This window comes from Chenopodium quinoa, unplaced genomic scaffold (genome assembly GCF_001683475.1).
Source record: "Chenopodium quinoa cultivar QQ74 unplaced genomic scaffold, ASM168347v1, whole genome shotgun sequence".
Taxonomy (NCBI): domain Eukaryota; kingdom Viridiplantae; phylum Streptophyta; class Magnoliopsida; order Caryophyllales; family Amaranthaceae; genus Chenopodium; species Chenopodium quinoa.
In genome coordinates, this window is record NW_018742879.1 from 590,439 (window position 1) to 727,461 (window position 137,023).

Here is a 137,023-nt window from a genome sequence, read left to right on the forward strand (position 1 = left end):
AATTTACCAAATATTTGACTGATGAATGGTTACAATGTTACATCTCATCTAGACAACTTTGTTTGACATTAACCTCAACAAATCATAGTCCATTCACACATGGCTTCTAAATGCATCCCAAACATTCCTTCCCCTTCTAATACTTTTTCCGACGAGGTAATACTTTCTGGATATCACAAAGGTAGAGAGATATAGGAAGTAATTTAAGACAAGTCAACTTAGTCGAATTTCTCATCTCCCTCTAAACAGTTCCTACTTAGAAGTTTTTTTACAAAAAAAAAAAAATCTCGAGTCATATAATTATGTTTTTTTGATGTTGTAATCCTTTTTTTATAAAAAAGCAAACAGGCTACTCCACATAATCAAAGTAAGCAATTCCAGATATGTGAAGTTTTCTGATTGGGTGTTTTTGCTTTCTCTATTTAATCTTCAATAAAGTTAACAAGGAATTTATGTCATGCCAACCAAGTGACTCAACTATTAATGGTCTATGTAAAATTACAAACCCACAAAACATAACGATATTTAAACAGATTACACAAAAATGAGACATACCCAGTAGAAGCTGAGTAAGAGCAACCTCCACCACCTGTAAGAATTAACACAAGCGAGAAACGAATGAAAAATCGAGTTAGCACCCGCCATTTGGGAGGGGAAAAAAAAAGAGTAAAGTTTCTTATCTTCTACTACATCAAAATTTGACATTCAATCAAAAAGTAACCAATATGAAGATAAATAGACTAACTAAAGTTTAAGATTACAAGTTAACAATTTTATCCTCTATGGTCCAACACTCCAAACCGATCAAAAAGTAACCAATAAGAAGATGATTAGACCAAAATAAGTTTAAGACAACAAGTTAACAATGTCATATACTCATACAGTCATACTCCATGGTCCAAGCCGGCCATAGTATAACACTCAGAATGCAGCAAACAACCTCATGGAAGTCACATTTGACACTCCCTGCTTTGCTGACTCGAAAGTCGGAATTAACATAGGAAACCTTTAGGTTCTTATATTCCACATCTTTCTAACCCCATTTTAAGTAATAATAGCATAGAAGCCACTAGATTCAAATTTTATACCTAAGTTGTCTACATATAACAAGAATTTCACCAAATAAGCCTTTTTTGTACATTTTTGTAGCCATTCTTCTAAAATTTAAGGAGAAATTGGCAAATTCACACTTCATTTCCAATTTTTTCTTTACCATACCTATATTTGGCAACATTATAAAAACAACCCACAAAACAATACTCTCCTCACTAAATGTTGTTCCTAGCTCAACATTTTTGTGAGATAATCACCGTCAAAGTAGGAACAACATTTAGAGACGAGACAACTAACAATAAGTCCCCAAAACATTATAATTATGTAATTAGTAACTCCATAAAAGCTAAAAAAAACTACATTAAAATGAGATTATTTAACAATAAGAGGGAAAGAATTACTTACTGGGGTCAGAGTTAGTGAGAGTGGCAGCACCACTAAAATCACAGGTGGCACCTTTAGCAGCATTTTTCTGGTAATAGCTGTTAACAGCATAAGAGCAGTGTGCTGTAATAGAGTTAGGATTGTAACATTGACCACTTGGACTTATTGGTTTACAATCTGCTCCTGCTCCACAAGCATAGTCTATTGCTTTCTGCATCATGTTTGGGCTTACATTTGGCTTACATACACAAAAACTTGCACCTGCAATTAAAACCCCGGTTAGTCGGTACGAGTCGTATGACCACTGTCGTGTCACACTAATTTATTATGAGACATTAAAAATTACCCCACCTCTTCCGTTACTTAGACTCGTATAACACTAATTTATTTTATCGTGAGACATTAAAAATTACCCACATCTATCACAAATATTACAAATTCTAATAATAATAAAATGTGTAAACAAGGTTAAATCCAAATAATTAATTGTAAAAGTATTATATTCTAACAAAGAGGGGAAGAAACTAATTTGAAGAGCCATAAGTAGAGTATTGCTATATTTAGCAAGGAAAACAAAGGAATACCTGAAAAAAAATAGTTAGAACAACAAAAGATACTATTTTAGGAAACATATTAGAACAATAAATAAAAGTGAGCATCTTACTTGAGTAACCAGCCATAGATAAGATGAGCAGACCAATAACAAGATGCACAGCCATTGATGAAGCTTGAACAAAGAAAAGCCAAACTGGGTTTTTCCTGAAGTTTGTGCTTTTGAGGAGAGAGAAAGTGGAGATTTAAGAGAGAGAAAGTAGGGATTTTAGAGAGAGAGAGTAAAATGAGGGGAAAATGGAAGGGGAGGTGAAATCCTTTAAAGTAGAGAGGAAGTGATGGGATGCCAAAGTGATGGTGTATAGGGATGTGTGTATGTGAGCAAATAGTTTGGGAATGGGGTAGGTTCATTTAAGGACCCATAATACATTTTAATTAATTACAAAGTACTTTCTTGGTTCTCTTTTAATCGTAATGTTTGAACTTATTCTATACTTTAATCAAAATATTTAAATTAATTCTTTTAAATATTTAAATCAATAACGTATTCATTTTTTATGTAATTATTATTGCTAATATGTTGCTCTAGTGATAGATAATCAAAATTATGTTAGAGGACCATAAAATTTTACTGTGACATTATGGCTAAAATAAAAATGAAGAAATACTCCATATAATTTTAAAACTATACTATAAAAATATTACCCTTTGATATAAATTATTTATAGTAATTAAATATTTTCTACTCATATTTTATGTTAAATCGCTCTAAATAATTTAAAACTAAAACAGTAAAAATAAAAATAAAATAAGTGTTATTTATGGCAGAAGAGAGTCACAGCACAAAACGGTGGTACACTTGTGGTGGCCTTTTTTAAATGTCGGCTTCTTCTTTGCTTTTGTAGTACACTCCTATTAATATTTAAAATTAGATTGGCAACGGCAACAATACAACATATGAACGATAATAATGCAATAATTCCCTAAAAAAAAATAATGCAATATTCTATTTTTGACATTAACAATAATATTTCATTCGGTAAATCTTTCCCTTTTTTGTTTTTTTAATTAACTTTATTCTTGTCTATTTTTGAATTGGGGTTGTGGTTTGGCCGATGCTAAAGTTGAATTTTTTTTATACTTTATTGATCTATTAATCTACAATAATTTTTTTAGTATTCGTTTGGCATCGTTTTGGTTTTCTATTTTTTTAAATCATATGATATATGTCATATAATGAATAAAAAATTAGTCAAACTTATTAAAATTATGATAATTATGAAAACTGACAACAGAAAAGTGAAAACACCTTTTTCTTGTTTCCTATTTTTGATTTTTTGTTTTTTAAAATAAAAAAAAAACAAAAAACAAAACGAAAAAACGAAAATTTATGCCAAACAAGCCCTTAATTATTGAAAACTTGTACTTGGGAATAGTATGTGTAATAAAACGGCAAATAAAGCAAAATTTTATTAGTAAAATTTTTAATAGTAAAAATTAAATTTCATAGTATAAGAAAAAATGAAAAAAAAAAAAAAAAAAAAAAAAATAGGTCAGAGACTGAGAGTGAAAGACAATGAAAAAAAAAATGTACTTCGTATAAACATTACCGAGGAAAAAGAATAAGATAATTTGGTTAGTACGACATGAAAATGGTCCAACTTAACATGAGTCTATCACAAGGTTGACATGCCAATAGGTCATAAGCCATGCATGAGCTTTGCTTATAAAAGATCAGCACAAGATTGTCACAACACAACTATATTATTTCTTAACTTGATTTGAGTGTTAAAACTCACTAGAGCACAAAGCACGCTAGCATGGTTGTGGCACAGCTCGCACTCAACTTTAGGTAAAATACTTTTAAAATGAGTATGCATTGGAGATATGGGTACCTTCCTCTTGCATAAAGAAGTTCACATGACAAATTGTTAGTACACACTCTGTTCCATATTATACTTCCTGTTTTCCTATTTTGGAGATCCAAAATGTTGTTTTATTTCTATTTTTGGATGGTACGGAATATGTAAAACCCATTATGCCTTTTTTCTATAAAAAACTTCATTCATTCAATTTCCTAAATTACCTTTGAATTTTTCACTTCCTTTGAATTTTTCCCACTTTCTCTCTCTAACTTTTGTCTATAATTGTGCTTTTTACTTTTTTTTTTTTTTTATGTACTCCATCCATTATCTCCTTCCATTTTTTAAATACCGTGAAAAAACACAAATAAAAACTATAAAATGGGACAGAGGGAGTACAGAGTTGAAAGAGGTACTATATCCAAAGAGCAATGCATTTTAATGGGACTTCATTACTACTAGAGCTAAGATTTTCTATCTTGTGTTCTTTTTTATCAGTCATATGGAACAAGCTAAAACAATATCACTCCGTAATTACTTATGAATTATGAATTTATGACTGATATGAAGTCTTAGTACTCAATATTTTTTTTGTATTTGATTGATTATATTTAAGGAAAAATTGATAGGAATAACCCAACTTTGTTCAATTTGTCCAAAATAATTCTAACTTTCGATTATTTTTTAATAATCCGAACTTTGATATGAATTTGGTTCTAATGGTCCCAACCGGTCATCAAACTTGATATAACAAGTCACATGACACGTGTCAGGACGTGATTTGTCAAAAAAAAAAAATTAATAAAAAATTTTAAAAAAATTAAAAATTAAAAGAATTTTAATTAACCAAAAAGTAAAAACCCACAACCCCTCCCCGGTAGCCCAGCCACCTCTCTGGCATCGTACCTCCACGTAGTCCAGGGTCCCCCACCCCCACCTCGTCGAAAACGGCGCCGTCCTTCTCCTATCGTCCTCCCACCCCAAAACCACCATGGCCACTCCCGAGATCCTTGAAAAAAAATTTCCCTCACCTGCATAAACCCTGATCTCCACCTCCCTCACCCTCGGAACCCTAGCAAATAGGGTTGCGAGGGTTGGAGAAGGGGCGATTGGTGGTTTAAGAGGTGGAGGAGGTTTTTCTAAAGTCTTTTGGGGGATGCAGGGGGTTTCGAGGTGGGCGAATAATGGAGGTTTAGGGTGAAAGGCGACGACATGGGCGGCGCACGGGAGGGGGTCTGGGGAGCAGCGGGGGTGATGGGTGGCCTAGGACTGGGCGGAGGTTGGCGGCCGGGGAGGTGGGTAGGTGGCTGGGGCTGATGGGGGAGGGGAAGGTGTGTTTTTTTTTTAAATTTTTTTTTTTAAAATAATTAGTTTTTTTTAATAGTAAGTTAAAAACATTTAGTTAATTGTTAATATGCAGTGAAGTGTTAATTTTCCTACTGTTAAAAAAAAACTGTTAATTTCCTAAAAAAAGTTAAGCGTCTATTTGTAACTAATACCTTTTTCTTTAAAAAAAAATTAAAATCAAACATATTTTTGACTAATCACGTGATGACACGTGTGCATAAAGCTTTTTTTTATAAAAAAATTATCTATTCAACAGGTTGCTGGTCACTTGGAAACGTTGGAAACAAATTCATATTAAAGTCCGGATTATTAAAAAATAATCGAAAATTGGGATTATTTTTGGCGAATCAAGCAAAATTGGGATTATTCTTCTCAATTTTTCCTATATTTAATGAAATTTTATGTAAAACGTTAAATTGTTTATACTATGTATTCTACTACTTCCTCTATAAATTTTACACTATATACACCTTTACTTTTAAATAAAGTTGTATTGAACATTGTTATGGAGTATCATAATGATTCATAAACAAATATTTACGGAGTACAAGTCACCTACCAAGCAAAATCCTTAAAAATCAATTCATAAATTAAATTACAGTCCCTAGGAGATTATCATCAAACGGCAAAAGTGATAATATTTATTATTTTAAAAAGGGTAATACTATATGTAGTCATAAGAATTATATATAAGCATTAAATATGCTCTAGAAAATTGTACTCCCTCCGTCTTTGAAATTTCGACCCTTTTGGGTTGATTTCGCGGGTATTAAAAAGTTAAATTGGAAGTGTAAGAGTGTATGGGGAAATTAAGAAAAGTAAATTGAAAAGGGAAATTTACATTGGAATTGCAAAAAAGTAGAGAGAGAAAATGATAAAAGTATATAGAAAAAGCAAAATTTGCATGGGGAAGCTAATTTTGCACAAATATTATTGCAAATTAAAGTGTATTAAAATGCAAACGGGATGAACATTTTGGGACTAAATTTAAGCCATAAAAGTCGAAGTTTCGGGGACGGAGGGAGTATAAAATTAGAAACTCATGACAAAACCGCGCATAAATCAGTGTAATTAGTGCTTATATTTTTATGATTTCTTAAATTTATACGATTTTTTTTAGTGTGTATTTAATGTTTACATAACATTTTTCTTTTAAAAAAGCACTCCATTATTATCACTTGACTGAACTTTCAGTCTTACGTGTTCTTGTGTTCTGTACAATTATCAGGTTTTATGATTTTGAGTTTCATAATTTTATTTAATTATTAATTATGATTTTATCTTCCATATTTCAAGGAGTTAGCCCAAGATGAAAATTAAAAAATAAAGCCAAAATACAGTAATTATGGGAAGTCGGTAAAGGTTAATTTATTTATTTTTATTTTTATTTTATTTTTATTTTTATTTTTATTTTTTCCGTTGTTTTGTCTTTTCATAATTTTGTGGGCTCAAAATAGAAAGAAAGAGTTTAGAAACTGGAAATAAAAAAACAAGAAAGTGCTGCAGGTTTAGATAAGTGGTGTCTTTGGATCCTCATCTACTATGAGCTGTAATTGTGTTTTGGACTTTGTAGTAAAAATTTCAAATTAATTTGTTGATCATCAAATGCCGGACGTGGGAGGGACATTGTTTATTACACAAACAGGTACCCACTGGCTCCTTAGCAAAATTTAACCCCTCATTTATTGGGGTGCAGTGGTGCACTTTACCTTTTTTTTATTATTTATTTTTTACTTTTTTATTTTTAAACCTCGTATTAGTCATTAACTAGATGAAAGCCCGTGCGATGCACGATTTTTCATACATATATCTCAGTAAAAGATATTTTGCTATATATTTTTTTATATAATTATTTAATTTATTTTACAATTTAATAATTTCAGACAAAAAAATAAAAAACAAATAATAATTTAATTAAAATGATATTGCCAATTATAAAAGTATAATTTTTTTAATGTAATTTATAATGCGACTTAATTTATTGTTGTTTTGTATTTTATTCGTTGTTGTTAGTTATATGACAATAATATGATATATTTCAAAAAAAAATTGTAAATATGATATTTCATGGATTACATATTAGGATAAAATCTTTAATGTGAAAAGATAATAATTTTTTATTTTTAAAATAATTTAAATCTTAAATCATTATTCGTTGCTTTTTACGCTTGAAATTAAACTCTCAAATCTATATATCATTTTTAGAGAAATAATTTTTGTAATTAGATCATACTCATAATATTTTTGATTACTTTGCTATTAATTGTTGAGGGTAATTTTTTATTAATTTTATGTAATTTATTTCCCTAATAAAATATTTGATAAGAACATTAAAAATAATAGTTATTAGATGTAATATTTCGATGTAAAAAATTTGTATTAAAAAGAAATTCGATAAGATCACCAACTTTGTTCAAACCCATATCTCTTCCATCTAATAAAAGTGGATAAATAGAATATGTTAGCAAAAATAAAATTTATATAAAATTAATCTTTATAGTCTTATAAAATAAATTAAAATATTTACTAGAAAGTGAATAATTGTTGTTAAATTAATCTAAAAATTATAATTATACAAAATTAAATCTCTGCATTGGAATTTTTTCATCGTCCCCAATCGCCCAAACAATAACATTTTGGAAAATTGAATCATTATTTTGTTGTCGCTAACAATGCGTGCGATATTGCTTCTTATTTGTAATGACTGAAAAGTATCTAATGGAGTAAACTTTTCCTTCAATCAATTTTGAAAAAAATTGTAGAACAAAGTTGACTTTAATTGAGGCATGAACGTAATCACCCTATAATTAAAAATAAAAAATTAAGTTAATTTTATGACTTAATTAAGCTACCTAAATCACAAAAAAATTGTTTTAATCATAAAATTAATTGATAAAAACTAAAAGGTTCATTAAAAGATTTAATAAATGTAACGATTTATAAAGATATAATACCTCCTCATCCAAATCTGATCATCAGGCGAGAAACTCGTACTTTGATATTCCAAAGATTTTTGCTCGAATATAATTCTCTGATTAAATTAGATCTGCATGTAAAAACAAAATTCAATAAACAAAATATAAACATATAATCATTAAGTATTCCAAATAAACACAATTTAAGCAATAAGCACAAATATACATTTAAACACGGGTTTTAAAAATTAGGCTAAGAATTATCCAGTCATTGATGACCTAATAAAACTGACACAAAATTAATGACACAAAATTTGCTTGGTTTGCTTTTGTATTGATAAGAAATTTTGTTGGTGTCACATGATGCGCCAATTTATAATGGTAAATATCACAAATTTTAATTTAATTATAATTAAGGAATAATTTTTATTTTTTATCATAAACACTATCAAAATTTTATCTTATAATAGTAGGTATATAAATCCTATATCTAAAGATGATTATTTTAAAAGATAATTTCTAGTTTTTTTTAATAAATTAAATCCTAATAAATCAATATTTGTTGTTTTTACTTACGTGGCAAAATTCGTAAATCTCATTCGTCACTTTTGTTTAGGTGGCAAATGAATTTTTTAATTCCAAAATAAAATAGAAATCTAATTTTTAATTGGTCGAAAAATATACCTTTGCTTATGTGGCGCGCCGAATGCTCTTGAAAAATGCCTACTCTATTTATATATATTAGATTAGATTAGCATAATGCCCGTGCGATCCATGGCTTATAAATCTAATTATTAATTTTTTTGACAAAAGCATTATTAATCTAGTAGGACTATATATATATATATATATGGCAATAAAGTGCTTATTTTCACTAACTAATTAATTGATAAAATATTGTTCAGTCGCAATAATGACCAATACGTTCAAAAATCAAGGATTGTGATTTGAATAATATTTTACATCATTTGCATTTTTATTTTATTCCCTTTAAATGAATTATGCTCCAACCATATACAAGAAGTAGACTAATACATTTCCTATCTCCCGCAAAGGAAAAATTAAAATTTTCTTGTCATCAGCTTCAGTAGCTATACAATCTAAAACCTATTTTACCTGTCGCATTCACCAAACTTATAGACACAATAGTAACCTCATATCTTACCCACCACACAGATATACATCTTCATAAGCTAAGCTGTCAAAAACTATATACATTTTCCTAAGCTAATCATTGACCTGTTGATTAAGGATTTTGTCGAAGGACACAAAATTAAATCCATTTTGAGGAAGTTGTGCATCTTTACAATCCTTAACAATAGTTCTATATAGAAGTTCACTTCATAGCTGGCATGGTTAGTAGCCAAATGTTTGCTAGTATTATTAATCACTCCGAATTAAGCTAGAGATAATACGGGAAGTACCCTCTTTCACAAGACCTTCAAATCGTTGGATGAATGATTCTTTGATAAATGTTTGTATTTTAGATCCCTATGTTCAAACATGATCACAAAAAAAATCAATATTGCATTATAATTTTTTAAGTGAACGCATTACAAAAAATAAACACATCTAATAGACAAAAATTATTTTGAAACTATTATAGTGCACCTTCTCATCAACTAAATTAACTCAAGTGAGTTAAGTTTTTTTGGATTGGAATATTCAAGTTGGTACCATGGCCTCACAATTCAAACTTTTTATTTTTCATGATTCTTTAAGAGGGGTTTGGTCAAATATCATATTGAATGCCATATTCAATAACAATATGTTAACCTCTACATAGTATAGATGATATGACCTTGAAATGAAAATTGTAAAGACTTATATGACTATGGCTATTTATTTATATTTTTTTTGTGTTAGGAGAGCCACAAGGACGACTGATGAGAATCGATCCCAGGATCACCTGTCACCGATAGGGGAGCTCTAACAACTTGAGCTATCCTTCACTTTCACTATGGCTATTATTTTTTATTTTTTATTTTTTTTTGAAAGATATGGCTATTATTTATATTAACCTTAATTAATGTATTTTACAGATGATAATACAAAAAATATTGTAGCTTATTTTATTATTTGAATATTATGATTTGATTTTAATATGTTAACTATTATTTATTTTTGTCGTATTTTTGTATGATATATGTGATAAAAAATTATATATATCTCCATTATCTTTTGAATAAATTAAAGTAAATTCGTTATATTAAATTTTGTACGTGTAAATATTAATGAATAAATTACCTTAGAAATACACACCCTTAATTTATATAAAGAATTATTACTTTTAATAAATTATGTTGTATGCCATATTATGTACATATACCGTCCATTATTTCCAATTGATTTGCCTTATAAATGTTAACGTAAACTACCTTTTAAGATTTGTTTTTACTGCAAGTATACTTTTTAAGATTTTTTGCATAATATTTTACGTAGTTGTCTAGAATAAGATACTTAAAATATTCTTTTTTTATACGGAGATATATATATATGTATAAGAAAATAAAAATTAATATATAAGACAGCGAATCATAGAGCGACATTTGTCAGTCTTACATTGATTCTCTTGTCTTTAAGTATAGTACTAAGTTACAATAATATTACAAAATATAAAGTATATAAAAGATATTCAGAAATATTTCATTTGGTTACATATGGAATATGATATTCAAACTGGAAAGAAAATATCATTTACTTAAAGAATTTGCACAAAAAAAAAAAAAAAAAAAAAAAAGAGGAACGAAAAAAGCGGATTTTTTTTTACAAGGTAATGACAAGTGTCATGGAAGGATTGCTTTTAGTATAGGTTAAAGATATAGAAGCAGTCAATTAATCATTTTGGTAATAATCCGTATCTATACCTTTAAAAAGTTTGGATAATTATACCTTTATACCTTCTAAAATATTTATTCACATATTTGTCTTTATTAATGTTAATTAATACCTCAAAAAAAATCTTTTAAGAATAGTTTGCAGACATTTATACCCCAAAAATGTATGTGCCACGTGTATCCCTTCTTACGCCATTATAACGCCACATCATCATTCAACAACTTTTAGGTTCATGCCACATCATTATCCAATGATCTTAATTAAAAATGTATGCAAAGAGATTTGAACCCTAAACTTCACTGAATGGAAACCATATGTATTACCGTCTTGACCAGAATTAATTCATGCTTAATTAATCCAAATTTATATATAAATACATACATGTATTAGAATGTAGAATAAATTATTGTTGTCATTGTATTCTAATTTACCCACGTTAAAAAAATTAATAAGTCGTTTAAAGTGTCTAATATAAAAATGAAATTATTCAAAGTATCACCCGGGGCAAAGTTCGGGTCACACACTAGTTACTACTCATAAGTCGTAACAACTATAATTGACATAAAGACAAATAGAAAGAGCTCCCGAGACATAACTAGTTACGTTGCGTGCGCGTTAGCCGCCTTTATAATAATAATAACAATAAGGACCTTGATTTGGAAGAGCGTAATATTAAGCAGTGTCGTAGGAAGATTTGCGATGGTCATTACACCGCTATAGTTCGTGTTTTTTCTTCTTCAGGCGTTGTTCCTTATAATGACGCCACTCTTGCGGATTTACAGTCAAAGCACCCTTCTTCTCCAGCTCCATCATTGCCTGATATACCTGTTGATCACCTTCATCTCGTTACGATTTCTGCCATAGTTTTGAATCGGATTAAGAGTTTTCCTCGTGGCACATCATGTGGTAGGGATGGTTTACGTGCTCAACACCTTATGGATTACTTGAGTGGTGTTGTTATGGCAGTCTCTGATGAGTTGGTTAGTTGGCTCTATTACCGGGGCGGTTAATCTCTTTCAAGCTGGAAGATGTCCTATGGAATTAGGAGAGTATATTGCTAGTGCTCCTCTCACACTACTTGTCAAGCCCGGTGGTGGTATTCGTCCTATAGCTGTGGGTACTGTTTGGCGACGTCTAGTTTCAAAGGTCGGTGTTGTTATGGTTAGCCGTCCTTTAGGAAGTTACTTTGATGGTCTTCAATTTGGTGTTGGGGTTTTTTAAGGTGGTGAGGCAAATCTTCACGCTGTGAATCGGTTGATTGAGGATCGTGGTTCTGATGTTGGCCTCTCAATGTTGTTAGTGGATTTTCAAAATGCCTTCAATCTAGTTGATCGTGCGGTCATGTTATGTGAAGTTCGCCGTCGCTGTCTGGGCATTTCGCAATGGGTTGAATTTTGCTACTCCAATTCAGCCAAATTGTATTATGGGGAGCACACCTTATGGTCTTCTCAAGGGGTGTAGCGGGGGATCCCCTTGGTCCGCTGCTTTATGCTCTGGTTTTTGACAGGCTAAAGTCGTATCACCTAATCAAAAGAATTACCTAAGTCCTCTAAGTAAAGTAGATAGGGAAGTAAGGTCGAATCCACAGGGAAACAAGTCTTTCGATTCCTAAATAATTAATATAATCTAAACTATTAAGTAGAAAAAATTATTTTTTTTGTGAGAATTAAACTAAGGAAAATAATTAAATAAACTAAAGCAATTTTAATAAGGAAGGAAATCAATGAATCAAAGCCTAGGGTATAGGTTCACCAATAAATAATATTCCAGGGTAAAACACAACAATCAATTATCAATGCATCAATTAATCAGATCATAAAGGGCTTTCGCTACGTATTACAATCACAAAATTAATCTACCGGTATTAAATCGCATCTCTCGTAACCATTTATAAATTAACCTGCCTATTGAAACTAAGCCTAAACATCAATTCTCATCTCTCGAATCTCGAATCAATATTGCATAACTCATACGATTAAACCAGGCTTAATCTAATTGTATAGCATTAAATCAATCAATAGGAAATCAACCAAAGCATTAATAATCAACAATAGTAAATTACCCCTTCATATTATTTATTTATCCCCACAACCCTAGAAATAAAACTACTCACACATATTCAAATCTAAACTAAGCAAAGCTAATAAACGAGACATAATTAATCAAAGCAATTAATTACTGAAAAATAAAGGGGAAGAAATCGTTACCAAAATGAACGGAAATAATGAATTGCATAAACTCAAAGTGTAGAGAGAGAAAACAAGAGTATTAACCAAAAGCTTAAAACTAAAATCTGGAAATTAAGTAATGAAAAGAGAGGTCATCGTATTTAGCTTAACTAAAACATATTTATACTTAAGCACAAAAATCCTAAATAAAAACAAATAAAAATCGTCGAAATCCTCTTAAAAACACGCGCCCGGTCGGGCCCGCCTTTTTGATGGAGACTTCTTCGCTCGTGCCCGACAGGGCGAAGGGCTACTTCACTTCCTTCTGCCTCGCCCGACCGGGTGCGCCCTCGGACAAGGGAGTTCTTCGATTGGGCCACTCTCTTGGCCCACTCTCTTAGCCCAATTCAGATTCCTCATTGGGTCTTTACTACTTGGTCCAATGCCTCGAACTCTTCTTCTTCGTCGAGCCCTTAATCACCGGTTTGATAACTCTAACCGGTCTTGGGCTACGGAAAATGGTCTTATGAATGTGCTCCTGCTCTGATGCTCGTAGTGGCTCCAATAAGTCCGGGAAAATGTTCCAAATCCGCAATTTCCTATAAAATAATACCAAGACTACAAGAATACTGGAAAACTCATATTAGTAATAAAAGTGTCTCCAAAGAGCCAAAAATACTCCTAAATATTACCAAGCGACGGGGGTAAAACTGTAAGACCCCCAATTTACTAGATAATAATAAATAATAAATAAAGGAAAAATAAACAACCTTTGAATAAAACTGCGGAAGCATATACCTAAATCAGAGGTATTACCGCCACACTCAACGACTTGTCAAGCGCTACGGCTTACAAAATCCCAATAATTATAACCCAATAAACTAGGTGAGTTATTTATACTTGTTATAAAATACTAATCAAAACACTTGATCTCCTTTAGCTACAATCACTTGATCAACCTGTTTAGACAAACTTGACTTCTCACCATTAAGGACAAATTCCAAAATAAATCGTCACAGGGCCACCATAAGAAAAAGACATGGCCGCAAACACAAGTAGCACAACAAAACAGCACACACATCAGCAAAAAGCTGAGTAATAATCACATATCAGAGTACAGAGTATAATAGAATAATTAACACTAATAGCTCAATTAAACAATGTAGTTCAAAACTACATTACACATTGTACTCCGGAAATAACCTTTGTCAAATCCAACCTCGAATAATAACACGAACCTTTACTCAATTAATTAACTCATCTTTTTCATAAGTGTGCCACGCTCTTTGTTTTATATCTAGCCTTGGACATGAGCAATTCGAATAAATAAACCAGTAAGTATAAAAACTTGAATACTCTCAATAACCAGAAAAATCACCTTGAAACAGACCACATATGGGCCAAATCCCACTGTAGGGGACCATAGAAAAATATAAATAAAGATTGTACATCATTCTTAACTCATGATTATCATCTCCTTACTAACATGCCAAGGACTAAGGTAATTAACATCGAGTCTCAAACCAAGAACAGAATAATAATTCTCAACCCTTTTGATCTCATACTTGATCAAATAATCATTTATAGATTCATAAACAATATCTGCATAATGGCACGGGTTCCCAAATAACATAACTATTCAAACTCGATTCAATCATAGTATATCTCAACTCTTATATAGGGAAATAAAACTAATACCCAAATGTAATTAACTCATCACAACCCAAAAACAATATGAATAACCCTAAAACCTCAATATAACAATACTCCCTATAATAACAACATTAAGAATTCTAGCATATTGATACAATGATACGATCAATCATATACAACAATAATAACAAGACAATAGATCTGATCAAATCATAAAATTATATACATTAATCATATATATAAACTCAAGCATACAAATAGCAAATCATACAATAATAATATAGAATAATTATACAAACAACTCCAAAATAGATTCGTGTGATTACCTTCGGCTGGAAAAAAATATTAAAGGGTCGCCAAAGATTGTGGGTTGTGGTATCGATGTATCTGAGTCATGCAAATTATTTTTTTAGCAAATATATATATATATATATATATATATATATATATATATATATATATATATATATATATATATATATATATATATAATGACGATGTTATGTGCATAAATTGGTGGAAGTGTTAATGGATAGATTATTCACGCACAACCGCAAAGAACAAAATCAATATGAACACCAATGAAACCAAACATACGGCTGTACTTTTAATATTATAGAATAACGAAAAAAAAAATATTAGGATTAATAGATATATATAACTAATATTAAAAGAGATATTAAAATAAATAATTTTTTTTAACATAATTTTATCAAATAAGAAGATAAAATTTAAAGTATATGAAATCTTTAATTTGTATTTTATACTTTATAATCACAAAATATACGGGTATTACAATCTACCCTCCTTAAAAGAAGTTTCGTCTCTGAAACTTAATGTACAAAAATAACTTACTTGTAAATTTGAGAGTAAGTAAAAATGAAACCAAACTTTTCATTATAAAATATAGATAGAGTATAGAATTATTAGGGGTATTACAAAAACACTATATAAAATGAACATATCAGTTTTACAACCCTTGGTATGTAAAATCAGAGATGCTTTTGAGGTATGTTTTCGGGCATGGTATTTGGATGATGGCACTATTATCGAGGACACTTTGGTGGTGGGGAAGGTTCTGCAGTTGATTATGGAGGAAGGGCCTCGTTTTGGGTTACATCTCAACGTTGAAAAATTTGAAATTTTCTGGCCTATAGAGGACCCTCGCAGCAGGCTTGTGGGTGTCTTTCCCCCTAATATTGCTCGACCTTTACGTGGTGTTAAGTTTCTTGGGGGTCTCGCTAGTTCCGATCCTGGTTTTAGTGGTAAGCTTGTGATGCAGAGGGTGACCAAGACCATTGCGCTTATGGATAAGGTTGCTAAGCTTGATGATCCTCAGTGTGAGTTGTTGTTGCTTAGGGCATGTATAGGAGTTTCTAAACTCTACTTTACCTTCGTACTTGTCCTCCTAATACATTTGAGGCGGCTCAACGCACATTCGATGGGGCCCTTCGATCTTCCTTGGAGCGTATTGTTACTGCTTTAGGGCCTGGGTTTTGGCGATTGGCAGTGGCGGCTTGCCACCTTGCCATTTGCATTTGGAGGGCTTGGTGTTTATTCTGCAGGAGATGTTCGTCATTATGTTTTTCTTACCTCTCAATTACAGTCTGCTGGGTTGCAGACTAAGCTTTACGTCATGCTGGTATTGTTGGTCTTGGTCGAGCTTTTGAAGATGCATTGGGTCTATTTAATCAAACGGTGGGGTATGAAATTTTGAGTAATCCTAGTGAGGTCGCTGCCCCGAAACTCATGAAGAAATTGACAGATATATATTTCACAAGGTTACCGCTTCTGCAGAATCCACCTTTTCTTTTCTCCTCGACAATCGGCCTTGTGGAAATCGCAGCAGGAAGATCACACCTCTGCTTGGCTTCGGGCAGTCCCTATTTCGGGGTTGGGTCAGACGATGAACGCAAAGACTTACCGATGTGTGTTGTGCTACCGGTTGGGTGTTCCATTGTTCTCTGTCTCGACGTCATGCTCTGCTTGTTCAAGGGTTTTTTCTGGAGATATTTTTGGTGATCACGCGGTGTCGTGTGCTGGTATGGTGGGTATTAAGCACCGGAATAATGTAGTTCGGGATACCCTTGTTGATGTTTGCTATCGATCTGGGATTTCAGCGAGAAAGGAAGTTGACATTGGGTTGTCTGGAGGGAACGACGGGGCCCTCAGACCTGCAGATGTGTTGCTTTATTCCTTGGATCGTGGTCGCAATATCTGTGTTGACTTGACAAGGTCTTCTCCTTTGACACAGTTTGGACTATCTAACTTTGTTCCTGGACGGGTTGAGCCTAATGTGGCTCATCGGAAGCGGGTCAAGTACAAATCTAGCTGTCAGGCGATTGGTTATGGTTTCATTCCCTCTCCTTTTCTTCACTTGGAGAATTAGAGAAGGAGGTTGTTTCATTGCTGAAGTGGGTTCAGAAGATCTCGATGACGCAAGACATTGGTACCTGTGCTGCTGCTCATATATTTACTAGGGTAGGATCTGCTATAGTTAGAGGAGTGGGGGCCCATATTGTATCTCGGCTTCTCACTATTTTTTTGTAAGTTGTATAACTTTGTCTGTTTTTGATATATATATATATATATATATATATATATATATATATATATATATATAATGATACTATCCGTTTCTTAAAGTTGTTCCTATTTGGAATCTATCCCTATAATAATCTTTTAAATTATTTTCAATACATTAGAAAAAATATAGTTAAGTGGAGTCTTATTCGATTCATTAAAATAACTTTTAGAATACCAAAATTTTATAATTTTTACTAATTAGCAATTAAAGATATTAAAGAATTTAAATGTGTATTGACAAACACGTAAAGGGAACATGGAAAATATTTATACCCTATTCACTTTACCTTTTTTTTTGTTGAACTGAAATTATTTTTATTAAATTGAAATTATATTTGCTCAACAAAAAATATTTTTACTAAACTTAAATTATTTTTATTAATTCTCTATTATATCTCTTCTTTAAATTGACTGATTTTTAATGAACTGAAATTATTTTTACTGAAGGAATTTTTTTTTTGTAGAACGAACTCACCATGAGTCCGCCTACACAAATACACACTTCCCTCAATTTCCCTCACACATTACCAACATAAGCTCCACTAAGCCGCACCTCCACACCACAACAATATGTTTCGTCGGAGATTGGAGAAGAAAGAGAAGGTTGAGGTTGAGGAGAGAGAAGGTGGGAGGAGAGTTCAGGAGGAGAGATAGGGGGGAGAATTGGGAGCCATAGAAGGGGTTAGGGTCGAGGTGGAGGACAGCGACGGTGGATACGGCAGCAGATTTGGAAACTTGATAATCTCTCTCCTCTTTCACTTTAGGATTTCCCTGGTAAAAAGTTGTATCTTTATTTTGTGTTTTGTATTTCTCTAATCTCTCTCCTCTTTCACCTTTGTTTGGTATATGAATGTGGGTGGGATATGAGGTGGGAAATAGGATTATTAATTATTAATTTGGTTAATATATGACAATAATATTCTAATATATGACAAAGATATTCTAATATATGACAATCAAATATTAGAATATTATTGTCATACATTAGAATATTAAAATATTATTGTCTTATATATTAGAATATTATTGTCAGATAATACAATATTATTGCCAAATATTAGAACATTAGGTTATTAGATTATTAATGTCAGATATTAGATTATTAATGTCATATATTAGAATATTATTGTCAGACATATTGGACTCACGGTGAGTTCGATATCACGCAAAACGTTTTCTTTTACTGAATATTATTTCTTAAGGTATATTGAACAAGGCCTTAAAGAAACTGAATGAGTACATACGGGTCACATACATCTGAATATGGATCTTTTTAAATTTTTGAATTTAAATGAAGCATGCATGAACTTTGGTGATAATTGACTTCAATTTTAATAGTTAGCTCCTTCTTCAAGTCATTTGATGATTAAAATTACAAAATGAGATGTAATTGCTATACAAAACTAAAGCTTAAAGTATACATACCGGCAATCATCATCCTTATTCCTTAAATCATCTAAATAAAAGAGCCCAACATTATTGAACATCATAATTTATTCATTGAAAAAAGAAAAAGAAAAAAGAGAGAGAGAGAGAGTTGATTGTGAGAAAAAATTGAAATTTTTTACACCACATCCACACCTAGATACCTAATAACATACTCATACATGTAATACCCGAATATTTTAAGATTTTTATCAAATATATTTTATGGTTAAAATATGATATTTTAAATTAGTTTATAAATTTGATCTTATACTCTATTTTTGTTATCCTATAAAAATTATCTTAAACCCTAACATAGTTATCAATTGCTTTTAAGAAAGAAAAAAAAAAAAAAAAGCCATTTAACCGTGACTTTCATACGTTGGCAGCAAGATGATTTTTTTATCATCTATTCACATTTCTTAGATCTCTAAAAACAATTCTCAACCACTTAACCTCACAATATCCTATTTCCTTGATTTTATTATTTTGTTTACCATTATACATATATTCTATTTGGTGTTTTTATCAGTTCTTACTTCTCAAAAGGTAATCTCACGCGAACCTTATATTAGAGTTGTTTTTATTATATATATATCGTATAAGTATGTATGAATTGTATGATTTTTATTTGTAATCTTGTACGTATATATGATTAATTATTATGATATTATATGATTTGATTGGATGTGAGTATCGTATTATTTTTATTGTATATATATAATTGATCGTACAACTATGTTAGGGTTTTTAATGTTAATTGTTGATGTAGGAAGTATTGTTATTGAGGTTTTAGGGCTATTAATGCAGAGTATTATTCTTGGGTTGAGAATTAATTAAATTTGGGTATTAGAATTATTGTCCTATAAGAGTTGGGATATACTATGATTGAATCGAGTTCGAATGGTTATATTATTTGGGAACATGTGCCATTATTGAGATATTATTATTTATTAATCAGTAAATGATTATTTGATCAAGTATGAGATCAAAAGGGTTGAGAATTATTATTTTGTTCTTGGTTTGAGGCTTAGCGTTATATACCTTAGTTCCTGGTATGTTGGTAAGGAGATGATAATCATGAGTTAAAAATGAGATACAATCTTTATTTATATTTTTCTATGGTCCCCTACAGTGGGATTTGACCCATATTGGTCATGGTTTAAGGTGTTTTCTGGTTATTGAGAGTATTCAAGTTTTTATACTTACTGGTTTATTTATTCGAATTGCTCATGTCTAAGGCTAGGTATAAAACAAAGAGCGTGGCACACTTATGAAAAAGATGAGTTAATTAATTGAGTAAAGGTTCGTGTTATTATTCGAGGTTGGATTTGACAAAGGTTATTTCCAGAATATAATGTGTAATGTAGTTTTGAACTACATTGTTTAATTGAGCTATTAGTGTTAATTATTCTATTATACTCTGTACTCTGATATGTGATTATTACTCAATTTTTTGCTGATGTGTGTACTGTTTTGTTGTGCTACTTGTGTTTACGGCCATGTCTTTTTCTTATGGTGGCCCTGCGACGATCTATTTCGGAATTTGTCCTTAATGGTGAGTAGTCAAGTTTGTCTAAACAGGTTGATCAAGTGATCGTAGCTAAAGGAGCTCAAGTGTTTCGATTAGTATTTTATAACAAATTTGTAAAGTTGTATAAATAGCTCACTTAGATTATTGAGTTGTAATTATTGGGGTTTTGTAAGCCTTAGCACTTGACAAGTTGTTGAGTGTGGCGGTGATACCTCCGATTTAGGTGTATGCTTCCGCAATTTTATTTAAAGGTTGTTTATTTTTCTTTAATTCTTGTTTATTATTAGCTAGTAAATCAGGGGTGTTACAATACATGCAAGAAATTTCATTTCACTTGCAATTAATCTTTTCCATGCCATCCGTGGGATTGAAACTTTGAAACACTATAGTTTACTCCAAACCAATCATTGAATTTGAGGTCTAAGGTTATGTTATATTCGCCTGATTTTCACTTATTTATTTGGACTTATTAGACCTTGTTAAAATAAATTTTAGTTGTAATAATTTGAGCTAAGCTAATTCCTATCAACCCTTATTAGAACTTATTTTTCTGGGATATAAAATAAGTGAAAACAAGGTAAACTCAATAGAGCCAGGGGCAACATACAAATGATGTACTCTGTTTTCTTTTGTTCTTTTTATTAGGAATTGATCAAGGAAGGAACCAATGAATTGAAATCAATTATAAAAGAGAGCAAAATTCATCATTTCATTAATAAAAATCTAAAAATTTGACTTAAATTATTGAGAATATTACATTTAAATACAGTTTGGGATAATGGGAAAAATAAATAATGTATATTTAATACCGATTAAAGGCTTATTTTAAGAAAATAACGAGGGGAAATGTTAACTCGTTTTGAACAGGTCGCATAAAGATGGGATTATTTTTTCTAAATATTTTCTATTAATGATGAATTTTGTAAGGACTTTTTGCAAAATAACACCACAAAAAAAGTGAAAAAATGGACTATAACACCATACTAAATGATCAAAGCATTAAAAAAAAAAAACTTTTATTATAACACCACAAAAAACAAAAAACCTTCGTTAGTGAGCCCATAACAGACATATGTCAATAGCCGCCGACAGCCTAATCCAAGCTGCTGGCACCAGCGACACCAGCCTAACCACCACCCCTATAACCGGCAACTTCACCCCGAAAACCACCCCTACCCTTTGGAGGCAGCAAATCAAGCGAGAAATCGTTGCCGAAATCCAGAACGAAGGTCTTGGAGAACACCGACCTCGAGACTAACGTCTTCCCAATACTAACGTCAATTGCCAATTTGCCACCATAATCTTCCGCATTTTTTCTCACAAAATTCCGAAAGCAGCGCACCTGAATCAACCATGGTGCTTCAACTCCCTCGTCTCACCAATTCTCTTCGAGACCCTTTCGACATCGATCGTGCTTATCTTCATCGCAAAACTCTCCTTCAAAACCTCTTTCCAACTAGGTAATCTTCAATTTTTCTACTCTATAATAATACTTCTTCAAATTATATAATCAATCATCAATTTTCTCATTCTAGTTTATTTTGGTGTTTTCAGTAATGCGAATTCGGTTGATGAGTCGGAATTAGCGCGAAAGATTGTTTTTGATTGGGAAGAAGGTTATTTCAATTTTTAAGCTAGTTTTGCTTCGAAATTCAGTTTATTTGGACTGTTTAATTTGATGTAAATTACTTGGTATACGAGAGATTTTTAGTTTGTTATTGAATCATTTCAATTTTTTTTTGTTTTTCGTTGCGATCTGGTTTGAGAATTAAGTTTTGACATGATATGTGTGCAACTGGTTTTTTTAGCTTCTTCTGAAGTGCGGCAAGCGTACAAACAGTTTATTGGCGCGGTTGTTGACTTGATTGATGGAGAAGTTGTGTCGGACGAGTTTCGTGAAGTGGCATTGAGTGTTTATCGACTCTTTAGTGACCGAGGGGAGGAGGAGGAGGATAGTAGAAGGCACGCCGAGAAGAAGTATGCTTTCTTAATTCTACCACCTTTGAAATTTAATTTTTGATATTTGGTGAAATTGCTGTAGTTTTATGGTTATAGTTGTGAGTCTTTTGACTTAATTTTGGTTGAATCATGAACAAAGATGCATCTTGAAGCTTGCAAAAATATGACTATGGCATTGTTTGGTAAATGGCTTTTACTAGCTTTTTGGTGTGTTTGGTGAATATCTTGCATTCTTGCTTTGAATTGGTGAAAGTTTGCTTTAATTGAATCCTAGGGCAGCAATTTCGGTCACTAAGTACTTCTCCCAATGTAGTTACATTGCTCCGTTTTATTGTTGCCTAGAATCTAGATTCACAAAGGATTTTCTATGGAAAGCAAGGGTACCTTGGCCCTTTTGTAGCTTTCACTCAGGTTCCATTTGTTTTAATGGAAGACATTATCCTGGAATATGATTTTCTTTCTTTTTCTCCATTAAAAAAATGGAGTCTAAGAGTAAAAGCGATGTTTTTAATAAGAAAGGCAGTACTTTTAAATATGAGCGGTGGTTTTGAATGGCATTATAGGTTTGACAGGGTTCTCTCAGAATATATTTTCAAAATCCCACTTTGGCGGTGGCTTTGGCTGTAGATTTTTCTCTTTGCTATAGGGGTTTATGCTGCTCTTATCGTTTCTTTTTACGGTGATAACAAAGGGGCTGTGAAAGAATGCAAATGATAATTGAAAGATAAAGTAAAACGTGCTATCTTTGCTTGTGCTTCATCTGTAGCCTAATTGTAGGTTTGTAGCCAAATTCATTTGAACACTTGGGTGGGGTTGGGGATAAGAGAACATTTTAAAATTATGAAAATACTGTAATTTTCTGCATTAATTTTTTCCTTTTCCTCTTAGAAGCATTTTTTATTGGAGCTTTCACGCTCAAAGAGATTGTTGTTATTGTCCAATTTATGATTGTCATTTGTGAATCTGATAGTCTCTGAACATGGATTCAGGTCTGAATTACAAAAATTACTGGGTCATACTGTTTCTGAAGGTAGCTTGCAGAAAGTAGTTCAATTGGCTCAGAGACTATGTAGTCTGCAACCTAGAACAGCTTCACCAAAGTTGGATGGAAATTTGATTGATGATGATGATGTAGAATTCGGATCTAATCTTGATTTTAGACCTCCTTCACGGTTTTTGCTGGATATTACTTTGGATGATGAGGAAATTTTGGGGCCAGAGGACTTGGCTCCATCAACTTCAGTGTACAACGATTGGCCTGCAACTGATGCTGATAACAACCGTTTTTCAAACGGTGGGATTAAATATGATTTAAAATGGTTAAGAGACTCATGTGATCTGATAGTTCGAGGAAGTGGCTCACAGCTTTCTCGAGATGAACTGGCCATGACAATTTGTCGAGTTCTCGATTCTGACAAACCTGGGGAAGAGGTATTATTTAAATTTTAATCTGTTGTCACCTCCTCGTTGTGGGCTTTTAAAGTTGCAACTAGTAGAAGTGTAGTTCGGAGTTCGGACAATAACTGCCTTTTGTTGTAGATTGCTGGTGATCTACTGGATCTTGTTGGGGATAGTGCTTTTGAGACTGTTCAGGAGCTTATCTTGGTAAGGTGTAATGACTCTTTGTTTCTATAACTTGTCATATTTTTTCATGTCGAATTCACTTGTGTTTATATTACATGCATCTTGATTTCACTGCTATTCTTAGGTATGTAGTTTCTGGGGGCAAAAGCCTTTTTACTGAAGGAAAATTTTTTCATTAAGAACAATAAGAAGAGAGTATTTCAAAAAAGAGGGCAAATAATCTGCTAAAGGACGAGCATAAGCAAATCTTAACATCCAGGGATTGTGATTGTTGGTCCATTAATGTTTGTTTGCTAGGTGCTGTCATTAATGATGGTTGTAGAATAGAAAACATAAGACCTGAACTTTTGAAACATAAATTTGCATCGAGATATCGAGTGATCCATAACTTGAATTTTGAATATGGGTGATAGTGGGCCTAGTGGCATAGTGTCAGAATAATTCTGCACAACATAATCAGCAAGTGAGATTGGTAGTTTGGCTAATTGAAGTTCAAGACTCATTATTGTTTATTTTTATTATGGGTAGAATAGGTCTTTACAGTAGCAGAGAAGGCCTTTGGTGAATTTGCAGATGGTTAATTGACTCTTTTCTCTGTGTTTGTTGGTTTTAGCATAGAAAAGAGCTTGTTGAAGCAATTAGTCATGGCCTGCTAGTATTACGATCTGATAAGTCGCCTTCAAATGCTCAACCGCGCATGCCCAGTTACGGCACTCAGGTAAGTGCTACATATTTCCGTATAAGTTAGTTGCCGAAGATACATTATTATTTATTTTGACTATATGTGTCATTTTTAGGTCACTGTGCACACTGAGTCCGAGAAACAGATTGATAAACTTAGGCGCAAAGAGGAGAAACGCCACAAGCGTGGAGTTGGGCAAGGGATCGAAGACGACTTTTCATCTACAAGTTTTTCGTCCTTGCTGGAAGCAAGTGAGAGGAAAAATCTATTTGATGATGTGATTGGAAGTGGACCAGGACCTCAGTCATTAGGTGTATCTGCACTTCCACAGGGAACTGTGAGAAAGCATTTCAAAGGCTATGAAGAAGTCATAATTCCTCCAATACCAACAGCTCCAATGAAGCCTGGGGAAAGACTGGTATCAATCTTGCCACCATGCATCCATTTCTTCTTGCTGATCAATTACAATTCCAGTATAACAATTGTTCTGTTGAATATTTCTGGTTTTTGTCTTTTCGGATCAGGGAGAACATGCGACAAGAATAGTCTAAGAAAATTATTGAATTTTCTATCTATTATTTTAACACACCATCAACAATGATAGAAGTATTGAATAATTTCTACTTTGAAGCAATTGATGCAATATTGACTAACTAAAGGGTGCATGGATCCAATGTCAAAACACTTGGAAAGTGATACGTTGGGGTGTTGAGAGATAAGGGAGACTACTACCGTGAGAGCCGAGAGGATACATGAGAGTGAGAATAGGATAGACGGATAGTACTATATCTCATTAGGTTTTACTGATGTGCTTGACTCTCAGTGTTGGTTTAATATGGGAATTGATCTTATACTGTATAGTGTAGGATTTGGATATCGATGAGGAATGGTTGGAGTTTTAAGGACAGGTGTTCTACACTTTTAGGTGTTAGTCTTTTGAAGGGTAGTTATCTTTGCTTCTGTTTGGTGCTACTTTGTGGCGTCAGAATCATTTCTAGGGATATCTTTACTGGTGAAAAATAATTGATATTTCTTCTAGTTTCTAGGTGTTTATAATACATATATTCTTTTTTGCCATTCAATGAAACTTTCTCCTAATCTGAAAAATTGCATACTTAGTCACACAGCCTGAAAATGTATCCTTCTAGCTACATACTTGTAGTTAATTATTATATTTATAAGCATTATTACAGGGGAAATGCTATAGGACATGGTGCCTCTAAAACATGAGTGTCATAAAATCAAAAAATTCTGTATGCTGTACTTTTCTCTGTTATTTGCATAGATCATCTAATGTGAGAATAGGGGTTTTGAACAATGATCTGACAGTCAGATGGGGCTCTGAACTGCATAGATCAATTGATGGTTTTTCCACTAGCTAGGTAGTTTGTTCACCTTTAGATAACCGAGAAATATCTGATTGGTCTGAATATTGCTGTTTAGTTAATCTAGGCACAGGGAGAAATTAGAAATATTAGAGATTTTAAGGTATATCGCATTGAAGAGGTATCTCATTTCTCTCAAACCACAATGCTTCATTGCTTCTTCTTTCCAACATTCATGGCAATCTTTGTTTAAAAGCTAGGCACAGTTTGAATTCTGATATCGATTGTTAATGTCTTGTCACTTTCTCAAACCACAATGCATCTTCTTTTCCGATTTAAATGATCTCCTCATTCCAAGTAACATTCATGAAAATTCTAAGCCTTTAAGTGATTCAAAACTCTTCTGTTACAATTATTTCACTGCTCCCTTGCAAGAGACCTGTTAGGGTCAGCATGCTTCTTGCTGTTATGGATATAACGACTCACGACATTAAGGTCAGGCTCTAGCTGCTATATTTTTCAAATAATGGATCACTCTGCAATAGATTGCAGTATAACAGAGAGGTGAAAGAGAATTTCAGAAAATAGGAACAAGAGCTGGAGATAGAAGGTGAAGATATAAGATCAAATCAAGCAAACGAAGTTGTAACAAATGGTAAGGCTTATTGGCGGCCTACTCACTCCAAAGAATTACAGTGCTCCTCTCTTTGACTGCATTTCTCTCTCCTTAACTAACTCTCAGCAATTTCCCTTGCTAGCACCAGCTTTTTCCTGGAGGCATCCTTCTTACAGATTCTCAACTAAATTATGACGAAGTTCCTGATTAGTCCTTTTCTTTATGTCTGATATATGTGAATTACATCTCGGGTTTATGCTTATCCATTACACACTCACAAAGACATTGTGTACACTAGAGGATTGAGCCTTTTTTTAGTTTAGGCAATTTTAATGATAAGCCAGATTCAAGCGTTTCAATATCCCTAACTTGAACAGCTGTTAGTTGTCATTTTACTTAGGCCCAATCTTGGAAAAGCATCTTGTTGAATTTGTTCTTCATCATCTCATGTCTCCTTGATCAAGACAGCCATCACTGGCCACTGACAATGGCACCTTGTTTAAGCTCGATAATGTTGATAGCAAAGACTGATGAGAGGCTTGTCTACTCCCCAAGGATTTTATAGGACACCTTTTCGTACACTGTACTATTGAAACCGTTGTTCTCGTTGAGGGGTGGATTTGACTGTTTCTCTTCTTTAATTCGAGACTGATGCCTTTGTCTACTACTTGTACATGTTTATGCTGGATTGGTGTATCTATTTCCAAGTTCTTATCTCTTAATATGGGCCCTTTCAATTTTCTTGCTTTTGGATGTTGCAAACTTGCAATAAGTGATTTTGTCCATGTATGGTGATTTTCCTGCCTGCAGATAGAGATAAAGGAATTAGATGAATTTGCCCAAGCTGCTTTTCATGGATACAAATCCCTCAATCGTATCCAGAGCAGGATCTTTCAGACAGTCTACAACACTAATGAGAATATTCTAGTGAGTAATCAGTGAACTATCCTAGTACTATTTTGTGGCATAAAGCAACATCTTTCTGAATTGGTACTTTTTAATTTCAGGTATGTGCCCCAACAGGAGCTGGCAAAACAAATATAGCTATGATTTCTATTCTACATGAGGTATTAGCCGTATGACTTAATTACAAGTATATCATGCAGACATCTCATACTGTATTTTACTCTCTAGGTGTATTCAGCTAGAAGCATTCATCACTAATTTTGCTTAGGGTGCACACTAGAAGCTGTCAATTAGTTCTTTACTAGTAAAGTAGACATAATCTTGCCACATGTCGACACTGTATTAAAATTTTTTGCTGCCAAAAGTTATTGCCTTTTTTGTTTACTTTTTTTAAAAAAAAATATTAGTACTATGTATATCAGTATATGGAATCTTTTGAAAAAGGATAAATACCAAGTATACATTAGTTCACTAGTTTGGAAAACTTAACTTTCCACTAATAATTTACGGATTTTTCATGAAATACCACTGAGTTTTTCCAAAATTCACCATATACCACACAAAAATTTCTAATTCATCATATACCACTGAGTTTAACATAAATGTCACGACATGCCATTTCCGTTAACTCATTTAGTCATTAACGTTAATTGTGCCACGTGGCATCTTGTAATTGGTTGCCTTTTAAATTATTTAACTTTAAAATAATTATTTAATTAATTATCAAAAATCAAAAAAAAAAAAATAAAAAAAAAAATTGAAAAACTAAATAATTAATTGAAAAACTTTTACAAAAATAATTGAAAAAAAAAATTAAAACCACCACCAACTCCCAGCCATCTCCTCGCCCCCAACCAGCACCCAGCCCAGCCCCCCGCCACCCACTCCCAGCCTTGAACCACCACCGCGCCAGCGCTGCCCCTCACCCAGCCTTGCGCCGGTTCCCCCATCCCTCCCTTGAACCACCATACCCAACCCAAATTCTCCCTCCTATCTGCCCAAAACGTCTCCCCCTGCAACCCTTCCACCTAAGCTGAAACCCACCATGCCGAAATCCAACGCCGGCGACCCAGATCCCCCTCCCTCACGTCGCCGCCTCCCAATTTAGTTGCAAACAACCAACCCAAAATCTCCCAGCCCCAGCCGTGTACGACCACCTTCTTCATCGCCGGACTGGAACGACCCGCCACCCCTTTATCACCACCATCACATTCCCCTGCCGCCGCCCTTTACCACCATCACAACAAAGTCTCACCTTCCTCCGCAGTTGCTGCCACCACAACCCACCACCACCGAGCGAACCCACACACACCAAATCGCCACCAATCGCACCAAATCGCCACCACCGCACCAAATAGCCGGAGTTTAGGAGGTGGGGGGTTTCGCGGTGCCGGAGTTATCAATTTTAAAGGTTAGGGTTTCTGGGTTAGGGATCGGGTTGGGGGTTTCTACAGGTTCTGGGTTGGGGTTTTTGGGTTAATTGGGGTTTTCTGGTTAGGGATTCAAGAAGAGGGAAGGTGGCTGGAGAAGGATAAGAAGGGGGAGGGGTGGTCGGGAAATCGATTTAAGGGACGGGAATGGGATGGGAGGTCGAAAAAAGTTGGGGACAGGGGAGTGGAAGAGGGAGGAGGGCGAGCTGCCGGGAAAGGGAGGGAAGGGGGAGGAGGGGGGGCTGCCGGAAAAAGGGAGGGAAGGAGGAGGAGGGAGCTGCCGGAAAAAGAGAGGGAAGGGGAGGATGGAGGTGGAGAGGAAGAGGCAGCCATTGATGAAGGTGAAGGGGAAAAAATAAAAAATAAAAAAATATTTATTAATTAATTTTTTTTTTATTAAGTAAGAGTTAATTAGATTAACGAATTTATTGAAAGCCAATAAGTGAAAGCCACGTGGCACAATTAACCTTAATTACTAACGGCGTTAACGGCAGACTAACGACAGTTAGAAAAAATGGCATTATGTGTTAATGTACATAAACTCAGTGCTATATGGTGAATTAAAATTTTTTGTGTGGTATATGGTGAATTTTGGAAAAACTCAGTGGTATTTCATGAAAAATCCGAATAATTTATTACTATATAGAGCAGAATTTTCCTATCTATATATAGGGGATAAATCTGGTGAGAATAGGTCTCTATGGGAGAAACTGAGAGCACTATATATGAGAAGGTATTACAACCATTAGAGACTACAAGCTCCAACTGCTGAAATATCTCAAATAGTAATGGCAATACCGTGATTCTATAATCAAACAATACCCCCATAAACTGAGCTTCTCACTCTAAAAAGTTTACCACCTTCTTTCTCTACGAAGCTTGAAGGTAGATATCAATGGCGGCCTCTAATGGCAGCGTATTCTTCGAGATAGAACTGAACATTAACGAGTTAGAATCGTCATTTGGTCGGCCTTCTAATGCTGAAGCCATTGCTAAAGATGAAGACCTTGTTATGACTACGTTTAAGAGGCTTCCTTTTGTTCAACAAACGAATCTCGCTGTCATTTATGATGACGATAATGGCGGGGGAGGAGAGATTGATTTCCACCATGATATAGAAATTGTTTACTAAGCTTAATCGAAATTGTTGTGAGATGGTTGTTTAGAAGATTATTGCATTTTTTGAATTTCTTTCACAAATTGTTTCTTTTATTTCTGCAGTTGATAAGTTTTGCAATTTTGCATTTCTTTAAAAAAAAATGTGCATTTTGTTAATATTTATTTTGACGATGGAAAAGTGCTTCAAAATCTTATTTATTCGTACTCTTATGTTTTTCTTCTTTTAGAACGTTTGATTTAAGATAATATAGAAATTGATTTAAATTTAGAACAAAGAGTAGAAATTTAGAACATATGATTAAAATTTAGAACATATGAGTAAACATATAGAAAATCGGATTTAGATTTAGAATATGTGAGTAATAATTTAGAACATCGGATTTAGATTTAGAATAAGTGAGTAATAGTTTAGAACATCTTATTTAAGATATAGAACATAAGGGTAAAAATTTAAATTAGTTCTAAAAATATACTCTCATGTTATAAATCTTAAAGTAGAGTTTCTTGCACAAATTTGTACTTCCTGCGATTCTTTTTGTTTTTCCTATTTGGAACCTTGGCCCTATCCATAAGATGAGAGAATCTTTTAAACTGCTCTCAATATACGTGGTAAAACATAACATAGTCATGTTGGGACTTATTTGATTTGTCTGAATGTGTAGTTTATTAATATTCCAACTATTATACTTATTTACTAATATAAGAACTAAACTAGTGTGCGGCACGAGGATTGCATCGGGTTACCACTTTGATTAAAATTTTTCATTCTGAATTTTTCTTTATCATCCCGGTTTTTATTTTTTGGTCAATTATGTATAATAATTGCGGTATTATGAATCGATAAAGCATAGGTTGTTTGAGTACGTTGTGCACAAATGTTAAACACAATGTTACTAATTAACAAAGAGTATAGAAAGACAATTTTTAACTCTCCATTGTTTGGGAAATGTTGATTCTATTCCTCTTATTTTTTTCCCAAGTTGCATATCTAGTTTTTCCTTTTTTATTTTGTGCGTGCCATTTATAGTTGTATTTATTTATAAAGATGACATGAATTATTATTGGTTAAGATAGTAAGGAGTTTGATCTTGTTTCCTTAAGGCTAGTGTTCAAAACCCATGAATTGCTTTTATTTTTTATATTAATCTATCAATAATAGTTTAAAAGCTTTTTTAAGTAGTGATGATGTGTTGTTAAGTAATGATGTGGCATAATGCTAGTTGAGTGATAGATGACATGGCACAATACTATTGCAAGAAAGAGGGGAATGACGTGACACGTTTTTATGAACGCTTTTTAATATATTAGTATAGATTTATTTGTGGTCAAAGTAATGTAATGGCAAATGTACAATGTCAAAATGGGAAGAACATTGAGGATCGGATGGAGTAATATCTACTGCACGTGTTTACTAATATGTTATTTGTATGGGCCTTTTACTTTCTTCCTGTTTTTACCATTAAAAGGGGTGGGCGGTGATGTTCTGTTCGGAAATTGTTTAAAGTCTTCCATGTACTGGATGTAGTTTATTGATCTGAGGTGAAATATTAGGGAAATTATGCATCCATAACTGATTGTTTTCTTGAAATTGCTCTCATCAAGTTTACACTCTGTTATATACTCTTATATTGGAAGAACCAAAAATGCTGTGGAAACTTAGTGATACAATTTTAATCACTATATCAATTATGAATAATGGCAGATTGGACAGCATTTCAAGGACGGTTACCTGCACAAAAATGAATTTAAGATTGTTTATGTTGCTCCAATGAAGGTAGACTTGTCTGAATTTTTTCTTGCTTGTCATCTTCCCTTCAGCCTTTTAAAGTATCCCCTTTGTCTTTTTTTTTTTTATTTTTTTTTATTTATTTTAATTTTTTAATTTCATTCTCTCTGATTTCTTTAGGCATTAGCTGCTGAAGTTACAGCTACATTTAGCCATCGGTTAGCTCCATTAAACATGACAGTAAAGGAGCTTACAGGAGACATGCAACTTTCTAAGAATGAACTTGAAGGAACTCAAGTTGGTTACCTTTTCTTTTTATCTTATTTTATTTTACTTATATCTGCATGCCTCGACCTATTGTGCTGCTGTACTGGTGTATTAACATACATGGCTTATCTTTCTTCTTCATGTCAATTAGATGATAGTGACCACACCTGAAAAATGGGATGTCATCACGCGCAAGAGCAGCGACATGTCACTTTCAATGCTTGTTAAGCTTTTAATAATTGATGAAGTTCACCTTTTGAATGACGATAGAGGTCCTGTTATAGAAGCATTAGTTGCTCGTACTCTTCGTCAGGTAAAATCCTCGAAGTTTTGGAATCATCTCCGTTCTGTAAATATTTACCCTGAGCATGAAAATTTCGATAGAAAATGATGATTTAAGAGCAATTTAAAACTCATATGTAGCAATCTACTATACCATAGCAGTTCTTGTTCCTCTAGCTAGCTTCTTGACATACGATTAAAATCATCAGAGGTTCACAGATTTGGGAGTTTTGCACGCAGCAGCTGTTGCGGTGAATGTTTAGGGTGCAAAACCTTGTTTTAAAATCTCATAATGAAATTCTTTGAGATCTACCCTGTTGTGGTGAGTGTCTACCTTTGAGTAAGGATGGCATTGGCTGAATATAATAAAATTGCATATTTTTACCGAAAGATACCCTAGTTCAGTAACATCGGTCATTTCATGCGTTTGTCGAACTTGATCTCTTCTTACTTTAGGGATTGTATACTATTCGTAGTATTTTGTCAAATAGTTCAGGTTAGTCGGTTACCTCAGGTCCATGTTCCCACAACATTGTAAGAAGTTAACAAGGGTAGGTAATTTGGTACGAACTGTCATATGTTACATGTCCTAGTCGAGAGTCCACTGTAGCCTTTTTAGACATGCGAGGTACTTTGCTGGTAAGGCTGAGCCAATTAGGCTTATGGTTCCATCTGCCATATTGCTTAACAGATCCTCAATCTATATGTTGAATCTTCTTAAAAAAACCTAGGAGGGTGAGTAGATTGTGTTTCGGTGGATGTGGGAAAAGCAATTGTTGGGTGATTGGGTTGATTAAACATTTAAACCTGATGTTGCCTCATAGCTTGGCTTAAAATAGTATACGTTGCAGTTTAAAAGTTACTTACGTTTTTTTTTAACTACTTTTCACCCATCTTACTTGACCCAAGATCTGCATTACTCATCCAAAATTAATTCATTTTACAGTAAAGACAACTAAAATAAGTGCATGCACCCACTTTTGATCTGACTTGGACAAAAATCTGACTCTTAGATGCTTCAAATTTCAAAATCAACGACTCAGGGACATGTTTTAGAAGTATCTGTCACTTGGATTTGGACTCAGAGATTTTATTCTGGTCTATGATATAAGATAACCAAAGTATGATTTTCTCTCATTGTGTCAAAGAGATAGCAAAACAGGAAATGTAGCATTAAATCAATTTCTTAGAAACTTCTTTATTTGTGCCATCATCTTAACCAATTACCACAGATTTGAGCAAGGTTTTAAGGTTTTTCTTGGTCAAAAGGTGCTATTTCTGATCTTTTTAAATAAGGTATTTGGTACCCAAGTTAGTATAGAACTGGGCGATGGCTTGAGCAGTTGGTATCCAAGTAGATATGCCACTTCTTTTTCACAGATCTTGCATCATACTCCTCCTTATAAAAAGACCCAGTTAAACATTAAGATACCAAAGAATATCATGTTTTGAACTAAAGCAAATATTGAAACACTTTGGATACCAGGATTTATAAAATTGTAATTATCTTGTGCACTCAAGTAATCCCAATGTGTTATTTAACAAAGTCAATAGTATGTCATAAAGCTATAGTTATGTTGTGTGTTAAACAATCTCAATGTGTTCTTTAAAAAAATAAATAAAATTAAATCCAGTTCAAAACAACATATACATACTAGAATATATCATCATATTACGAACTTCTAAAAATATTGAATCACATTGATATAACATATAAGGATTAAACAAAACCGATTGAATAATTGGGGAAAATTAAAGGGACAACAACATAACCACAACCATAGTGATCAATTTTAAATTAGCTCAGAAAAAGTAGTTGTCTCACCAAAAAGAGGATATTGTTAAAACATCTCGTCATCGGGACAACTATAATGATTAAGTATAGTTATATCATTATATTCAATTTGAGCAAGCATTTTTACAGTTCCAAATACTTAAAAGTAGAAAAATAATTCCAGAGACTATTAATCAATTGCATTAACAAACTTATCCATAATAACAAGAGAAAGTGAGAAACTAAACCACAAAGGCATTGGAGGCTTGTTGTTGAGTTACAGAATTTAAATGTGATTGTCGAGGAACTTAGTTTGAGAGTTGCAGAGTAAAAATCTATTGTAGATGGCTAAAGGTTTGAGTTTATTCTTAAAATATTTTACTCCTTCCGTGTTTTATTAAGTATTACACTTTGACCGACACATAGTTTTAGGCAATTTAATTGACTTAAATAAAATAAGAGGTAAGCGGGTTAGCTGGAAAATTAAAAAATTGTAAAAGAAAGATAGTGAGCTTAATAGTTTATTGAAAAGTAATGAATGTGATAGTAAAGAAATATTAAAAAAAAGTAGTAGTGGGTTTAGGTGGGGACCATGATAGGAGAAAAATATAAAATTATAATGTAGCTTTTTGCCAAAAAAGAAAGTGTAACACTTATTAAAACACGGCTGCATTTAGTAAGTGTAACACTTATTAAAACACGGAGGGAGTAGTTAAATATAAAATCAACTATAGACAGTTGCAGAAGTTGAAGAGTTTTGGTATTTGGGGATATGAGCTTGTTTGGAAAGTTTTGGTATATGGGAGTTATGTTTTTGGTCTTTTTATTTATTTATTTGATCGGAAAGTTTTGTACTTGTTTGGATAGAGCATTAGTATTTCTTGAAATCATTCTTTTCTCCTGCTTAATTCTGGCTGATCTCCCTTTTCTGTTTTTGTAGGGAGAAGGGGTGGGGCGGGGGGTGGAGGAGTGTTATTGTCAGTGTTGTGGAAGATCATTTATAAAATTGTTCTAACTGATTGAAGCTGCTTTAATTTCTTTAATAGGTCGAGTCAACTCAATCAATGATTCGCATTGTGGGTCTCTCAGCCACTCTGCCTAATTATTTGGAGGTTTGTCCTTTTATCTGTTGCTGATTTTATCATTGACATAACATCATAAATTTTCTTGAATAAGAATAATTATGACCTAAGAACCATTTAGGTGGCACAGTTTTTGAGGGTGAATCCGGACTCGGGGCTCTTTTTCTTTGATTCTACCTACCGTCCTGTGCCTCTTGCGCAGCAGTACATTGGTATCAGTGAGAAAAATTATATGGCTCGCACTGAGCTGCTGAACAAGATTTGCTACTACAAGGTAATATTTTCTACATAATCTGCTATTTTTTTCTTTTGAAGTGAGTGTTTGTCACCCATAACTTCATGACAGGTTGTTGATTCCCTAAAGCAAGGTCATCAAGCAATGGTCTTTGTCCATTCACGCAAAGATACTGGGAAGACTGCCGAAAGACTGGTACATCTGCTTTATAAGTTTTTCCGCTGCCCATTGAACAAATTTAGGGCTTTATTCATTATATATTATGAATAAATTAGCTGTTCTTCGTGGCTTCATCAACGAAAGAGTAGACATTAATGATAGTTCTTGTTTCATTGCTGTTTCTCAAGTTGTCAAGTTCTTTGGGATAGGATGTTATATCTAGCTTCCCTTTGGTGCTGTTGCATGGGGCTTTCCGGGAATGGTGTTGACTTTCGGCATAATTTGCACCTCATTAGTTTTCCTTAGAGATTCCAGGCTCTCCTACATAGTTTGATCTGATCTTTGGTGAATGGTATAATACCTCCAATGGAAAATACTGATGACAATAAAGGGTCAATCTTGGTCCATCAAGCAATCTAAGTATGTAGAATATCTGAATGACATAAAAGAAATAAGATGCAAATCACCACAACCTCAATTTCCCGAGTATGAATTATAAAGATAGTTGTTAAAGGAGTCACATTGTAAGAGCTATAAGTAGATCCTAAGAGATTGTTAGTGTAACTTCTATGAAAGATTCTCCATATTATAGCTTGGACTTTAGAGGGAACCTGAATGTGAAATTGAGACCTGGGAGAATTATCAAATCAGGATATTGGAAATGAAAATTAACCTTGTAATAGGATTGGTTATTAGAAGGATAATGCCATTTCTTTTGTAACGTGCTAAATTTGTCAGCTAGTTTTTACGTCTTTTTTCTGAACTCTTTTAGATTTCAATGGCACATTCAGTATGAAAAACTAACCTTGTCCTCCCACTTGTAGCATAGAAGAAGCTTAGAAGCCTATATTCTGGTATTTTGTTCTTGGTTTCAAAATTTGGGGTTAAACAATAAAGAATTATAATAAAAAAGGAATTTTTGACGTATGATGAGTACTGTAATTGTTATGGTATTAATCATGTGCTAATATATTTCGAATGTGAAGTTGAATGCCTGCTGGCCTACTGTTTGACATTTCATGGTTTTCTTGTTTGCTTGTCAATTCTTTTTGTGTACAATAGGTTGAGCTTGCCCGAGAGGACAATAATCTAGAGCTTTTTCAGAATGAGACACATCCACAGTTTCACTTGATAAGGGCAAGGACCTCAACTGTTCTTCACTTACTCTTTGTTAACATGATTGTAGGTCACTGATGTATTTTAAGCTCTGTACATTTCAGAAGGAGGTTATGAAGTCTAGAAACAGAGAATTAGTTGGACTCTTTGATTCTGGGTTAGGTATTCATCATGCTGGAATGCTTCGTTCTGATAGGGGTCTTACTGAGAGGCTTTTTTCTGATGGATTGCTAAAGGTAAAATGCTTTTAACTTTTATTTCTCTATTGTTCATTTCCTCCTTATGCCGATTCATGTTAGCCGACCCCAAATCATTTTGGGACCAAGGCTTTGTTGTTGTATTGTTCATTTCCTGTTTTGAACTCTGTTTATTTCATGGATGACGTTTGCTTCAGGTGCTTGTCTGCACAGCAACTTTGGCATGGGGAGTTAACTTACCTGCTCACACTGTTGTGATTAAGGTTTGCTCTTTTTCTTCTCTAGTGACTATAGAAATTTTAGAAATCAAAGTGGATTATATTTTGATATTAGTAATGAAGGTGGTAACTATTTATCAAGTTGAGTATCACCCACAAGAAGTGGGGCTGCAGTTGTATATCATGTTATTCTCATATTTCGGCATGTGGAACTTTATAGTTTTAGGGAGGAAAAAAAATTAATAACCTGGAAGATCAATAGTGTATAAGAAATGCCTTATGCTTGTTTTGGTTAATGGATGCCGAATATTGATATGATAATGTGTATTTTTGCTCACACTGGTTTCATTAGCATTTCTAAGATGAGGCTTCGTTTAGCCATCTATTGACTTGGTTAATTAGGATAACAAAACATGTAGTGCTCTGTATAACAACTGCAACATCATCCCTGATCATGCTCATTTGCATTGTGCTGTGTATTATGTAGTGTGTTCTATGCATGATGACCATTGAAAGAACAATATCTTGAAGTTTATGTTACACTCTTCTTTCTCCTTTTACTAATTATATAATAGAAATTAAGGATTGAAATGTGGAATTTCAAAATAAAGCTTAGCAGTGAGTTACTGGCATAATTTGTCTCAGAAAGTGTTGTCAAATATATTCCTTTGCTCATATATACCTGTATTCTTTTGACTACACAATTTTTGCAGTCAGAGCTCTACAGTCCTTTGTACATGGCCTAATTTTGCAAATTATGATTGTATCTCTGTTATGCCCTGCAACGTTTGGTATGCCTGTAACAATTCTTCATATTTTACCACATTGCATCAAATTATTGGCATGGGTCATACGATTGCTCTTGTTTAGCAGCAAATCCTCTGCAGTCCTAATGTAACACAAGTTGATCCTGCTGAAATAATCCTGTCGGCCACTCTTTTGTTAACATTGAATCTACCCCATACTATTAGAAATCATAGGTTGGCATCTAGTAAATGGAATCCTCTCAAATGGGTGGGTTAAGTGATTTTTGTCCCTCTTTCTTAATACGCATGTACATGATGCAGAATTTCTCTCATTGATGAAATATCTCTCAACAATCTTTAATCTGGGTTGAGTGGTTTTTATCCCTCTTTCTCATTATTTCTTCAACGTTCATAAATCCCAAATTGAAACATCAGATGCCTTACGTTTACTTCACCCTTCAAGTATAATATCAATGGATCACTGAATATGTAATAATTTTCCCTTGCAACAATCAGAAATGCCTGTCCATTGCTTTCTGTTCCATCTGGGAAAATTAGTTTGGCTGAAAGTCTCATCTTGCTTGTGAGATAGTGAAACTAGAGATCTTTGATTGATCATGCGCTGTCCTGTCCACAGATAAGCCCATTTATCATCTCATGATTCTCATATTATGCACTGATAACCCTTTTCGTCTTATGCATCTGTTATTTATGCATGTTACTGACTTACTTTTTTTTTTGAGAAGAGTCTTTATTACAAACAGTTTTTCTTGTATAAAACTTATTACTAATTTCCATTCAGGATGAAAATATTTCAAAAATTCTAATCAATTCATCCGATTGTAGAGTGCGGTCAAAATGATTAAAATTGGTTACGGTTGTTTGTATGTTTGCTAATGCGGAATGCAAATTATGTGTTTTATTCCTTGACTATGAAAAACCCTGAACCAAAAGGCAGGTAATTCGTTTGGGAAATTTCTGCATACCCTTCTTTTGATCAACAACTCAAGCTTACATGTATATGCTTTAATTGATTAGGGCACACAAATATATGATCCAAAGGCCGGTGGCTGGCGGGACTTAGGCATGCTTGATGTTATGCAGGTGAGACAATTCTTTTAGCTTTTGCTTATGGCTTAGTTTACTGAATTTCTTGTATTCTATCCGTTTTTTTTTAATTTCAACATTGGAAGTTTCATGCTTGCCACTGCACATTTTATACTCTTGACATTTCTAATTAGGTAAATATTATAAAAATTTGATATTTTGAAAGTGTATAATAACCCGAATCTAACAATTTCACATGAACATATTTTTTTCTAATGTATAAATCACAAAAGTCGATCAAAGGAGCATGTGTGAATAGTGTAAAATTCCAAAAGTTGCAATTAAAAAAGAACAGAGGAAGTATTATTTATGGCTTTTATTTCTTAATACTCGTATTGATAATGTACTTTTAGATCTTTGGGCGTGCTGGAAGGCCTCAGTTTGACAAAAGTGGTGAAGGCATTATCATTACATCTCATGACAAGTTAGCCCATTACCTGCGGCTACTTACTAATCAACTCCCTATTGAAAGTCAGGTAGTCTTTTGATGATCTTTTTGTTATGTAAAGTGATTAAGACTGCTTTAAGCTTTCTCTATTATCCCTTGTGAAATGCTATCTTGAGATTCCGCAATTTTATTCTTGTCACGTAGTGAAATAGGGAGGATTCTGGCAGACATGATGATTTATTTTTGGATTTAGTCATTTACATTCATGGTTTGATTGTTATAGGTTTGAGATTGGACTTCTGTAGTTAAGAGTATTTCATTTTAATGCAAATTTCCCATGCTAAAATATCCAAAATTTCTCTATTATCTTGTATGCTAGGAATGCTCCATTGTCATGTATCAAAAGTGAATATGATTTCATTTCTTAGTGTGATTTATAGTTTCATTTCTCTATTACCTTGTTTATGCTAGGAACGCTCCATTATTGTGCATCAAAAGTAAATTTAATTTCATTTCTTAACGTGATTTATTTTTCTTTCTTCTGGTTTTTAGGATTTTTAGGGTTTTTACACAAGTAATTGGGGAGTAACAAGGGCAAGAACTTTTTTTGGAGATTGATACACTTGGCTGTTCTTTAGGTTAGGTGGCTAAAGAATAATGATAAAAAAATTTCCGTGACTTTGAGGGATAAAGTAGTTTACTTGATATTGTTTGTTGCTATGACTACCGTTTAGGGCTCTTTGCAGTATTTGCTTAAAGGAATTTCCTCATCGTTTCGTAGTGCTTAAATTAAGCCCTTAAGGAAGGGTATGGTAAACAGCTCTGTGTTTTGTTTATAATCAGGAGGGGGTGGGGGCTTTATAGTTGGTTACCATTCTGTTTAGAGCCTATCAAAAGAGTTTTTAGTATTGCAGATTGAAAGAGCGTGGTGTATTCTAGCCAGTGTGTAAAAAAGTGTGCCTTGGTGGTGAAACCTAAAGGAATAGGGGTTAAGCACTTTATTTGGGCTAGGTATGGTGATTTTAAAGAGGCTCACTGGAGTTGTTAAAAGGTGTGCCAAGGCACACCAAAAGGCATACTTGGACACACTCAAGGTGCACAACAACATTTTTAGCTCATTATTATTTTAAAGTGCGGCAGTGTGCATCACTTTAATGAGGCACACTAGCTTGCTCATTGTGACAAGGCTTTGTAACCACTATCGCCTCACATTGGCTCTAGCTGTCTAGCGTAGTAAATAATTTGTCTACTCAACTTTGTTCTAAATTTTAGCTTCCAGCATTCATGTTACCTAGACTCTTATTTTACCTCAAGTACTCATGTAGGATCTCTCACACTCAAATGTGGGAAGGAAATTTTAATTCTTTATTTTTGACCAAAATCATGAATATTTTTCACAAATTACCCTAGTCAGGCGTTTGGACACATACCTGTGTTAGACACGGGTACTCAAGTCAAGGCAACGTATCTAGCTAACAACCAAATTGGATGTACGGTCAGCTTGTTGGACAGCTAATACATTTCCAGCCCTTAAAATAAGCTTTGCTTAACTACCAACAACTCTTTTTAAAATAGGGGAGTTTTATTTCATTTAAATTTATTAGTTTGCTTTATATTTTTTAAAATATGTATGTGCTACGTGCCTTATGGGTTGAGAGTTAATAAAACATGTGCTCTTGTGAGGTTTCTTTGTACTTGTGGGATAGAAATTTTTGATGTGAAAAGGGGATTTGCGGGTGTGTCCATGACCCAATCTTAATCTGTGTTCCACACTTGGAAAGGAGAACATGCTTCACGGTTGTGGATCCGGATACCTTGGGTGATCTAACCTGGTAGTTTGCTAGCTTTTGTTAAGATGTAGAACTTGTTGGCTGTTGTTTGGGACCAAATGGTGCTTCTATGGCATTCTTTGGCCAGATCTTTAGATTGGCTGGCGGCCTGGCATGTTGTTATGTTGTTTTTTTATATGTTGTTTTGAGATAGATAGTTCCCCGTCATCTTGTATCTTCTTTTCGTACACTGCTTTATCAATCAATCAATCAAAGCCTTAATCCCATAAGTGGGGTTGGCTACATGTACACTGCTTTATGCATTAATTAATTATATTTGTCAAAAATAAAGAGAAATTTCACAGTGAAGAAAAGAAAACTGTTAAGGCTGAGTTTCTGACAGGGCTTATCTTATTTTTTCTTTTGGCAGTTCATCAACTCCCTGAAAGATAATCTGAATGCTGAGGTTGCGCTGGGTACTGTCACTAATGTGAAAGAAGCTTGTGCTTGGCTTGGGTATACCTATCTATTTATAAGGATGAAGATGAATCCTTTGGCATATGGTATTGGATGGGATGAGGTATTCTTTAATCTGTTTAGTTTATATATTCTTGTATTTATCTAAGTTTTGGGAATGCAGTTCTGTTTCTGCAGGTTTGTGTAATGAACTAGAAAGTTGAAGATGAAGAAGATTAAGGGAAGAAGAAGAATTTGATTAGTAAATTAAGATATTGTATTAGGCCTTAGAGAGGCTTGATATTCTGCATGAGTCCGAATTAATAAATTAAAAGCAAACTAAAACTCTTAATAATTTCCTGATTACTCTCATATATATTGTCTCCATTCTAGTTGATTGTCAGCCTTCTTCTGCAAGTTTTGGGCTTTGGCCAACAGACTTATAAAGTCATTTTCCATCAATTCCCTTCTGAAGGCCAGTTCATTACAGTTTGAAACCAAGCAATCACGTATCTGTTTATTTTCAAGTGGTGGTGGTAAAGTTTTACAATTATGACTGTAAGGGCATATGTTGTTCTCGTTTTGTTGTATATTCTATGCTGAGATTTGTAGCACTTTCATTAGTTCTTCAGAGGGTTATTTTCATAAGCTAACAATTGATTTCCTTGATGGGGGGAAAAGAAGCAAGCCTTTTGATTGCCATCATTTGTAACTAAGTTAGTTTTGTATTATTGTCTACTTACACGTCTTCATCACCTATCGTCTGCTTGTTATTGACACTGGGCCCAGAAATAAGGTTTATATATCCTTCTAGAGTTCTAGATATCATATGATAGGAACTTCTCATAATTTTTCTCTTATTTGTTACAGATAGTTGCGGATCCTTCTTTGGGTTTAAAACAAAGGTCTTTTATAACTGATGCTGCTCGTGCCCTTGATAAAGCAAAGATGATGCGTTTTGACGAGAAAAGTGGCAATTTTTACTGTACTGAGCTTGGTCGTATTGCAAGTCATTTCTATATACATTATTCCAGTGTGGAAACTTACAATGAAATGTTGAAGCGACATATGAGTGATAGTGAGGTAATTAGTCAAGATAATGGCTTCCTTAACCAATTTAATCTGTTGAGCTTATATTTCACTTATCTCTTTCATTGCATTAGGATTTAGGTGAAAAAGTTGTAATATTGTTGAGGTTGCTAGTTCAGTTTATTTTATGGTGACTCTATTATTAGATCCAAAGCATATTAAGAATTTTCCGTACATAAGACGATCAGGTTCCTTAGGACAAAAGCAGTAGGCATTCGTATTTGGTTCTTTATTTATTTTGTGGATAATCAACCTGGGATGTACTGCTCATTATATCCTGTGGCGTCAGGAACTTCAGTTTATGATGATATTTGATTTTTTTTTGTTGGTTCATACTTCGTACTGATGTAGGTTATTGACATGGTTGCACATTCTTCTGAGTTCGAAAATATTGTTGTAAGAGAAGAAGAACAAATGGAATTAGAAAATTTAGCACGTGAATGCCCCTTAGAAATTAAAGGTGGTCCCTCCAGTAAACATGGGAAAATTTCTATCCTCATTCAGGTACATTTGGTCTCTCTGAATTTATACAGTCCCTCCATTAAAGTATATTGTGTTGCATAACTTACATTTCTTTTTACGCTTCCTTTGCCATATTTCATGTGCCATAACTTTATTATTACTCTTCTTTCAGCATAATTTTTGACCAGTAGTATTGTAGTATAGTATTCAGTTGGCCGTCTTGGTATATTATAGTTGTTGCAATTTAGTTGTTTGTCTAAGTTAAAAATTGTGCCTTTTCAACTATGGAAATCATCATGAGATGGAGTGGCTTACATCTTTTGAATACAATGATCAGTACGATTATGGACTGTTCTGTTTATGTTATTTGCAGTTATACATATCACGTGGATCCATAGAGGCTTTCTCATTGATATCTGATGCTGCATATATAAGTGCAAGTTTGGCTCGTATTATGCGTGCTTTATTTGAGATATGCTTGCGGAGAGGATGGTCTGAGATGTCAGCTTTCATGTTAGAATACTGTAAGGCCGTTGATCGTCAAATCTGGCCCCATCAGCATCCACTCAGACAATTTGATAGGGATATCTCCTTAGAGGTTAGTTTTGGAGCTTTCCTACTCTTTTACTCTTTAACAATTTAAAGTAGTTTTTGATAAATGCATGTTATTTATTACAGATCTTGAGGAAGCTCGAAGATCGAGGGGCTGATCTAGATCGCCTTTATGATATGGAGGAAAAGGATATTGGAGCTCTGATTCGTTATGTACCTGGAGGGAAGGTAATTTTTGTCATTGTATGTGAACTTTTTGATGTTGAGAATAACTTCTTTACTGCATTTGCAGACAGTGAAGCAATATTTGTCATTTTTTCCAATGGTCCTGTTATCAGCCACTGTCAGTCCTATCACGAGAACTGTCTTAAAGGTAATTCTAGTTTTTCTTTTCATAAGTTATATTTCCTCTAATAAGACAGAATCTATTAACTCCATATTCTCATGGATGTAGCTACTGGATACACCATCTACTGGCTGACATAATCCTTCTGCGTTTGCTATTGGAATTATTGTCCAGGTTGATTTACTTGTAACTCCTGATTTCATTTGGAAAGATCGTTTTCATGGAACTGCTCAGCGGTGGTGGATTCTTGTTGAGGTGTTGTGTTTTCTTCGAGATCCTAACTATATTAATATATTAATTTATGCTGAAAATCTCAGAGCTACTTTCTTTCGGGATAAAATATTTGTTGGAGTTATAGAGATTTTTTATTTGTTTTGCCGACTTGCATGTATAATCATTGATTTTATTGCATTTCTCTTTACTTTCTTCCTCATTTACCTAATTGGCTTCACTTCTTTGCTATTTAATTTGTCATCTATTTTTTAGATTTTGTAAGATGAAACATGTGAAAGTGAATATGTAAAGGAATGTCTATTCCCACTCGAAAACCGTTTACTCATGTGATTAATAACAAGTAGAACAAATAAATAACATTGCGGAATCTAGATGACAAAATAATTTAAACATGAAACATATACTCCCCCCGTTTTCCTAAGCTCTACCCACTTTTACTTTATTCCTTTTATGACAACCTTATATTCATTTTTTATCAACTACAACCTTACTTTGTGGGCACAATTATATTAATTATATCCCTTACTCTTTATCTCTCTTCACTTTAAAGCTAAAAGTAGTCATTTCCTCAAAAAAAAAAAAAAAAAAAAAAAGCTAATCACATGAATGGTCCCAATTTCCACGTGGTTTCTGTAGCTACAATAGCTGAAAACTCAGGAAAATGAAGGGAGAAAACATCCATAAAATATAATGTTTATAAATGCTTTATAGCTTAATGGAAAGGAAAGTAATAATTAATAATTACGGCCCATATAATTAATAATGATAATATCTATACTTAGTATAACAAACCATCACACAAACTAATAGCGCCACATGTCACACTCACCATTTAACTTTTTTTTTATTTTTTTCTATTTTTCTAATAAAACATCTGTATCAAAATCATCAATAAAGTTAATTCATTACATTTAATCAACAATATTTCTTTTACATTCCCACAAGCTTAAATAAGGATTATATAACATTAGACGGTTAAAGAATCTAGGCATTCTGTAACTTGAATAATTTAAGTAACCAAATGAGGTGTTTCGTTATCTAAACGACACACCTCAAGAAAAATAATTTATAAGAAATAACCCTTGCATCGAACTAGCCAAATGACTAATTGATAATGAAAAGGAGAGACGCATTAAGGAGGATACCTATCTTTTTTTCGGTAATTTATCATCTTTCTATGTTAATTCTCAACGGCGACCCGCAACTTCTGCTACGCACCAACGGTAACCCCCTTTTTTTTGGATTATACAAAATGACACTACTTTTCTTTGTTCTCATAAAGATGACATTAATGATGGTGTTTTAATATAAAAAAAATGAAACCACCCTTTCCCCTTCCCCTCCTCCTTCCCAGCTAGCACAGCCCCTTTACCGACAAAGAACCCAGCCCACACCCGCCTCCCACCACCTGCCGGCGACCCCACTCTCACACACCAGCCCACACAACCACACAATCCCACCTCACCTTGCCACCATTTTGCCACCACAAACCTCCACCACTCACTCGCTGTCATTCAACAACGCACCACCTCACAAACCCACGCAGCCAATCACCTCTCTCCCCAACTGCAACACCCTCAACTCACATCGTGGCAGCTGCAAAACAGGCCACCAGCCCAACACACCTACCCAATCAACAACCACGAAACGTCACTGCGCGCCCAGCCCGACACACCCACGTACCCAACATCCATGAACCCACAAACCCACTCAAATTCGAACTCACCACAACCCCAGATCGAAACACCACTAACCACTAAAACTGAACCTACAAAACATTCATACTGCCGCCACAACCGCAATTCATAAATTTAGATCGAAAAATCCAAATCGAAATTCGCACTTTGTTGATAGGATTCGGGGGTTGGGTTGGGTTGGGTTGTCAGGAAAGGAGAGTGGCGATGGGGAGGGGAAGGGGATTGATGTCGCCGGAGAAGGAGAGGTGGAGGTGGCGATGGGGAGAATTCTCGGCCTTGATGTCGCCGGATAAGGGCTAACCGATGGCAGGGGGCTTTGATTTTTTTCTTTTAATTTTTTTTTATATGTCAAATAAAAGGGGGCATTTTTGTCATTTCGCTATTTTGGTTAACCATGGTTTAATTTTATGTTAAAACACCATCATTAATGTCATCATTAGGAGAAAAAAGATAACTAAGGTCATTTCGTATAATCCAAAAAAAGGGGGTTACCGTTGGTGCGTAGCAATTGTTGGGGGTCGTCGTTGAGAATTTCCCTTAAAGTTCTAATCCAAGTCATCTTATCTAGTTGGAAAACAAAACTCCCCAGTATATCAACCGAAAGAATTGGAATACAAATAAGAATTTTTGTACAGATCTGTACGTTGATATTAATAATAAAGGAAAAGATTTACTTAGATTGATGACAAAAAGTAATTATTGATATTGGTAAAGGAATGTGTTAGATGATGTGAAATTACCGTATATAATAGATTGATTGTCACAATATGTGACTTAAATGAGGAGTTTTTTATAGAGTAGAAAGTGTATTGAAGATACGTAAGGATTTTCCAGCTGTAACCATATGGAAGAAGTTAAAATGGGAATGTTAGCCTAAAAGGAAGGAATTATTGCTAACTACCCTTTAGCTATTGTGGACTGTGAAAATATACAATAATAATGATTGCAGTAATAACTAACACCCTAGTATTAATTAAGTGGATGTTACCCATATTCTATTAAAAAAAGCGGCTTCACACGGGGAAGTATGCATGTTTATATCATCCATTACCATTATGGCATAGATAAAGCAGTAAAGTAAATTGTCTTGTACTTATATCTTGTTAAAGTATGATTGCAATATTTAATTGGCTTAAGGTTTCTTGCTTGATTAATATGTTTTGTCTTTTGAATTTGAATTCGTTATATCAATAATTATATTCCTGATAATAATAAGAAGTGTAATTAGATCTATATAAGATTATTAGACCCACAATGTTGTGTAATATAAGGCTCTGGTCTGTTGGCCTTCAACATGTGAGTTGTTTTGTTGTGAATTTTTATTATTTATTGGCAGCATACATGCGAGTGATCTATATTGTGCTTTCCCACTAAATTTTAATCCTATTTCACTTAGAATACTTATACATTATTCTATACAAACATGTCAAGTAGCAAGCTGAGGAAAGAGAACTATGGATGGAATGAGTGAATGAGAGTGGGGCAGAGACTGTTGAAAGTGGATGGGGGAATAATGGTAGATATAGAAAGGGGAAGTAGAGCTGGTTCGAAGTGGCTGGAACTGGAAGTTTTTTTTTTTTTATTTTTATTTTTTAACACTCATTTTACCCTAGGCATGGTGGATCTGGAACTAATGTAATGTGACCTTATTTGTTGGGCTGTTTTTCCCCTGAAAGTGTATAGATTTGGAATCCTACTAATGCATTGAGACTGCTTATGACGTGCTGTAACTTCGTATTTGCAAATTTAGAGTATCGTATTAAGTGATTGTCTTGGGCATTGTTAAGATACTGAATAAGAAGATTTTGTTTTAGCTGGCAACCCTTACTGAGGATCTTATATTGAACAGGATTCGGAAAATGACCATATATATCATTCGGAGCTGTTCACACTTTCAAAGAGAACAGCAAGAGCGGATCCTCAGAAGCTTTCTTTTACAGTGCCAATATTTGAACCGCATCCACCACAATATTATATACGTGCTGTTTCTGACTCTTGGCTTCAATCAGAATCTTTTTACACTATATCTCTTCACAATCTTGCTTTGCCTGAGGTAATCTATAAGCTATAGTACAAGGAAGAATAAGAATTTTTTTTTTTTATTTAATTTTTTCCTATGTTTTTGTTTTTGTTAATTGCACCTCTCTGTTAATTGGTTACGTTACTTGTGTATTCTATTCGGGAATTCACTTGTTTTTCTTCTGTTTTCCAGTCTCACACTTCCCATACTGAACTGCTTGATTTAAAACCTCTTCCAATAACCGCGCTTGGTAATAGAATGTATGAATCCTTGTACAGCTTCTCGCACTTCAATCCAATTCAGACACAGGTCTGCATCTTCTTTTTCTTGCGACAATATGGTGTAAATATTTCTGTGATGCTTATTATTTGATACCTTTATGGTTCTTGTAGGCTTTTCATGTCCTGTATCACACAGACAGCAATGTTCTCTTAGGAGCTCCTACAGGAAGTGGAAAAACTATATCAGCTGAGCTTGCAATGTTTCACCTATTCAATTCTCAGCCTGATATGAAGGTTTGTTTTTGGATTTGTTACCCAATTAAGAGAATGCATATGTATAAGTCATTTTTTCGTCAGAGATGTTATAAAGGTTGATGTAGTTACTGGTCAGGCCTTGCAAGACTTCTTGTACAATAGACTTTATCTTAAACTCTAGAAAGATGGAAAAATAATTTTCTTTTGGTCATACTTTTGATCCTGTCTCTTTTGCCTTCTTCAGGTATGTGTACATAAGGGCGTTGTCGTGCTCCTAGTATATACTTTCTTCCTTCCTGCATTAATGTGTGTATTTTAATTTTCATGTCAAATGTTACAAACTTTGACCGTAATTTCTCATCAGTTTTTGGAAAAATCATAGTCATGTGGAATCTTGTTAGATCCGCCTTGATGTTATAAATTAACATCGCTTTGGACAGAATTTTGAGATTAGATGCAAGCATAAAGCAATAAATGATATTTTATTCTGGAAAACAGCAATAAGAAGGATAATTCATACTTTCCAGATATTCTGCAGAAATTTTATTGCTTTATTCTTGCATTTGATCTCCAAATTTGTCCAAAGTTATGTCAAATCATATAACTCAATGCATATCTTTAAATTAGCAACATTTATAATATAATGATACACAAGTAAAGATAAAGATGGTCAAAAGTGTGTATTGGAGACTATGAAAGTCAAATTGTGCAAAATATCATGTGTCTGAGGGAGTATGCTCTTGCACACAGCTCTTGAAGTTTTATCAACGTTGATTCTATTTATTTATGCTGCATTTGCTTTTTTGATGTATTAATTGTGTTTTGGACAGTTGTAATTATCGAATTTTAGTAAATGTTATAGGACTTGTCTTGAGGCAAACTGCTTTTGATTAACCTAGACAAAGGTTTAATCTGACTTTGTGGCGGGTTTTCATTGTTAGTTTAACATCAACAAACATTCATTGCTTGTATTCTTGCAGGTTATTTATATAGCACCCTTGAAGGCCCTAGTCCGAGAAAGAATGAAAGACTGGAAAAGACGACTTGTCACTCAGCTGGGGAAAAAGATGGTACACTTAAGATATTTTTCCAGTTGATTTGGAGAAAGGATTTTGTTTGGTTATTTCTTTTTGCATGGTTTAGTAATATCAATGACATTTGAATGAATCGTGTGATCAGGTTGAAATGACCGGTGATTATACTCCAGACTTAATGGCCCTTTTGTCAGCAGATATCATCATTTCTACTCCTGAAAAGTGGGATGGAATCAGCCGTAACTGGCACACTCGAAGCTATGTTAAAAAGGTTCTCCCTTTCACCTTATGCAATGGTTTCTCTTAGTTAACATCTCTCTTTGTTGCCTCCCTCTTTAAATTGATTTTCAATGGTACATTGAAAAGGTGTGTGTGTGTGTGCGTGCGCTTGCGTGCGTGCATGTGTGTGTAGATAGGTAGGGCTTATGATTTTGGATATACATGGATTTTATGTGTATTTGTTACCTTTTAAGCTGTTTGATAACTTGATCTGTAGGTAGGGCTTATGATTTTGGATGAGATTCACCTACTTGGAGCTGATCGTGGACCAATTCTTGAGGTAATATTGATCTCAAATGCATGTATGTTGTCACTTGGGAGGGTCAGATTTGCAACGATGAAGCAGACCCCCTATTAATTCTGGCTTATTTGTTTGGTTCCTCTATCCCTTTTATTTCTCATTCTCTTCCACTAATTCTACTCCTCATTGAATACTAATGTGTTATATAGTGTATATATGCAAATTATGTTGCTGTGAATTATCCATTATTGTTTCAGATTATAATCATGTCTAACCTGCTTTGTTTGACGTTCTTTTAGGTAATTCATGCAACTATCATTTCTATATTGCTAATGGCGGATTGTGCTTTTTAGGTCATTGTCTCAAGGATGAGATATATCTCATCACAGACAGAACGTTCAGTGCGATTTGTGGGTTTATCAACAGCTTTAGCAAATGCAGGGTATGTAATTATATCGTTAGGAATATCTGAAGTAGTCTTTCCTTCCTGACTGTGCATATGTGCTAATATTGTCTAATTACCCTTGTTCATGTTCATTGTATTGCAACAAATGTGCAATGAAATCTATAGTTTATGTAGACAAAGAGGAAGCGGGCAATTAATAATATAGTACTTTGACACGTGAGGTGGCGAGTTTGGCATTGACTTACATATATTTCACTATTGTCCATATTAGCTGCGTCAGTGACGCTTCAATGATCTGTAAAACAAATTTGAATTAGCCAATTTGTGCCGTAGATTGTTATGTAGGATTTGAGATGTTCTGTTAAATACTCCATATACAACTTCAAAAGTGCCAGAAACTTTCGAATTGCTATTTAGAGAGCTACACATCTTGCTTGAGGAAAAAGCTACTAGTATTGAAAATATTATCCTACATTCTACAATTGTAATGATTACATCTGAGATCTGATATAGGGGCCTTATAATTGGCTGTAGAGTAATGATAATGTTGTAGTGTGTGGATTTGCCACTAAAAAATCAAGCCCAGTAACCCTAAAAACCAATCATTTTATGTAACACTTAACCAAATTGAGGCCTATGATCCAGCTTGGCCAGCAAGTGCTGCAGTAGACTAGTGCTCTCCGAACTCAATGTTTTCCATCTTTTATTCCTTTAGCAACGTCTTTTTGTCTCCTTTCCCTTATTGCATCTCCTCCTTCACTTCATTCTTCCCAATCGGTAGGCCTACCTGCTTTGGAAGCTGCTTTCCCCACCTCCACTCATTTTAACTAGTTACTGATATATATTTGCTGTTGTTATTTCTTGCATCTTTGACTTGAACCGCTCTTAAATCACATTCTCTCCGTTGAAGCCCCTCCCCTTGCAATTGGAAAGTCTGCAAGCCACGATTGATTCCTTTCATGTCTTACTCAGCCTTACCCTGCCTTTTTCCCGCCAACAACCTCCCTTATACCTTAACCACGTTTTCTTCTTCTTCCTTCCCTTTCTTTTTGTTTAATTTCCTGCAGCTTCCGTTAGGGTTTCAGGCACTTCTTGTCAATATAAAGCCAAATATACAAAATAAGCTGTCAATAACTCTCTTCGTCAACTTGCATAATCACCATCGATGAAGTTTGAACAAAAACGCATAATCCAAAGTTATAAATAACTTAAGGAAGCACAAAAATAAAATGGTATGCTACATCTACCAAAGCTAATGAAATTCAAATTTGTGTATCTTTTTGGTGCTATAAAATAATACATCTTTGAATCATTTATATATTTATAAGTCATAAGTGTGGCTGAAAATAGATGAATTCCTACTTTTCATATTTTATGAATATGTAAATAAAAATTTATAACTCTGTTTGTGATTATATAATTAAATAAGTACTACATAGTTTTACTTGATAATCTATTCATACTATCGATCATATAGGAATTTGGCTGACTGGCTGGGTGTCGGTGAAGTGGGACTCTATAATTTCAAGCCGAGTGTGCGACCTGTACCACTTGAAGTCCATATCCAGGTCAGTGAAATTGTTCTTTTCAATGATGGCCTAAAGTCTAAGATATGTGTGATTACTGTCTTAGAGGGGCGTTTCTTCTAAATATCATGAGGCTTGAATTTCCTTTTTGCCAAGAGTTGGCTGCATACATTATTTTTCACTCTGTATCTGAAGGATTCAGCCAATTTAGGATGAATTTCAACATAAATGATGTTAAAAAGACCTTATTAAAACTGCAAGCTGTGTTCTACATCCCCATTTCCGTACCACAAATCGTATTGTACTGAACCCATGTAACATTGGTTCTGCTTGCATGTCTACTGTGGCTGGAAAGTAACTGCTAAATTTCAGAAACATCAGGTTTATAGAAATAGATCTTTAATCAGAACGTCTTTGTAGGTTGGAGTAAGGTTGCTTGCTCCTTTATGGTGCTATGCTATGGCTGTATCTTTGGTCTTAGGTTTGTCAAAATTGAACTTGTTTTAACATTATTTGTAAATTTGTAATAGTTTAGCTCACTATTTTAGATATGTTTACATCTTTAAATATTTGTCTTTTGGTTATTGTCTTTTATTTCTAGATACCTACTGTTTTCGTGTTACAAGATAACTGTTTGAGTATTGCAAAAAGGTGACTGGCTATCTGCTGCCTCTCATGTATAGGGATACCCTGGGAAATTCTATTGTCCAAGAATGAATAGCATGAATAAGCCTGCATATGCTGCTATCTGTTCACATTCACCTACAAAGCCAGTTCTTGTTTTTGTTTCCTCGCGTCGACAAACAAGACTAACTGCTTTGGACCTAATTCAGGTACAGAGGAGTATCTTTGGACTAGTTTTGTTTATTTCCCATTGTTTTTCTTTTCTGTAGATCACTGCTATTACGTTAATGAATGTTTATGACAATTGGTGCTGTCCTTGGCCTTCGCTTGCATTTAGTATGCTGCATCTGATGAGCATCCAAGGAAGTTCTTGAATATATCGGAAGATGCACTGCAGATGATTCTTTCCCAGATAACAGATCAAAACCTGAGGCACACCTTGCAGTTTGGAATTGGTTTGCACCATGCTGGATTGAATGACAAGGATCGATCTGTAGTTGAAGAATTGTTTGGAAACAACAAGATTCAGGTTCATCTGCTGACTTAGTCCGGAAGCTTTTTTTGGTGTGATGTAAAATTTCTGTGTGTTGATTTAAAATAGCACCCATTTGCCCTGTCTTGCTCACTCTTTGATTATTTTGCAGCGTTTTGAGCTCCATAATGTAGACTTCTATACTACATTAATTTAAGTAAATTGATTTTTATTTGATAGGTATTGGTGTCAACTAGCACATTGGCTTGGGGTGTGAATCTTCCTGCACATCTTGTTATTATAAAGGTTAGCCTACTATATAGTATATACAATCTCGCTATGATATATGCATGTTTTTTCTCTCTTTTTTTTAATCTGCTACTATCATTTTCCCCTGGCCTATACAGAGATGCTTTGTTGAGTTTATTAATTCCTGGTACTTTTGGTATGGAGTTTCTTTTTTTTTTTTTTTTGTATTTATTTATTGACAAGAGCCTATTTGGGTAGTTGTAAGCTGAAGGAGGGAAAAAAGTGATGGATGTATTGATGGTGGGACAAGACTTGGTTGTTAGTGGGTCAAGACATAAGAGGATTAGAGGATCACCTTTCAAAGGGTTTAAATGGTTTGGGCCAAAGCTGTGCATGGGTCTTTCACGGATTGATTATTGACAGGTCATTAAACAAGCAAGAAAATATGAAATGGAGAGAGGCAAAAATAATTGCAAATGACTACTGAATTACACAATTAATTTTCTTTATCCTAACTATTTGCATTTACAAAATTATTGGGCAATTCTTTTGGCCTTATAAACCCTGTCCTTTAAAGCCCAATCCAATTAACACCCTTTTAAATTGTCCTAACTCCTAACCCTATTCTTGCCCAAGAACCAGATCTAGTGAGGACAGGGCAAATATTTTCTTCTGTTTGTTTAATTAATGTTCATAATCATGCTGACGGATATTTGTATTTATTATTAGGTTGATGTTTAGCTTTCCTAATCTCTTCTATATTGCCTGAACCTGGTCCTAGGTGATTACCATTTTGAGGGTGCTTCCTGACTATGTATATTAATGTCTGTGTGTCAATGATAGTGGTGAAATGCAGTATCTGTTAATATTAAGTGGCTGGGTTGTGGAAGATTATTATGTATACAATCTTTATTGGCTAAGAGAGAAGGGATATGCAATATTAATGATAAAGTAGTTTAGGATTGAAATGCCTGTGCTGCTACTTTTTTGAACTTATGAAGAAATTGTGAATGCAATCGGTTATTAGGGAAATGACTCAGCAGAGAATCCAATGCGCTCCCATTTAGAAAGGATGCTTGATAGGTTATGCATAAATCTTTCCCTTTACCTCTTTCAATGGTTGGTGCATGTATAGGAATTCACTGAAAGAAATTGTACTCATAATTCTCACTTTACAGTTGAGTCAACAGCTGAGGGCTGAATGTCACAAAATTTTCCAAAATATGACAATGAAAATGAGTTATTCAACTTGATGGCTCTTATTTTTACTTTTGCAGCTATTTCTTGCATCTCTAGGTTTTCCTCTATGATACCATATATCTCCCGAGTGTCACCTTTTAAAATCATGAGTTTCTTTGTTGAATGACAGGGAACAGAGTTTTATGACGGGAAATCAAAAAGATATGTTGATTTTCCTATAACAGATATCTTGCAAATGATGGGTCGTGCTGGTCGACCTCAATATGACCAGCATGGGAAAGCAGTTATATTGGTTCATGAACCAAAAAAGAGTTTCTACAAGAAGGTATTATTTGCATATTGCTTTGAAATTTAATCATGAGAATGCATTTTTGAATCTGTTTGCTTAAAATCATTTTTTCTATATGCAGTTCCTTTATGAACCCTTTCCAGTTGAGAGTAGTCTCAGAGAGCACTTGCACAATCACTTCAATGCAGAAATTGTGTCTGGCACGATTTGCCATAAGGAGGATGCCATCCACTACTTAACCTGGACTTATCTTTACCGAAGGCTGGTAAATTTCTACTTATTACTTTACGAACTTTTATTGCATGTGGATTGTGATGATAAGCATGGGAGTTTCTCATTATCTATAAAATGAATATTTAAATCGTCGGTAATATATTGTTACTCTTTGCTTCCTTACTGTTGCTGAACTGCCTGTTTGTCTTCTTAGGCATAACACTTTTTCTTCATTTGTTTGTCTTTTTACTCAAATCTTTTCTTTATGTTTGAAGTGGTGATATGTATCTTACAACTCATAGGACAATTATACACTTCATTATAACAAATTAACAACAATTATGTCTATATAGTTTTATTATCTTTGCTGGATTCGTGTTTTCATTAGTATAATAGTCGTTCTCTTCAACAGAAAGTGCATTAATATTGTTAGATACAATGCAGTCCACATGGAACTACTGGCAGATCTATTTAGTGGGCCTAGTGGCCTATGGTGTCATGTTCAATTAGTTTACAATTTACTGTGCCAATATGTTCATTTCTTTTGAATACTTATTTTTTGCCAGGTTAAAGCTAGTGTAAAGAATGATCAGATTATAAGGATCCTTAAATGCATCTTTTTTTGCTACTTTGTATACTTATTTTATAAATGTCATGACTTATCTGTAAGATGAGTGTGTGTTGTTGGTGTGTTTTTCTGATATATAGAGATGAAAATAGGATTTAATCTTAGGACCACCCTTCAAGACTTCACATTTAAGCTGTTGATTTTCTCATTGACGGCTTTTGTCTTTTGGCTACATGCATTGTTTTTACAACTCTAATTTGTTCTCAAGCCTGTCTCATGCGACCTACAGTGCTACCCCTAATAGAAAATACTGGATCCTCCCCACCCCACCCCCAAAAAATGGCTTGCACGTTCTGGTTGTCATATTATCATCTGTCATTTTATTGGCAATAACTAATCATGTTTACATTCAATCTATGGTGATAACAGACGGTTAATCCAGCTTATTATGGTTTGGAAGATATCAATCCAGTGGTCGTGAGCTCTTACTTATCAAGGTAATGAATTAGTGGCTCATTTCTTTTTCCATGACTTCTATTATAAAGGCATTATTAGTATTAGTATTGTCATCCTTCTAACTCTCTGTCACAGGTTGGTGCAAAGTACATTTGAGGACCTAGAGGACAGTGGTTGTATTAAAATGGTTGAGGATAGAGTGGAACCTATGATTCTAGGCTCAATTGCATCTCAATATTACCTTAGTTATTTAACCGTGTCAATGTTTGGCTCCAACCTTGGACCAGGCCTTTCGCTTGAAGTGAGTGTTAGCTTTCGATGTGATTATTTGATTTCAGCTCTCATCTTTTTCTTTTAATCAAATCTGTCTCTCCTAGTTTTCATTGCATATATTATCTGCTGCTTCAGAGTATGATGAGCTTCCTGTGCGGCATAATGAGGTATAGTTATAAATGCATTATTTGCCATAAGAAATTTTGGCTTTGAAAGTTAGCATTTTTTTTTTTGGGGTAATGCATCTCTCACTATTATCATTTATGCAATAAGATATTTTATTCGACAATGAAAAATTTCAATCAGTATCGATTTGTTATGTCATTTATAAATATGAGTACCAAGGCTTTGAGAGGGTGTCACTAATCTGCAAATATAGTTATGCGTAATCAACGACAACCACTCAAAACTGAAAATTTTTGCCAGCTGCACTCGACTTGAATAATTAACGAGTCATTCTAGGTCTCTAGTCTTCCTTAATTTAACACTTTCTCTCTCTGTCTCTCTCTAGGAAAACCACAATGCAACATTAGCTGAGCGGCTTCCATACAAGGTGGACAAAAATCGTCTTGATGATCCACATGTTAAAGCAAATTTGCTCTTTCAGGTCATTCCCTGTATCCACATCATCTTTTATGTCACCTCTTTGCATTTTTATACTGTGAAGTTGAATCTTGATTCTGGATTATACTATAAGTGAAGAAAATTTGAATACAGGCACACTTTTCCCAGTTAGAGCTGCCAGTCAGCGACTATGTGACAGATCTAAAGTCTGTTTTGGATCAGAGTATACGTATAATTCAGGCCATGATAGATGTATGTGCCAACAGTGGATGGCTTTCTAGCACACTTAACTGTATGCATCTAATGCAGATGGTCATGCAGGTATCATTCTTCCCATAAATCTATGTATTTTTTTGTCTTAAGAATTAGCCTATATGTGCTTACATTGCTTTATCCGCAGACTGTTGTAATTATATTTAAGTTGACATAGGTAGCTTGTTACCCAACAAACAATGATGTTCTAGCCGTTTAATTTCAGCTTCTCTTTATCTTTAATTTTTTATGTATAGATTTCAATTAATTAATTTACTAATGCTCCGATTGATGTTGTGGCTTTCTGCATGGATTTGTCTGCACAAAGGGTTTTTGTGTGTGTTTGCATGAGCTTGGGCTTGTCAGAATTCTATTTGAAGTTTCGTAGGGTTAAAGTTTTAGTGTATGCTTGAAATATGTTTCCAGATTATTAGCTCTTCTCCAGGTAAGGAATTCTAGTACGCGTCTTGAAATTGCAACTCTAAGGCCTCAAGAACTGTTTCCTAGCTGTGGACTTGTGGCCATCCCATTCCCTCCCCAAAGAAAGAAAGAAAAAAAAATTCTGATGGTTTAAATAGTAAAGTCTGGAAGGGTGTATCAATGCAACTTTTCACTCTTAAAAAATCCTCCTGCTGCATTTTATGTTTAATGATTAACTGGGACCTTTCTGTGGTTTTCGATAGATATATTTCTTCTTTTACTCCTTGCAAAGAATTGCTGTTAAAAATTTCTGTGGTTTACAGGGGTTATGGTTTGACAATGGTTCTGCTCTACAAATGTTACCCTGCTTGAACATCAATGTTATGGTTACACTCACAAGACAAGGAATATCAAATGTGAAGCAACTATTCGATGTTCCTAGGGCGACTATGCAGGGTCTACTTGGAAGTTTCCCAGCTTCAAGTTTATACGAGGTAAAGCAATGAAAGAGGATTTCTTTCTTGCTCGCAATTTATTTTATTTTATTTTATTTTTTTCTTCTAATTTTGGACATATCTTGAAATTAGCTATTAAGGCATCTCATTATTGCTACTGTGTGGGCTTATTAGCTATATTGTAGTGTGGGTGATGTTGAGGTGTGTAAACATTAGTGGTTGAGTAGATAGAGTGTGTTAGTGATTATATGTACAAATGGAAAAGAAAAGGAATTTGGCCTATTATGAGAGAGAAATACAGATGAGAGGACATTGGGTTTGAATTTTTCTGCTTTCTTGTTGTGCTTACCCTCCAGGGTAAATGTTCTGTTCAGAGTTGAATTACTGTGTAGAGCCAAAAAAAAATCTCTGGGAAGATTTGAAGCAACAGTTAATTTTTTATTTTTTTTAATTGTATTTGTTAATAAGTGGCATCAACTCAAAGTTGCCAAGAATCTGTTCCTGGGGTCGGGATTGTTATAGGTATTCTTTAGTTCTTGCAGTTGTCTCATTTACTGCAACACTTTTTGATGGTTATCAAATGCTAGTAGTAAGTCGAGAAGCTGTAGTCCTCACTGATTAATAGAGGCATTGATAATGATTCTACTCTTTTTATCTTGGGATATTTGTACTCAAAACATTGCAATCTCGGTATAGCACGGGATAAAGTTTTCATGAATCAAACCTGGTAATTTCTAAAAATTTCCTGATTTTGGGATCTAAGCCGCAGAGTATGGGAAATATGTGTTTGGTGGTCCTATGTTCTTGTTTCTCACCAATCTGCTGTATTTTGTGTGAAGTTGCACTATGTTTTATTTTCTGCTTAAGACTGTTGAAACTTATTTGATTTTGTTGATTGTTCCTGCTCTGTTCATCCTTTTCCAAATTCATGCATGACTTACATATTATTCATTTACTTCAGGATTTGCAAAGGTTTCCTCGCATACATGTGAAATTGAGACTTAAGAAAAAGAATGAAAGGGCGAGTTCTAGTTCTCTTAATGTGAGGTTGGAGAATGTTAATGCCAATCGAAAGACACCAAGAGCATTTACTCCTCGATTCCCCAAGGTAAATCTTTAGAGACGGTTATTTGTATTGGCCAAATGTATATGTAACCCCTAAGACAAATACCAGCCTTGATGCTGAATCTATAATTCTTTTTGGGATTTCTAAGCTGTGGATTCTTCAGTCCATATGATATCAGGCTTTGTCAATTATAATATAATCTGTTTACTATTTGGATGAAATGTGGGTTAGTGCTAGATTCAGGCTTAAAAGTTTTACCAGCATCATAACTTCACAAGATCAGCATGTGACCACTGTGTACTTCTAAAATCAAGTTTACCCGTAACACAAACTGAAATTATGTTAACAGGTTAAAGATGAATCGTGGTGGCTTGTACTCGGAAATACTGTCTCTTCTGAGTTATATGCATTGAAGAGAGTTTCATTTGCTGACCACCTGGTTACGAACATAGATTTTCCATCAGACTTAGTCACATGCCAGGTACCTTAATTTATCAAACTAGAGAATTATTATGCCATATGCCCATAATTGATAGCCAGCAATTATTTCATCTGAATTGATGTCTTTCTTCCCTTATCCAGGGGTTGAAGCTCATCTTGGTCTCAGATTGTTATCTTGGTTACGATCTGGAGTACTCCTTGGAAGAACTTCTCAAAGATCAGCCGTGAGGAGTCTAGATAGGTGCCAATTTCAAGAGCCAATGTGCCTGCTTTAAGTCAGTATTTTCTGATATATGGGTACGGATTTCTCATCTGATCTGGAATTTTCACTTGGCAAGTTTTATGTTGCTGTAAATTGTATGCACCGTCAAACAAAAAATGAAAAAATGCTGTATGCCTGATGAAGACCTCGTCAGGGAGAATCCCAAAAGGCTTTACCAAGTCATCAAATGGAAAATGCATCTAAGTTAAGTTGTAAATATATAGTTTTCTATCATTGGTCAGAACTTTTTTTTATGCTTTATACAGTACTGAGATGTCAAATACAAGACAATGAAGAGTGGTCTTTGCCTGTAGAGTGTGTATACCAAATTTTCAAATCGAATGATCTATGAAATGAAATTTTGGCCATGCTTACATAATTACTAGTTTCTTTACTTCCCATCCTACTCTTCTCTTTACAATCTGCAATTCTTATACCCAATTGTTTTCACTATTACAGACTTATAATGTGAATTTCAGAATGAGGTAGATTTGCCTATATTCAGTTGGTTTTAATTCTATCGACAAATAAGAGGAGGATTATATTGTTATTTTGTACCTCATTTTGTCAAGTGTCAATCATGTTATTATTTTATCGATTTGATAATTGAGCCGAACTCTTCAAATCAAGTAAGCAAAGCATGTATACCTCATTCTGTCATTCATATAGTTATTTGATCGAAACTACAAGCAACACTTACATGCACAAAACAAGTGCAAGCTCTAGCTATAACCAAACTCAATATGCAAAATGCTTGGAATACTACAAATTATCGTACTGAAGCATCACTTTAGTATGATGCTTTATAGGCATGGGCAGGCAGCCTAGGTAGTGGATGGACCATCAAGGGTTCCTTCCGTTGCAAGGTCAGACCATAAGCCTCTTCCATGTTTAACTTCTTGGCCACCTGCCCGTTCGCCAACTTCCAGTCAAAACCATGGACCAAAGTGGCTGTCAATAATTGAACCATACGAATTCCCAAGCTCATCCCAGCACATATCCTCCGCCCTGCCCCAAATGGGATAACCTCAAAATCATTACCCTTAACATCTGCATTAGGCCTCTCACCGCCCTTTAAGAACCTCTCAGGCCGGAACTCTAGTGGGTCGGTCCATACATTTGGATCACGCGCAATGGCCCATACATTGACCAAGAGGGTGGTGTTCTTAGGGATGTAATAACCGTCGATTTCACACGACTCGGCTGAAATTCGAGGGAGGGAGAGCGGAGTCGATGGGTGGAGTCGAAACACCTCCTTGATGACGGCTTGGAAGTAAGGTAAGTTAGGGAGGTCTGATTCATTAACAAGTCGGTCTTGACCAACAACTGAGTCTAGCTCTTGTTGAACTTTGGCCAAGGTTTTGGGATTTCGGATTAGTTCTGCAATGGCCCATTCTGTTGTACTTGACGATGTATCAGTCCCTGCCGTGAACATATTCTGTCACAAGATTAAAGTTTAAAAAGAAAGCAAATATTAATGTTATGTAACTAAGAACCAAAAATTCTCAAAAGCTAGGAGAATAAAAATAAGATCATAAAAAGTTTAAACTCTTTTTTTTTTTTCCCAACCAAACCACATCAAAAAAAAATTCCAATTTCTAAGTTAGTAGAAAATTGATACTCTAGAACGACTACGTCACTCCAAAGTGCAGAAACTAATTATGGTTGATCTTGTGTGACGATTTAGTGAATAGGACTGATAAAATAAAGTCAAGAAAAGACTTCTTCAAAAACGACTTGGGTGACCTTTAACCAATTTGGCTGCTTGTGAGATAATGACATTAGTAATTTCTGGAGCACCTACTGCACTACCTCCGACGTGGGCAATTAATTACCACTTCTATAATGTACAAGTTCATCTGTACGTGTAGTACGAGTTTTTTGGGTATATATCCGTATGTATTACCAAGCTATACTAGTGGTAATGTTTGTATCTCACAGAGGTTGTGCAATCAAGCTCAATTAGAGGTACTTTGGGTTGTTGGGGTGAGGATTTTCTTACCCTTCTTCCCCCCCCCCCCCCCCCCTAAATGCTTAGCCTGCTAATATGGATTGGAAGGACATGTGAAAGGTTCCAACTTGGTAGAGCCCTTCTCCTTACCAACCAAAAACTAATCTGCTGACCAAGGCTAATTAGTGAATTGTCATCCAATAATTTGGCTACTGACTTGAAAATTATAAAATTTGCAAGGTAATCCCTAAGTTGCTTTTAGCGATATCATATATAAAGCCGCAAATAAAAGATAAAAGTTGTAGAGGTCATTACCAAAAGCAAGGCCTTGATTTCAGTGTCAGTCAATTTGCCACCCTCACCATCACAATTATCTCTCAAAGAAATTAAAGTGCTTAGGAAATCCCCACCAAAATGATCACCCTTTAAGTTAGCCTTGTGTTCTTCCAAAATGGCACCTAGAAAATTGTCAAACCTCTTATGTAATTTCTTCATCTTAGAAGCAATCCCTTGCAAGTCTAGCCATTCTAAAGCCGGCACAAAGTCGCCGATGTTAAATTCTCCGGCAAGGGTCATGACTTCCATCACCATATCCTTGAATTCCTCTGAATTTTGATCACTTTCGCCCGTGCCATCGCCAAACACTCTCCTTCCTAGCATCACCCTTGATAAGGCATTGGTGGTGCACACATTCAAAAGTTGTCCTAGTTGAACTTGTTCATTTGATTCTGCCTTTACTAGTGCCTTTGTAAGTATTGCCACTTCCTCCTATGTATGTTCCAAACAAAAGGTTAATTCATGTAAATTAACATGAATAATTCTTCAAATACATAAGATAACGTTTATGATATGTAACAATTTTTTTGAGATTTTAATTTATGGTACAAGATATCACAATTAATATAGATTTCATATGTAAAGAAATTTAATTATTGTTGTACTCCAATTAATTGTTACGATACTAGATTAGATTACTAGATCAATATACAACAGGTGAACTAGTTTTTAATTTTGAACAAATAGAGTATATTGCTACTAATAAGCTATGTTACTAGATTAAATTATTAGATCTATATACAATGGATGAAATAGACAAACGGTTATTAATTCTGGACAAATAGAGTATATTACAACTATTAAGCTCATCTAGAATCATCTATATTAAAATTATAAACAAATAAATAGTTATATTGTTACCTCGTTACCTTTCCCGTTACCTCCGAAAAAGTTAAAATCTAAAGCCATTCCTCACACGTAATCAAAAGAGAAGATACCCACATTTTACCCAAAATAAACAAAAATAAATAAATGACCCACATTTTAATTTTTAATATTGCACCTTAATTGTTGTACCACAACCAAAAATAAAAATCATCAAAAAAGAATTAGCATTATTTAACAAATCAAATATTATGACATAAAAATTTCAAAAAAAATTTAGGAAATTAAATGGACCTGACGAATAGGTTTGTAATCTTCCATAGCCTTAGCAGAAAACAAGTGAAGTGAAGAAATTTTCCTAAGCAACCTCCACCTTTGACCATAAGGTGCAAACACCAAGTCTTTGTAGTTATATGCTATGTACTTTGCTCCTGAATTTGGAGGCCTGCTTGAGAAGTTTGCATCATGGCTCTTTAAAAACTGTGCCGCCACCGAGGCCGAAGCCGCCACCACCACATGGACGTACCCTAGTCTCATGTGGAGGAGTGGTCCATATTTTTGTGCTAGGGCAGCCAGTCCCTTGTGTGGGACTGGCCCCATGTGTGGGAGGTTTCCCACTATTGGCCACGGCTTCGGCCCCGGTGGAAGCGGCCGAGGATACCGGTACCGGGTGATGGTGGTGGTGATGAGGTAGTAGATGAATATGGCTATTGCTATGGTGTAGGAGGTTAGTTCTAAGGGTGACATATTTACTATTTTGAGGAGGATATATGAAAATTGCAGTTGTTGTAAGTAATAAAACAATGATATGAAAGTGAGGTACTTTTTTTGTGAAGAGTTAGGTGTGCATGTGGAAGGTTGTTATATAGTGAAGGGACTAGGGAGATATTCTTGGGGTAATCAAATCTTTTTATTATTCGGAATAACTACTCCGTCTAGTGATTAGGTTATTGTTAAATAAGAATTATATTTATGGTTAATATATTAATCAGCTACGTGTTATAGTGATTATGAAATATAAACGCAGTTAAATTAAAACTAATATGGAGTGAAACATATTGCGATTCGATTTTTATTATAAGATTATAGACAAATTTTGAAGTGATTTAATTTATACCTTTTGCATCTTGTATAAAAAGTAAATATTTATTCAAGTCAGTAATTATTCAAGTCACAACTTCAACTACTATCATATGTATTTTTTCAGTTTCAAAAATTGCTTTATCAATTATAATATCATTAATATGCTATTTTGCAAGTTATTATGCATATTTGAATAAAAACAAAAAAAAAAAAAAAAAAAAAAAAGCTAGTAGCTGTAGTTGTTGCCAAGAATTGTTTTTGGCAGGAAGTTGTTACCAAGTTGAGTGGAACAATTACAATGAAGGTGGTTGTTGTATTGTGAGTTTCATATTCCTTCTAATAGTCTTCAATTCTTCATGCCATCTTACAGTCATTCGGATTGCCACGTGAAGACCTAAAATATACCAATTAAAATAGTACAATAATAGAGTATAGAGTATGGAGAATACTTCTTAATTAGGGCAGCATATGATGTTCATAAATAAGCTTGGCCTTAAGTTAGGGTACAGTCTTGAGAGAAGAGTTGCCTAACTTTTGTATCTTTCCTTCCGAAAAAAAAAGAGCTTAATAAACGAACCCAAACTCGAATATGTTTGTATTCGATTCGTTTATATTTGTGAGCACTCGATTTTATCTTGTTGATAACTAGATTTTGATTAAATGCGTGTTTGTATGATCATTTATAACTTTTTCAAACTTTAGTAAATACCGATCGTTAACATAAGAAATTTAGAATTTCTAATTTACAAAAATAAAACCCTTTTTTTTTTTTTTTATCTAAACACTAATCCAAAATACTAGCTCAGTCTATATTGACTTTTCGATTTAAATTAAGTCAGAGTTCAAAAGAATTAAACTTATATACTACGTTCTTTCATTATCTTATACAACCCACTTTTTGTTTGAATCCCTTTCTTTATTATATTCACTACTATTCGTATTCATTTTTATTTCACAATTTTACCCTTTTATTACAACACAATATTACACATATACACCTTCCCTTTTACCTTTACTTAATCTACACTATTTCTAAAATCACCTACCTTTCTATCACATTTTTTTTAATTTAATTTTCTTATACATATATAATATGGAGTAATGCATATCTACATCTTTTATATAACTACAGAGTCAATTTAACCACAATACTTCAAAAGCTAAATTCTCAAATCTCATGCATTTTATTTTTTTATTTTTTTTAGGTATAACCTAACCTCCCATTAAATGACTTTCACTTCTCCATTTTTTTTTATAACTTCCACATCTCCTATTATTTTTCTTTCGAAATATACATGCAGACATGCTACGTATATACCGTGTATTAGCATGGATACACTCTAGTATAATTAAAATAGAGAGTGAGGGATAACTTAAGTGGTTAGAGCTTCCCTCCCGATTTTTGAGGATCCCGTGATCGATTCTGATCATCCACCCTATGACTCTCTAAACTAACAAACAAACAAAATATATATATATATATATATATATATATATATATATATATATATATAAAATAAAATAAAGGTATTAATATACCAATAGTAATAAAGTTAGGCGCATTGAATATGTCATACTAATGAAATTTTATTGGATAAAATAATGACAATTAATTGGATAGATTTGATTGATTTTTGTAGTACTAGTGAGCATATATATTCCACACATTCTAACTACCACTCTACTCCGTATGACGTCGCCTAATTACTTCTATACTAAATCGATTGTTTGACGGGAAAAATACATTAATAAAATTATTGTTGACCATCCTTATTGGTGAGACTAAACTTTGAGTATTGAAATAAAAAATGAGTTGTTTTTTACCTTTAATGATGATATTCAACCCACTTCTCAATATAGTAATTCATGAAGTCTAACTTCCCAATGATAAAGACTCTTTAAAGTATACTAATATCACTTTCAATTTATGGCCCACCAATCCATATTGTAAGTTTTTTTTAAAAAATAAAATAAAATAAAACTTAAATAAATTACAAAAGATATTATAATATTGATAAAGAGCCCACACATTTTGTTAAATGAGATTCAAAGTTATTGGTATCCTTTGCAAAAAATACTCTCTCTCTCCTAAAAAAACTCCCTCAAGTCCCACCATTGGAGATGTAACATTTTTTATCTAATGGCCTGGTAATCGGTAAAAAGACTCGTTATAATCTTGAAAATTGAGAATTTAATTCTTATAAGAGACACTTCGAGAATGAAGTCCTTTTACCTTTTTCCTCACTGTCGAGAGTGTCTACCGGCTAACTCGATCGAATTGACTTATGAGAGATTCCACGCCAATAGGATAGCTCTTCTTACCCCTAAAAAAAAAGGGGTGTGGGAGATATATAAAGAGCACTTCCATTCACTATTTTCACGATTACACTCTTCTCAAGTGCTTGTAAAAATTTGCCCCAATTTAAATTACGTACAAATTATACAATACACTACATACTAAAAAATCAATTTACCTATACACAATACTATTGTGGATAATCAACTAACTTAATTAGTTAAAGATTTAAGAGATGATATCTAAAACCTGAAATCAAATAATCAAATTCCGTCTATACCTCTTCTCCTTGCTCTCTCTCTCTCCCCAAAAAAATATACACAATACATGGTACATCTTGTACTTTCAAGCTTTATTTACTCATGCTACCCGTTATGATATCATTGATATGCTTCATGTATTTAAGAACGGAGTAAATGATTTTGCCTACACCTTGATTAATTCTTATTAATACTGTATTTGTCACTGCATCTCCAAAGTGAAGCTAAATTGCTAATATTATACTAGGATTTAAAGTTGCAACTTGCTAGACTTGCAATTAATTCGGAGATACCTAATATGGAGAAAAAAAATAAGTCATGCATTAAATAGGAGGAAGTACTAATGTAGGTTTGATATGTATGTGCAAATACATATCAAACATTAAAATATTAAAAAGTATTGTAAAGCACATGGGGGTGGGAGAAAAGGAGGAGAGGGATGGGCACGTGAGACCAGTTTTAAATGTACCACTGAAAGCTTATATAATATCATTGACTATGTAGTGATTCCATTTCTACACGTAGTTAGTACCACTGAATGAATATACAGTACTATTGAATGAATATATAGTACCACTGAATGTTCAATGATACTATTTGATCATCTAGTGATACTATTAATCACCCAGTGGTACACTTAAATTCAGCACATGGGGGTGAGAGAAAGGAGGAGAGAGATGGGTAAATTTCATGCGAAATGTCTCTTATGCCCCTTGATATGTATGTCCAGGTACCTATCAAACCTCTCTTTGGAAGGCCTCCATTAAATAGTAGCCTGAAATAAGATTTTCAAAAAATAATATAAAAATTGAGAATCAAATATAAAATTAAAAAAAAAAAAAAACAAAAAAAAAAGTCATGCATTAAAATAGTAGCCTGAAAAAAAGTCGTGCATTAAATAGTAGCCTGAAATAACATTTGCTGTCCTATATACAACTTAAAGCCAAAACAAACAGTTTGAACAACATTACATAAGCGGATAAGCCTTATTTACATAAGAAAATTTGCTAATCCATGAAAATTTGAACAACACTCATTAACAGATTGAACAACATTACATAAGCCTTTTTTATAAAGAAAATTTGCTAATCCATGAAATTAGGTAAAAAGCCCATAAAAAGGAAAGCTTTCATCATCATATACTTGAGCTCTTCAGTCCATCATCTCATCATCCTCATCATCAAGTTCCTCGATCTTTAACTTCTTTGCAGCTTGTGTGGCGTTACTTCGTGGTCCATTAGGGACTTGAATCAGGACCTCAGCCCTCTGCCCAGTTGCAGCATTAACCATCCCACCAGTTTGCTCCACGCGGTACGCAAGTCCATCCATCCCAGCATCAATGAAGACGGTTGAATTCTCATCAATTTCCTCCTTGATGAGCATTTTCGATAATTCTGTGACAACTTTCTTTTCTAACCACCTCCTAATAGGCCTTGCACCATATACCTAATGACCAGAAAGATTTAAAAGTTAGTACAAACATTTACAGCATGTTACAATATTGAAGGAAAAATAAATAGGACACCAGAAATACTTACTGGATCGTAACTCTCTGCTAAGACGTAATCTAGAGCACCATCTGTAACAGCCAAGGCAATACCCCTCTCAGCAAGACGTTTAGCCACATCCTTCATTTGCAGCCTAGCAACCTTCCTTAGTTGTTCATGTGATAGAGGATCAAATATTACAACCTCGTCCAACCGATTGAGCAGTTCAGGCTTGAAGTGTCTTCTCACCTGTCAACAACAATTCAACATTGTTAATACATCAATTCACTAATTTAAGGTAAAAGATTTACATACAAAACAATATTTGGAGTTCCAAGATAAATACCTCTGCCATAACTTTCTCTCGAGCTGCCTCCATTGTGCTCTTGCCTGAAAGTCCAGCAAGGAGATGCTCTGCACCAAGATTAGATGTCATGATGATCACCGTGTTCCTGAAGTCAACTGTCCGCCCTTGCCCATCTGTCAGCCTTCCATCATCAAGAACTTGCAAGAGAGTGTTGAAGACAGAAGTGTGGGCCTTTTCAACCTCATCGAATAACACAACACTGTAAGGCCTTCTTCTGACAGCCTCTGTCAGTTGCCCACCTTCTTCATGGCCAACATACCCTGGAGGAGCACCAATTAATCGGGCCACAGAGTGTTGCTCCATATACTCAGACATATCAATTCTCACCAGCAAATTCTCATCATCGAAAAGCTGTTCTGCAAGAGCCTTGGCAAGTTCAGTTTTCCCAACACCTGTTGGACCCAAGAACAAGAAAGAACCAGTTGGTTGTTGAGGTCTCCCTAGTCCAGCCCTAGATCTCAAAACGGCTTCTGCAACAGATGCAACTGCACTATTTTGACCCACCACTCTTTGGTGCAATTTCTCATCGAGGCCGATTAGCTTTTCCTTCTCATTCTCACCCAATCTTGTGACGGGAATACCAGTCCATCGGCTCACCACTTCTGCAATCTGCTCTGGCCCAACAGTTTCAGTCAACAATTCAACATCGGTAGCATTAGATTCCAATCTAGCAATAGCCGCCTCGACTTCCTGGATTGCTCCATACCTTAAATCAGCAGCCCTTGCAAGATCATATCTTCTTTCAGCCTCTTGTGCAGAAATAATGAGCTCTTCCCTTTTTTGCTTCAGTCTACGGAGCTCATCAATCCTCTCCTTCTCCTTCATATATTTCATCTTTAAAGGCTGAAGTTTATCCCTCAAGTCCTCAAGCTCCTTAGTAACCTCCACTAACCGTGCTTTGCTAGCTTTATCTTTCTCCTTCTCAAGAGCATGTAGCTCAATTTCTAACTGCATTCTCTTCCTCTCCAAATTATCTATCTCCTCTGGCTGGCTGTCTAGCTGAACTCTGACGTTTGCACATGCCTCATCAACCAAATCAATAGCCTTATCAGGCAGATGACGACCTGAAATATATCTTGCGGATAGTTGTGCAGCAACCACCAAGGCTCTATCTTGGATTCGAACTCCATGGTGTCCTTCATACTTTTCCTTCAACCCTCGAAGGATACTGATCGTGTCAGGAACACTTGGCTCAGCAACATACACTTGCTGGAAACGCCTCTCAAATGCTGCATCTTTCTCTACATACTTCCTATACTCCTCAAGGGTTGTTGCACCAATGCAACGAAGTTGACCCCTGGCAAGCATAGGCTTAAACAAATTTGCAGCATCCATGGAACCTTCAGTTCTTCCTGCTCCTAGGACAAGATGGATTTCATCAATAAAGAGAATGACTTTCCCTTCAGCTTCTTCCACCTCTTTCAGCACAGCTTTCAACCTCTCCTCAAATTCACCCCTGTACTTGGCTCCAGCAACTAGAGCACCCATATCCAATGCAATTAGCCTGACATCAGAAAGGTTGCTCGGAACATCACCGCTCACAATCCTTTGAGCCAGGCCTTCAACCACAGCCGTTTTACCCACACCTGGTTCACCAATCAACACAGGATTGTTCTTAGTCCTCCTTGATAGAATTCTTACAACCCTCCGAATCTCCTCATCACGACCAATCACAGGGTCGAGTTTCCCAGCCTGCTCAACCAAATCACGGCCATAAGTTTTCAAGGCTTGGAAAGTGGTGTCTCCCGTAGCACTTTCCACTTTCTTCCCATCTTTCCCACGAAGCTTCTCAACCTCGGTCTTCACTCTGGCCATTGCAACCCCAGCCTCCTTGAGCAAATCAGAGACTTGAGAATCCTCAATAATCCCCAAAATCAAGTGATCAACAGCCAAATGCGAATCCCCGCGAGATTTCTGAAGCGACTGAGCACGTCGAATAGCTTTGATGAGAGTTGTGCTAGCTGGCACCTCATCAGGTGGAGGACTTTGAGATGGAAGATTCTTTATAGCCCTCTTGAACACTCTTTCCACCGAGTTAGCAGCCTCATCGCCGCCACCAGCATGTGACACCGCTTGGCAAAAGATACCACCAGGTTCACCAATCAAGGTGGTGGCAACATGGAGTGGGGTAATCTGTACATGTCCATTGCTCAATGCCAATTCATGAGCAGCAAGTAGTGACTCATTTGTCTTGTGGGTAAACTTATCAGGATTCATATTCGATCACCTATCGTGCATTGCACACAAATAGTAAGTTCAACAATTCACTAATAAATTACAAATCCATAAAGCAAAGATCATCACCGAACGCAACCACATTATAACAACTCATAGACCATTATTCACAAACCATTAACACCAATAATATTATCCCTATTACCAAATACAAGTACTAATTTTTCAATCGAAATGCAACCAATTATAAATTTTTTCCTTCCGATTATCAAGACATACTAGATCATTTAACTCACAGTGCGACAAATATCCTCTGTATAACTAATTTATCCTCAAATTTCAGGATTAAACCAACTCAAAAACTCTAACTCTGGCTCAAATCCCAAAAAAAATCATGAACATTGATAATTAAAATGTCAAGATAACAATAACTCCAGCATTCTACAGAAACAATACAGTCCAGAAAATTCGAACCAATTGCAACAAATCATACATTTTCAGTGTGATTAAGTGCCACCAAATCCCTAATTTCACAAAAATGATCAACAGTGAAGTTTTCAGGTAATGAGTTTACACTACAACAACATTCATACTAAGAAGTAAGAACATAAATGAAAATTACACTCAAAACACTTATTCAAAATTCAATCTAATAAAATGCAAATTAAAGTATTTAAACACAGAAGTTATAATCAAGAAACAGAGCAGAAACAGAACAAAATGAATCAAAATTCAATTAAAAGCAGACATTCAAAAGAAATCAAACATGCAAAATAAGAATGAAAACAAACAAATAAAATCCAAAAGAAAAGTGCAGGAGAAGAAGCAAATACCTTTTGAGATATAATCGAAAAGCTTTGAAATGAAATTTGAAGATGAACTAACAGTGAATCTTTGATTGAATAAGAAAACGATCGAAATTGAAGTGCGTAGTATGAGAGAGAAAATGTGAGTTTGAATTGCGTTTTTTGTTGTTCAGAAAATTGTTTTTGAACTGTGAATTGCGAATGAGAGAACGACGAAATGGAGGGGATTTTGATGAGGAGAAAGAGAGGAGTCTAGAAGTCGGATGATATTCCTAGAATTTACTAGAATTTTCATGATTACTTTGCGCTTTTTTTTCTTTTTTTCCTTTTTTTTTGTAAAGGAAATTAAATACATTACTCCTTCCGTTTTTTATTCTATCCAACATTTACGCGATCTTTTTTTTTTTATTAATCCACCTCTCGATTATTCCACAATAATCAAAACTTTGGGGGTGTTTTATTCTATTAGGCCAAGCAGGTCACTTAACCTACAACAATAAGTTACCTACATGTGTCGCATTTTCATTTGTCCAAAAACCTACAACAATAAGTCACCTACATGTGTCTCATTTTCATTTGTCCAAAATATATTGTTGAATTTTAAAAAAAAAAAAATTCCACTTTTTTTCCTTTCCTCTTCATCTTCCTCCCTTTCCACATCTCCATGAATGGATCCATTTCCGACCAGACCTCCGCCCACCACACCTCCACCTCCACCTCCGGCAGTAAGGAACCCCACCCCACCAGCCACCAACCGCATTAACCACCGAGTCGAGCCGCACCACACCACAACCTGTTGGAAGTTCTTGATATAAAACAAGAGTGTTGGGAGAAAACAAGAAAGAGAGATGAAAGGGAAAAATCCCACATTAGTGGAGGGAGAGGTTTTTTCCTTGTTTATATATTGTAGTATGTTAGTACTACTTAGTTGAGTGACTTGGAGGTGGGTTTTGAACCACACGCGCGCGCACGCCGAGCCAGGTCGGGCTCGGGTCTCTTGGGGAATGCGATGCGCGGCGTGGGTCCCCCTTACCTTTTTGTAGAAATTGGGTTTCCTTTTTTTAATTTGACATAATATTCCTTAATTATTCTACCCGTTAATCCCTTGATTATAGGTGACTGTTACACTCCCTTGATTATTGCTCTTGACTGACCGAGTTAATCTGGACAGTTTTTTGGCTAAGTTCTTCCTTTGATTGTGGAATATAACGGGCAACTGTTTCCTTGATTTTGGTTGAAAGTTGCTTAGGTTTCGGCTTTAATTATATTACAGCGGGAGGTAGTGCGGAATCGTCTTTTAGGTCAGTGGTTCGCCACGACACGATTATTGTCATCTTTGATTCACGCATCAAGAGATAAGTGATTTCTGTTTTATTGTTTATAGTATAACACAACCAATCACCAACCTGCACACCATCCACAAACAACAACTTCAAACCAGTGCACCTGCTTGCCAACATCTCACGCTCCTTACCCCTTCCAAACAGCGCAACGCCAGTCTGCAAAAACAACAACAACCAGCCACACCACTTCCACCGCAACATCACCAGCCACCACTCCCGCAACATCATCACCAGCCGCACCGTTAGCTTCGCCCACTAACAACACCATAAACTACATCAATTTGCCACCTGTAAAACATCAATTCGCCACCTGCAAACATCAATTCGCCACCAATTGCAACAATTTCAACCTTTAATTGCAGCAATTTGGCAAGGAGCATCTTCAATCTTGGACCAATTGAAGACCTAGAAGGTGCGTTCACGAAAAACGGTGACACGACACCCGAAAAGAGAGGGGAAAGGGAAGGGAGTGGCCGGAAATGAGAGGGGTCGCCGGACGGAGATTCTGGCAGCCGGAATCAATGAGGAAGGGGGCTGATTATCTTTTTTTTTTAGGTTAAAAGAATTTGAAAATGAATTTAAAAAAATGAAAATGAATTAAAAAAAATTGAAAATAAAAAAATACCTGATGAACAGGTAGCAGGTCCCCTTGACCTAATAGAATAGAACACACACCCCCCCCCCCCAAAGCTTGGATTATTGTGGAATAATCGAAAGGTCGGATTAATAAAAAAAAATCGCACAAAGATTTGATTATTAGAAATTTAGAATCAAATTTTCCTTTTTTTTTTTTTTAAAGTGTCCCATATCTTTGGGTACATAATTTTAGGCAAAAGAATAAAATAATATATGGGTGGGTATGGTTAAGAATAAAAAATATGAAAAAGTAAGAGAGAAATATAAATGGGGACCACTAGAAATAATGTGAGGGAGAAAATATAATAAAATGGTAGTGGGGTTAAAAGGAAGAGAAAGAAATAGTATATAATGCGAGTGGGGTTTCTACTTTTAGTAATGGGATACATAAAAAAGCGGTCGTTTTAGGGAAGTGGGTCACTTAAAAAAAAACGGTGGGAGTACTCCGTTTGTTCTATTTGCCTTTCATTTAATATTCCATCTTATAAACTTAGAAAGTCAAACTTACATTATTAGAAATATTAATCTTATATAATTAAATATATTAAAGGTCAAAATTATATGTTGGGGTTTCGTCAAATAAATAAAAAAATTATATATTGGAGAACGCGCAAAACATAAATGAGAAGGACAAAAATACAAGCAGTACATACTCTTACAAGTAACAAATAAACAACTATTTAAACAATAAAATCAAAAGACGATAACCTATATATTGTAACACCCCCAAATTTCGGGTCTTTGTAAAACGATAAGAATAACCCTTTTCTTTCAAAATCGACCATCAAACCTTGGTATTTTGTTTTTGCTTTGCACTTGTTTTCCATCAGTTTCTGCGAAATAGGAAACCAGTTTTTTTTTTATTTTTTTTTTTTTTAAATCCGAAAATGGAAATAAAAAAAAAATTAAGCTTATCTTTTCGGAACTAGCAACAAACTCAATTTGAAATTGGGTCTTATCTTCTAAATATTCTAGAGCAATTAAACCTAAGATTTCTAAGTTATATATACTCTAAATCCCAATTGATCTGCCGTATACAAACACTCTCAAATAATACCCATCTCTTTCAACCTTTCACAAGTCGTCATTTCCGACCGATCTTTCAACAGTAAGCCATGGTTCTTCTTCACCTTCATCTTTCTTGAAATAATTGTCAGCCAACCCTCTACGAATTTCGTCTTCGTTCAGTAACCTTGAGCTATATTCTCATATGGTTTTCTTTCCGATTCATAGAATATAATTTCAAAAAAAAAAAAAAAATTTAACACCATTGAAATTATTTAGAGGAAGAAGGTTGTTGGATTTCGACTTTCAGTCGTGAGAATGTGGGATAGATAATAGACCCCTTATCTAATATCCAATACTTCTTTTTCTTATCACTGTTGACTTACAAAATATCTTTTTATTTCCTCCAATATTTTTTTTTATTATGAAGATAGTATGCTACGAGTAGTCCTAACCCGCATACTACTACTTTCTCGGTGTTAAAAATACGAGTAGGACTGAATTAGTTTATTTTATCTTTTTGTTGTAGACGGAGGCTACTAGGTGAACGTTTTGGAGGTCATTTACCTTAAGTTTTAAGCGCAATTCAAGGTAATTTTCAATGTCCATCATCTTTAGAACCCCGTTAGGAAATTGTTTTAAATTATTGTGTGCCAACTATGTGCTTACGTAATTATATGTGATGGATGTGTTACCATATGATATTCTGGAATTATATTATATACTAGTTTTCTATAATTGTGTACTAGTATAATATTTTCGAAAATTTGATTATTTGGTATCGTATGAGTTTTTATATAATTATAATCTTGGGAATTGGATGATTGATTATATGTGATTGATGGTCTCCAAGACCTATTGAGAAACGAGTTGTAACCAGTATGTCTTGCAAAATGACTATGTTTTAATACTGAAATTAAAATATTGCTACTTGGGATTAATTTGATTTTGTGCAATACTCGTGTGCAATGTGATCGGACAATTTAATCTATTAAGATGTACATTAAATTAAGAAGGGAAATAAAACCCGAAAGGGTGAAGAACAGGTTGCCCACTAGTAGTTATGGTTGCTACTAGCTGGTTTAAATTAACGTATACTGCTGTTTAGTCTTCCTCCTAATCAATGGGTATTAGTGATGGGTGTGCACAGTAGGGACATACTGTTTAATTTATGGCCATTTGGGGTTACGCGCGACCCTCTGTAAAGTAGGTGGTGACAGGGACTAGTCCCAGCTTACTAGCGTTCTCTTTCCTTTTCTTAACTAAAGTAATAAATTTTATGTGACAATTTGATTTTGACTTATTATTATAATATCGATAAAATTGTGTTGTGTACAATATTTTTCGAACTAAAATTATTATTTTACGGGATGGAGTTGGAATTACTCAGTTTATCTGATTTTGGGGAGTTCTCTCTTTTCTTATTTCTGATTTATTTTGCAGGTTGGTAAAAGGGTACTCGGTTAGGTGTGAGGAGACGTTAGAGTAATCACGTAGCTAAGACAATTAGTTTAATTCGGAACTTATTTATTTTCCTTTTTAAATTAATGTTTTTAAAGTGTTTTACAGCTTGGATGTAACGACAATTTTATTTTATTCTTGTCGACACTTAGATCACTTAGTTATAAAATGGTATTTTGTTTTTGCTTTGCACTTGTTTTCTATGGAAAATAAGTGTAGTAGTAACACTCTCAAGGTTCGATGGTCGGTTTTGAAAGCATTTTTGGCACCGGTTTTGGAAAAGAACCGGTGCTAAAGGTTTTTTAAAAATCTTTTTGGGGACTTTTGGCACCGTTTCTAAGGCAAAACCGGTGCGAATTAGCACCGGTTTTCACCAGAACCGGTGCCAAAAGTCTGATTTCGCACCGATTTTGAACCGGTGCGAAATGTCATGGGTTTTAGCACCCCCCAAATCTAGACCGGTTCAAAACCGGTGCTAAATGGGGGTTTTGAACCGGTGCAGATTACGTGTTTTCGCCTAGTGAAGATACACATTTATGAGAAATTGCAGCATATTCTTCGGGATTATATTGTATAAACATACGACCCGTGGAAATCAATATGATATCTAACCAAAAGTTAGATGACATACATTTGATTATTTTATGGCATGATCGTTTGGGACATCCAGCAACTAGAATGATGCAAAGAATAATAGCAAATTCAGTTGGACATTCAATAAGAAATGTCAAAATTCCTCGATCGGATGAAATAACATGCTCTGCACGTTCACTTGGCAAATTAATAATAAGACCATCTATGAAAAAAATTGCTATTGAATCTCCAAAATTCTTGGAAAGAATTCAGGGACATATTTATGGGCCAATTAATCTGGCATGTGAACCATTTCGATATTTCATGGTTTTAATTGATGCTTCTACACGATGGTCACATGTTAGTCTGCTTTCAAGTAGAAATGTTGCCTTAGCAAAATTACTTGCCCAAATTATCAAATTAAGAGCACAATTCCCAGATCATATAATAAAGAGAATAAGACTCGACAATGCTGGGGAATTTACATCTCAAACATTTAATGATTATTGTATGTCAATCGGAATTGAGGTTGAACACCCAGTAGCTCATGTTCATACACAAAATGGTCTAGCTGAATCATAATTATGAGATTGCAATTGATTGCAAGACCATTATTAATGAGGTCAAAATTGCCATCATCTGCTTGGGGACATGCTATAATACATGCAGCAGCACTAGTTAGATTGAGACTTACATCTTATCATAAATTCTCACCACTACAACTTGTTTGTGGTCGAGAACCAAGTATCTTACATCTAAAAATCTTTAGTTGTGTTGTATATGTTCCCATTGCTCTACCCCAACGAACAAAAAAGGGGTCCACAAAGAAGGCTGGGAATTTATGTCGGGTTTGAATCCCCCTCTATAATTAAATATCTTGAACCATTGACTGATGACTTATTTACGGCTAGATTTGCTGACTGCCACTTTAATGAAGCAGTATTCCCAGCCATAGGGGGAGAGAAAGTGGACCCACGCAAGAAAGAAATAGAACTTATTTGGAATGTAACACAACTGTTGATGTTAGACCTACGAACAAATATGTGTGAACAAGAAGTCAAGAAAATTGTTCATTTACAAAATGTTGCAAATCAATTGCCTGATGCATTTGTAGACACAAAGAAGGTGACAAAATCCCATATACCAGCAGAAAATGCCCCTGCACGTATTGAAATCCCAACTGATAATAAGGCCATTGAGAATGAATCTCAAGCACGCAGAAAGTTTGGGAGACAACTTGGTTCAAAAGATTCCAAACCAAGGAAATTGAAAAGATTTGATGGAATAGAAAATGAGACTAATGATGTTCCCCCATTAGAAGGTCAAGAAAGATAAAATGTGGATGAAAGTAAAGAAAATGATGATAATCCAAAAGAGGACGAACAAGAAAACAACCCTACGGGGAATGAACAAGATGTTCAAAACATTGATAACAATGAAATCATGAATTACGTCTCAACCAAGACTCAGTAGAATAGGCACTAGGCGAAAAATGTAAATTAGCACCGGTTCAAAACCCCCATTTAGCATCGGTTTTGAACCGGTCCAGATTTGAGGGATGCCAAAAACCAGAAGCTTTCGCACGGTTCTTGCTGTGAACCGGTGCGAATAATGGCCCAAAAAAATAAAAAAATAAAACTTTAGCACCGGTTCTGTTTCAAAACCGGTGCCAAAAATGCCCCCAAAAACTAAAAAAATAAAAATAAAAATTGCATTTTTTTCACTTAAATTGATATTGAAACACTAACATATATATAAAGTTACATATTTTCATAAAAAAAGGCTGTAATATTACAATTTTCGTCCAAAAAAATATTTTTTCACTTAAATTGATATAGAAACACTAACATATATATAAAGTTACATATTTTCATAAAAAAGGCTGTAATATTACAATTTTCGTCCAAAAAAATAAAATAAAATAAAATACAAGGTCACACACAAATAAAATAAAATTGAAAAAAAAAAACAAATTTACAGTAGATACAGCTTTAAGCTTTTCATCATCATCACAATCATCCCCTCCATCTCCAACAAAATCAAATCCAACACCAAGAAAATTTCCCTATGCAAAGACAGCAGCAGCTCTAACCTGAAGAGTAGGCAAATAGGCAATGTTTGTCTTTATACATGGAGAAGATAGTATTTTTATTTTAGAATGACAAAACACATAAATTACTATGGTGTACGATAGGCGGCTTACCTAAAATTGGGGCTTAGCTTATACAGTAGAGATGATGATATCACAGCATCACCGGCGTGTAAACCAATAATCTGAGCCTCTTTAAAGCCCTCCCACATTTTTCCAAGACAGAGACAAAGCCACTGAATAAGTAAGGGCTCAGATTGAGCACCATTCAGAGTTGAATCTTGATGGCACACATCAAGTAAACCAGCTTCCATAAAAGCCTCTTGTCCTCATTTATGCCCATTATAATGATGGCTAAAATAAATACAGCCAGAGCATGATGCTCAGGCTGGGCTTCTAAGCTGTCAAGATATCTAATAAAATATGTATGACCTTCAACTTTCACTAGATTAACCTGACAAAACTGATAACTCAGACAGAAGTACATAACCTTCAAACGTATGTAGAGGAAAGCAAAATGAAGGCTGTGAACAGTTCAAGCACAACTCAAGACTAAAATACACAACTTATTCAATTTACCAGTTCATGCAGAGAAGGCTTATTGTATTATAATTAGGGAAATTTGTCTGGAACTACCCGGAAGATAGGCTCATTTGTGAAGAACTACCCATTTTTTTTATTTGTTTACAACTACCGGAAGTTTGAAAATGTTTGGGTAGCACTACCCATTAACGTTTTCCGTCCAATTGCAACGTTAGTGGGGCCCACTTTTTAACTTTCTCACCTAATTAAATCCTCCCCCAACTACCTTCTCTCTTCCTCTCTCCTCTGTAATTTCTTTTCCCTCCATTACCACCCCCTTTTTTCACCTTCGTCATTTGAAAAGGAAATTTCACCATCATCTTCCTCTCCTTTTCAGAAATTTGGCAGCCCTACCATCCCTTTCTTTGCTGTCTCTGTCTCTTCCAATTCATCTTACTTTTTTGGGTAACTCGAAGTAAATGAGTCACACCATAGCAATGGAAAAAGGGGAATGTGAAGTAAATATACAACAAAAAACAACAGCACAACAAGGATGAACAAGGTACATTGGTGTAATCACCTTAAATTTCTGTCCTTTACCTTAAATACTATAAAAAAAATGTGAAAACCCTAAATATTTAAATACTTGAAATTGGAACCCTAATTTTTTAATTGACACAATTAAACAATTGCAACAAATTATCACATAATTAATTATAATAAACTTAATTGAGGTTGTGATGAAGATAAAAACAAATTATTACATGCCTAGAATGGATTAGGAGGTTTGTGATGAAGAGAAATACTGAGAAATGGGATACAGTGCAAAGGCATGAAGGCAGATTTATGCCTTATGTTGACAAGGTCTTCCAATTTGTGTCAGAATTGGCTAGCAAATGTGATGTAATTCCTTGTAGGCTGGACATTTGGGAAGTGGACTATTATAATGACAAATACGTAGTCAATTTGGGGCGAGAACATGTAGCTGCTTCATATGGGATTAACTTAGGTGGAAGACCCCCATCAATGAGCCCTTGGAATGTATTAAAAAGGCAGAAGAATTGGGAAAGAGTTGTGAAAAAGGTATATGGGGACTCAAGCTGTGTTGTATCTTTTAAGGTTAATAAACCATAGTCTAAATGTGTTATAATTTGTTTTAATTTTTTTTTCTCAGGGTAAGATTAACCCTCAAACTGTCACATCCACATCACAAACTGCTCCATCTAAGCAAAGCTCACAGGATGCAGCTTCTGGTCCACCACAACCTACTCAACCAACCCCAACACCTTAGCCCCTGCCTCAGACAAATGACACATGGAAGTCCAAGGCAGCACAATCAAAAGCAAAGCTTCCAATTAAGTCAAAAATGAAGAATCATCCTGTGTGGAAGCCATAGATTATGATGTGATTTGGTTTCTTTCTGTTTTTTGTGTTAAGAACAATCCTTATACATTTTGTGGGGCTACATGTACTTCAATCGAATATTACATTGTTGTCGCCTATATTTTATTATGTGTGATGAACAAATCCACTTTGGCCTTGTAATTATTTTGGATGATGAAATGCAAGGTTTTTCAGTATGAATGTGCTCAAAATTTATGCATTGTAAAGATAGTCATCAAAAGACCATTCCATTTCATTGTCACGACAATATTACAACCTAAAATTAATAAAGGTCAGCGTTTGCAATCTGTTTACATGCCAAAATCTGTGGCATATGCCACACATACAATGCAAATGTAATACCAATGATTACCTAATTGCATACTACATCATTGTCCTTCCTAAATACACTAACACTATTCCAATAACAACAACTATCACCACCTGCATCAGTCCTGATAGGCCATCCCCATCACCATCCTTTGCCTTCTTCATAGCAGCAGAAAGTGTCTTGCATTTCTTGGTAAGTCTTTCTTTTTCATTCTCCACCCTTGCCTTTTGGTCTTGAAGCAGGCAAACTTGTTGTTTTAGTAAAGCAATCTCATTTTCCGTCAGCTTTTTGTCCAACACAAGTTCATTAGTGACAACCCTCTGCCACTCAAGTATTTCTTCATCAATCCATTTGAAAAATTTGCATTCATCCTCTTCTACCAAATGCAGCATCATAGAATTTACAAGCCAAAAATCTTCTCCCAGGGTTTTTTGTAGTCCACGACGTCTCCAATTTTGGTGGAATTCCACAATTGCACTTGTTTGGATGAAATTTCTTAGCGGAGTGATATGAAGAATTGGACATCCCACCAATTACAATGTCAATTAGTAATTAAAATGCTTCACAATTCAATCTCAAATGCAAAATAACCGATTCCCATAACTCAATTGAACCCGCAAACCCTAGAAATCAAAACCCCCAATTTTGATTGAACACGTAAACCCTAATCTGAGGCAGGCATATTTCAACACTAATTCTTTTAATTGCATTCAATTAAACCTTGTAAACAAGCGCGAAAAACAATGAATTACAAGGAAAATGTGAAAGATTACCAGAATTTGTGTTGCTTTGCTTGATTTCTTCAATCAGGTTTTTTGGGTGGTAACGGAGGGAAAAGAAATTACAGAGGAGAAAAGAAGAGAGAAGGTACTTGGGGGAGGAGTTAATTAGGTGGGAAAGTTAAAAAGTAGGCCCCACTAACGTTGCAATTGGACGGAAAACGTTAATGGGTCGTGCTACCCAGACGTTTTGAAACTAGTTCTTCACAAATGAGCCTATCTTTTGGGTAGTTCTAGACAGATTTCCCTTATAATTATAACAAAAACACTACATTCCTGATGAAGTATTCAGTACAACGCGAGCAAAAAAAAATAGTCACATAACTTAAGACAACCATATATTTACTCACACAATCTGCGATTAAGATACATGAAGCTAATTGTATTGGCAAAATAAACAACACATTCCTGTTGTAATGTCTTCACCACATTAAAAAAAAATTCTCACCCTCCAAGTTGACAATTTATAAACAATCAGTTATTGATACCTACAAGAAGATTACTTAGTGTCTTGGTTAGCAAGTTGTTCTCATGAAGCGGTCTGAAACTATTAGTAAAGTGTGTGCTTTGATGTTTCTTTTTTATTTGATCATCTTTGGCAGTTTGGCCAGCATAATATATGGAATATATATATATTTCTGAGAAAAGATGAATAAATAAGATAAATATTAAGATGCCAGAACTTTACTAACTAATGCAAGAATTCATGTATGAGAACAATGTGCACATTTAAAGGTCTCAGATGTTCTTATGCATCATTAATAATAAACCCATATCAGTTCACAAATCTACCTAAAAGTCTCAACAAATCAAACATAAAATGTATTGATTGGAATCTAATGGCAAATAGGTGATGATTTTTTTGGGTGTACTATCTCATATATTGGACTTTCATCATAGACATATGGTCAGGAGAAAAAAAAAAAAAAAAAAAAGGGAGGCCATTTAAGAGTCTCAGTTCCCCCATAACTATCACTGACAACCCACCTTCTTCCATGACTACCCATTCTGCCCAAAGACTACAATCCCAGAACACAAATGGTTCATGGGAGGTCAATGGTAAATATTATTCATCACTTCACCAGAAGTTGGGCTCTCTCAAGCAAAGGTTTCATCATTGACAACAGGGACAGACATATCGATAGTCAATGGGATAAAACAGGGACAGAATTATGGATAGACATTGGGGTGAAACAGGAACTAGCATTGGTTTGTTATATTGGGGTCAGTTAAAAAGGGATATAGTTAAGGAGTATATTCCAAGCAACATTAATCAAGGGACATAATCAAGGAACATATTCCAAGCAACATTAAACAATGAACATAATTAAGGGACATATTCCAAATAACATTAATCAAGGGACATAATCCAAGAAACTCAGACCACACACCAACATCAATAGCAACAACAACATATCACAATCATACATCCCCTGGCCAGCAACAAATCACAGTTGCTGGCAACCATTTATCAACAAGCAACACACAATCCTCCATCTCAGTCAACAATAAATCAGAACAACAACAATAATCCAGCATTTCATAACCAAAACAGGCTAACTTCATCACACTCCTGCATTTCATAACCAAAACAGAAAAGCCTCAACAGCAAAATCAAAGAAAAAATAATTCACAAACTGAAACACTAAACCTGAACTTGGTACTGATCTAATATAAACCAATGAAGAAGATCCAAAGAAGCTAAACATAACCTGGGTCACAGAAGGCATATTATTGGAAGTAGTCAGGGGCCTAATTCCAGAAGTTGCATGCATTGGTCTTTGCTGGTGAAGAGCCGAAGGAGGAACCCCACCAGGTCGTATCTGAGAGCCTATTATCCCCATGCTTGGCATTCCACGCATTATAAACCTTGCCTGCAAAACATTTCCATAAACAACTAAGCATATGGTGATCACAAAACATGAAATGAACACATTTAAGCATGATCAAATATTCCTTCATCAATTTCGATTTCTAACATACAAACCAATTCTAGCTCAAACTACAACAATTGTAAACATCATATATCTAGGCTTTCCTCGGCAAAATATCAAATTTCAACAAAAAAACCTAAAGCAACCTTCAACTTAGACTCCCACACAAATCCAACATCGACCCATCAACAATAGAAACTCGAATTCCAGTATTTGACATCGATTAATCAAAGACAAATCAACCCAATTCATGAAATCATAAAACATAAATCAATCAAAAACACAAACATGAACAAATTACCGGAGAGGGGGAGGAAGAGGAGACAACAGAAATTGCAAACCCTAGACGGTGAACAACAACAACAATAGCGAGGAACCACAAATCTCATTGAATTTCGAATATCAACACAACAAATCAACTTGATTCACAAAAATTAAAACCCCCAAATCAAGCTTCAACTCCGCGCAACCAAACGTAAAATCAATTTATGAAAAACAACAAATCAACAGATCTTGAATGAACAGAGACTACAAAGCAGCAGATTAAAGAGGAAGAGATAGAAAAAATGGTGGGATTCAAGCCCTCAAAATCGCACCCCTCATAGAAGATGAAGAAAAATGGAGGAGAGAGAAGCTAAGGTAGGGCGAAAAAAAAACAAGTACGAAACAGAAAGAAAGAAGAGGGGAAAGAGAAAAAAGTAAAAGGAGATCCAAAGATAGAGAAGGAGTTTGAGGCTCCATTGTTGTAGATTAGAGAGACTGAGAGAGGTAGAGATATCAAGGAAAGAGAAAGAAAGAAGATATAAAAAAGACCGGTTTTTTTTTCATAGCATTCTCACCGGTTCGGTTCGAACCGGTGCGATTAACTCATTTTTCGCACCGGTTTGGTTCAAACCGGTGCGAAAACTCTTTCCCTCAATCCCACCTATTTTTTTCGCACCGGTTTTTAAAAATCAGTGCGCATTGTGCGGTGCTCATTTAAGTTTTTCTACTAGTAAGGAAAGATGTTATCGTGGATGAAATATTTGCAAATTCCATCGCAATCAACATTGTGTCATGAAAATGATGTTAAACCAAGAACAGTGGAAGAATGTCGACACAGGAGTGATTGGCCAAAGTGGAAGAAGGCAATGCTTGCTTAGTTGAAGTCACTTGAAAAACGAGAAGTTTTTGGAAAAATAACTCTTACTCCAGCAGGTGTAAAACCTGTTGGATACAAACGGGTATTTGTGATAAAACGTAATGAGTAAAATGAGATAGCTAGATACAAGGCAAGGCTTGTAGCCCAAGGATTTTCTCAAATTCCAGGAATTGATTGTGAAGAAACATATTCTCCAGTAGTTGATGCAACTACATTAAGATTTCTGGTAAGATTGACAGTCACAAAAGGACTGCAATGCGATTAATGGATGTAGTGACTGCGTATTTGTATGGGTCACTCGATACAAACATTTACATGAAAGTCCCTGAAGGACTAAAACTACCAGAAAACCACAAGCCTAGACAATAACTTTCCATAAAACTAAAAAGGTCACTTTATGGATTGAATCAATCTGGAAGGATGTGGTATAACCGTCTCAGTGAATACCTTGTGAAAGAAGGGTTCAAGCACAACCAAATTAGTCCCTGTGTTTTCATAAAGCGATCACAATCAGGATTCTCTATTATTGTAGTTTATGTTGATGATTTGAATATCATCGGAACCCCAAATGAACTTGAGAAAACTGCAAAATACTTGATGAAAGAATTTGAGATGAAAGACCTTGGAAAAAATAAATTTTGCCTTGGATTGCGAATCGAGCACTTGAGTCATGGTATTTTTGTCCATCAATCAAACTATACAGAAAGAGTTTTGAAAAGATTCTTCATGGACAAAGCAACTCCAATCAACTTCCCAATGGTTGTTCGTTCTTAGAGTATGAAAAACGATCCATTCAGACCACGAGAAGAAAATGAAAAAATTCTGGGTCCAGAAGTACCATACTTAAGTGCAATTGGAGCCTTAATGTACTTAGCTAACAACACTAGACCCGATATAGCTTTCTTTGTGAACTTGTTAGCCAGGCACAACAATGCACCAACATATAGGCATTGGAAGGGAGTCCGGCACTTACTCCGGTACCTACGAAGAACACAAGACCTTGGTTTATATTATCAACCAAAACAAGATACTGCCCTCATTGGGTATGCCGACGTTGGATATTTATCGGATCCTCAACATGCCAAGTCACAAAATGGATATCTGTTCACTTATGGAGGCACTGCAATATCATGGAAATCAACAAAGCAGACATTGACTGCGACATCCTCAAATCATGCAGAGTTGATAGCCCTTTATGAAGCAGGACTAGAATGTGTATGGCTGAGGTCGATGATTAGTAATATCTAAGAAGAGTGTGGAATGAAAGCAAATTCAGTCTTGTGACAACCTTGCCGACCTGTTCACCAAATCACTTCCTTCCAAGAAATTTGAGCAATTAGTTCACAAAATTGAAATGCGACTTCTTCGTGAACTATGCTGAAATCGGGAGGAGTATAATATGCACTGCACTCTTTTTCCCTTCAATCAGGTTTTTTATCCCACTGGGTTTTCCTTGACAAGGTTTTTAACGAGACATTATACCAAAACATATAATACAATAATATCGTTATACTTCTTTTCCCTGGCTATGGTTTTATCCCATAGGGTTTTTACCTAGCAAGGGTTTTAATAAGGCAACTCACACCCCATTTCATGTGAACATTCAAGGGGGAGTGTTGAGAAAAAATACAAATGTGAAAGTTCACATGTGGTATTTAGATCAATTATATGCTCAAAAGTACAATAATGTCTAATATTTTATTGTAAAATTTTTACTAAAAATTGAGACTTGATGTAATAGTAAATACTACGACATTTTCACTGATTCTATCTTTACCTTCTCTTCACTCAAAATTTCTCTATTAGTAAAGTTTCTTTTAACAACTCGTACATATTTGTGTTTTTGATTTTTAATTTGTACTTATTGAAAGGCATTGGACCCCAGCAAAAATATTAAAAAAAATAAATAAAAAATACTGAAATGGAAAAGCCTAGATTGAACCGGAACAGATGTTTGCTACTTTAGGAAATAAAAATCAGTGGGCAGTTTTCTAGATTCTAGAACATGGGTCTTTATCAACTAGCTGACTACGTGGCCATATAACTGACAAATGGATTCAGTAGCCCAGCCGTCTTTAACAATACTCTCTCCGTTTTAAACTCCATAGTTTTAAGAGAAATTGGAGAAAGTAATAAAATTTGAAGGTAGTGGAGTAGGTGAAAGAATAAAAAATTGTAAAAAGCAAAATTAGTTGAGAGAATTGGAGAGAGAATATGAAATTAATAAAATATAATTTATATTAGATCCACATAAATGATGAAACAAGTATTTAAAAACGGCCGAAAATAAAAATTGAAACAAGTATATAAAAACGGAGGGCGTACAACTCACCAAAATAAAGATATACTGTATATATTTATGTACTGTCTGAAATCAGTATAAATTTATGTAAAGTTTTTTTTGTTCTGCATCTACAGCCTACACATGGCATTGAAATATACAGATTGCTCCGTAATATCTTTCACCTACTATTCCTAGATGATAAATTCTACAACACACCCTAAAATGGTGGTTTTAAAAAAATAAAATTAGGTCAGTAGGCCACTACCAAAAATTGACAAAATGGAACAAAGTAACTGTATACTTGTTAAGTGATGTGAAAGATTGTAACAAATTTCTGTTTTTCATATTAAGGAAAAGGATTACATCATGATATTTTCCTTCATGTAAAAACATCCTAACAAATCTAAATTAATTGAAGAAAGTTGTGTTAATTAGCTATCACTTGCAACACAATTTTACACAAATAATCTATATACCCTTTATCAACAGGAAGCCAAAATTTGTATTTATTATGCCACTAATTAAGAGAAATAACACATATTAGAACCATAATTATTCTCTTTCTTCCTTTCGGAACCCCCTTGAAACCCCCTCCACATATTGAGTTACATAAAGGCTGAAACTGCATTGTCAACGGGAATCGAGATAAGCACCATGCATCATCCCCAGGACATGAATTGCTACGCAATCTGAACTGAAATTTTGTTAAACTGCAAGTTAAAATGATGTGTATAGGACAACTACAATAAATGCAAAATTTGTGCACAGATCAGAACTAATGTATTTCATCATCTCAATAATCAATACGAAGGCAATATTAGCTAAAGAAAATATTTTTTGAAAATTACACATAATGTTCAGAGATAAATTGTGTACTCCAAATAAAGTTATATCTAGAGCATCTCAACTCAGCAGGCAGAGGCAGAAAGAGAAAGAGAGAGTTTAAGTGACATGAACCGGAAAACAATCAGAGTAATGACAACATACAAAGGCTGAAATAGCAAGGTCCTTAGGAATCAGGGTTAAATAGAAAAGACGAAATAAAGAAACAAAACTTTTCAAGTAATGTTCTGCTCACATGAATGTTATTGTGTAAATGTAAATTCTTCAAGAGTATCAAGAATTAGATATTGATGTCATAAAAAACAGACAGACTACTCAGCAATGTCAAATTCAGTTCACAAAACGAAATACGTGCTTGCTAAAATAGAAGGATGATACTCACTTTTGAATTTTGATCAATAAACACTTCAATCCTCATCACTCTCATAAACAACTGCCATCCGACGATGTGTTGTAGGCTTCTTACGAGGAGACTCCTCATCCGAATCTATCTCCTTACGTTTAAGATTACCTCTAGCTTCCTTGGCCATCTGCTTTGGTTCCTAAATAGAAACAAATGCACAAAGGAATTTATTTAGGATGAAACTGAAAACCTCATGCATGAATAAACACCATAAATGGATGAAAAAAGATTTTGCAGTGCAACAATCTGAAATATGATTATTATCAGGTATATCATATATGCATGACAACTTTTTAAGTAGTCCTATATTGACTTGCTGTCTAAGCATTACAGCCTAAAACATCATAAATTATACTCCGTCTCATATGCACAGTTAAATGATACTTCGTAATACAAACTTCCTAAATCACATTTTCCAAATCATCTTCAAAATCATTTCAGCTGAGAAAAAAACATAAAAAGTAGGCCAATTACACACCTCAGCCTCCTCTTCTGAAGCTCCACCAACAGCCTCCCCTTGCTCCTCATCCTCTGAATCTTGCCATTCTGGCTCTGAATCCTCCATTCTACGTTCAGGAGATCTTTCCTCTTCCCCACCATCAGTTTCATATTCGGACTCGTCTCTCTCACTGTCAGAGAAATCCACTGGGCGTCGAGAAGTTTTAGGAGCATTTGATAATTTTCGAGGAATGTCTTTATGCCCTTGAGCCTTAAAGCAAGAACAATACCATCAAGAATGTCTTTATGAGGTTATAGATTTATATTTATATACATATTAAAAATGAGAAACATTAACATCAACTCTACCTTCTTGGCATTAATGATGCGCTTCTCAGCTCTAGCTTCTGCCTCTAGCTCATCCTCAAAACGATGCCTATCACGACGAGGATCATAATAATTTGCTTCGTCATCCTGTCAAGATACCAACGTCAATAGTGTTTGTTATTCTTGTAAACTACATAGTCAACTCAAAAGGAGCAATTCCCTAATTTCAAACTACAGTCATTAAGCAACTTAGCAAAGAGGTAGACTAGTCCTAGTTTGGCTTACAAGTATTTGAAACAAGATGACCTCAAAGTTATTATATATTACTCCCTCCATCCCATAATTTCGTGCCTGTATTCCTTTTTGGGTGTCCCAAAATGTTGTGCCTGTTTCTAAAAGTAGCACATAATCATTACTTACTTTTTATCTTTCCGATACAAAATACACATATACCCAAAAAAATCACTATTTACTTTCTCTTTTTCATACAATATTCTCTACTTTTTATTATTCCCATACAATATTCTCTACTTTTTATTATTCCCATACAATATTCTCTACTTTTTATCTTTTCAATAGGATATTCTCTTATTTCCACCATTTTCCTTAATTACCGTGTTTTTTGAGAAATTATGGGACGGAGAGAGTATTAAACATAATATGCTGGCACATTATAGACAGAGGCGATTGAGAAAGAACCTCTTCAAGTGCATCCTCTAAAAATCCAGGAGAAAGTTGTCGACCTCTATCTGATGATTTTGCGTACTTCCGATTCACTCTCTCTCGCTTCTTGTTCAGAATCGAATTGGCTTTGATTGTCTGACTTTCAGCCTGCAAAGACACATCTTTAACATCTGCACAACCATATGGTTTATAAGCAAAATCTTTTCAATGATACCAATTACCTTTTCTTTTTGCTCTTTCTCCCTCTCAGGATCAACATCAGTTACACAGTTCTTAACCTTGTAGACCTTTTTATGCCTCGAGTCCACAAGTGCCGTCAACAAGCGATGAGAATTTGATGTCAGAGATGATGGCATAAATCTCATCTTTTTAAGAAGCTTGCCTTGTGATTGAAGAATTCCCTGACACAAATATATCCAAAACACAATTATCAAGTGAAAATAAACCCAGCAATGATAGATATAGGTTTGTGATAGAGGTTAAATTGGTATGCAGCTGCCCAACAATTAAGAACAGGCCACAAGATTTCAAAACATGCATACAAGTCAAAAACACTTAGAAGCATTAGAAGAGTTTGCTACCAAATTGAGGAAGATAAAGAATTTCCCAAAAAGAACATTAGTTTAGACTTTAAAAAGTATCTGGTGTGGAAAGAACATTAAAGCTATTAGAGATAAGTAGTTAACTAGTTAATGAGCAATAGACATGAGCCTGCTGTGAAAGTTTAGAAAGAATAGAGTCTCAAAAAATGACTTTGCGCTGTCTATAAATAGGCTGCATACCAGGTGATTGTTACTGTTCTTGTTGCAGAGTTACTGAAAATGTTTTAAGTGGGCTAGAAATCTATAAGAAAATCCGTACACTTGAGTAGGGGTGGCAATTCGGGTCAACAGGTCAGGTTCGGGTAGATTTCGGGTTAATTTCGGGTTGTGCTTAGAAACTATCAAAAATAGTGTAAAACTAAATATTATTATGAAATATGAAATTTAGGTCAAATCAGGTCGAATTTGGGTTGTTCGGGTCGGGCTATCGGGTCGGATCAGGGATTGCCAGTCCTACACTTGAGATGTCAAAATATCTAAGTCGCCATATTGAGCAAGACTGTCAGCAGCCACAAAATCTTGGTCCCAATTTTCCCCAAGGCAAATATACACATAGTTGCATCTCGAATACTCTAAGAGGAAGTTATTAGGTAGGAGGGGAAAGTCAATACATGTTATTTTGCAGTTGAAGCTTACAGTAAAAAAAAAAAAAAAAAAAAAAAAAAAAAAAAAAAAAAAAAAGGAACATCCAATGGGTCAAAAAATTTCAAAAGTTGTGTAAACAATAATTTTAATTTAAATCGTTTATCACCTCAAGATATCCATAGATTTTGGCCACCAGAAAATAATAAGAAACAAAGTGGTCACAGAAATACAAGCAAGATATTAAATCTGCTAACTGCTTGTCCAAAAATAAAAATCATCATATCAAATTCAAAAAGGAAAGCAACACCTCTTCACAGTTCACACACACCCCTGCTGCAGGTGAAAAATTGATCTGCGGGCAAGCCACTAGTAGCTGGAAAGCTACAGTTAGGTTACTGCCTCGTACTTTACACACACACAAATAATTAAATAGAAAGAAGAAAACAACAGACGTCAGCCTCAATTGAATGAGGAGAGAGAAAAGGGGGAGAAAAAGAACAACAGCCACATTAGGGAGCACCGGAGCAGAGAGAAACTGCTAGGATACAAAAATATGCTCACAGGAGGATGGAAACAACCAGCTGGAGCAGCGTGCATGGTGTTCAGCTTGAACACTTTATTTACATCTTGTTGTGATGGACATTGCCTTCATTAGGTAGATTAGGGTTTCTCTCAAACCCTTAATCTGAATATTTAAGCAAACATGGACAGATTAATTGGGCAAATTCCCATTCTACATAGCCCTGCTCCTTGAGATGTGTAAAAGACTCAAAAGTGAATGCAAACTAAAGGATAACACAAGGTGTAACGTAAAAACTGAGAACTGTGTGCACTGGAACAGATCAATTTATTCTGCCTACGTAAAGATTACTTGTGTAGAAATGCGAGAACTTTTTTTAATATTCTGCTTCTTATCTAATTCCTTTGATTCCTTTCCACAATTAATGAGTCTCAATATACGTTCAACCAGTCATGCACAGAACAGGTCACTGTTCAAACCTCTGGTTAAAATATCCTCCAACTTATTTAATAAATAACCATAGACCAACAGAATTGATCAGTTGGGTTGCACTCCAGAAGGATATGCATTGACAGTTTTCATCTCATTATACCAATATATAAAGAAATAGAAAGACCAATAGTTCAAAATGTGACCAATTATGTAATTTAGAATAATTTCAAGCTAGAGATGGGAGAAGAAAAGGAGGAACAAAAATAAGTACCTTGCCATGTCTAAGGAAAAGGTATGCATTATCATGCTGAGCATCCTGCACAGATATGTCAAGAACCTCATTCCCGATCAGCAATTGTAGACTGCCATCTGACCACCTCACATAGCGTGCATTGCTCTCATACTGAGAAAGACAAATAAATGTTAGATAGGCTAGAAGCATAGCATAATTTAAAACTCCCTCCATCTCATAAAAACTCGCATTAGCACTTTTGGGCAAACATAGAAGGAGAAAAGTAAGAGAGGGATAAATAAGAAAAACTGTTAAGTAAATACAGAAAGTAGGGGAAAGTGAAGGCAAGCTGAAGCGGATAAACAAAGAATACCCATAAAAGGATAGTGCAAATTACATTGGGATACAGAAAAAAGGAACCAGACAATTATGTTTGACAAAGGAAGTATAAGACATAGTTCAACCAAATGTAACTAGCAGAGGGCAATCACAACCAAGATGTTGGAAAAAAATTCTAAAAATGGAAGAAATAACATTCAGTGATAAACTCCTATACTATTAAAAGCTACATCCCAACGTCATCTAAAAGCTCGAAGTTCTTCTTTGTTTATTAAAAAGCCGATCCATTCGGGCATTCACCGATATAAATATGAGAATTAGCTCTATAACAGGAGTTTATCTTTCCAGACCGCAGAATTTTTCTTCCTTGTTTCATTTCAAAACATTTACATTGTATCAGAGCTGCAATTCAGCATTAAATTTATACATTAACAAATTTTTAAAACTTGATAATTTGACAAGACCAAGGATACACCCAGAACTCTATAAATCTGGAGGTATAAACTATAAACCAGAAAAGTAAACCCCCAACAATCTTTCCCTTCGAGAACAAAGATAATTGAATCAAAATGCACAAAAGAAATAGGAGGTTCTGGATCAAAATGATAACAATTTAGTGATTTTGAAAAGGAGCTAAGGACTACACAAAGACACAGCTGACCGTACTTTACTAGCTGGTTCTGAATCTCTATAACAAGTAACATACTACCTCCGTTTCTTTTTAGTTGCAACAAAGGAATTTTATATGTCTCACAAATAATACCCCTTTGTTGCAACTAAAAAGAATGGAGGTAGTAATTATATATACAACATATCGTTATCTACAAGTTCTGACAGAAAGAACCAGTCTCCAATGTAGTAATATAGCACACAGTCCCATTTTCTCTCTCATATAATAACAATAAAATAAAAGAAATTCTAAATACTTATTAAGATGTTACTGTATAAACAATATATAGCACCATGAGAGGGTTTCAGATAGGCAAACCGGACAGCATAAGAAGTGACTATTGGACAATTTTCAGTATTCAGTAATGTATCCGGAATTCTGGATCACATAATGGACTAAATCAAATGCCTTATAGACTATCCATCATCCGCTGTTAATGTTCATGACTCGAGCTTATACCTTCCAATCAGTGGTCTAGAGCAGATAGCCCCTACAGTTCCACAAGTTTCAAGCAGTCCCCCCCCCACCCCAAAAATAAATAAATAAATAAATAAAATAATAATAATAATAATAATAATAATAATAATTATAATAATAATAATAATGATGATGATAATAAAGTAAACACACACACGCACACGCACATGATGGAATCCTCGTAAGAAGTAAATAGGATGAAGGTAACATTCACATGGATTATCAGCTAAGTATGATATGAAGGTATCCATGTGGTATAGAATAGAGAAGTTTTACTTACAGCTAACGTTCCATCTGGCTTTTTCACAGTTCTCCAACGCACAATGTTGTTCTCCAAACGAATTCGCTTTTTGGCACCAGATTCGTCAGTCACAAAGACATCCTCTTCAACAAATGTCTTGGGATCAAATGGTTTTGGATCAATGCCCATAATATTCGAAACTCTAATCATGTTCATCTGTGAAAAAATTCAAGATTTCAAGCTACAACGCATCAGGTACAAAATAACTATTAACAGCAGACCAAACTGCCATAATATACAAGCTGGAAAATTAGGCTCTTTTTGATTCATCTAATTTTGTCTGAAATAAATTTACATTGTCCTATCTGAAATTATTTTAATTTATTTCATCTGACATTATTTTATTTTATCAGAATTATAATATTTGAATTTTCTGAACTTATTTTGTCTGAACTGTTTTATTTTATTTTTAGTATTTTTTATTTTATCTGAACTGTTTAATTATATTTTTAGTATTTTTTATTTTACCTGAACTTTTTATTTTATTTTTAATTATATTTTATTTTATCGGAACTTATTTTATTTTATCTGAGCTTATTTTATGTTATTTTATCCAAGCAATCTCAACTTAATTTTTCTAAAATAAAATAAAATAAAATAAGATAAAATAATACAAGACAAACAAACCCTTACAATTTGTTTGGGTAATGTTAAGGGAAGGAAAAGAAGCGGAGGGAGGTGAAGGGGAAGGAAGAAGGATGAGTTTTCCTTCCAAATATCTCCATTGTTGGAGGGATCATTTTCTTAGAATTTAATCCCTCTATTTCTCTTCCCTCCAATTCCCTTCATCCCTAATTTGTTATCCAAATGAAAGATACTCCCTCCTTCCATTTCCCTTTCCTTCCTTTCCCTCCATTTCCTTCCATCCAAACACGCTCTTAGTAAGGATGATTTATCCAATTAATCCAAAATATTCAGAAATCTAAAGGAATAACTACAATTCACAAAAATGATCCCATCACAATGATAATATATCAAACAATGCAAGACAAAATCAACTGATCAAAGCCCATGATATACCAAAATCTGATCATGTTTGCCAAAAAAATCCAATTACTATGCAGCAGTTACCACACATGATTAACAACAAACCAATTAGAGGAGAGGATAATACAAAACTTTTCAGGCCTTGTGTACTTGGGACATAAAAAACTTGTGTATGGAATGAGAGGAGAGGATATTACCTTCTCAGGGTCTGCAGGAGGTGGACGCAAAGGAATTTCTAACTCCATTGGGGGGCCAACAGGTTTCTCTTTAAGCTTAGCTTCAATTTCTTCTTCTGACCCATATTGAGCATCCTCGTCACGAACTAAATCATCTTGCCTCAGATTCTTCTCATAGCTTTCTTCTTCTTCAACAGGGGATCTCTATTAAACAAAGAGAAGATGTTTTACCTCTATACACAGCAGCCGTTAATAAAACCAAACAAATAAAAAAAAAATACAGCTAAAACCTTACTTGCTCCATATCATGCTGAACACCATAATCTGCTGGCTCTTCTTCATCAGATTCTCCAAATACGTCACGAATTTCAGCAGTTGATTGAGCTACATGAGTCATATCCCTCTCCTCTTCAGGAGATTCCCTGTTAAATACTTTATTCAATAAATATGAATACTACTTCATAACTGAATGCAGGATAGTGTTACAAAAAGTATTTTATGTTTCAACCAGATCAAACACCACTACCCCAGTAGTCTCAGGATGTGGATCTTTGAAATATCATTTCTTAAACATCATGATTAGCAACAAATAATTAGGGATGAATGTGTCTCATTTCCCATCCATATTTGCCCTGACAAGCATTCCCCTTTAATCCTTTAGTAAATTAGTAAGCTACCTTTTAAAATCCTCGCCATTGGAAATACACCCCTCCCTTCAGTCCTTCACTTGAACTCCATTCTTTTGTTACACTATATAATAGTCTCCCCTCTCCTTCTCTAACAAAGGTCAATGACGAAGCGTTACTTACTCTCTTGTACCACTTAATTACACTTCGTGATTTGAATGTTGAGAATATAAATAAAATAACAATCTAAGAAAAGTTATTTCCAGCTCTTCAAAGTTCACAAACCAATGAATTAATTTTCTCTCTTTCCCTTGTTTACCTCTCTCTGACACTTTGGGTTTTTCTTCTCAAATGCTATATGTCCACCTTAAAAGTAAAATTTGAATAAATCTTAAACTAATCACACAATCAAATACAGCTTTGGTTGAGCTGCTATATGCAAAGTTGATTGCTTAATGTAGTACTGATTCAATAAGTGAAGGGAGCAAAATAACTTCTGCTTTTCTTTTAACAGGTGTATTCAATACAGTATGATGTGATAGTATGATATATAGTCCTTTGGTATTTTTTTATGATTAGCAAGGCTAAGTAGTATTGGCTCCCTGAAAAGAAAGTATAAGTTGATGCCATTTTAAGTTAAGTCGACAACCTACTTACCCAATACGTTCTATTGTATCAGTCACGCAAACAATCATATATCAACAGCTTGCCAGTATTAAGGCTGAAAATTAATATAACCACTAGCACTTAATTAAAGTTAGTTTTTCCCAATAGATATCCTCTATTCCATACTTAGTCCCATTATATGTCCCATTGAAAACAAGTGTGCCACATCATTCACATCCACTTATCATATTATATAACTTATATTAAGTTGGTTGTGTGCCCAATTCATAAAGAGGTTGGACACATATTGAAACATATGATATCAAGATTCTCAATCCGAAACAGACTTGATGATGATTGAAAATAACATAGGTATAATCTTATGTTATCCAGACAAGAAAATATAATTTGTCATAAGCTACTACACAGGGAACTTAATGACTATCTTGGGCAGCAAATAATAATGTCATCAGAAATTAGCCTATTGACATGAGGAAAGGCAATTAAACAGACAATATATGCTTCGTACAATCGTACCTCTTTAAAAAGCTAACTAGTGTAATTAAAAAAAAGAACACACGAAACCAGTGCCAAATCTGCAGCTTCATCTCTCTACTAAAAGATATGAATTAATCCTTTAACATGAGTTGAGAAGCTTATTAATAATAATAATAATACTCATGTAAATATTTGAGTGTAAAATCATAGCACAATTAGACTATGGCTAATACCAGTTACCCCTAGTTACAATCTTTAGATATTAAACCATAGCTTATAGCCTGTAATTGATTGGACCTAAATATGAATCCAATTTACAACATATGCTAGCAGGTTATCTATCCATGATTGCAGGCAAGTTTATTCTGTTTGAAACCACAGCATGAGGATACCATGTCTCAAATCAAATTGCTTCTGAATATAAGGAGTTAGCTCCTTATGTAGAAAACGAAATAAGATGGCAACTTTTGATAGGGAAACTAGCATGAATCACATGACATAACAAAGAGAGTGGAGAAAGGAAATAACATGATCACTCATTTGCCTTTGTAGCTTTCCACGGAAAGCTGCAGCAGAAGAGGTTTTGTTCAGAACTTTTTATCTATCCACAATGCTATCCGAAATAAAAGATATTCAGCAAAAACAACAGTTCAAGAAACATCTGGAAGATGGTAGACAATGTAATTTGACAAACACAAAAAAAAAAAAAAAAAAAAAAAAAAAGAATTTAATTAAAATTGAAGTATTTGAATTACCCGTGGCTTCTAGTCTGACCAACTTCTTCACCATCGGGGTCAATGTAATGGGGTTCTTGTTCTTCAGACCTTTCTGATCCACTGTCAACTACATCCCTTCTTCTGCTAGTTACTACTTTTTGGGCATATTCCTCTTTCTCATCACTATCAGATTCTCTTGCCTCACTTTCTTCATGTTGCTCACCTACTTCTACTTCTTGAGAACTTTGTTCTCTCTCACCTTCACTTTCTCCAACTTCTGGTTCTTCCTCACGATACTCACCTTCACTCTCGCCTTCTGCCTCACCTTGTCCCTCTACAAAAGCTTCAGCTTCAACCTCTTGTTCAGCACCTCCATCATTTTCATCCTATCCATAAAAGTACAAGATTTTCCGTAAGCACTAAGCACAAATTCTACAATGCTTTGGCAGCAAAAATAAAACTACAAACACTGAAAATGAAAGGAGTTAAAAAAAAAAGCTTCTTTATCCAGTCCTTCTTACTGTCGATCTCAACCACATGCCAATGATAAGTAAAAAGCACAACCATTTATAATGTCCATAGTATACCAAAAGCATACATGAACTCCGGAGGGGATCAAGATATAAGTTCTACTACAAAGTAAAGATAAACTCTCGTACAAATCGAAGATGAACTCCGGTACAACATAAATGAACTCCGTGATATAAAGCCCTAAACACAACATCAATGGGTACCTGCCACCATTCAATGAGCTTGTGAAAGCACATAAGAGGTGAGCTCAGTAGTTCCCACATACATTTCTATCAGTATAATTATATCTTCGCTGTATGATTTCCCTTTTCAAAATAATTCAGCTAACTATCATTGCCTTAGAGGAATATTGATTCCCACATTATTTCACCCATAAAGATCCTAAACTGATACATCTTATTATTTCAATAGCTGGCCTTTCGTGTGTCCGTGTTTGTGTACATTAACATCACTATATGTATCTTCGCCATATAATTTCCCTTTTCAAAAAAAACATAATCAGTTTACTAGCATTGCCCTAATTTAAAGGAAAATTAGATTCCCACATTATTTCACCCAAAAAGAACCTAAAATCAACACATTACTATTCCAAATTTCCAACTGGTTAAATGGGTCGTGTTCGTGTTCGTGTTCTTGTTTGTGTTTATTTCACCTCAATTAACTCTCAAACTTTGCCCCAGCCAAATCAAACACACAATCAACAAACATAAATCAAACCCTAAACCTAAAATCAATCCAGAAACAATAAAAACAACAAACACACCATCAAATTGAATTGAAAAAACAAAATAAAACCTACTGAAACATAATTGGGGCGGTGTTGATTAGATTCGTGCTCGGAATCAATTTCTTCCTCTTCTTCTTCATCATCGGAATTAACTCCGAATAAATTTTGCATCATCTGTTGCCGTTTTTCTCCTTCATCCTTCATCTTTCTGAATTTACTCTCTTCGAATTTGCAGAAACACTCGCTTTCTATTTCTCTCTCCTACTTTGGTTGCTGTCTACAACGAAGTCGGAGGTTCTAAGTTCTACGTTGTATACTTTTCCGAGTTCGAGTCTACGGTGTATTTAAGTATACTCCGTACTTCCGTAGGTTCCTAAATAAAAATCTCATGAAAAATTTCCTCTAATCTAATCTAATCTAATTTAATATTATATAAATAAAGTAGGCATAGCATTCGGAGCGCCACATAAGCAAAGGTATATTTTCGACCAATTAAAAATTAGATTTCTATTTTATTTTGGAATTAAAAAATTTGTTTGCCACCTAAACAAAATTGGCGTATGAGATTTAAGAATTTTTCCACGTAAGTAAAAACAACGAATATTGATTTATTAGGATTAAATTTATTTAAAAAACTAAAAATTATCTTTTAAAATAATCATCTAGGATTTATATACGTACTATTATAAGATAAATTATTAAATTATTAAATTGTAAAATAATTCAAATAATTATATATATATATATTATAAAAAAAACATAGAGTATATAAGAAATATCTTTTCTTAAGATATATGTATGAAAATCCGTGCATCGCACAGGCTTTCATCTAATTATTTTACATATTATTTAAATATATTCTATTTAAATAAAAAATATTATGAGTATCAATATTTCCTTTCTCATATTTACAATTTATTTATATTTAATGAATTCATATTTACAATTTAATAATATTTATATTTAAATATTATGAATTCAGTAAAAACGAATTAGATGAAAAAATATCATATTTACAATTTATTTATATTTAATAAATTCATTATAAATTATAGTAAAAAAAATAAATATTAAACTTTTGTAATTTTGTCTGAAATTATTAAATACAATAAATAAAATAATTAAAAATCTTAGATGAAAAAACCGTGCATCGCACGGGCTTCCATCTAGTACGGAGTAAGTGAAATACCGAGTAATACATCTTTAGGATTATCTGAAAATCGGAAATTTAAAATTCAAGAATCGAAGATTAAACGATTGACTGGTTGCAATAAGTCTTACGTGAACCCTGGTGCAGCTAGCACGCCCTGTAATATGAAGATTTAGTAAAAATAATATGAACACGTAAAAAAAATGAACATTCAGTAATAAAAAAAATGAACACGTAAAAACAAAATTAACATTTAGTATTAAAATGTGAACATGCTAAATAAAATTATTATTCAGTATATTAAAAGTGAACATGATTATCATATAATCATAAAATTGATGGACCACGACCTTAAAAATGAACATATAGTAAAATAAAAAAAATTGAAGACGTAAAAAATAAAATGATCATTTAGCAATACAAAAATGAAGAAGTACAAAAATTGAATATTTAGTGATAAAAAAAATGAACATGTCAAAAAAAAATATGAACGTTATTAGTATAGTTAAAATGAACATTTATCATACAATCATAGAATAGTTGAACCATACCTAATAAATGAACATTTCATAAAAATATATGAATACATTATATAAAATCAACATTTAGTACAAAAAATAAACACATAAACAAATGAACACGTTTAAAAAAATTATGAACGTTTAGTATATTAAAAATGAACATGATTTTCATATATTCATATAGGTTCAAATTTATTGTATATAATAATCAACAAAAAATAAAGATAAAATATATCGTTAAATTATGTTCATTTTTAGTGTATTAAATGTTCATTTTGTACAAAATGTTCAATTTTTAAGTACTGTATGTTCATATATTTTTTTTATTTATAGAACACAAATTCAATTGTAATTATTTTAACTCTAAAAATTTGAATATCTACCTTAAATCTAATCTTAGTTCATCATAGAAACAATAATTATCGATCTATAACATAATAGATTAGGAATCACAAATGCAAAATTGATAAAAATCAATAATTTTACAACATTCACATATTTATAATTAGAAAAAAAAAAAAAAACTCAAAATTACCTCAAGTTTCACGATCGTGACGAAGATGATGATGATGGATAATGCTACAATGGTGACGAATTGGAGAATATTCGAATTAGAAGGATAAAGAAGTATAAAGATTGAAGGAAAGTGAGGTAAGAAAGAAAATTAACTTATAAAAAGGGGGGGAAAGGGAAGAGAGAAAATTTCAGATTGAGAAGAAAACAGAGGAGAGAGAAAATTAATAGAGGTAAGAAAGAAGAAGAGAGAGAGTTAAGATATAAAGAATGTATGTTCATTTTTAAATTACTATATGTTCATATATGGGTATAGTGGTGCAGCTAGCTTAGCTACACACTTGTGTAGCTAAAATCAGTCCAAAACTACAATATAAAGAATTTGCGGATTGGTTGTACTACTAGTATTAGATCGATAAAATCAATCCAAAACTAAATTGGGTAGCTTAGGATCTGTGTTACAATTTTTATTTTTATTTTGTTTCTAATTAAATAATAGAGGAAATATATAAGAAAAATATAAAGAAAATAGTATAGTGAGATTATGCTTCGTTTTTTGTTTAGTAGAAATCTGAAAAACTAGTGGCATGATTAGTGTTCAAACTATACACCTATTTCCAAGAGTTTGCCATTGTTGCACAGTGAGAAATGATTTTTTAATTAAACTACAAATACAAGTAGTAACTATAAATCTTTCAAAAAAAGTAGTAACAATAATAATCAACGAACAAAGCGGACGCAATAAAAAGACTTTGTTTAGAGTTCACAAATTGTCCATTACATTATATAAAAAAAAGGATATTCTATTTGGTGGCCTTGTGGTTTTAAAAATTCTACATGGGAGACGAACTTTTTTTGGACTCTCTTTAGTGACACTGTGGTTTAACATAATTGATTGCAGTGGCCTAATTATCATTAAATGGGCTAACCTACAACAAAATGGTTCACTTTTTTACCATATTACATAAAATGACAAACCTACCCCCTGAGTTAATTCATTCCCACCTCTTTTCATTAATGGGCACTCTTTATTTTCTGTATGCTCGACAGTCATCAACCGAAAATTCCAAACCCTTTCATCTTTGTTCAACCTCCATGAAATCATAATCTGGAACAGATTGATTAAAGAATTGTAAGGGTCAAACACATTTGCGTGACGATTTGTTGCCGAATTGCTGAGCAATTGTTAGGAAATAATTGGTTGGAGTTGTTCGTTTTTTGGTGAATTTTGTTGTTCGAAATTTAGGGTTTGTTGTTAGAATTCTGACGGAATTCGCAATATCGTCGAGTTCTTGCAGTTGCTGAAGTGATATACAGACCTTAAGCAAGGTATGTGCTTTAACCTTAATTTTGTTCATGTTGTTGCTATAATTGCGAAAGTTGAATGCTCTGTTTTTGTTTGTCTGAGTACGTGTTGAACAAAGATGAAATCTTTATGGTTGCTAGTACGTGTTGGATGTTAAAATATATGTGTGTGGTTGTTGTGTTGTAGAATGGATCAGTGTATGCTAAAGTTTGCCTACATGGGTAATGTAATTGAAGTATTTGTAGAAGATATGGACAAGGTCATGTGGATAGATTTGATCATTGAATGTGAGGAAGGGTTTAGGAAAAAGAACTATGACTTCCCTGAATTCCCTAGCTTTCACTACTGCTATAACATGAAAGATGTTAAGATTACTTCTGACAGTGATTTAATGTGAATGCTGGATAGATTAAAGGATAGGGAAGAGATTACTATCTGGATTGGTTGTGTTGACAAGCCTATTGACTGTGTAATTGCTGCTAGAAGGCTTGCTGAATCGCTAAAAAAATCCTAGTGTACATTTTGGTCCTAGCCCACCTAAAAAAAATGCACCAGTTGATGATGAACAAGGTGGGAATGAAAATGATCTTGATGACGAGGAGTACTGGAATGATATTAGGGTAGAGATGCAATTAGAGCAACAGGCAGCAGTTGATGACATGGATGAGGGTGAGCAGGAGAGTGAACAAAAGAGGAAGAAAAAGAGTGCACCTAAAACTGTGAAACCTAAGAAACTACCTGTCAAGAGAAAGCTCCACCTACGTAGTGATAAAGAAACCATACCTTCACAAAAAACCTTCTCAGATGCACCTGTGCTTTATAAACAAACAAACTCTTCCTTAGACAAACATTCAAAGTTGAAATGTGACTCTGGTCTCGTCCTTCACAAGATACCAAAAACTATAGTTGTTAGGAAGAAGATTGTCCAGACCAATAAAACCATGGTTGATGCTATGGTGGTGGATGAAAGTGAGTTTAATGAAGCAGTTAGGAGATTGCAGGCTAGGGATGCTCAGGTTGTGGGAACATATGAGACTGGTGAGACTAGTAGAGCTAGAAATACTGAAGCTGTGCTGGATTATGAATTGAGTGAAGGTGCTGGACTGGAAGATGAAATGGATGAGGGAGCTGAGCTGGAAGATGTAATTGGTGAGGGTGCTAAGCTGGAAGATGAAATGAATTAGGAAGCTGAGTTAGAAGATGATATGGCAGAGGATGAAGAAATTGGGTGTGTTCATGACACATATGACCCATACACATCAGACTACTGGCAGAGAGGTCGTTATGCAGATGAAAATTATTTTAGTAGGATGTACAAAAATGGTGAATTTGTGTCTAATCTTGAGTTTGGCAGTATAGTGTTAAAGCCCTGGATGATCTTTAGTGATAAAGAGCATTTCATGTCTGTTTTCAGAGATTATTGCATTCAATGTGGTTTTGTAGTAGTGGTTGACAGGAGCAGTCCAAGGAGGTTCACTACTTCCTGTCTTGCTTTAAACTGTGGTTGGAGAATTCATTCAAGTAGGCTACCTGATGGAGTGACATGGGCTATAAAGAATATAAAGAACCCTGAGCACACTTGTGGAGGCTTAGATGAAAGGAATCCCCTTGTGACTGTTAAATGGGCTGCAGAAAAACTACTTGAAGATATAAGGGAAAATAATGACATCTCTGGAAAGACACTGAATGATCTGTTATTCAGTAGGTATGGAGTGCATATGGCAACCAATACCCTTTACAAGATGAGAGGGGTAGCATTGAAGGAGATAAATGGTGGGCATGATACTTCTTATGGATATTTGCCAAAGTACTGTGAGATGGTTAAGGAAACCAACCTAGGACTTGCAGCTAACTGTGCATGGAAGCAACTTAATCCACCTGATCCATCCCTCACATTCTCAAGTATATTCATTTCATTCAAGGCTGCCATTGATGGTGTTGTTGCAGGATGTAGGAGTTTAGTGGGGGTTGATGGAGCTCACTTGAAAGGACATTTTGGTGGGGTCCTTCTGTCTGTTGTGGCTATAGATGGGAACAATGAGTTGTTTCCTTTTTCATGGGCTATTGTTCCCAAGGAAGATGGTGACAGTTGGAAGTATTTTTTCTGGCACCTGAAGCATATTTTGTCAGGTTCTGGGAGGGGTAATGGGTGGTCTATAATTTCAGACAGACAAAAAGTAAGTTATCTCTGTCATTCACACTTTTAATTATGTAATTGCAAATAACAACTTAACTCAGTTTTCCTAACATTTGTGGGCAGGGAATAGATGTGGCACTAAATGAGCTATGGCCTGAAGTGGACAGGAGATACTGTTGTAAACACTTAGCCAAGACTTGAAAAGCATCATTTCCTGGGCCTTTGATGCATTCCCTGTTTTGGTTGGCATGTAGTGCAACATCTCCTTTCACCTTCAAAAAAGCTATGGACAGGATTCAGGCTATGAATCCAATGGCTTGTGAATTGGTTGGCTGATTTGGGGAAGCAGTCAAGATGGACAAGGCACAAATTTGATCCAAACATTTGCAGTGATGAGAACAAGACCAACTTTTTAGAGAGCTTCAATTCAACTTTGGGTGTAGACAGATGCAGGCCTGTCTTAACACTTTTGGAAGGTATAATTTTTCTTTTCCTAACTTTTGTAAACATATTTGACATCAATTTATTTAGATGCTAACCTATCCTAACATGAATACGTAGGTATAAGAAGAATGTGCATGGTGAGGCTATCAACAAGAAGACAAAGGTGCAACAACTGGAATGAGGATGAACCATGTCCTAATATAGTAAAGAGAATAAAGATGTTGACTGACAAGCGCTAAATCGGTCGCACAATCTAGGCTAGGTCAAACATATTTATAACAAACACCTCACTCAAACAAGTATAATGGCAAGCAAGGGTTCGGTCCACGGAGAACGGGAATCAATTGCTAAATAGTCTTAACGCTCAAGCTAAATCGAAATCAAGGTATGAGTGGTGATTAACTAACAAACTACAACTGAAGGTTGAATTCAAGGGATTAAATCACTAGGGGAATGGGATTCACTCAACTAATAGCAATTAGGCGAATAGGGAGGAGCAAGGATAATGGGATAGCAAAGACCACATGCAAGACCAACTTCAAACGATATGAAAACAACTCAAATCACTAAGCTTAGATCCCTCATTAACTTAGCAACAAATAATACATAATCATATTGCAATAGGTAATGAAACATTCAACCCACACTTCCATGTTGAACCAAACATTTTATGCCATCAAGTTCAATAATCTAGGTTAATTACTCCTATCATGAAGAACTAACAAGCAATCCCATATAATCCATTTTAATCACAATCCATCATCAAAATCACTCCCAAACTCACATAATCACCATTAGGTTAGGTTTCACCCAACCCCTAGCTAAGGAACTACTCACACATCATATTGAAAAACACAAAATCAAAGTTTAGGGTTCTATCTTGCTCAACAAACTTGGAATAGTAACTTTCTACAAATAGAACTAACATTCAACAACAATCATCAAAGAACTAAAAGGGATTCAAATAACAAGGTACAACAAAATAAATAAGAAACCAAGTAAAGTGGAAGGAGAAAAGTTACTAAAATGAAGCTTCAAAAATGTTGAATAATTGCTGAAAATATGAGAAATAATCCTTGAAGTTTGCTTCTACAAATGATTAGATTTTGAGAGTTTCTAAAACTAAATCCACTAATTTAATAAACTAAGGTGCTAACTAAGAGAGTTTTTGCTGAAAACTATTCTACTGTTTTTCTTCTCTGCTGAAAATACGATCTAAAAAGGAACTTAAATAGTCCGTACAAAATTGGCTAAGATTGGGAAAAGGTCCGACCGAACTCTGGGTAGGTTCGGTCGGACTCAGGGTAGGTTCGGTCAAACTCTGGGTAGGTTCGGTCAAACCTCCCTGATCCTTGTTTGGTCGAACTTTTGAGGTTCGACCTCTCCTGCGAAATTGCTGAAAACTGGTTTGACACTGCCTTCTTTGCACCTTGGAGGTTCGGTCAAACTTTTCAGAAGTTTGACCACACCTAAGTTCGACCGAACCTTTCAGAGGTTCGGCCACACCTCCTCTTGCACTTCCTTTTCTTGCTTCCTTTCCTTCCCTTTTTGCTCCTCTTGCCTTTGTCCATGTCTCCATACTTGGCCAAGGGGGCTCCCACCGTTCTTAGGACCGCCATGGAACCTGCAAAAGATAGCAAAGATCACGAGAGCATGGGGATGATAAAATAATGCATAAAGATTATCAAAACAAGCGCAAATAAGCATTACTTCTCATCAACACATAAAGAAGCCATAAGAGGAGAAATGAGGTGGAAAAACCTAAGAAAAATAGGAGGAAAAAGACCTAAATACTACCCCTAAGAGTGACATAAATGTCACTCATCATTGACCTTTGAATCAAGAACTTGCAAAGCTTATCAGTCAAATGAGGGTGAATATGAAGTGAAGGATGGGAAGTTTATGCTTCCTGTGTCACTACACAGGAAGACATGTCTCTGTGGGGCATGGAAAATTTCAGGATTGCCTTGCAAACATGCAATCAAAGCAATCTTGGCTGCTGGATTGAACCCATACCAATTCTGCAGCACATGGTTCTCAGTCCAAACTTATAAGCAAGCATATGCCAACGCAATAAATTATGTTCCAGATATTGAGCACTGGCCAAAGATTAATATGCCTACAATACTACCACCAGTGATGAAAAGAGCCATTGGTAGGCCATCTAGACAAAGAAAAAGGGCACCTGATGAACCAGACAAAGGAAAAAGGTCCACAACAGTCCAATGTCAGAGATGTAAGTGTTATGGACACAACAAACAAACATGTAAGGGTGGATTTACAACAACAGAGCAAAGTGCTAGGGATGGACAGAGAAATGCAAAGGCAAAAGCTAAAAATGCAGCAAAGAAAACTTCTTAATCCTCTAAACACACTGCACTAAAGAGTACATCCACAGCAAACCCACCAGACCCACCAAGAAGATTCACAAGAAGCTCATTGCAGTCTCTTTCACAACCACAACCCTCCATTAACACAACTCAGAGTTCATATCAAGCTATTCAAGGTCCAAGTAGCCAACCTGTTACTAGGTTAAGGAAGTGTAATAAAGGAAAGAACAAAGTCTAATATGTCATGTTTGTTTTTGTAAATGACAGTGCAAATGCTTGCAACTTTTGGTTTTTGAACTTATGGTCTGTATTTAACTAGATCATCTTCTAGGCCAAGTTATTGTTTTTGAACTTATGGTCTGTATTTAAGTTCTTTTAGGTGAACTTACGGTTTTTGAACTTGTGGTCTGTACTTTAACTAAAGTTTTATTACTTTATCATATCTCAACTTTGGTTCATTAACAACACATTTAAATATAATGGAAAGCAACTATTGTTTCGGGGTTTTTTGATGTGTCCTGCGGGAGAGTTACAAAACCTAGTATGTGCCACCAACGCCTGTACCTGCAAAACCACGAAGACTCCGGTTGGTGGGAGCTCCGCCTCCGACTATCTAGTTAGTAATGTACAGGAGGTAATAAGTGCGAAAATAGTATATACTCCTCGCTAATACAGGAGGATTCTGTAATTAATATTGCTCGGGATCGGTGTTTATATTTATGAATGCCCAATAAATGAGGTCTGACCCACTATTTATAGTGGGGAGACAAGTACCCCATCTAGGGTTCAAAGGACACGTGTCACCAGGGGATTGGCACCCTGTTGACCTATGGCTAGCTGCCACGTGTCACAGGGCCATTGGGCCACGTATCTAGGGTAATTTTTACCCTAAACATTTGCCCCTCTCAGATGCTGACGTGGTAGTGCCACGTGGCACCTGAGACACACACACTTTTTTTTCGAATTTGAATTCGAATTTTGGAAGTTCAAAAGGCAGAAGGTGAAAAGGCACGAGGCTTCGCCTTCTGAGGATTGCCTATAAATAGCAAAACTCCTCTCTCATGTTCACATTTACAACCTTGAACAATTTTCAAAGATTTTGAGAGCAGGCGGTATTAAGAGCAGACTTCCCTTGAATTCTACCGAGTGCACATCCGGTATTTTCCGTCTGCGTGTATTGTGACCAGCATCGCAAATTTGTAGCTGCTACTTCAAAGAACACATCCGGCTACGAGGACGCCTGAGCCTTTGCAAGCCATTTGAAGTTTTTCCAGCCTTGTCAAGCGGTTTTCTCCTCTTCTTAATTAACTTAGGTACCGCCTCTGTTCTCTCTAGCTCTTCCATGTATTTACGTTTGTGCTTCTTTCTTGCCTTTTTCTTTATTAGTTCCATAAGTAGATAGACCCTTTATACCCACACCCGGAATATGGTTTTGAGACCAACCGGTCCCTCAGCACGGCCGAGTCTAGGGCTGGGGATGCCGCCTCTGGGTTTTGGAATCTTTCTTATTCATCTCCCAATCCGACCGTCTCCGTGTCTGTGCAGGACACAATGGCTAGAGCAAAGAAGATGGCTATGGATCCCAATTATAGAGGCGGAAGCTCAGAAGAGTTTTCGCCTGAGGAGAGGATCTCGGATGAGATAACAAGGGGATCTCCCAGAGGCACCCCAAGTACCCCTAGCGATGGAATTCTAGGGTCTTATAGTAGAGGCGGTGAGGAAGCCGCCTCTGTTTCTGAAGCTTAGGACCAAGAACCCTCAACAAGAAATGAGAACCCCACTTTAAGTTCCGGCTCTGAGTCCGGCTCTGATGAGGGTGACAGCAAAAGCAGCTATCTCACGACGTCTGTGGATAGCGAGGAGGAGGAGAGGCCTTTATGGAACACCAAAGGCGATCCTCTCATGATCTCCGTCTCTGCAAAAGACAGGGCTAGCATGCAGAGAAACCTGGCCGACTTCGTACTCAAGCGGCCCTTAGGAGAAGGGTATAAATTAGTCGTCCCGCCTGAGATGGGGACCATTGCCTAGGAGGACAACCAGCGCAATGCAGACGGCTTTTTGGCTGCTATGAGGCGGCTTTTCTAGCGGGGCTCCACTTCCCCCTTCACAACACAATAAAGGCCATACTTAGGGGTTATGGCCTAGGCGTTTGGCAAATTACCCCCAATTCTTGGGTAAATATTTTGGGGTATATTGCCGCCTGCGAAATGCAGAACCTAAACCCCGGCTGGGAGGCTTTCACTCACATGCACTATCTGAGCCGGAGTCTAGGCGGTTGGAGGGCCTGATACACATTAACGACATATCCCAAGTACATGATGACGCTTGACAAGCCGTCTAAGTGGTCCGATTGGAAATACCGCTTCTACTTGGTCATAGCCCCGGCCAATGAAGAAAATCATGAGCTCCGGAGATACAACTGGAAGCCTAAGCTGCTCGGGCAAAAATGCAAAATACCCACGATACCGGATGGGGACTATGAAGCGATCATAGAGTCCAGATTTTTCGAGCTCACCACTTCCAACATCTCAACCGGAGAAGTTATCAGCGTACCCAAGAATTGGGTACCTAAACATGAGTTCCTAAGGGACGAGGCGTTCTTGTCCGCCTATGGGCTAAGCACCATGTTCAAAGATAAATGTAGGTTGAGAGCCTCAGCCGACAAATTGGTGCCGGATGTATAATTTTTCTTTGCTCAGATGTTTTTTTTGGAACTTTTCTAACCAAGCGTCTCTTGTCATTGTGCAGCTGAGGCCAAAGGTATGTTGCCATCATACAAGACGCCTACCAAGAAGGCCTCGGATATCCGCAAGGAGAACGCGGAGAAGAAAGCTGCCCAGGCGGCTAAAAAAGTAAGTCTGCCTGACCTTATTGCGTATTGCTTGTTCTCTTTTATTCCCAGCTGTTTCAGATCTATCTGTCTGACCTCTTTTTTCCTCGTTTCAGGATGGGAGCAAGGTTCCTCGCTCTCTTTCCAAACAACACCGGCCAAAGCCGGATGGGGAGGAGCCTGCTCCTAAAATTCAAAAGACCTCACATGCCGACCGGCTGACTGTCGGCGGCAAATCAGTGAAGAACACCGGGATGGGGCTCGACCTTTCCCATAGGAGGATGGATGCCCCTCCCTCCTTGCATACAATAGGCGGTACATCCGCCGGAAAAGGCCCACGCGGCCCTTAGGAGACCCAAGGTACGGATGACCCCTTCAATCTCACTCTACTTGGCCTGCCCATGCGGGTCAAGTCTTACTCCCAACTCCAGCCGGAGGACTCGTCATCCGGCCGGCACTCTATTGGAGGGGCGTTTGGTTCTTTCTCACCGTTTGTTTTTGGTGCAGATCAATCTCCTCGCTGGCTGGACGTGACACAATACGCCCGGGCCACGCTGAAAGCCGTCCCTAGGGACGAGAAGGAAGCGATCCCTGGGATCAACGCCTTCAATGCTGATCGTGTGATGGTCAGCCTGGCTGAGGTATTCTTCTACATCCGCCTCTTTTTTACACTGATCTCATACTCATCCGGTATTTTCTAACACCGACTGTGTCTTTGCAGTCTTTTGTTGCGCGTAGAGGGGCTGAAGAAGGCTTATGTACGCAAGCAAGAGGAGGTAAGAAGAGCCAAATGGGACGCCAATGACGCCCATAATGTAGCTCAGTATTCAATGATTGTGCATGACTTGGAAACTAAATCTATAATCATGCAACAGGCGGACCAGGTTAAGACCCTTCAAAAGGCCCTCAATGAGTCCAAGGTTAAGATGGACAATCTTTAGGCGTCGCTGGATAATGTCGAGAATGAGCTGAATGAGAACAAGGAATCCCTCCAGTGCCTGGATAAGGCGGAGAAGGACAGCGAACGCCTGAAGAAGGAGAATGACCGTCTGAAGAAGGAGGCTGCCACTTCTCAGAAAAATTTCGAGGCAACCCTTCAGGCGGAATAGAGTCGGCTCATTGAGGAGAATGAGCAAGACTGCGAGAACCGCAATAGGAAGGCGTTCTCCCTTATTCATCTGGATGCGGACTATACTATCTGGGAGCTCGCCTATTGATACGCAGATCTTGCCATTCTGGCGCAAGAGGAGGGTCAACCGGGACCTGAGCCCTATGAGGAGTGGGCAAGGAAGGAGATCGAGAATGCAGGCTGAGGCGGCTGAAGAGGAGGAGGAGACCGAGGAAAATGCTGAAGTTGTTGCCACTCAGACTCAGCCGGAGCAAACTCAGACGCCCGCTACCCAAAATCCGGCTGACCGCGTCACAGTTCAAATAGAGTAGCAATTACCTCACGGCCTGCGTGCCGTGTATTTCTTTGTAATTTCACCGGATAGGGATCTGGTTAACAATATAACAATTTTAATTTTGGAGTATTAGTTAAAATATATTTTGCCGACTGTGTCGGCTTTGCCTTGATCTTCGCGAATTTTTGCAAGTATAATGACGCCCGACTTCCCATATATACCGGGTGGGGTTGCTGATTTTGCCCCTGGATGGCTGGCTGTTAACTTCAAAAGGTTAACAGGCAGGCGTCCATACGCGCACCCAGTTAGAAAGACAAGCGGAGCTTAATTGTTTGAAGCGAACTGATCGTATTACTAACCGGCTGGAGTGTGCTCGTAAAGCACCCCGTTTTGCCATGTTTGTATGCAGTCGGTTATTTGGCCGGCTGTAGGTCAGTAATTCGTTCGATGCCAAGGTTTGGACCTTGCTAGGTTTAGTGGAATAACCGTTTAAGGTGCGTTTGTATAAAAGCTGTTTATGGCATGACCAAGATTTCGTAGGCCGTCTGTACTGTTTGGTAGTACGTGCGGCTGTATTTTCTTACTGGGTACCGGCTGTATTATTTGGAATAAAGCCCGGGGGGTACCGCTTTGTGGAGATGACCGGTTGTACTGTTTTGCAGTGAAGACCGGTCATATCTTGGTTGCAAAGGATCATTCAAACAACCGGTTGGAGCCGTTTGATTTATGATCACTAGAATAATGTACCACCCGGAAGGGAGATGTTCTCTTCGACGAATTCACCTCAAACGGGCGTCGTCGGGTGCCTGCTCTTTTGGAACAAACGATTTTTAATCTTTAGCTGGCCATTTGACCTTTAAATTTATTGCTGCCGCCTGCGTTTTGCACAGGACATGGAGAATGTATGCAAAAAAGGAAAATTTGGAAATAAAGCATTCTCATTAATACACTCTATTTACAAAAGTTTACAATTTTCTCAGAAGTAGTACTTTTTCAAGTTGTCTACATTCCAAATTCTGGCTAGCTTCCTACCGTCTGGGTTTCCAGGCGGTAAGTGCCGCCTCTGACTTCTTCAAAAATCCGGTAAGGGCCCTCCTAATTAGGAGTTAGCTTCCCTTTCCCATTCGCCCTACCGGTTGCCTCCATTTTCCGTAGCACAAAGTCCCCCACTTTGAGGGGTCGTTTGTGTACTCTTTTGTTGTAGGCCCTCGTCATTCTCAGACGGCATATCTCATGACGCAAGGCGGCGTTGCCCTTGCGCTTCGGGAGTGAGTCCAATGCTAGACGCATGGCCTCCCAATTAGCCTCCTCATCATCAAGCATAACTCGGAGTGTTGGTTCATAAAGTTCAATGGGCAGGACGGCTTCAGTGCCGTATGTCATGAGAAACCGGGTTTCACCGGTTGCCCCCTTTTCAGTTTTTTTGATGGCCCAAAGGACATGAGGTAACTCATCCGCCCAAAGACCGCCAGCTCTCTCAACTTTCTTTTTTATGTCGTCTGAGATGAGTTTGTTGAAGGCTTCAACTTAGCCATTTCCCTGAGGCCGACCAACAGATGTAAAATGATGTGATATCCCTTGATCTCCCAACCAACTCTTGAGGACATGCGTTTCAAACTGAGGGCCACTGTCAAAGACCATGGACATGGGAACCCCAAACCGGGTGACTATGTTTCTCCAGATGAAGGAAATTACATCTTTAGTCTTTATCCCTTTGACCGCCTCTGCTTCAACCCATTTGGTGAAGTAATCCACAGCAACTAGGACGTAACGACGACCGCCTGACGCAGGCGTATACGGTCCCAGAATATCCATGCCCCACTTTGCAAAGGGAACAAGACTGTGAATGGCTGTTAGGTCTGTGGCCGGACGGTGTATCAGCCGGTCGGACCGCTGACATCTGTCACACCTCTTCACCAAATTCATGGCATCTGCCTCAAGAGTGGGCAAAAAATAGCCCTGCCGCCTGACTCTCTTAGCCAGGGATCTGCCGCCTATATGTGATGCACAAAAACCCGCATGCAGATCCTCTAAAACTTCTCTCCCCCTCTCTGGGGTAACACATTTCAAAAACGGCTATAGGTACCCCTTTCGGAGGAGTTCCCCTTGATGCATTACAAAGCTAAGAGCCCGTTTTATAAGAGCAGCCGCTTCTGAAGGGACATCCGGCAGAATGCCGTCTGTCAGATAAGCCTGGATGGGGTCCATCCAGATAGAGCTTCGGTCAAGAACTCCAATGGGATCATGTTCAATACTTCTTTTTTCCATGACCTCCCAAAAGACTGACCTAGGTGCATCACAGGAGGCGGATGATGCCAACTTGGACAGTGCATCCGCCTGATTGTTCTCGGACCGTGGCACTTAACGTAAATTGAATTCGTCAAGTGTTGCGACCTCTTCTCTGACCACCTGTAGATATTTGATCATAGCCGGATGGGTGGCTTCATAGTCCCCATGGAATTGGCTAAGGATCAATTGAGAATCAGAGCAGGCATCAACTTTCCTGGCCCCTGCCGCCTTGCACATGCGGATACCAGCCAGCAGGGCCTCGTACTTTGCCTCATTGTTTGAGGCTTAGAATTTAAACCGCAGTGCATATTCATATTTATCCTCTTCTGGAGAATGACAGATTACGCCTGCACCACAACCATTCATAGTGGAGCTTTCGTCTATAAATAACTTCCAAACCTGGTCCAAATTTATCGGCTGCACCGACCTGGTCATTTTGACAATGAATTCGACAAACGCCTGACCTTTCACTGCCCGCCTGGGTTTGAAAGTTATTTCCAGGCTTTGTATTTCAACAGCCCATTTGATCATTTTGCCGGATGATCTATTGTAGTCATTGGCCGCTTGAGTGGCTGATCAGTATAGACAATCACCGGATGTGCCAAAAAGTAGGGCTTCAACCGCTTGACTGCTTTGTAAAGAGCCAGCCCAAATTTTTCAATCATTGGGTACCGGAGTTCAGTATTTTTGAGAACATGGCTGATGAAATACACCGGGAGCTGATTGCCGTCTCTCTCAGCAAGGAGAATAGCACTAAGGGAGTAATCTGAGACGGCTAGGTACATGTAGAGAACCTCCTGGGGCAGGGGGCTTACTAGCCTTGGCAAAGAGTGCAGATGTTGTTTCAGCCTCTGGAATGCCGACTCAGCCTCTTTACCCCACTCGAATCTTGACCTTTTCTTGATTGCTTGGAAGAAATAGAGGCATTTGTCGCCTGACCAGCTGAGGAACCTCCCCAATGCCGCCAGGCAACCGGTAACTTTCTGGACTTCTTTGACAGTGTAGGGTGATTGCATGTCAATAACCACCTGTACTTTCTCCGGATTAGCCTCTATGCCTCTTTGATCAATCAGGAATCCGAGAAACTTCCCAGACTCAACACCAAAGACACACTTCTTGGGGTTAAGCATGACCTTGTGCCGCCTGAGGGTAGTGAAGGTTTCTCGGAGGTCAGCCAGGTGATCCGTCTGTAGCTTGGATTTGAAAATCATGTCATCAATATACGCCTCTACATTCCTTCCGATTTAATTGATGAAAATTGTGTTTATCATTCGTTGGAAAGTAGCAGGCGCATTTTTCAACCAAAACGGCATCACCGTGTAACAATATAACCCCTGATTAGTGATGAATGTCGTCTTCTCTTGATCATTTTTCCACATGGGTATTTGATGGAAACCTGAGTAGGCATCCATGAAACTCATCAGAGCATGACCGGCTGTAGATTCGACTAAGCTGTCGATCTTTGGAAGTGGATAACTATCCTTCGGACATGCCCTGTTTAGATCTGTGTAGTCTACACACATCCGCCAGGTGCCATTCGGCTTTTTAACAAGGACAACGTTTGCTACCCAATCCGGGTAGTAGCATTGCCGGATGAACCCAACATCCAATAATTTTTTGACCTCGGCGACAGCCGCCTGAGACCTTTCCTCTCCGTGATTCCTCTTCTTTTGCCTAACCGACTTCTTTCTATTATCAACGGCGAGTCTGTGGACAGCCAGATCCGGGCTGACGCCTGGCATCTCTTCCACTTCAAAGGCAAAGATGTCTTTGAACTCTCTCAGCAGTTGGAGCAAGTCTGCCCACAATTTCTCAAAAGTAACCGTCCCGACCTTGACAGTTCTGTCGGGCCGGCTGTCGTCTAGGACGACATCAATGCTCTCACAAGCCGGCTGGGGTCGGAGATCATCCGACCGTTCGCCGGTCAGTGATTGCTATTGTTTTTCTTTTTTGACGGGTGCCAATTGGTCCGCCTTTCTCTTCTTACCGGTTGCCCTTGGAGCCGGCACTGCGTGCTCGCAGTTATCTAGTTCATGGGCTCTTCGCCATGACCGGCTGAAGCCATAGTTGGTTTGACGTCTGAGAGGTAGCACTCTCTAGCCGTCTTTTGGTCCCCATTCAGGGCACCGACTGTCCCATCATCCTTCTGAAATTTGATCAGCATGAGAGACGGGATGATGACAGCCTTTGACTCGTTGAGGGTGGGGCGACCAAAAATCATATTATAGGCGGTCAGCTCCTTAACAACAAGGAACTTGACGACCATGTGTCACCCTTGTCCCTTCTCACCCAGCCGGATGGGTAGGTCAATCCTTCCCACCGGATGCACTACTCCTCCCCCAAAACCAACTAAGGGGTGAGAAGCCTCCTGCATGTTGCTGGGCTTGTACTTGAGCTTTGTCAAGCACTGGTAGCTTATCAGGTCAGACGAGCTCTCGGTATCAATTAAGATCTGGCCAACTTGTTGGTTGGCAACCTTGTATTCGATGACAATAGGATCATCGGGAGGCCGCCTGACCTGGCCTCGGTCCTTTTCAGAAATAAGGACCTCAGGAAAGGTGTCTTTCGACGCCTGGCCCTCATCTACTGAGCTGACCAGCTTCCTGATATTGTCCTTGGCGCCCCGGATAGTAGGGCCTCCACCCGCAAAATCGCCTGCTATAGTGAAGACTGTCTCTTCATCTGTTTCAGACTTAGCGGCTGTTGGTTTAGACGGGTGTACCTTGTTTGTCTTGGGGGTACCCTTGGGCTTGGGTAAGTAGGACTTCAGAGCCCCCTCCTCGGCCAGACGGTCCAAAAGCCGCCTGAGGCTATAGCAACCGTTGGTGTCATGGCCAACATCCTCATGGTATTGGCAGTATTTGCTCTTATCCCAGCTGCTGATGGGGCTTTTCATTGCTGCCGGTTTTTCGAGAGACAACCGGTCTTTGATCTCCATGAGGATGGAGGAGCAGTCCTTGGTGAACTCGTACTTTGGGACGTACGGTTCTGATTTTCTTCTGTTCTTCTGGGCCGGCTGGCCAGATCGGTCTGCCGCCCAGACTTCTTTTCTTTTCCTTTCTTCTTTCTTTGTCGGCTGGGATGGCCGGCTCTCTCTTCGTTTGGAATTTTTGGGGACCGACGTATGCCTCACGGCACAGAGTTCTGTTGCCTGTATATAGGCTTCAGCTTCCATTAATGCCTCTTGGAGGGTGGCAACCCTCTTTCTGACTAGGTCGAACTTGAAGGTCGACCCGTCTTTCAGACCCTTGAAGAAGTCTGTGTAGGCAACATCGTCAGACAGCCCTTGTATCTGAATTCTCATCTTATTGAACCGCCTCACGTAGGACCTAAGTCCTTCCTTCTCTCCCTGCTGTATGGCCCCAAGATCGAGGCTTGTTTTCTTGGCAGGGATGTTCATTGAGAAGTTTGACGTAAATAGGTACGCCAAAGTTCTGAAGTTGTTGATGCATCCGGCTGGTAGTTTGCCAAAACCATCGTTGGGCAATGCCCTTCAAGGTAGCCGGAAAGTAACGGCACCAGGCGGCATCATCCAACCCCTGTAAGTACATGAGGTTGGTATACGCCATTAGGTGATCCTCTGGGTTGGCGGTACCGTCATAGGCGCCGACCAACACGTTTTTCACCTTGGCCAGCTGAGCTGCCACAGTGATTTCCCTGGAGAATGTCGTTGGCTGTTCCCCAAGGTTAAGCAGCCGGAGCTGCCAGTCCATAGGCTGGACCGGTTGTGCCGCCTGACCCCCAAAGAGGGTCGGCTGCATGTATGGAGATCCATACGGCATGTACGATAACCCGTATTGTACCGACTGGATAATTTTGGGACCAGAGCGTGCGGACGGACCGCACGGCTGAGTTCCTGCGCTTGATTCCGAATGCTTTATGGAAGCATTTCGAAAGCTGTCTGGGTAGGTTGACGTTGAAGCCGACGTGGACAGCTGCAGATTTCTCTTTTCCTAGATAAGCAACCGGGCATCAGAGTAAGTCTTCTTAGATCCATCCGGCTGTACTTGTCGGATGGGCTTCCGTTGCCCTGTCTCAGGGAAACGAAGCTTTGAGACGTCAATCGTGGAACCATCCACCACCTTTGGTTTTGGGTGAGGGGTAGGCACACGGTCCTTGAGCTTCTTCTTCCCGGAGGAAGGTTTCTTTGCCGTCTGACCCTTTTGAGGGCCATTGGACTTGTTTAGAAGGCTCTTGATCTCGCCCTTGAAACTTGTCATGAATTTCATGAGTTCGTCTCTCATGACGGGAGCAGTACCTTCTGCCGCTGGGTTGTCCCAGTCGATCTGCCGCTTGGGCTGCCTGGAGCAGCCTGACTTTCACCCCGCTCCTTTATTTCTTTGGAACGGACGTGTTTTGTTCTGAAGGACCCGTTTGGGGCCACATAGGTGTCGATTTCGTAATCGTCACCACTTTCTTTGTCCGTATGGATCTTAGGATCGACCGTAGGCCGTTTGCCTTCATTTGTTGGTACAGTTTCAAAGCCATCTAGGAAGTACTCTCCCCACAGACGGCGCCAAATGTTTCGGGGTTTCTTGATGTGTCCTGCGGGAGAGTTACAATTCCTAGTATGTGCCACCGACGCCTGTACCTGCAAAACCACGAAGACTCTGGTTGGTGGGAGCTCCGCCTCCGACGATCTAGTCAGTAACGTACATGAGGTAATAAGTGCGGAAATAGTAAATACTCCTCGCTAATACAGGAGGATTCTGCAATTAATATTGCTCGAGATCGGTGTTTGTATTTATGAATGCCTAATAAATGAGGTCTGACCCACTATTTATAGTGGGGAGACAAGTACCCCATCTAGGGTTCAAAGGACACGTGTCATCAGGGGATTGGCACCCTATTGACCTATGGCTAGCTGCCACGTGTCGCAGGGCCATTGGGCCACGTGTCTAGGGTAATTTTTACTAAACAATTATCATAACTGAGTTTTTATTTATACTTGGTTGAATTACATAACTGCATTCATAAAACCAGTACAAATTGCATCACTACCCCTGATTACATAACTTAATTAGGATCAACCTTAACAATACTCCCCTCTCCCTCATTACCCTGTTTACATCATTTAAGGTAAAAAAAAAAACACAAATTGCTAATATGATAATAGCAATCTTCATAAGCCTCTTGCAACAAATAAAAAGGTCTTCCACCATGTGATGTATTGCGGCAATCTCAGAATTTGGTGAAGCATCATAAAAACTCACATTATCTTCTGTAACCCACTCCAAAAATCCGCAACCTCTCACTTTTTCCCTGCATTTGTAGTATGGCTTCTTTGGATTGGTCATGGAATCAGAATACCTAACCTCAGCGTTTCTAGGGGGGTTACAATTGCAATGCTTCATCCTTACCCAATTAAAGCTTCCATCTGTTGCGCCTCTCTTCTTTGAAGAAACTCCACGAAAATTCATGGTGTTAACCTTTCTTCAACAATGTCGAGGTGACAGGTTCTGAGAATTGGTGGAGGTTGAAGGGAGAGGAAAGGGTTTGGGGATTTTTTTTCTTCAACAATGTCGAGCTAACAGATGAAATGCAGTCACCATTTAATGAAAGGAGGTGGGAATGAATTAACTCAGGGGTAGGTCTGTCATTTTATGTAATATGGTAAAAAAGTGAACCATTTTGTTGTAGGTTAGCCCATTTAATGATAATTAGGCCACTGTAATCAATTATGTTAAACCACAGTGTCACTAAAGAGAGTCCAAAAAAAGTTCGTCTCCCATGTAGAATTTTTAAAACCACGAGGCCACTAAATAGAATATCCCAAAAAAAAAAAAAAACTAGATCAGGCCATAAGGAGATTTTATGAAAAATTACTTAAAATTTTCAAATTACTCATGTAAATTTCCAACCATACTCGACTCATGGGTGACAAGAAAACAGGTTAATAAATTTATACATGACTCACCCATGACTATTAAACATATTATAAAGTTATCACTCAAACTAGCAATTCCACTATGCATATATTAAGCATGTGCATTCCAAAATTGACGAACCATAAATTAGGAAGGTAGGGAGCTATTGTCACATCATCATGGAAACACATTCAAGCAAATTGTACTTTGTGTGCTCCAAACCTAGAAAAATCTTGACCATCTAATCGTACTCACAATTAAAAAGGATATGATTTGATGAAGAATTGCATAAAATTAGTGGTAAGAAACCTCTTAATTTTCACTAATTCAAAGAAGGGAGAATTGTTGATTTAGGGATTTTAAATGAATGAAGAAAATCAAAATTGATGTGGGGATCTTAAAGAGGAGAACGTTTGGTGAAGAAACACCTCAAGATCAAGGCGAAAACCTTTGATTTTTACAATTTAACAAGGGGTCGATCGTTGTTTTAAGGTTAATCGATGAACAAGAGATGTTTATATCATAAATTAATGTAGGATCTAAAAGAGGAGAAGATTTAGTTAGGTGACACTTGAAATTCGAGGTAAAATACCTTGAGAAATTTTCTTAATGATGAACAGAGAAAGAAGGTTGAAGATGGTAACAGAGCAAGAGAGAAAACGAAAGTTGAAGATAAAAAATAATGGGATTTTAAGAGAGAGAATGTGGCAGGTGAATTGAAATAATATCCAAGTTAGCAAAAGGGGTAAGATTCTTGAATTTTGAATAATAAAAGTATAAATGTGTGGATATATATAAGTGGGAACTATTGGAGTAAAAAGGACGACAAAGATTAAAAGTAAAGGTAAATTTTAAAAAAATCTATAAAAGGAAAAACGTAACAAACAAAGGAAAACACTCCAAATAGAATAAGTAAACATAAGCAAACATGTACATCACTCTACACTCTCTCCTTTTTGGTTTGTGTGTTAAATCTATAGGATGCATCAATTGAGAAACACATGAAGTATTATAGAAGGTTTCCTAACACAATAATTTGATCTAATATATAGTGGTTAATTTGTGAAGAGTTTGAAATTCTCTCCTCTCTCCTCCTTCCTCTCTCATCAACCCTAGCCTCCATTGTTGTTTTTTGAAGGGGCTTGCATCGGTTTTAATCGGTGAAAAACCCTCATCCTTGTTTTTTAAAAAGTTTTTTTTAGGTTTATAATAATGCTTCCTCTTATTGGGAGGAACTTTTCTCCCTCGAAAGAAAGGGTTTTCTATCTCCTTCGAAAGACAAGGGTTTTCGACCTCCTTCGAAAGACAAGGTTTATTTCCTCTTTTCAGAGGAAAATCTTTATAGGTTTGAATCCATGATATTAGATCTAATGGATTGTTGTGAAAGTATTTCGTTGGTGAAAAATTATGCGAGATCGCAAGGGTTATCAAGCTTTCGAATACAGATAGATGAATCAAAAGGAAAACATCCTCACGGTGTAACACCTTAGAAATTTCTTTCCTTTAAAATACTTGTTTTTCTCTTTTTAAAATGCGAACTAGGAAATTCTAAGACATTACTGCCATCGTGAAACCGACTAAGGTAATTATCAAAGACTCACAGCGGAAGACTTACTTTAAAAATCATTTAAAACAAGTTAACTGAAAAAGTCAAACCAAACGAAAGTAAAGTCAAACCAAAGTTAAACGTAGTCAACCTAGAACTTGGAACCATTGTAGGCACTTATCAACCCAAAATGAATTTTAAAAACCTTTGTGTTAGTCTCACAAGCAAAATTTATGATAATCAAAACAATAAACCACATCATATTCTTATAGAAACTAAGCATGATTCGCTCTTCACTCATGCCCATAATGAATATGCTTCATCACTTGAAAAGCTTCTCTTTACTTTGTCCCCACTATTCTTCATTAGAAATGGGTCGTCATAGGGCCAAGATAAAGACAAGGCCAAACAAACATACAAACACACAATCAGGAATGCTGAGTACATAAGCGTAAACAATACACCCTAACATGCTTTCATCCTATCAACACACAACTTACCTTGTTGCACCTGTTTACAAGCATACAACACAACCAACCAATAAATTGCTTATTTAATTTAATTACACACCGAAAGGGTTTCCCACCAAATCTCTGCCCCAAATAAATTGAGGTAAACTACACCTGGAGCTATCCGGGTAGACAAATACCACATGAAAGTGACTGGTCGTCCTGCGCATAAAATAAATAAAGGAAAATACAACGTCCTGTACTCCTAGTAGAAGTTATGATCAAATATAAATTTGCATAACTCCCCCATATGTTCATACTCAAGGTATATACGTTCCAAGAGTCTTGGTGCGTAGTCTCTTTCACTTTACATGATTTACATATTTTTAGACTTAGTGATGACTCTCAAACCATTATACAATCAATCATAATAAATCATCCAAACAATCAAACACACCAATTTTATTCTCGAATAATTAGTGACCACATAAATTTAATGTTGAACCCTTTTAAAACTAGCTCGGCGTTAAATAACACCTTAAGCGCATAATGCACCGCAAATCCTATCCCTCGGTGTTTAGAATACCTTAAGTGCTCTTAGGCATCGCAATACATTTTATTCTTGTGTACTAAGACACTTAATAGCTCAATTCCCATGCTTAAAGCATCAATAAAAATTACATGAACCGTAATAAAATGTCCTTTTTATATTCCAAACCAAATTAACCCTTTAGTTCAATTAAACATTCTCTCAATCATGCCAATAATAAAAGTGTGGTTCATATTCAACATGCCAATATAATTAATTCCATTCATCAATTCACCACAAATAATTCATACTTCACAAATCAATCACCAACATCAATCCAATCAACAATTCAAACCAATACCTATCATGATACTACCTCGGAATTAATTAAACAAATCCTAGTATGCTTCTATACACTTGAATAATTACCGAGTACATGAACGTACCTTGAGTATGATCTCAAAATCGCCACGACTACACGAAATCACTCACTTAGAAATCTCCTATAACCCAAAATTTTAAAGAGACATTAATACCTATTTAATATAAATTTCCAGCAATATATACACTCTTTAGATCACTTATAAACCCTCTAAACAAGCTGAAAATTAATTTAAAACCCCTACTTTTATTCCCAATTAATGGGTAATTAAAAATCCTTTCAAAAAACATAATTCTAACCTTTATATAAAAATTCCAGCTTTATAAAAACATGTAAAATTGTTGTAATTATGTTCAAAAACACCTATTTCAATAATTCCTACCAACTACAATCAATTTCCATCAATATACATTAATTTAGAAACCTAGGGTTTTCAATTTGGGGTTTTTTAATTCAAAACTAAATCTGAAAATTATATACATACTAATCATTATTCAAACACCATGAAATTCATCACAAAACCCAAAAATAATAATTGAATCAAGGCTAGATTAAAAATTAAAACAAGAAGAATTTTTTTTTTTTTAAACACACGCAACCGCAGGACAGGGAGGGGGAAAAATTAAGGGAGAGAAAATAAGAGAAGAGAGAGAGAGTGTTTACCTTTGGGTATTCTCCACCTTGAGCAAGATCTAACTTGCTCATAGATGGGTATTTATACCCCCTCTCAAAACCATCCTAACCTTAAATTCCCTTTCTACCCTTAATGATCATTTTTCCTATTCAAACTAATCATTTGACTTCCTTTAAAATTTCATTGACTTTAAAACTTCCTTTTATAAAATAAATGCCCCAAAAATTTCTATATATTAATAAAATAAAATATTTTCAAAACCATTAAATAAATAAAAATGGACCTTTAATTAAAATAAACCTTTTTAAATTAATAAAATACCATAAATAATTCATTTCAAATTATTTAAATGCTTCATAAAATAATGATTTAAATTAAAAATCGTATAAAAATATGGGGTATTACACACGACTACAAAGGATCGTTAGATTGTCTCTCCAACAAGGCTGTATTTTCCAGCGATATAAGCGGGAGATGTTCCACAGTGCAAAATCTACTCGACGATCGTAATTTTAATGAAGGAAATTTTTATTTGATTTAATATATTATGTATTTGTTAAAGCTAAATCTCTTTTGTAGACATCGTATGACTTTTTATTAATAATTTTTTTTTTACTATTCAGAAAAATAAATTGTAAAGAGTTTGAACCACAACAGGCCAAAGACCAACAAATTAAATATCTTAACTCGAAGATCAAACCGGTTCTATTAAGTCAAGTCTGTCCTTTATTTTACTCAAACCAGTTTTTTTAACCCCTTCCTCTCTTTACCTATTTTTAATAGCAAAAATACAAAACATAATTCTATAATATAAATTAAGTTCAATGGACATAAGTTTACTATAGCAAAAAAAAAAAGAAAAAAGAAAAAAAGAAAAGTAAATTTAGTGAAAATATATAAGCGAATCAATAATATTATAATAATACTATAATTTCAGTAATGTTCAACAAATATAATTTATTTCATTAGTAACAATTCTAAATTTAACAAACATAATTACTGTTTAGTAAATATCAAGATAGAATGAATAAGGCCTTAGTCGTTTGTTTGTGGAAACCCTGATTGATTACCTCATATAGTGGGATGCTTGTGTTTATGAGAATTAAAGGGTGGAGGAGATGAAAATTTATATCCCAATCTAATAACAAATTAATTCTCTTGTTTATTTTAAGGTAATAGATGATGAACTCTTATTCATTTTCCTCACTTTTAAAGGACATTTGGTTCACACGGGTAAAGAGATTAGAACAATCAATTTTTCCTAAGTTAAAGTGACTTAAACAACACCTTATTGCAAAGGGAATTGCTTTACACTCTCTTTATATCTCTTCCAAACTTTAGCTTGGCCTATTGTTTAGGAATAATCATCCAACCTTTTGATTATTTTGTAATGATCCAACCTTTGGCGGTAATTCTGTTTTACTGATCCCATATGACTGCTAACCGAAAGAGTAGGCATTGTTTTTAGTTTATAAAGTAATGAATCTCTTAAATTCCCTTAAAAAAAGGGATTTGTTAAACATCGCCCGCAAATTACCATATAAAGCCCACAAATTAGACTTGGTATGACAATTATGCCCATTTTCTAACATTGAACATATCTCGATCTAAAAAATGTGGAGTCGTACTGGCTTGCCGGGGGAGACCGGAGAGCAGGCCGGAGATGCGGGGGAGCCGGAGGTACGTCGTTGTCGACAAAAAAACGAGGTAAAGCACCGTTAAAATTCACTTGTACGTAACGGCGTCTGAAAGAGGTGGTCGTGCAGTGGCGTAGGCGCCTAGGTTGGACGCCAGTACCGTAGCATGGACGTCCAAGCCAGACGCCAGAACCACCGCACCGGCGTCCAGCCAAGACGTCAGAACCACCAGACAGGCGTCCTGGCCAGGCGCCAGTCCAGTGGCTGTGGCGGCCCTGCCAGGCGCCAGCCCCCGCTGTTTAATTTATTTATTTTTTTTTATTTTTTCTTTTTTTAATTTTGTTGTTGTATTTTTTTTAATTTTTTTTTAAATTTGAAAAATCGAAAATGTATTAAAAAAAATCGAAATTGTTTTATATTTGAAAATTCGAAATGGCTTTTTTTAAAATTAAGTTTGAAAATTCGTAATGGCTTTTTTTAAAATTAAGTTTGAAAATTCGAAATGGTTTTTTTTTAAAAATAAGTTTGAAAATTCGAAATGGTTTTTTTTTTAAAATTAAGTTTGAAAATTTTGAATGGTTTTTTTTTAAAATGAAGTTTGAAAAATCGAAATTGTATTAAAAAAAAAATTGGAAATGGTTTTTTTTTTTTTGTATTTTATTTAAAATTGAAAATTCAAAACGGTTTTTTTTTAAATTAAGTTTAATAATTTAATGTTTTTATTTATGATGTGAGTAGATTTGTGTTAATGTATATTATTATGCTTTAATTGTTTATGTGTATGAATACTTTTATAAATGATTGTGTTTTAAATTTGTATGTGTATGAATAATATTATACATAATTATGTTTTTAATTTTGTGTTAATTATGTGTAAATATAGAAATTAAATGTATTATCCGTTAAATGTAGAAATGAAATTTACAAATTAAAAATGTAGATATTAATTATGTGTTAATGTTGTGTTAAATGTATTAATTTAAGCTTGAATTAATATTTATTATAATATATAATTGATGCAGGATTATGGTGGAGACGGAAATGATTACAGTGGGATATTTGGACATGATGGTCCATTCGAAGATGCTCAACAAGCGATTGATTGGGCAAAACAGGTTGCAATTACAGCTGGATTTTGCTTGGTAGTAGTAACTCATAAATCTCAACGGGATAGTAGAATGGATCGCATTTTGAGATGCAACCGTTATCGCAAAAGAGAAGAAAGAGATTTTCGTACAGCCACTCGGTTTGATACAAAGCGGAAAGGTTGTGGGTGTTAGTTCAGAGTAAAGGTTCGACAACTACGGAGTCGTGACGGTTGGGAAGTGATTGGTTACTCTAAATGGGGGTATCACAACCATGAGATGATAGTATATGAAGAGGGTCATCGACAGCTGAGCGACTTAAGTCCTGCTGCGAAACTAGTTGTGAAAGAAATAAGTGATGCTCAAGTCAAGCCTGCTAAAATATTAGCATCTGTGTTAGAGAAATTTCCAGAAGACACATCTACAACGTCAGACAGCAACTTAGGTTTGAACGGTCAGAGGGAAGGAACCCTATACAGCAGCTACTCCTCCTCATCCTCATCCTCATCCTCATCCTCATCCTCATCCTCATCCTCATATGCGTCCTCCTCCTGGTCACCCTCCTCAGCATCATCATCGTCATCGTCATCCTCATCCCGACGGTGGATCCGTTCTCTACGAGCCGAGGCCGAAATACCACGGGATCTAACATGTCTATGCCTCGACCTCTCCACTAAATAGCTTCTACTAAGAAGCTCTAGATTCTTCCCCGCACCATGACGACCCAGTGAATTCTACAAAAAATTAAAAAATATATAAACATACAAAAGTTTTTTAGAAAAATAAATAACTACCTACACATACAAAATACCAACACTTACAACATATCGTCATGTTTATAAACATAAAATTAATAAAGATTTTAAAAAATCAAACACATAATAAATAAATAGGACACAAAACAAAAATTTCAAATTATTTCAAATAATTAAACATAGAAAAATATTATACAGCATACACAAATACACACATAATACCCTAATGTATTACAAAATTTCTGATTTCCAAAAAAAAAAATTATTTCAAATAATTAAACATAAAAATATATATATATATATTTATTTATATATTACACATACACAAATACACACATAATACCCTAATGTATTACACATTTAAAAAAAACAATTACACATTAGCACAAACAATTTCCACATACTACATCAATTAAGACATAAAAAATGTTTACACATCAAACATAAAAAAAATTAAACATTAACACAAAAAATAAATCTGATTTTATAAAAAATATATATACTAGATTTATAAAAAATAACACATAAAGTTAATAAATATTTTATAAAAAATCAAACATATTAACAAAAAAAATTAGACATAAAACAAAATTATTTAAAATAAAACAAAATTTCTGATTTTCCAAAAACAAAAAAAAAAATAAAAAAAATAAAAAATAAAAAATAAAAATTTCAAAGGCAGGTGGGCCGCCTGGCCAGGACGCCCACCCACTGGCGGTGGCGCCAGATCTGGCAGCCATAGCCAGTGGGCAGGCGCCCCACCTTCGCCCTTTGTTTTTTTTTTTTATAAAAAAATTATTTAAATAATTACCTTGTCACCAGGTCGCCGCCTTTCCTCCGCCGCCGCCGCCTCTTTCCCTTGCCGCCTCGACTTTGTCGTAATTAATTTTTTTTAGAGAGGTAGATTTTCTGATTTTTTTTAGACAGATGTAGAGAGTGTTCTTTAAAAAAGAAAAGGGCAATAAAGTCACTTCAATACAAATTTATGGGCTTTATTTGGAGATTTGCGGGCGATGTTTAGCGATTCACTAAAAAAAGTAGCTATCAACTCTATTTTTTATCGGAACCAACTCACAACACCCTCTCAACACAACCACCCCTCACTCTATGTATAGTAACACCCTGTCCTTATCCAAGTATAGATTTCAGTGAAAATAACATTAGGACAATAATGTCACTCAAAAGAAAAGAAATGGGGATGAATAAGAAACAACTAACTCGCTTAGTTTATAGCAAAAAGAAACCAACACTAGGTTCAAACAAAGGAAACTTATTCAAAACCTAAAACATAAACCTAGAGCCATCTTGAAAAGAATAGACAGAACAACCCCTAATTAACAAACCAAACAAAGAAAACAAAATAGGTCAAAAGAACACTAGTAATCCTTGTAGAAGTCTACAATAAAAAACGGGACAATTCTTATAGCCAATCCTCACTGACCCAGCTTAGATAAAGACAATCCCACAATCATTCAGCATTTGTAACATCAATAAAAATTCCACAATCGGCGGGGAGTAACTAGCAATTCTCCCAAAAACAGGAAATCACAAAGTAAAAAATTATAAAGCAAGATCGAATATTTAGAACATGAGTGGCATATCAAGATTACATATTTTAGACTTCAAATAAAGAAAATGAGTACGTATAATACATATCATGGTAAAGATCATGACAATAAAACTAGTAATAGTATAAAAATTAACAATAACAATAAAAATGATAACACAATAATAACATCAACAAAAATATCAGCAAAGCTTAAAAATTATAATAATAGATTTTAGATTGGAATAGGAACGATCACTAAAAAAAAAAAAGGTCCTGTTCACTTCACCTTAAAAAAATAATATTCAGTAAATATAATTTCAGTTCAGTAAAAATCAGTAACTATAAAGAAGAAATATAATAGAAATTCAGTAAAAATAATTTCAATTCAACAAAAATAATTTCAGTTCAATAAAATTAATTTCAGTTCAGTAAAAATAATTTAAGTTCGGAAAAAATAATTTCAGTTCAGCAAAAATAAGGTGAAGTGAACGAAGCCTAAGATAAAATAAAATAAAAACAATAAGCAACACTCTAATCCTAATAACATACTAATCATATATGTACTATATGAATTATCTCAACCAGTAATAATATAAACCCACAAGATAATATGTATATACACATGTATTATTATTAGTAAAAACTCTTTAATAATCTCAACTATGGACGATTTACTTCTACTAATCCCAACTAAGGTTTATTTTCTAATGATCTCAACTATGGAGTCAGTTTGCCTCCAATGGTCCCAATGACCGGTGACCTGCTGAATATATATATATACACACACACACACACACACACACATATATATATATATATATATATATTATTATTTTTATGTTTTAATCACTACGTGTCAACACGTGAATGGTCCAAAATTAAAAATTTAAAAAATATATTTTAAAATTAAAGATAATATATAAGATTAGGAATAATATATTATAATTGTATTATACAAATATTCCAAAAATAAAAGATTTTTGCTAAAAAGGGAGGGGGAGTTTTGGAGGGCAAAAACAGCACCAGGCCACCAGCAAGTACACGTGTCATTCCTGGTGTCTGTTTTAGAGTTATGTTATTGATGATTGATTGATTATTATTATTATTATTATTATTAAATTAAAGAAAAAAATTTATCGACAAATAATTATTAGAGGAAAATTAATCGTGAAAAATATTAGTTCAAAAATATGGGGTGTTACCACTGCCTCTACCCATGCCAAAGCCAGGCCACCACCCACGCCGTCTCTACTATGTTATCCCTCCCATCGATCACCAAAACCTAAGCCACCCACTCATCACCATCACGACATCACCACAACCACCATTGCAAACTCCCCTAACCCCTCCAACCTACCACCACCATGAGTCATAACACCTCTCCTTCACCTCGCCACCCCACATTGCTTCAAATGCATTGCACCCACCATTTACCATACCCACGTTTTGTAACACCCCAATAATTCTCCCTTTTTCAAACCACTTAATTTAAATAAAATAGAGGAGAACCATTGGAATGTTACCGCCACGTGTTAAAACTTTAAGGTTTTATCAAAGTATCGCAGCGGAAAAACCAAACTTAAGTCTTTAAAATAACATAGTTTAGAAAACCAATAAGTCAAAACTTACAAACTGGAACCATGAATGCCCTAATTTAAAACTAAACCAATAATCAAAACCCAAATCGTATAAAAAATGGCAAAGCATAAATAAGTTCAACACAAGAATCGAATACTCTCAATCACACCAATCCCTTGACAATGCGTTTGCCAAATTCCTGAACTTCACATCATCAAGCTAACTTGTGCAATACTGCTCCCCAATAATACAAGTGTAATAATTAGATCTTCACAAGGTCATTGAAAGGCGAAGGCCATGACCAAAAGAAAACACACAAAAGCACGCAATCAGCAAAATTGAGTACATACAAGCTACAACGCACCAAACCTAACATGTTCAACTAATTAAAGTAGATAACATTCAACACAATTTCATTAATCAAGACTCCACACCATATTAGTTCAATCAACTCAACATACTCACTAACCAATTCCAATCCACTTGACTCTTTATATTTAATTTAATTAATTTAATTGGAGTAAGCAATAGACGAGGTTGAATTGTCCAATCCACCAAATCATTTTGGTTCCAAATGACCATTTAAAATAAAAATATAGCGCGGTGCAAGAATGGGCGCGACTCCATTCTCACAAAGTAGTCTAGGATCCCATCTAACTTTCATTATAAAATAAAAATGTAAATACCAAAAGAAAAGAGGACGTGTTGATCAAACAAGCCTGGGAAAGCCATGGGCTACCACCGTGTACCCCAACCCATAATTGTCAATACTGTAGAAGTGCACGCTTTCTAGAGTTTTATTGTTCATCCATGTTTCACTTTACGTGATTACAAGTTTAATTAATAGCCGACTCATTCAAGTAAACCATACATAATAACCATACATATAATTCACTTTTAATCTTATTTAAGACAACGATGATCACATCACAAATTGACCTTCAATTCCATTAAACTTCCAAGATATCTAAAATTGTTGAACATAGTCAACCCACCTAGCCATTTCGGCTTAATCCACCTGTACTCAACATACTAACAAGTCATGCTTGAGTAATAAATAAAATAATAATAACCTCGTGGAATAATTAATAAATTCATTCCATTTAAACCATTCAATTCCAGTCCTTCAATATTCCAAATGTGGTTAATAAACCAATCCAATAAAAATATGCTTGTATCAACATTCCATACAAACAATTAATCCAATATAATTCAACATGCTTGCATCCATAATTCCATACAAACATAATCAATTCACCATAACATGTCTCATAAACATAAGCACATGAATTAATTCAATGTTTATCCATCCAAGAGTTCTCTAAACATGAAACTAAGTTATTTCCTTTTGGTACCTAAACATGATACTACTTACAACGAAGTAGACATGTACGTACCTCGTATAAACAATCCTTTGTGCCACTATTAATCAATTAAAAGTTTCCTAGGGAATAATCACCTCCTAGAAAACAACCAACAACCAAATATTAATTCACAAACTAATTTCCAGCAATATAAATTTGATTAAAACTCCTTAAAGCTTCTTTTAAAACATGTTTTTATGCTTAATTAATCATTAGAAATACATTAGGTACAAAAGCCCCAATTTAATTACTTATTAGAACCCTAAAATCCCAATTTCAATAAATTAAAACCCTAGGTTTATAATTCACAAAATCTGAAAAATTAAAACCATTATATAATCTGAAATATAACTTTAAATCATCAAAATATAGTTTTTCATACTAATTAAATTAATTTCAAACAATAAAATAAAACCCAAAACAAATTAACAATTTTTAAGTAAAATAAAAAGAAAATAAAGGAGGAGGAAAAGGGGCAACCACGGCTAGGCCATTTGGTAGGTTGCCGGCGATCTGGGTGGTGACCGACAATAATGGGCAGCAGGCGGCAACATCAATGAGGGGGAGGCGTGAGAAATTCTCACGTAAAAAAAAAAGAAAAGGAAAGAAAGAAAATAAAGGAAAAGAAATAAAGACTAAGCTTTTGTGAGGGAAAAATTTGGGAATTCATGGGGTATTTATAGGAGAGAGGGTTGTAGGTATAGGTGATCATTGGGCAGGCCGGGCCGGGCCGAAGCAAAAAAAATTTGCCCATTTCTTGGGCCGGGCCAAGCTTCGGGCCGAAATTGTTGTGCCCAAACCCGTCCAAAATGGTCGGGTCAGGCGGGCTTTTCGGGCTATTTTCGGACCGGGCTAAAAAACAACTAAATATGCATAAAAACACATTCCCAAACCCGCCCAAAAAAATAAATTTTCGGGCCGGGCCGGGCCCAACCCGATTTCGGGTCGTAAAATTCTGCCCAAAACCCACCCAAAATCGGGTCGGACCAACTTTGATCACCTTTAGTTGTTGGGTAAAATTGGGCCTCATGAAAATAATGGGCCAATTAAATAAATAAAATGGGTTAGACTTTGTTTTTATGATCATGAATTGTAGGTAATAGGTACACAAAAATCATATTGTAATAAAATAATTTTCCACCCAAAAATAATTTGAAACTTATAAAATAAATTCCGGGAAAAAATACAAATAAAAAATTCATTTATAAATTATTTAAAAATACGGGGGATTACATGTTTACTCGTTGTTAACCTCCCACCCTAGAAAGACTACGAGAATAAGAAAAGAGAAAAGGGTAATGTAGGGAGAGAGAGAGAATAGGAGGAGATAGAAATTGAAGTGGGAGAGGAAAGAGAAGGGGTTGATGTAAGGATGGCAATACTAGATGGATATCCGCTAACCCGCTATTAATAAATGGATGAAAATCCGATTTAAATGGATGAAAAGCGGGTGACCGATGAAGCGGATGATGGATCAGATCGGAGATGGATGATACTTGTTTCACCCGTTAACCATCCACCCACCCGTTTAACATATATCATATTTTTTATTTATAAATTTTTAATAATAAAAAATAAAATGTGCAAGAAAATTACTTATTTTTGTGTCGCAAGTTAATTTTTTCAAAGAATACGTTGTTATACTTTTCTTTTTTAATATTAAAATTGAAATTTAATGTATAAATAACCGAAAATTAGAGTTATGTGGATTTTTTTCACTTTAATTAGTCATCCGTTAGTCATCCGCTCCACCCGTTTCATTCGCTGATGATGGACGGACGGATAGTAGGGGTGAACGTTCGGTGTTCGGTTTGGATTATGGCCCAAACCGAAATAATTCGGTTTCAAAATTTTCAATCCGAATCCAAACCAAATTAGAATTCGGTCCAACCCAAACCGAATCGAACCGAAATTCTAATAAGCGAACCGAAACCGATCCATAAACCGATATTATTAATAATCTGACCTTTACCCCCTTTAGGCCATTCGTTTTTAATCCCAACTTTGGGCCATTCGTTTTTAATAATCCCACCTTTGAGATATTATTTAATAATCCGACCTTTACCCCCCATTCTTTTTTATTGGTCCTACGTGGCGGCCTGTGATTGGTCAAAAATTAAAAAAAAACAGAAAATAATAATAATAAAAAAAAAACAGCCAGCCACTAGGGAGCCAGCCCAAGCCAGCCCCCTGCCGCCGGTACCTGCTCCGGCAGACGCGCCGGCGGCCTCCCTCCCCTTCCCCTCCTTCCTCAACAACCCCATTTTTAAGCTTAAAGAAGACAACAATAAAGGAAACTCCATTGAAGCTCACGTATAGAGTTCATGGCATAATGGTAACCTACTCATTTCTTTCACCAAAATGCATGAAATTTGTATCAAAATGCTCACAATCCAACGTAGATTCATTTGGTGCAACGAATTACAAGAGTAGCTTAACCAAACAAAAGCCCCAAATTGATTATTTTTTAGAGTTCTTCACACCCACCATCCCACCTTCGCACCACCATCAACCAACCTAGAAACCCCCACGCACCTCACCAGCGGCACCGCTCCACCATTCATTCAGCCCAAAAATAATCCCAACAGCCACCAATTCAAACAAAAATAGCGCCCAGGATTCGCAATACAACCCACAAATAAGCCCAAAGCCATTGTGGTTGGGTGTTGCGGAGAACGGTTGTGGTTTGATGGTGCCGGAATTGGCTGCGGTGAGGAGGTGGATGGAGTAGCGGCTGAGCAGTTGTTGAGGGAAGGTGGAGATGGCTGGCTGGTTGCAGTTTGTTGCAACGGCTGGTTAGGTGGTTGTTGCGGTGGGGAGCAGGGGAGTAGGCGAAGGTTGGGGCTATTGTGTAAGGGTGTGATGGAGGGTGAGGTAGGGGAGGAGGAGCGGCGGCGACAAGGGTGAGGGGAGGGGGAGGAACGACAGGGGTGGGGGTGATGGGAGGAGGAGGAGCGGCAGGGGTGGTAGGGGAAGATCCGGTGGGTGGGTTCAGGGTGGGGTTTTTTTTTTAATATTGGACAAATCAAATTGTGACACGTGTAAATTAAACTTAAAACAAAAATTTACCTACTCAACCGGTTTCTGATCAAATGGTACCAATAAAAAAGAATGGGGGGTAAAGGTCGGATTATTAAATAATATCTCAAAGGTGGGATTATTAAAAATGAATGGCCCAAAGGTGGGTTATTCCCATAAATTTTTTCTTATTAAAATTGAAATTTAATGTATAAATAACTGAAAATTAGAGTTTATGTGAATTTTTTTCACTTTAATTAGCCATCCGTTAGTCATCCGCTCCACATGTTTCATCCGCGGATGATGGACGGACGGATAGTAGGGGTGAATGTTCAGTGTTCGGTTTGGATTATGGCCCAAACCGAAATAATTCGGTTTCAAAATTTTCAATCCGAATCCAAACCAAATTAGAATGCGGTCCAAACCAAACCGAACCGAACATAAATTCTAATAAGAGAACTGAAACCGATCCATAAACCGAAATTTTTCACCTCATATAAAAAAGAAAAATATTCAGAGTATACAATTAAAATAAAAAAATAACACAATTTAAATTGATAAATAACTTTAAAACTATTTTATTTAATCAACCATTGATTACAAGACTTAAATTTGCCCACCAATAATATTAACATCAAATGACATACAGATTAAAAAAAAAAACAGATCTTGTGCCCATCAAAAAACTTCAGAGTTCAGATTCATCATCAACACAACCTTACAACGAGAGGTGAAGGACGAGTGGTGGTGAGACCTAAGAAACAAGCGGTGGTGAGGCCGTGAGGGACAAGCGGTGGTGAGGTCGTGAAGGATGAGCGATGGTGCGAAGGGACGAGCGGTAATGAGGCCGTGACAGACGAGTAGTGGTCAGGTTGTGAGGGATGAGCGATGGTTAAGTGAGAAAAGGGGAAAAAAAAAAAGTAGAGTTGCTGCAACTAAGAAACTGAGGGAAAGACTGAGGAAAGTTGAAAGGGAAAAGAAGGAATAGAAATTAGGGTTTTGATTATATATGAAGGGGATATGGGCTGGGGTATTGGGCTTAATGAAAATTCGGTTTGGAAATTCGGATTTCGGTTTTTGGAAGGTAAAAATCAAAACCGATCCGCAATCTATATTTTTTGAAAATCCCAAACCGATCTAAACCGAATATTAAAAAAAAATCAAACTGAATTGTTAATTCGGTTTGGATCGGTTTGGTTTGCGATTTTAAGCCATATTACTTTCACCCCTAACAGATATGGATGATGGGTGAAGCGGGTGACGGATGGATGTGGATGGAGTAATTGGAATAATGGATGGATGCGGGTGAAGCTCCACCCGATCCAAATCCGATCCATTGCCATCTCTAGGTTAATGGGAGAGGAGGTGGAAGTGACGATTGGAGTTCAGCCACGGAGTAGCCGCCTTTGACTTGGTTGGATGGTGGTTGATGAAGGATCGAAATGCCAAGGATGCACGACTGTGTTGGTGGTGGTGGTGGTGGCTCGTGATGGTAAGGGAGGTGGATTCAGAGGAGGAGATTGGGAGGAATGGTAAGCCATGAATTGATGGTTGGTTAACAACCATGGAAGAGGAACAAGAGAAAGAAGAGTTCGAGAGAGGATGAGATGAGGGAGAAAAAGTATGTTTTATTTTTTTACAAGAAAAATATAATTCAAAAAATAAAAAAAAAATAAAAAATTTAGACCAAATAGATAGCGACATGTGACACGCTTAACATTTCAAACCAATTACCAGCATGTAAGGGATCATTATGAGCGAATTACCCCCAAATGTTGGATTATAACAGAATAATCTAAAGGTTGGACCATTATTAGACAACCGACTAAAGGTAGGATTATTAAAATAAATTTTTTCCTTAACCTATATTTCCATCTATTGTATTTGCGCCTCCACTGCAATATCCATCGCTCACATGGTGTTGTCGCCACCCCCCTTTCATGTTGCCATTATCACCACCAAAATAATCAAATATGGAATAAATGAATGAAATTTTTATTTAATAATTTTTTGTGATTCGTAGTTTTTAAGATGTATTACGAAAAGTCGGTAGCTAGGTGTTTGCTAAAAATGAGAACATTAACTAAAATACAAAACTTAGTTTATAAATATTGATTAGATAACTTTATGGTTGAAAGTTTAAGTTTTTTTTTTCTTGGCAAAGTACAAAACAGAACAGGACCTAAGCACATCCTTTGCCTTTCAGTGCTAGATTGTGTGCCTCAGTGACTATGCTTATGAGCACCTGACAACAACAAACATACAAAAATAAATTAATTTTACTGTGACTAGAAAGAGAAAGCTTGGCATATCAATAACACAATACTAAAACAGACGCTAGGAATGACACGTGTCATTTTCTGGTTAAAAATTTTCCCTCCAATTTTTTTTTTTTCCAAATCTTCTTAAACAATATTCTATTCCATTTTAGTTAACATATATCTTTCATATAGTATTTTTTTTTTCATATCATCTATACCTTTTATATTATTAGGTATAATATTTTTTAAAAATGATAACCTGGAATAAGGTAATACGAAGTATATATTACCTATACAAAATAATGCCATTAGAAAGATATCTATGTTAATTATTATATTTTTCTTATTTCTTTGGTCATACTCATTTTATTTTAATTTTAGTTTATAGATAATAGTGAAATTATTTTGTCATCAAATATACTACTTATATAAAAAATTGTATTCTTCCACTTAAAAATAATATTAGAAATCAATCAATCAATTAAAGCCTTAATCCCAAAAGTTAAAGTAATATTAACAATGACGTGTAAAAAATAGGTATAGAAAATTCTCATCACTTTATTCTCAACTTAAATGGTTAAAAATAATATTCGGTGCATTTGTTATATATAAAAACTCAATTATATTATTGTCTAAGCTAAATCATGTGCTAATCAAAGTGTGTCAACTAAATAGATATGATGAGCATCAAACTATATGTCTATGTTATAGTATAACTTAGTTACAAAAGTAATTTTAAGTATATTATAAAATTTATAATTCTCTATCTTTAATTTTTATATAAATTATCACATAATTTAACTAAATATAGATTGTAATTAAGAGATTTTATTGCATGGGTACCAACTTGGTGTCTTTGTTAAATACAGGTATAAAATTCAAGCTGTTTAATTTGTGTGCAAAAAAAAAAATATAACTCTTTGTTTTGTGTAAATTGTTGTATAACTATAAACCTAAAGGTTGTAATTCATTATAACGTTTTGTTAAATCCGTGCATCGCACAAGATCTAAGCTAGTATTGCTTATAAACCGA

At 35.6% G+C, this 137,023-nt stretch overlaps 6 protein-coding genes across 8 annotated transcripts in view; 2 read left to right on the forward strand and 4 right to left on the reverse strand.

The window, feature by feature from the left end:
- The window catches only part of LOC110726351 (PLASMODESMATA CALLOSE-BINDING PROTEIN 3-like), a 5,528-nt gene extending 3,155 nt beyond the window's left edge, over positions 1-2,373 (reverse strand). Inside the window, exons 1-3 of the mRNA XM_021905821.1 lie at positions 2,102-2,373; positions 1,459-1,698; positions 556-589 (exon numbers count right to left, since the gene is read on the reverse strand). Coding sequence (XP_021761513.1) covers positions 556-589; positions 1,459-1,698; positions 2,102-2,156 — 329 coding nt within the window. The 5' untranslated portion in view covers positions 2,157-2,373. The remainder of the gene's footprint in view (positions 1-555; positions 590-1,458; positions 1,699-2,101) is intronic.
- An 18,741-nt stretch (positions 2,374-21,114) lies between these two features.
- On the forward strand, positions 21,115-60,008 carry LOC110726352 (DExH-box ATP-dependent RNA helicase DExH14-like). 2 transcript variants are annotated; one of them, XM_021905822.1, is made up of 49 exons: positions 21,116-21,777; positions 21,872-21,933; positions 22,126-22,294; positions 23,266-23,707; positions 23,816-23,881; positions 24,474-24,578; positions 24,658-24,960; positions 27,294-27,410; positions 27,491-27,550; positions 31,641-31,712; positions 31,845-31,961; positions 32,083-32,244; positions 35,034-35,099; positions 35,191-35,343; positions 35,416-35,499; positions 36,526-36,600; positions 36,684-36,815; positions 36,974-37,039; positions 38,779-38,844; positions 39,201-39,323; positions 41,435-41,584; positions 42,331-42,543; positions 42,901-43,053; positions 43,385-43,609; positions 43,690-43,791; positions 43,856-43,936; positions 44,084-44,164; positions 47,690-47,893; positions 48,053-48,169; positions 48,253-48,375; positions 49,317-49,406; positions 49,516-49,641; positions 49,867-49,929; positions 50,244-50,332; positions 51,774-51,864; positions 52,506-52,655; positions 52,784-52,975; positions 53,159-53,224; positions 54,537-54,692; positions 54,778-54,921; positions 55,867-55,934; positions 56,029-56,194; positions 56,271-56,333; positions 56,678-56,773; positions 56,884-57,051; positions 57,726-57,896; positions 58,819-58,965; positions 59,273-59,404; positions 59,506-60,008. In XM_021905822.1, the coding sequence occupies exons 1-49, from the start codon at positions 21,671-21,673 to the stop codon at positions 59,590-59,592; spliced, it is 6,261 nt and encodes a 2,086-aa protein (XP_021761514.1). In that variant the 5' UTR covers positions 21,116-21,670; the 3' UTR covers positions 59,593-60,008. The 2 variants fall into 2 exon arrangements, with proteins under 2 accessions (XP_021761515.1, XP_021761514.1); XM_021905823.1 differs by lacking the exon at positions 56,271-56,333 and having other exon boundaries at positions 21,115-21,777.
- A 237-nt stretch (positions 60,009-60,245) lies between these two features.
- Positions 60,246-63,658, reverse strand: LOC110726355 (flavonoid 3'-monooxygenase-like). Its single transcript, XM_021905825.1, has 3 exons — positions 63,033-63,658; positions 61,893-62,345; positions 60,246-61,064 (listed from the first exon to the last, which is right to left on the reverse strand). Exons 1-3 carry the CDS (start codon positions 63,483-63,485, stop codon positions 60,417-60,419), a joined length of 1,554 nt encoding a protein of 517 aa, XP_021761517.1. The 5' UTR covers positions 63,486-63,658; the 3' UTR covers positions 60,246-60,416.
- Positions 63,659-67,276: 3,618 nt separating this feature from the next.
- On the reverse strand, positions 67,277-71,973 carry LOC110726354 (chaperone protein ClpB1). Its single transcript, XM_021905824.1, has 4 exons — positions 71,240-71,973; positions 68,211-70,458; positions 67,916-68,113; positions 67,277-67,823 (listed from the first exon to the last, which is right to left on the reverse strand). Exons 2-4 carry the CDS (start codon positions 70,446-70,448, stop codon positions 67,530-67,532), a joined length of 2,730 nt encoding a protein of 909 aa, XP_021761516.1. The 5' UTR covers positions 70,449-70,458; positions 71,240-71,973; the 3' UTR covers positions 67,277-67,529.
- A 15,002-nt stretch (positions 71,974-86,975) lies between these two features.
- Positions 86,976-98,749, reverse strand: LOC110726356 (protein LEO1 homolog). 2 transcript variants are annotated; one of them, XM_021905827.1, is made up of 12 exons: positions 98,486-98,749; positions 97,195-97,541; positions 95,005-95,131; positions 94,731-94,913; positions 93,526-93,702; positions 91,799-91,930; positions 89,610-89,789; positions 89,404-89,535; positions 88,747-88,851; positions 88,418-88,648; positions 87,919-88,078; positions 86,976-87,382 (listed from the first exon to the last, which is right to left on the reverse strand). In XM_021905827.1, exons 1-11 carry the CDS (start codon positions 98,615-98,617, stop codon positions 87,944-87,946), a joined length of 1,881 nt encoding a protein of 626 aa, XP_021761519.1. In that variant the 5' UTR covers positions 98,618-98,749; the 3' UTR covers positions 86,976-87,382; positions 87,919-87,943. The 2 variants fall into 2 exon arrangements, with proteins under 2 accessions (XP_021761519.1, XP_021761518.1); XM_021905826.1 differs by having other exon boundaries at positions 86,976-87,387.
- Positions 98,750-103,108: 4,359 nt separating this feature from the next.
- Positions 103,109-106,845, forward strand: LOC110726260. Its single transcript, XM_021905715.1, has 3 exons — positions 103,109-104,080; positions 104,164-104,218; positions 106,340-106,845. The coding sequence occupies exons 1-3, from the start codon at positions 103,109-103,111 to the stop codon at positions 106,843-106,845; spliced, it is 1,533 nt and encodes a 510-aa protein (XP_021761407.1).
- Positions 106,846-137,023: the final 30,178 nt, after the last annotated feature.

What these genes read in the sequence shown, in the direction of transcription:
- LOC110726354 (XM_021905824.1), bottom strand. Translation starts at nt 70,448, where the DNA reads ATGAATCCTGATAAGTTTACCCACAAGACAAATGAGTCACTACTTGCT. An exon ending in GAGAGAAAGTTATGGCAGAG is followed by an intron (nt 68,114 to 68,210) that starts GTATTTATCTTG and finishes TGTTGTTGACAG; the next exon opens with GTGAGAAGACACTTCAAGCC. An exon ending in TAGCAGAGAGTTACGATCCA is followed by an intron (nt 67,824 to 67,915) that starts GTAAGTATTTCT and finishes TCTGGTCATTAG; the next exon opens with GTATATGGTGCAAGGCCTAT.
- LOC110726352 (XM_021905822.1), top strand. Translation starts at nt 21,671, where the DNA reads ATGGTGCTTCAACTCCCTCGTCTCACCAATTCTCTTCGAGACCCTTTC. An exon ending in CTCAGCTGGGGAAAAAGATG is followed by an intron (nt 49,407 to 49,515) that starts GTACACTTAAGA and finishes TCGTGTGATCAG; the next exon opens with GTTGAAATGACCGGTGATTA. An exon ending in TTCCTGTGCGGCATAATGAG is followed by an intron (nt 56,334 to 56,677) that starts GTATAGTTATAA and finishes GTCTCTCTCTAG; the next exon opens with GAAAACCACAATGCAACATT.
- LOC110726260 (XM_021905715.1), top strand. Translation starts at nt 103,109, where the DNA reads ATGGCAGAGGATGAAGAAATTGGGTGTGTTCATGACACATATGACCCA. An exon ending in TAATTTCAGACAGACAAAAA is followed by an intron (nt 104,081 to 104,163) that starts GTAAGTTATCTC and finishes ATTTGTGGGCAG; the next exon opens with GGAATAGATGTGGCACTAAA. An exon ending in AGTGGACAGGAGATACTGTT is followed by an intron (nt 104,219 to 106,339) that starts GTAAACACTTAG and finishes GAACTTGCAAAG; the next exon opens with CTTATCAGTCAAATGAGGGT.
- LOC110726355 (XM_021905825.1), bottom strand. Translation starts at nt 63,485, where the DNA reads ATGTCACCCTTAGAACTAACCTCCTACACCATAGCAATAGCCATATTC. An exon ending in ATTACAAACCTATTCGTCAG is followed by an intron (nt 62,346 to 63,032) that starts GTCCATTTAATT and finishes GAACATACATAG; the next exon opens with GAGGAAGTGGCAATACTTAC. An exon ending in AAATCAAGGCCTTGCTTTTG is followed by an intron (nt 61,065 to 61,892) that starts GTAATGACCTCT and finishes ATCTTGTGACAG; the next exon opens with AATATGTTCACGGCAGGGAC.
- LOC110726356 (XM_021905827.1), bottom strand. Translation starts at nt 98,617, where the DNA reads ATGAAGGATGAAGGAGAAAAACGGCAACAGATGATGCAAAATTTATTC. An exon ending in GCATCATTAATGCCAAGAAG is followed by an intron (nt 88,649 to 88,746) that starts GTAGAGTTGATG and finishes TCTTGCTTTAAG; the next exon opens with GCTCAAGGGCATAAAGACAT. An exon ending in CTTCAGAAGAGGAGGCTGAG is followed by an intron (nt 88,079 to 88,417) that starts GTGTGTAATTGG and finishes GTTTCTATTTAG; the next exon opens with GAACCAAAGCAGATGGCCAA.